The following is a 117,640-nucleotide window of genomic DNA, read 5'->3' as shown; positions in this document are numbered from 1 at the left end:
GTGGGTCATGTTTCTGAAAGGATAACCATCAGCATGAAGCCGAAGAGTCCGTGTTGACGCACCAAAATCCAGCGTATGAAGACATCGAGTGATCGTAGAGGGATTTTGATAAAAGCCGTTTTCATGAAGACAACCGCATTCTCCACAAAGATCATCCTTCAGAGAAACATTTGATATGTGACCCTTTTGGCAGTGGATTCACAAAACAGCAGAAAATAACGATGCAGGACTACAAACTGTTGGATTTTATCATGCGTATGAAATAACCAACCCCCCCCTGTTGTTGGTAATGCCGTAAGAAAAACACAAAACAAGAAGTCCTTTGGCTTGTTTAAGGTGCATCATGACTGTTTTGAGGACTTTACACTGACTCCTTTCTCTCCAGCACTGATGTATTCACAATAGACAGGGTGTCTGTGTACTGATAGCACAGTCTGTGCAGAAGATGACTGTGCCATAAGTCACATATTCCACTACAAGTAAGGATTTTGTGATATGATGCTTGCTGGTGTGTCTGAGTATGTGAAGCTGTCAACTGCACTGGCAGTGGGAGACTCGTGAGCTGTGTATCATGAGCACATTTGTAAACACACCTGATGATGAATACAATGAAGATGACAACTATATCTATTTTCTCTTCCAAAATCCAGAGCTGTGTTTTTCTTTTTCTGTGTTTGCACCACTGTGTAAATGTGTGAAGTTTGCTTTTACTGGCAGCAATAATATGTTACCACACATCCACAACATCCAGCTTTGCAGCATCAGCCATACAACAATAGAGATGAAATAGATTATCAAACTTATTCCTTAAAATAGAGTATTAAAATACCTTCTTTTACTTTTAGTGTATATTTCACTATCATACGGCCATAGGTACATTAACAAGATATATGAGATGCAGAATATAAGAAACAGAAAGCCAATAATATCAATGAATAATAGGTTATAATATTATGTTATAAGGTGGACCAACAGTACACAATGTGGACAACTTCTGGTGTACAATCTGGTGGCACTGAACACAGATTGGTTATGAAAGTTAGAATTGGCTTTTAGCTCCACCAGCACAGAGGGCAGAGAAACACGACAGCATTTAATGTGCTTGATGAAGAACCACAAGGTGCAGAACCCAAAAGCCAACAGGAAACATGGTGGAAGGCAGAAATGCAACGGTGAGCATGGACTTTGTTTACATGGACATGCATAACCCATTCATGAGGATGAGGACGTTTTCTTGTGCACAGAGAATTTGGGTTATTTCTAACTCTGTATAAATAATAAATAAAAGTAACAGTGATTGAAACTGATTTCTGCGTTACAAACTAGAGAGCGACAGGAAATATTAAACTGTACTTTTACTACTTCTTGAAACTGAACTGCTGATTTCTTCTCTGCTTCGGTGGCTCTTATAGAGCTGCTAATAACGTCTCATCGTCACTGCAACCTCTTTGGACCGCCAACAACTGTCTGGAGCATGGGATGAAAATATGCTTTTTTTTCATTACCGGAAGACCAAACTATGTTCTTTGTTGCTCCAGAAGAGATTTGCCGTAATTGTGCAACAGTATCCTGGTTTCCTTCTGAGGGCTCCAGCTAGCAGATTCAGGTTTCTTATAAATGTGATAAGGCTTTACATGGGCCAACGCATTAACAGGATACTCCAAAAAATTGATCATGAACAGTTTATGTCCATGTAAGTACATTGATGGAGAGGATCTAGAGGACAATCTAGACTTCTTAAAGGAGAACCGCCAAGTAGATGATATTAATTACGAGCTCTACAAGATAAACCAGAGAATCGGGAAACAAAAGGTTGCATTGGAAACCACACTGCAGACAATGGGGCACAAGCGGTGAGAAATATGCTTTTGGTTCAAACTCCGTGAGGATAAGCTCGTTGATCAGGAAGCAAGCTCAAGGAGTGAGAATATATAGAAAATATATCCATTCTAATCATCATTACCCAGCCAGGCTACTGAGTAAGTTCAAAGAAGACAATGACATGAAAAGAGTATTAAAGTAGAAGAGAATCAGTTTCCAGACTCCCAACCCAGCCAGACTATGAGGAAACAACTCTACTGCTTGCAAGTTATTAAGGTGATACTTTCAACAGAGGTTCCAGTTGAGCAAATGAATCACTAAGTATGGCACACGGCAGAAGAAGTTTTCCGAAAGACAACCCCATTAAAAAACAAAGTGAAATAACTCAAATCAAAGCCCACACATACTGTAAGGTATATTCAATCCCTGGTATAATGTATACTTCTTCCGCCAATATCTGGTCAGAGAAACAAACAACAAGGTTTTTCCTTGAAATAAGAGGTGTACAAGTATGTATTTTTATGGACTAAACTGTTATTGATTGCCCCGAGGCTCAGAAGCCAGAGGTCTAATCTGGCCAAGTATAGGGTCAATGTGCAGTAACCTTTTCTTTGGAAGCTGCAGGGTGGCAGATGATAGGTTCGCTGAATACTGACAGTTACATCAGTTTTTTTATTTGTTTATTTTGCAGTTCATGTTATTATTCCTTTGTTCTACCAGAGAAATTGTTTATCTGGATTTTATTTCGCAGTTTGAGTTTTACTGTAAAACGACGTGAAAAGCTCAGTATAGCCTCCTTCAATGTTAATAGTATACTTAACCCAAGAATTGCAGTCAGATACTAAATGAAAAAAAGGGGGGTTGCCATTGTAATTCCAAAAAGATTGCTTTTGAACAGACGTATGACCAGAAAGTTAAGTAGGGCAGCGTTTATCTTGGCTAGTGCGACTAGGGGACTGAAATTACATAACATAAAATACCTCCTTTAAAGAAAATAAGGGAGGAATGCAAAGGTAGAGCTGTATTTGCAGTCACTCAAAAACCTTGATAGAAGCTTCAATTGTATAAATAAAATAAAAATAAAAAAGAATAGATAAAAGATATTTGATACAGCTCCTTCCCATTGCAGGTCCAGGTATGCAGCTGTGTATAAACACTTTTTTTCACAGACATTTTGTATCCAGGATAATTGTAATCCTTCTCGTTAGAGGAATTGTGGTTGTCAAGCTGAAAAAATATATGATATGAAAATGATTTATGGGAATGCCAAATATATTTAGATTCATATAATACAGCAATACAGACCATCTTTAACACACACAGATAACATTAGATATCAAAACCGTTATATTTAGGTATCACCCCGGAGGGTGTTGATAAATAATGAGTGGGTATATTGCTGGCAGCAAAGATAAAAAGCTCTTATTAAAAGATGAATGCTGCATGTTGAGGTTCAAACAATCTGATCATGATAGAAAATGTTTTGAGTTATAATATGTATTATTTTTCCGTAAGCTTTTTATGAAGTGTTATTAGTCACGAGATAATTATTACTCGTAGGCATTATATGTTACCCCGCAGTTATTAATAAAGCCACTGACACCAGCAAAAATGTATTACGCTTTTATGAAATATTAAGCTCCTGGGAAAACAAGTCATCATCATTTCACTACCAAATTGAAAATAAGATGTTTCACGATCAGTCTGAATCAGCTCAGGAGGTGACAGTGATTGATCGATCACATCAAACATTGGCTTCATTAATCAGAGCAGCAGCCTAATCTTAGGGAAAGGGACAACCTTCTAAATTATTCAACACTGTTTCCAAATTAGCTCAAACATACTTTATATGTCGGTAGCAAGATATCTGTAACCAGTTAAATTCAGCTGACGCAGCATTCAAGCTCTAACTTATGGAAGACTAAAAAATAAAAGAAACATGCCATTTGTTCTGATCAAGAAATTAGCTGCAAAGCGCAGTTACATTAACAAAGCTTCCATAGTAATATTTGCCATTTCTGCTCGGTGAAGAAAGGCAGGCACAAAGTTTGAGGTGCGCTAAGAGCACCATTACACAAACACACACACATGCCATCATTAAAATCATATTGAAATACATGAGCATAAAAACCCACCAATTATATATATTTAGTATTTCCTTGAATGAAAACCAAACATGTTTTAAAAAAAGCAGCTCAGTAAATGCATGAAAAAACCATTGCAACGGAGAGAAGAGACGCATGCAGGAGGGAGAGGAAATCAGTGCCAACAGGAGATGCGTAATGGCCAACTGCAGTCAACAGGAGATGAGCTAAATAAAACATTAAAGCTGGTATTATGTCTTTTCCGCTGTGCCATCCAACCTCTGTGTATCATAAGTCAGTGGGTGTGAGAATACTAGGCCACCACTCCACTTAGCCCACAGTAGGGCATGTTATCTTAGCTCATCCATATTCATGACCCTATCATTGTAACCCGTGTTCTGCTGGGATGTGCCTCTGCAAAGGTAATCTCACTCGACCGTACAGGAGCTGCAGTTCACAGCTCGGCCTCTCGAACTTCATTTGAAAACATTAGCGTGGATCTGCCTCACTGTGGAGCTCTTACTGAATTAGCAGTGGTTCATTGTGTAACCTCATGAAGGAGTATCAGTGAGTCACAGTAATGTACCCAAAGAACCAGTGTATTGGATGCTACAATTTCCTCAATGTGACCCCGTACAAATGCATTATTATGAGGAGCATTTGTTGAAAATGTCAAGATGGAGATATGTCTTCAGTTGACATTTGAAATGGACATAAGGGCCACAGGGTTCATACAAAGCAGAAAAGACAGCGGACTGACGGTTTCATTACTGTACAGCACTGTCTCTTTATTAGGGTGAAGCAACAGTAAACAGTGAGTCACCCCTCTCGACAACTGGTAAATTAACAAATACGATTAACTCTTTAATTCAATTGTAGATGGAAACAAAATGGAGTTGGAAAGCGGTTACCCTGATGATGTAGGAGTAGAGAGACTGATATTAATTCATAGAAATCTCTTTCATTAATCACAGAGTACAAAGACAACGAGCATAGTGGAATGTTTCATTTCGTCTCTGGTTACACATTAAATGTACATTCAACCTGCACATGTAATAATACTCCCTTCCACAAATCTAAGACAACAGCCGCATTACTTTAGGCGTCTCATTCTTCACCCGTCACATGTTGTGTCTGCATGCCTCTAACTGGCTGTTGCCGTCAGCAGCGGTGAAGTGACCCCACACGGCCCAGTAGCGACAGATTTCCACTCCAATGCTCTGCTCCATGCAGCAGGCTGCTCATTGTCAGAGCCTGTCAGAGCTTCCCTGTCAAAAACCATTGTCGCCATCACAATATTCAGCCCCACAGCCCTGGCTGGCATTTTCAGACAGAGGATCCCGGGCTGGCGGGTGACACAAGCAGTCAGACACATATGCAGTATACAGCACTGAATGCACCTGCATTAACACTAAAGTACTTTGTGCTAATTGTTCAGGACATAGATGGGACGTTAAAGCAGCAATCTAACATCTCTGCAGAAATTCCTGACCCGTTTGGGTTGATTAATTTATGAAGGGCTACAGGCCGACCTTAGACGTGGCACACTTTAACAATCCATTGAAAGGTCAAGGCAGCTGAACCAGGTGAGAAGTGAGACAGAGAGAATAGAATGACAGCTAGGACCCTAGTATACTGAATAGTTGGTTCTAATTTAAGCTTGAGCACATGTTCTGAACCAAAACCCTTCATAGTTTAGAAAGAAAATGGATTCTGAAAATAAAGTGATACAACTTAAGTTGGTTATTTAAATCATAAGACATTACAAGTACTTTCATTGCAAATAAAGTGAAATAAATAAACTTTTGTTCATAGTTTTTCCACAATTGGACCTTATTTTCGGAAAAAATATGAACGGTAATCGATGGTGAGAGACACATCATTTTATAATACCGTTTAAATTGTGCCACGAATTACAGATATGATGTTTGTCAATGTAAAATAACTTTTCAAGACAGTTGCATTTTGTTGTATAGCTGTTACAAAATGTAAAAGACTACACACTCAAAAGTTGCGTAAGCTGCATCGCTCACTGGAGCTACGATGCTTGTAGTTTTGTACCGGGACAAAATGTTACTCACATTGACAAGGTGTCTTGCTCGTTCTTTGACTTATCGGCTGATAAAACGAGTTGTTGGATAAAACACATCCGGGAGGATAACGTTACATTTATGCATGGAACATAGCTAAGTGACCTCGCTCGCTACAAAGAGCAGTTTATCACAAAACCAAATGGAACTACGACAAACTGTGAATTTCTTGACTTGCAAAATGATCTTTAAAATGTTCATTATGTGTATGATTTATGGCACAATTGAAATGACATCCAACAAATATTTGTCTCTCACCCTTGACTACCATAAATTTTTTTTTCTGAAATAAGGTCTGGCAGTGGATGATGAAATAGTCACAGAGCAGAATCAGCCGGGTAAAAGGGGCAGCCGCTGCATACTTGACGCTGTTATGTGTTACACATCCCGGCAGCATAAGTGAGTCCTAAATCTAAGTCCCATCCCATCGGCAGATTTGTTTTCCCTTGTAAGGAAAACGAGATTCAAGTGGACTGAACGGTTGGAGTGACTCATACAACAATTTCACAGTCCAGCTGTGTTCAAGGTCAACTGAAATATTAAAGCTCTCTAAAATAGCAATACTAATGTCAAATACTGTGTGTACATGGAAGTCCCTGTTGTAAATGTGTGTCCTTTCCTCTCTTGTGGCCATGGCCACAATAGTTACTGAATAATGAACAGATATCATGAGTAACCCTGACAGATTACTCCAGTATGTTTAACCTTGTTTGAAGCTAAAGACAACAAGGCTGTAGCTCCAGTCAAGCAGAGACATTGTTTTGGCTTCTGCTATAATCCAAATCTGTCTCTTGCTGTTTTGGAAATGAGAAGGCTTTGCCAATTGCCAACCACTCCTCCACTAAAAAGCTTTTTGATGTTTCTTCTCCACGGCTGGACTGAGAAGCTTTAATTAAAACTCTGATCTGACTGTTTTAGCTCATGACTGCAACAGTGCACATTTAGATGGTTCTCTGTGTGATTCCAAGCAGATGTCTGTGAACGTGTGTGCAAATACAGATGTTTTTGCACATGTATGCATACATGTAAATGTTTGTCCGTGTGTACATTTGTGTTTGTGTTAAGATTTGTGTTTTGAGGTTTATGTTAATTTGTGTGTTGGGAAAATATCTCTTCCGATGTGCATGCCGTGCTTCCTACGATACTCATTACAAGATGCACACTCCATCTAAAATCTATTTCACCATCTGGAGACTTTCATGACAAATCAATTTTGTTCGTTCAATGGAAAAGTCATTAAATTTCAATAAAACGGTTTTTTTTCGCAGACCTCAGACAAGTTAACATTTGATTAAAAAAAATACTAATTTACTGCCTACCGAAAACCAATTTACCTAGTTGCTCCTTTGCTCTGTGACGTAGTTGCCAGATTCTGGCTAAGATGAAACAAAAAGGGATTGAGTGTAGAAAGGGATGCCACACAACACCTACACGCTTCCAAAGCAGGCTTGCATAAACTGGGCCAGTGAAGCAGCATTTGGCCTAATACCGTATGTATCTGGGCCTCGACTCAGGAGGGGGCAGGCATGTGTAATAAGTCTGTCTGTCAGCTGACGGCTACATCTGATAGTTTCCCCCCTTGTGGCTACTGTCATCGCAGCATCCTGCTCCCAGGCTGCAGAGCATCCGCACCCTAAACCAGGCATCTAAATCCGTAACCATGTAGACATACATACAGATACATGCACAGACAGCCTGTCGGCAGCTGAAATTAGGTTGTCAAAGCTAACAGGCAGCTAGGCAGCTAGCGCTTTGTCTCCCTGTCAACCAAATCCAATCAATAACCACAATTACTGGAGCCGATGTGCAATGGCCTAAATTGATCTATGAATATAAAGGGGGAAATTGAACTTGTCGCATAATATATGAAGTCAATTTCTTCACTGAGAAGCTACAAAAGCTGAAAGAGAACTATGTTCCAGTACATTTTGGTTTTGACTAACAGGTGCTGGTTTACCCACCGTTCTTCAGCTGCATTTAGTTTATTCATTCTTGCGTTCCGTCTAAATTTAGCTTTCTGTCTTCATCTTTCTGACCAGATGGCAGCAAAACGGTGGATCAAATCCAGATTAGGCCTATACTATTCAGAACATATAAATCTTCATACTCAAACATTATATGGGGGAAATTAATGTGTCTTACCAATTTATGCGTATACAAATAAGATGTGCAGTCACAGACTGCGGCTTTGTAAATGTGCTCTGATTTAGACTTAAAGCAAATGTTTTTCCAAAGACATAACGTTTGAGTCAAATTTGTTCTGATCTTTCTGGAGCTGTCTCACCGCTAAGTGCAATTTGTCTTAATCTTTTATCGAAAAGCAGCTGCTCCATTTTCTTAATTGAATCGTGGGAGAATAGTGTCAATCACCACCACTCTCAAGAGTCAGTCTAAATTGAGTATGTTTATGTAAATCTTTAAATACACTTAATTTAGTCAGTTTTCAAGTGTTAACACACTGAAGATCTTTTTTTTTTAAACATAGAATTAGATTGTACCATTAAATTGTGACACAAATTATATATGGGGGATGTCAAATAGCAACGTCCATATTTTTCTATACGCGGTGCATACAATACACATAAACAGCTGGTTAATGTACTGTACCTGATTATATCAACGCATACCTGTCTTGGTTTGGTGACTTTGCAAAAAAAATATTTTATTTTTAATCAAGAGATTCAGCAAATCGGAAAATTACCTTACAATCATGAACACCAACAGCCAAATTAAGGGAGTGCACAGTCACAGAACAACCGGTTCATTTAATAAGTCAGCATTATGAGAGAAAGAGAGAGAAACTGGGGAATGGTCAGGCAGAGGAAGACACGGCCTCGTTGTATTGGAATAACATGGTAAAACACTTCTGACCAACAAATACAGTGTCGTCAGGTAGTAGTCGGACAGTGACACATTTTATATTTCTTGGTAGGAGACCCCGGGGAAGACCGAGGACACGCTGGAGGGATTATATCTCCCGGCTGGCCTTGGAACGCCTCGGGATCCCCCAGAATGAGCTGGAAAGTGTTGCGGGTGAGAGGGAAGCCTGGGTCGGCCTGCTGAACCTGCTGCCACCGCGACCCGACCCCGGATAAGCGGCTGATAATGGATGGATGGATGGATGGATGTTTATTTAAATTTGTCTCAAACATTTTGGTTCTCCTAAACTGGTATCATCAATATTAATAACCTCCTTAAAGACTTTTAGTTGTGTCATTCCAGATCAAATTAGTTGGAGTACATCGCAACATCCCTCTGCCTATTGCTTGCAGAGCTTACTGTAACTGAGCAGTAACAATGAAACCGTTCTCTGGAGCATATTATTATGTCCATAAGAAATGTAATAAAATGAATCATTACTTTTACTCAGTGTGAAGCCCTTGCTATATGATTCATGTGTTAAAAGTAGCATGAAATGAATAGTTAAACGCTGAAATGGATGTGCACTATGTATCCAACGATATACAACCTCTCTCCTCTTTAAAGCAGAATATTAATGGGTCTTGGCCTCAATCAGCCGCTGTTGTAAAAGTGAACCGGATGAGACAAAGTATAATGTAGAGCCATTACAACACTAAAATGCACTTAGCCTTCATTAGGAGGAAAAAGTGGGAAATGACTGTATGGCAAGCAGACTCATCTTTTGTGCTGGAGCTGGGCCCGAGAGTCAAGGGGCTGAGCTCCCTATGAGGAGACATATATAATCTTTTAGGTCACAAACCAGAGGGCGGCTGTCATCACAATCACTGCGGGATAAAAACAAAACACTGCAAGGGTTTGAATAGACTGCTAATGCTAATATATCTCAGATCCCAAGGGGAGATTATGTTGCGCTTAAATCAGCAGCTGATTTGACGTCCGTGTGAAGGCGGTTGACGATTGGCACATGTGAAGCGCAAGCATCAAACTAAAACAAGGATGCTGATTTGGTTTCCTGTGTTAATCCAAATGAAATTGACACTATTAAGCAAGACCGCCTTGAAAAGTTTGCTAAACATGTTCTTGTTTCAAAACAGTGACAACTGATATAAATGAAAACCTGCAGTATGGTAAACGTCTTATTCATGCACCGGCATTCAAGCTCCTGTCATCAGAAAACGCACACACACACACGCACACACACACACACACACGCGCGCACACACACACAGACATAAACACCCACTCCATGACAGGTGCCATCTTTCTGAGTCAAAAGATCCTCAGAGACTTAATGTGAACACGTCAGCTTACAGGCATTATGTCTACCTCACTGTTCAAAGCTGTTCAAGGTCACCTTGACCTTGCTACAGCAGCTGTAGTAACATTGAAGTTGAACTGAATCTCACATGTGACTGATTTTAAATGATCTTGTTAGACAATAGAATAAATAATGTGAGACTATACGGACAAAACAGTGTCTTCTTTCACACCAGTAGAAAGAAAACAACCAAAATACACATGTAGGTTTTTATTTGACTTCTTTGTCTCTTTGCATCTGTAGATTTCTCTTAAATTTACCAAAACTTAGCATCAGATAATGGCTCATTTGCATATTTAAACATAATATTTCAGAAAACTAGGGACTGATTGTCTTAAGTTGCAAGATTTTAACCATATTCACCTGTAGTGTCTTGCAAAATGTCTGGAATTTTATTATACATATCTTTAAAAGCCGTTGTTCTCAGACTATTAAAATATCTTACATGCACCAAACTAAATTTCATTCATATCTGTATTCTGAAGGATTTTACAGAGGGAGTTCAACATATATCATTCATAGCCTGATTTGTATTATGTATCTATGTATTCTTTCAAACAAGTCAAAAACAGATTATTTGTATGGCTGTTGACATGATTTTCTGATTTATATCGTGATAAGAAGAGACACCCAAAGCCCTTCTGGAAAAACATTTGACTAATATTTCAACAAAATGAAAAAAGAATATTGAACGTGATCTTTTTTAATATTCATATGTCTGATCTGGAAATGCATGGAGGTTATAACACCAGTATGTGTACCACAACAATGGTAAAACAGCTCATCTGTGACAGCATGTTTGTGTGATTACATCTTCTTTCCATAACACAAACGGCTAATTGCAAGCATCTTCTGCCAATCAGGCCTTTCATTTAAAGACAACTGTTTGCCAACAAGCAGTAAGCAGACGCATTCATCTGAAAAGTAAATGAGGGGCTCGTTACTCTGGCTCTGCAAATGCATCTCCATCGGAAAATGTGCATTAAACAAACACAGCGTCCTACATACTTCTCAGTAACAGCTCACTTAAAATGCTGAGCACGGAATTGAGATAAATTGCATTATTTTATGTGACAGGTGACGGAGCGGCAGAGACACATAGAGGCAGACGGTTGGACGGGGGCCGCAGAGGAACCATTACTGATTGGACCGTTTACCCTGTGGGTACAAATAGCAGCAGAGAGCGAGCACGAGAAGGGAAAGGAAAGTATGTTTTTGCATTACAGTTCTGGCCACACACAGGTTTTCTATTAGATGACAGATGACACGCTTCACATGCTGCACACTGCAGATATCACTCAGCACAGCCTTTACTTCCTCCTCTCTCCTTCCCCCCCCTCTACCTCACCCCTCCATCTGGCTACTGCCTCATTCACTACCCAATTTTACCCCCTGCCATCCAGTGTAACCACCACCCCATATACACATTCATATACATTGTCCATTTCTCTATCAGCGTGTCTTCCTTACCAGCACTGAAGCTCTAGCCAGGTATGTTAATGAAGTTAATCGGATTGTCGCCTGCGGGGAAGCAGCAAAACTTTCTCAAAGTTCCCAGTTAATTGTACCTTAATTCAATCAGCAGTTGCCTGTGTGTGTGTGTGTGTGTGTGTGTGTGTGTGTGTGTGTGTGTGTGTGTGTGTGTGTGTGTGTGTGTGTGTGTGTGTGTGTGTGTGTGTGTGTGCGAGCGCATGGAGACATGGGGTGTGTGCCTTTGGTATTTTTGCTATTTTTCTCCCTGAGCCGCATTACCAGCAGTCTGGCGAAAATCATTGATAATCATATTTGCCGCTCTCCCTCTTCGTCTGCCGCGAGCACAAATGTGGGACAGAATTAGCAGCAGGTTTCCTTCCCAGTAATCGCACGCCTGTGCTCAAGTCTCCTAACAAAGAAGGCGGCTTAAGTGTTGACAAAGACCACTCTTAAGGTATGTGTATGTGCTGATGAAGACACTCTGAAACTGATACTGGAGTATATTGCCACAGAATTGCCACTCAAGACATTTGAAAATCTCAAATTTGAGGTCTCAGCTTGTCGCTGTGGCCGCTGAGTAATGACATGAACCGGGTGTAAGAGGTAACTGGCCAGAGACCGACTTAGCTCCATCATGCTTGGCAATGAGGGAACCGCCCCCTGGGGGTTGTGCGGCCCAAAAAAGAGGTGTGGATATTTCACTCACCCACACCAACACATCCACACTGCATACCATTGTCTCACCGTGGTCCTTCACCCTGTGGCCTTGGTCCCCACTGTGTGAGTGTGTGTGGGGGAATGACTGAGGTTTCCCTATGTGCCACAGATTTTATAAGCACTGGCAGGTCCCTCCATATGTATTCTCCCCTGACAGTGACCTTGCTGCGCTGTTTCCACAGCCCTCCTCCTGAATGCCAGCACTGTCAATCAGACAGCCTCCTCACTTCCCCCGAGCGAAACCTTAGGGGCTATTCTAATGAGGTGCATGTTGGCATTAAGGGACAAAAGGCTGCCTGTGAGACTGTTTCATACAAGGGCAGTCATTACGATGTGTGTGGAGAGAAAAAAGAGACAGTGATGGCAACTTTAGTTCAGCTGTCAGCAAAAATAAATGTATTTTGGTTATCTAGTGGTGTAAACAGTACATACTAAGAGAACCAACAGCAAAGTTGTGTTTACCTTTTTATGTCTACTTCATGTTCATATTTCTTATGAGACAGTATTGATTGAAACTCGGGTATTGAATCTCTAAAAATCAAAATTGGTGTGCAGGTAAATGTTCCCCGGCACACTGCAGGGAAACATTTACCATCATAACTATCCAAAGTTCAATTTGTTCTCACTTTGTCTCCTCTAAGACTCGATTTCTGCTGCCAAACGTTGTTTGGGGAGACTTGGCATGCATGAGTGTGTTTGTGGATCCACATCAACAAACGGTGAGCCAGTGGTGCCAGCTGTTTGCAGTCCAGGCATACAGAGGGACAAGCTTCTTGGGAATTAGTGGTTTTACTGTTCGAGACACACACAGTAAACTCTAAGACACAGAATCAAAGAGGATTTACTGTTGGACTGCTTCCCATTTCTCTATTTTTTCTGATCTCTCCACACACATGGTTCACATGCATGCTCACTCACAGACACACACACACACACACACACACACACACACACACACACACACACACACACACACACACACACACACACACACAGACAAACCATAAATGACATCTTAAAGGTGGTCGATCAAACATTTCATTTTCCTCCAGTGCTGACAAAGGCTTCTCACCAGTGAACAGAGACAAGCCGTTTTTATCGACTGGCGTCCAGAGGGCCCCACCAGCTATTATAGCAGCAATGAGTGACTGGCCCAGTCAATAGACTTTCTATTAGTGGACTGCTCCCTCAGCCCCATGCCAGCACACACACAGTAAAAGTGAGAGAGTAAGGAGGAGAGACTTGGGAACTCTATGAAGGTCGGCGAAGGAGCAGCAAACCCCCCGAGGGAAATGTATTGTGGGGAGCGAGTGTGTGAGGGAGAGGGGACCAGGAGGAGATCAATAAGAGAAATAAATAGGCACCGAAACCAGGCTCAAATATCAGAGACATGGAAACTAGCAACTCCTAAATACATGGACAAGTCTTTGCTCATCACACATGCATGCAAAGACAAACAGATTATTCTGTTATTGACACATTCAAGGAGGATGAATGTTATCCACCCACAAAGTCATGTTTATACTGCAGCCCAAAACAGTAACACATGGCCTTAGCTCTTATATATAGTAAGCGGTGAATGTGAATGTGATGGCAAGGCTTCAGTGACCTTGGCCCTGTGTGCCCGAGGCAAATTTAGAAGGCTCTAGATGAGCTGTGAGGTAGTCGTACAGCTTCGCTCTAACAGAGGGAGTAATAGCCAAGGATAACACCCACATTCATCTCTGAGCATTTCTCATCATACCACCTTTCATCAATGATGCTACACTGCTTAAACAGACAAAGATTAATCTGACAGATTAAGAACGAGAGAGGGAATCAAACAGAAAAGCAGTAGGAGCTCTTCAGACTTTAAGCATTGGAGTTTCATAGAAAGTTGAGATAGATTGGATACTGTAAAATGTGCTCTTTAATGTAAATTGCGTTGTGTCTGGATTCACATGAAAATACAGAGATTCTGATTTCCACCAAAATCAATTTTAGATGAGAGAAAACTGTATTAATTCACAGAAATTCCCCCTCAGTATGAATGAAGTTCATGGGACCAATCATCATGAGAATGATTAATAAAAAATGTAATTTGAATCAGCAGCCATTGTGGAAAATCTACAACAACTCTTGAACATATAAACAACTCTGTAAAAAATGAAGTTAAAAAAGAAGCAAATCAACCAGAACATTTGTGAGGTATGGACATTATTATACCGCAATATACCTGTCTGTTCGCTTCATGTTAGGACTTGGACTTCTAGTCTTCCGACCACTCAAAGCACTTTAACACTACATGTCATCATTCCCACTCTAATGGCAGGGGCCACCATGCAAGGTGCACCTTCCCATCAGGACTCTAGTTAATCATGCATACCCATTTACACACTGGTGTCATTCTACGGGAGCAATTTAGGGTTAAGTGTCTTGCCCAAGGACACATCGACATGGACTAGCTGAGTCTGGGATCGAACCGCCGATACTCTGATTGAAGGACGACCCTGCTCTACCACTGAGCCAGTCACCCGTGAAGTCTGTTATAATATAATTCTATGAGTTATTTTCTCTTATCTTTTTATTCTTCATTTTCTTTCTATTTGAATCAAATCTGTCGATGGTCCGGTGGAGAGAAAGAAAGAGAAAGAGGAGAAGAGAGAGAGAAATAGAGAGAGAGAGTGAAAATGAGTATAAAGGGAATGAAGTCGGCAGCCCGGCTCAGGCACACTTAAGGTGGGCTGAACTTTAAGGTGGACCAGCTATTCTCCTTTAAGTGGCAAGCCGTTTTGTTCAATTCAACAGAGCAACATCTGATGAAAATAAAACATGATTTCAAAGTTATTGTTAGATCTGTAGTGGCATTATTAAGTACTTATATTGTTCCTCGGTATGGGCAAGTACTCAAGTATGTACTTGCACGGTACATCCTTACTATTTCTTTAATTCCTTGCTTTAATTTAGAGCTGTTATTTAGCAGTTAGTTCAAGGACTGTTTCTCACTCACAGATTGTATTTACCTACAGAAGTTAGCATTGTATTTGTTAATACAGACAGTTGTGGATAATTGAATCACAAAACCAAATCAATATGTAAAGATTAAAAACAAAAAGATAAAAATATGCAACACAAGTTTCTTAATTGTTATCATCCATTGTAATTACGTGTCCTCAAAATTTGATTCTAATCAGGGCTCTATGATATTGTTATCTATGTTTCATAAACAACAGAGATGTTGGCGCACAGGCGTTACTGATAGCATTAGAGATGACTCCAATCTATTCAGTGCAACAGTAGGCCAACATTGTTTTAAACTTATCAAATATAAAATATAGTGTTGGTGGATTCATGTGGGCAAAGCTAAAACATTGTGTAGCAGATTCAATGTCCGTGCTTCATTGTGCGTTTTTATCATAACATAACATAATAAAAAGAAATGTTTCAGCAAAAGAGACAGAATGTTCCAGGGTCGACCACACAAGGCAAAGAAGCCAAGGTCTTTACTAAATACATGTGAAAAATATGCACACATTCAAAAAAGCCTTGGCTGAAAAGCATTTGTTAAATAGCAAGCGAAACAATGTATTAGAAAAGCAGTAAGTCGTGACTAAAACTGGCAAAGGCTAGTGATGGAAAGTAGATGTGAGCATTTGGAGAAGCACAGATCGCTGAATCGTTGTGAAGCTGCTGTCTCTTTAAAGCCGCTTGATCTTTCAGTGTTCGAGACAGATGACCGAAGTCTGACCAATGCTTTCAGTCTGTAGATGTAAAATGTCAAGCTGCGATTTAAATACAAAGAAACAGACTGTTGCATGTCAGGCTCAATCTCTGTTCATTATGTGCTTCTCTGATGTGGTTCTTTTCTGTGTATAGAGCAATGACCACACTGAGACTTATAACTTTTCGAGAAAAAAAAAGACAATTATTTTCTTGGTTCTTGTAACGTCTCTTTACTATGCAGCATATGCAGTATTCACTCTAGTGCTGAAAATGGGAGCAACACAACAACCTCGTTCTTGATGTAATTACAATGAATATGCATTTACTTTCAGGGGCCATATATGTTCCTTTTACGCATAACCGGATGGGGCAGAAAGGCAGCGGAGCACAAGGACAAAATAAACAGGAGCAAAATTAGGAAGGACGTAGAGGAGAAAGCTTTCACTTTCGTTTGAATAAGTTGTGACAGTAACCCAAAGCTCAGATGCTGTGTACAGCTGCACACAGAACTAAAATAATAGCACTCCTGAAAAATAAAATGCAGCCATCTGTTCAACGATAAATAAATTGCTTCAACCAGCACAGTCAATCCAAGTGGCCTATATGAATGATTCAATGAGGAAACATCTGAAATAATTAGATTTTGCAACTTTTGTTTAAGTTACAAAATATGAGATGTTTAAAGAAAAGTAAGGACGTTTTTCCCAACTGGAACTGGAGCTTAGATGTGTGCATGTTAACGTCTTCGTCAGATATTAGAACAATCTGAACTTGGTGAGTTGGGACAAATAGCAAGAACAGATTCATGTGACTGAAACACCGCTCACGTGTCCTGTTAACAAGCATTTTCAAAGTTGAAGAAGTGAAATTAATATTGAGGTAAATTATAAATTGAAATGAGTTTCCTGCACGTGGTAACATGCCTCCCACTTAGGGACAGGGCAAGGGTGGACATAAAAGGAACTTGGGAGTATAACAGCTGCTCCTTTGCACTGAAAGGTGCCAGTTAAGGTTGTTTGGGAATCTGACAAGGCATCTGTCAGATGGCTTCATCTGGTGGTTTCCTCACAGTGGAATGAGACTCTGGAGTAGACCCAAGGAAACATTGGAGGGATGACAGATGTCATTTAGTCATGGGAACACCTCTGGATCCTCCAGAAAGAGTTGTGGGCGGATAAGAGGGAAGTCTTTGCTCCCCAACCTCGCCTGCTACCAGCATGACCTGGACTATAAAGAGGATTTTTAAGTTTTCTAAGGGTGTTCCAATCCTGTTTTTTTTCCGGCCCTAATCAGTTTGTTTTCACATAGAGAAAATGACATCAAGCAGAAATACATGAAAGCCATATGAGAATATTAACGCCATTCATTGGATCTGCCCAAATATCAAGAAGGCAATGTACTGCATTGCTGGTACTGTCTGTGTACATTCAACTAAGCATGATGGTACCAGTATCCTGCCAAACTCAGATATTTAAAGGGAGAAACTACATGGGACATGAGAAGACAGATGGATATGATGCCACCTGCCTCGGGGGAAGAGTTTCTGTGGGAGGGCAAGGGTGAAGATAACTGTCAAGTACAACTTTGTCTTCCAGCTTTTGTTCATTCAAGTCACGTTACTCCAATGGCATAATGCCAGAAAAACACACACGCTGCACACACAAATGCTGAAGGCAGGTGCACGAATACAACACTTTCTGAAGTGGTGTGATTGTCAAGACGTAAACCATTAGCATTCAGATGGGATTCACACACCTACTAACAGGAACAAAGCACACTGTTTCAAACACTTACAAACACAATGCAGCTATAGAATTGAGTGATGGAGATGTATTGTTTTGTCATCAGTATATTAATGTACAAACTCAACTTTCTCCTCCTTTCTCACATAAACAAACTTTATTCCCAGTTGCTTGCATTGTGTGCATATTCCTGCAGGCAAAGACATTAGCAGCAACCTTCTGAGAGCTTAATCATGTTTCTCTAAAATGTGACTGACTCAAATTAGAAGGACAAGTCAGGAACACTGACTTCACAGGACTTTTCAACATGTTGATTCCTCTGTAACACAGGCACATGTGGGTGTTAGGACAGTGGTTTGTGACCAGCATGCCATCACGGACTTATGTGCCGTCAAAACATCAAATTTAAGTAAAAAAAGAAGAAGAAAAAAAGGAAATTGGAATAATTTTGACTTTTTAGTAGTCAAATTAGTAATGACAAGTTCCAGATGCTCAGGCTAACACATTGTCATCTCATAGCACACCTCATCACTTTCTCCTTTTTAAGTCTTTCTGCAAGTTTTTGCAAAGTCATCATTTTCAGTGCAAAGTCAGCTAAAAAAGAAAAGCAGAGCAGGACGGTTTGGAAATCAAATTCAGTTATCTAAATTTAGCCCATTTTTGGTTGTGTGGAAAATAATACCATGCCGGTAATGCATTACTCCTTCTTTTTTAAAGTCTTCATACGTGACAATTAAATAGACCATGTGTTTGTGCATTTACATGAGTTTGTTCTGATTTCCCTGACCTGTTTAATATATTTGAACAGCTAAAACACTTGGTTAAATTATTAAACACTGTGCTGATCAGTGATCGGTGTTTTTTCTTTCCCAAATCAACCAATTTGAACTATTTTCAAAGCTGACTTGACATAGAAAGCCTCTCTTCTTTAAAGTGATTATCTTACATAGCGGTTTCTGGGGCTGGACCTATCCCAGCATGCAGCTGGGTGACAAGCAACAGAGTACACCCTGAGCAGATCACCAGTATATGAAAGGAATAACACACACATGATGATGCATTCACAGCCATGAGACATTTCGCTCCAAGTTTACCTAATTTGCATGTCTTTGGACGCTGACGACTCCAATGCAGGCTTGGGAAAATGTTCTAAATCTCGAAAAATGAGAACCTATTGTTTAAACCAACAGAAACTATTCACATCTACTCTGTCGTGTGCATTGTGGTCACCAAACACATCAATCAAACAATGACAATGGGACAATCTGAAAAAACTAACTGTCAACTCCCGAGGGGTGTCATGGAAATGAATGTGGTTGATGACAGCCTTCATACAGAGATTAATACAAAGAGTGCGTATTTTTGCCATGAGTGTAGAACCACAGAGCCCCTTCCTGAGCTCAGCTGTGACCACAGCACTGCTAACCCTGACAGTATAGATTGGGCTTCTCTGAGAGCCAGTGTACACCATCACTAATCGTAAATAGCACCTCAGCAGCTCTCTCATTATGAGACACTGGCGGCTGTGCCCTGCTTGGGAAAGTTGGGGATAATTATTGCGGGTGTGGGGGTAATCCTCGGGCTTTTGAGATAATTTCCAAAAACCCCGATTGGCTTGGCAAAGAGATGGGAGACACTGTGAGCAGCAGGGATAGTGTACGAGTCTGTAAGAAAAGGCGTGAAGGAGAAGGGAGGAAGAGAGACAGAGGGATGGAAGGAAGATGAAGCATGGGCTGCAGAAAAAAGAAAGAGCGCGTAGATAGAGAGGTGGAATAATGGGAGGATGAGGCAACCACCAGATGGAGGGGAGAAAGAAGAAAGAAAGATATGAACAGGAAGAGAGAGCATGTGCCATACATGCACGTGCCAGTGCACGTGAAGTGTGTGCATCTGTGCTTGCTTGCCGTGTGTGCGCCCGCGCGTGTGTGTGCCCGTGTGTGTGTGTGTGTGTGTGTGTGTGTGTGTGTGTGTGTGTGTGTGTGTGTGTGTGTGTGTGTGTATGTGTGTGTGTTTGTGTGTGTGTGTGCACCAGACTGAGTAAGCCTCCCTTTATTTGCTGTAAGGATTAAGAGGACAGCTCCAACACATGCACATTCTCTGGCTTAACGTGGTGCCAGACTCTGAGGCACACTCACAACTGTGGGTGTGTGAAAAAACTGTGCACACACAAGCACACGGCTGCAGAAATGATGAGCACATTCAACAACTCTTGTTGAAGGCTCCACCACAGGATCAGAATTGAAGACAAAGACAGTTTAATGCACAGAGTGGGACGCTTTGAAGGCCAAGACATACTGTTGACACTTCAAGAGGGTTGTGATGTGATTAGCTTTGGTGTCCTGAGGAAATTTCATATCTCCATTTTTTAAATTGGGGGCTGTTGAGCAAAGTTTCTCCTATCATCTGATTCTGCTTCCCTGAGGCAGAGTTGTGTGCTCCTGCATGAGGAAGCTTAACCCAGTATGGTCACACAGGTCAAACACTATCATACCAATTCCCTGGGTTTGAGTAGCTGCTAATCTCAGCTGGCTCGGGACTGGATTATCCAATTAAAAAATCCTGACCCTTGAATTGACCCACTCAGCACCGAGCACAGAAGCACATACAACTGCCACTATGAGAGATAAAAGCACCAGGATTGGATTTTTTGGGGGGGAGGACAGGTAGATATTGGGAAAAATTCAGTAATTACTTTCTGCACCATCTTGGAGATAAAGTGGGAGAAATTGCATCTACATTTGTTTTCTTGAAATAATTATTTTCTTGAGAAAACAAAAGCATTCAACATTTTGAGCTGAAACGATTAGTCGATTTAGTATAATCAATAATTGATCTGCAACTATTTATATTGATGATGGATTATTGTCTGATTTAAAACAAGTTCCAGCTTCTTCAACGTGAACATATGTGTGTTTTAAGGATATTACATTTAATATGTTAGAGTTTTGGGACTCTTGGTCAACCCAAAGAAGACATTTAAATAACATAATAACATAGGATATAAAATGATGGGCTTTAATCACCATTTTCTGACATTATTTAGATCAACTAATTGATAGGAGAATAATCAGCAAATTAATCAATACTTAAACAATCAGTTGTTGCCTAAAATGTACATTTAAAAAATAATCAATCACCACAACTTTTTTGATAATCATTTATCAGGAAAAGATGGCAACATTTATGGTTCAAGTTATTAAAATAAAAATGATTTGCTGTTCTTCTCCATTCTTTATTATTGTAGCTGACATAATGGTTAACGATCTATAAACAAGGATTTTGAAGACTCTTTCACCATCTGAACTAAAAGTGTCAGTCCTTAACATTTCCGCCCCGGTTGATTTACATTTCTATTTGAGTGAAAACGAAGGAATTGAGCTCAGAGTTTCGCAGTCTGGAGACTTTGGCTGCATCCGACTGTTCATACTAATATGCTATTTTTCCGAATAGTGTGCATAGTTCCATTTTTTTTGTGAAGAAAAACTGTAAAACAGCCTTTTTTCCGGCAATGTCGCCACAGACACCCATTTCTTAACACTGCAAGTTCATAAATAACGCAACACTTTCATCAGTGAGCCATAGGCTAAATTGCCATTGTGTTGCCTTCTCCGACGATAGATAGCAACTTAACAGACATTTATTTAAATGAAAATCTTCAAATTGCCACTAATTTAGACTAATCGTCAGTGGCAGCCTTACTTGTTATTCCAAAGCCATGGGAACGAGTCTTATTGAGCTTTCACTGCAAGATTGAATCTTTGATGTTGTCAGTGTGCAGCTTTACCGACTATGCAAGAAAGAGAATATTCCTCATAAATAAGATGCAGGCTGATTTTGTGTCGTCACATCTGAGTCTTGAACTTCAGATGCCGAAGCTATACACTCTTCTGTTGATAACTTGTGAAGACAAGCTGCGGCAAAAAGTTACAGATAGAAGCTGGTTACATTATGTGTGAAGTGTGTACTTGAATGAAATACTGAAAAAGTATGCAGTGACATCAACTAAAAAAGATTTCCAATACGTACGTACCAGCTAAATCAATGTGTACCAGGTGCCACATGAACATCTTCAAACATTTAAACATTTGTGTTATTGGTTACTTTGTTAGTTCAACTCATTTATTTACAAAATTAAAAATGCCATCTCTTCTTGTTCATTATTTTCTTTTGCCTAAGTAGACAGCATCAGTCAGCTGTGCCCTCGCTGATTTGATCAGAGGAAATTGTTTTCATTTTAATAATCAGAAACCAATTTCAGAGGCTTCCAACAGCTTCACTGCAAGGCTGCTGCATGCCTTCACTGTGCGCTGATGTTTGTTTATTGCATTCACTTCACAGCGCAAGAGATTTGTCAGTCAGACACACACATCCTCTTCACAGACTCATGTCTGTGACCTATATATATATATATCATTTGGCAATGCAGCAACTCCTTCACCTCAGAATCTACACAGACTGAGTCTCTATTCTACCTTGTGGAGTAACTACACATCACTGTTTGTAAAATCCTTCCTGGTATGAGCTATGACCAATAGATTCATTTCATTTAGAAATGCACAAGAGAGTTGTACTTTCTTCACTGCTGCCACTATGGGACAATGCTTCTTCTGCAAGGCCGTGTTGTCTAACGGTGTTTTTACAGATACGTCCTTCAACTGCCATCTGACATGACTCAACAACAAATTAGAAATAATTGAGTATTTATTGAAAAATATGTGCAACATGCTGGTACAGTTAGTGCAGTACCAAAGTAGTGTTAGGATCTGATTCACAACTTTATTGTACACTTCACACTTGCAATATCAACACCTGCATGTTGAATACTGCCCACGTATTCAAATACAAATTAAAAGGCACTAGGTCGAGAGCAAACCTCCGCCAACGCTCAACGATACACAGCAACACAAAACAATGCATACGTGTTCACTATTCGACTTTCTGAGAAAACCACACTGGACTGAAACGCTCCTTGGCAGCAGACTAAACATTCTCTGATGTCAAACTGTTCACACATTCGCAGCATGATAGTAATGGATACAAAAACGGTAAACATGTAAAAGCAGAAATCTGATCAGTTGTTCTTTTAGGCCAACATTATAGGATGAAAATCTACGCATTATGTTTGCGACCACAAATAGAAACTTAACTGTGGGAAAAGGTAGGCATACACTCTGCCCAGGGCTTGGGCCTGTTCACTGTGTGAAAGTGAGCAAGTTCAAATATGCGCACGAGAGCGTGTATGTGATGCAAGCAGGATGTAACCAGAGCTGAGAAGTTCCCTTTAACTCCCAGTGTCATGCTGGCTTCTTGTCCCACACCTTTTTGCATCAAAGGCGAGCCAAGAAGAACAGACGCAAGAGATGATAGGGGTGAGAGCCAAGCTGCAAAGGAAGACAAGGAAAAAAAAGAAAAAACGGATGCAAGGCCTTTTCTATGATGGATAGCTTAACCCTATTTATGTGACTACTGCCAATTTTAGAAACAGGCAGTACAAATACACTTTTGCTTTATCCTCCAGGTCAATGTAACTGCAGCTTGATAATAGATTTGAAAATAAAGATTTTCCTTGGTAGTTTTTTGAAGAACAGCACAATAGAAAAAGGTGAGGAAGCCTTTTTTGACAAACAGAATATCTGATTAGAGAGCAGGACACACACATGTGCACTTTCTGTCTTACTGTTCTCCTGTGCCTTTGATTTAGCACCTTTCTAAAAGATAGTATTGTTGTGAACAAAGTTCGGCAATTGTTTACAACCTCTGGTCATAACCGGAGGATACCATCCTGCAAAATACGTCTGCTATTAAGTCCTGACTTTCAATGAAGGTCACGCCACTCAGAAGGAGTTTCAGGCACCTCACAAAGCCCACAAATAATGAGACACAAGTTAAGGTTTCTCTATCTTTTGGGGTCAGTGCTTTTATGAGAGCAGGTTTTTGCCCTGGAGAGAAAGAGAGCTAGGTAGTGGACGGTGAACAAAGGAGCCAGAGAACAAATGAAGAGAGAATCTGAATAATTTAATTTGGAGAACAGAAATGTCATCTCAATTAGACCGTGAGATGAACTCAGCCCCTCACACACATACCCGTACACACACGCTGAGTAGTATGTTGTGAGAAATAGAAGTGACCTGAGTCGAAGGGATAGATGAAAACATTAAGAGAGAAAGAGAAGGAGAGAGCCATCTGCCTCTTACATTAGTGCATTAGGAACTAGCGACTGACTTCAAGAGAGCAGTGCTTGAAGATAAAACAAAGCTCACACACTCATCACTCTCAACTGAGCCCGACACACGAGCACATGCATCAACACAGACACACACTCGCATTGAGAGACCTGGGAAAGCATGTCCAGCCCTCTATTATTACGCCTCTATTTGACAGCTCAGAAGCCACATTTACACGTTCTCAGTCTCTCTCCATCCCTCCCTGGCTGGCAGAGCTCGATGCAGTATATTTTAGGCAGAGGGATGAGAGGAGCAACAGAGGATGAATCCTCTGATTAATGCAACTTTCATCCCTACTCTAATCCCTGATTCAAGCACCTGTCAAAACAGGAGATTTCACACGCACACTTGTGAAAACCTCCACTTAGGTCACACACACACAAGGTGCGTGAAGGCCACGGCATACTGGCTCAGCCAATAAACAGGGCTGCACACCAAAAGACATAGGCCGAAGATTAAAGGCTTTGTACAGAGGAGATAACATGGATTCCCTTCTTGGGGCTACAGAGTTCACCCAGTTGTCAAAACCAGCTGACCTTTCTAACCGCTCACTTTTACTTCTTTAAAACCTCCAGGGCATTCTCAGTTCATGAATAAGTATCGACACCTTTATTTCCACTAGTCCACGTCTCATTAACTAACCTCAGGAGGTTGTGTGTGCAGAATCCTGTGTAAGCATGGGGCAAATCCCGGGCTCTGGGGCAGATTAGTGGCAGGTTAGGTTGGGTCCTCATGGAAAGGCACAGTAAATCTATGGCATTCACAACCCAGCTGGCACATGGTTTAGATCAGTAATGGCCTAGCACAACATTTAGTGAGTGAATCATGGCCTGGCATCTCAACAAGCCATAGTGACAGGGACTATTGTGCTTTGTTGCTAGCGGTGCAACGGATCATACAATTCACGGTTTGGATTGTATCACTGATCGGATCAGCACAAAAGAGAAAAGGGAGCAGATACAACTTTTAGGGATCCCTGATCAAGTTTTTTTTTATGCCGATTTTAATTGCTGATTATTGATTATCATTATTGGCAGATACAGATCCTTTGGTTGTTTTATTATAGCAGTCCCAAAAAATATTTCAATCGCTTTGAAGTTTGTAAACCATAAAAATGTCCAATGGTTATCCTCTGACTTTGTGATAGTAATGCTGTGTCTTTTTTCTTCATAAAAAACACAATTCAAATGAAATAAAAGATTGTATTTTTATGGATTAAAACAAATGTTGTCATTCGTAGTTTTAAAGATGTATTATAAGATGCTTAGGCTTAGTGTAAGCGGCTCATATTTCATCTCTAATATCTATTTTATTTTAATGTGAAAAAATATCCTTCAAACTACTGAATTTAATCAAGTTTCTGACCAAAACTAAATTTTACCAGATTACATGTGAACACAACATGATACTCACTCAGTACAAATTTTCACTGAACAAAACCTGAACGCATCATAATGTAACTGAATGCTCGTTCATCCATTGGCAATGATACCATCACCAGTAAAACTGTATTTCACACTGTGATGGATAACGCTGAACTGTGTAATTAATTAGTGCCGCTCCGTGAGGGGGGATTATGCATCGACGGTGGACTGGTACACCACTATTGGTTGTCCTCCCCATTAACCCTATCATCTGATAGAGATCAAGAGAATAATGCCCGAAAGGAAAGCCAACAGAAATAGGTTAATGTGTATAGAAAACATGTATAGCATTTACATTAAGCAACCTATTTATTGTCAGTTTACTAATGTTAACTGATTTCTTAAACGTCATGAACAATCTAGTTCAGGTTTAATGAGTTATTTGGATAACATTCTGACTAAAACCCAGACACACACACCTGGGACATGAACTGATGAACTTTCGTGGAGGGGCAACATCCCAAAGTCTTGGACAAACGGATAGATATTTCCCTCCCGAAGGCCAAAGCATGGATAAAAAGCATAAATGCAGAGATTTATTTTGACACGTATTGTTTAAGATGGCTGCCGTAGGAAATTAAAAGTGAATACACAATAGAAAATTGAGTTGCAGTTCTTGTTAGGCAACTCAGCAGAGATGTGAGAGGAAAACTCATTTATTATTTGTAAAAACCCAGAAGTGATATTCATTTTGCATACTAAGAGTAATAAACAGAACGGTCGCATTACAAAAAATATTGAAGTGAAGGTTATGAGGCTGCCAAAGTGCAGTATTAGACAGAATCTCACAGAAACAATCGACAAAGTAAAATGACAAGAACTTCTGTTCTCTTTGTTTTTTCCAGATTATGAGCCATAGCGGATTTCACACCATGTGTGAGGTGTTTCTCGGGGAGGGGGATGGGGAAGAGAGTTGATTTCATGACTAAAACAAGCCCCCAGGCCTCTCCAGATGCCTCATCTGAATAAATGAGTCCTTTTAATCAATAAGTCATCTACCCTCTGTGAAGTGTACTGAGGCTACACAATCATCCAAGATAAATACACATCCCATCTACATGCTTACATATAAAGACATTCACACTCGTGAGAGGAATGCAGAATGCCAAAATCCAAGACAACTGTTTTTATCATGTCAAAGTCTCCCACGATAAAGCAAGGTCCTGTTCATGATGTTAAACTGTCGCTATGCAGGTAGTTTCCCACTGGGAATCATCTTCTTTGGATGAGTTTCATGTTTAATCAAACCTTGTGGGTAGCCTAAAAATTGGGTATAGGCTCTGTTAATCAGAGCTGGAATGAAATACTGTATATATGTAGTCGGGCAGTGTCCAGTGAAGGAAGCCTATGGACTAAAAATAAAATCGTAAAATGGAGAAATCTGACATGTGATTATTGTTTTTTACGTTGATGAATCATCATAGCACCTTCCTGTCCGATAACTTGTGAACACAAAAGCCAGCCTGCTCATTGATAAGATCGCTGTCAGGTTTTCAAAACTTAAACTTTACTGTTGTAATCTCTGGAAAAAATATAGAGACATTAAGAACGATGCATAAAGTCTCTCCCTTCTTTCTTTTGTGCTGATCCGATGTGTGATCCGATCCGATGTGTGAGTTTTATGATCCTTTGTGCCATTAGTTGATTGCGCTAATTAAAAAACTAAAATTTAAATAATGAATATAGTGTTCATTTGACTGAATCTTTTCTCCACTTATTTATTTGACTACTGCTGCTTTATTTATTTATTTAAAATCAGAATCTGCAGCCTGCATTATCATTTCTAGCTCCACTAGATTTAAATGGAGGCTCTGCTCTTTATTTAACCGTTGCCATGAATCGTAGTAGCAGAACTTAATTAGTAACTTTTTTCATTCACTGTGTTTAACATAGCGTGAACATACTCAAAGTCGATGGTAGTATCTCGGTCTGATCAGCTGTTCTGAAGCCATCTCACCCAGTGTTACCAATATAAACCACGAAACTGAAACGACCCTGAAACTGAAGCAGCTAAATGGAATTCAGCCATCATTATTTTTTATTATTTACACCTGTGCTTTTCCTACTTTGACATGTCAATATGTCTTCTTTGGAAAAGGTCTGTTTGACTGACGATTGCCCCAGGCAGGATTCACAAACTAACACCAAAATAACCCAGGCCAGGGTGTAAACATGCCAGGAATTGAAGAAGTGATCCAGTTTTGTTCTAAATATAGTTGTGGCTGGTAGTTATTGTTTATTTTTCTCACTATTATTTCCAGTAAAAAAAAAATGACACTTGTATTAAAATAAGCCTTGTGTTAGTGTTAATTCATCAAATGCATTGATACATAGATTTATGAGACATTATTGGAATCAGATTTGACCTTCACTAAATAACTAATAATTTATATATATATATATATATATATATATATATATATACATATATATATATATATATATATAGATATATAGATTAGATATATAGATATACACTATATTCACCACAATTGTTTTTTTATAAATACTATGACAACAAAAACATATCTAAGAATTGTCCCTTACTATCCGACTAATTTGTTAACAAAATTGGAAACTTGTTTGTTGATTGAAAAACATGATTTACACTTTCATTTGATTATATATTCAACAACTTGGGGGGGAACTGTCGCTGTGAAGAATGAATGTTCCCCTCTTGTTTTGTTCCAGTGTTTCAGTGTTTTGCATCTATGAAACTGAACACAGCTGATCCACTAGTTGAACCCCTTAAAAAGCACTTATAGTCCTCCATTTAGCATCTCCTCATAATGCAGCAGCACCATATTTGCAGCTGGGATGGTGTCAAGTCTTTTCTACTCGCTGCCAGAGCGATCTCGCCAGTGCTGAAGTGACAGCCGCTGGAGAAACAATGGAAAGAGATGAAGAGAGGAGAATGAGAGATATGGCAAAAGACAGACAGTTTTGAAAGAGGTGAAGGGATGAGCTATTTCTCACTGTTCGTTCTTTCCTTTCAAATGGCCAACAGGTGCAAGGGTGCAGCTGTCCCAAAAGAGGGTACGGACACCCAGGAAATGGAGGGTTGTGTCAAAATGATAACTGTCCTTTTCCCAATCCTCATCTCTCCCCCTCTCTCTCTCTCTCTCCCTCTTTCTCCCTCTCACACTCTCTCTCTCTCTCTCTCTCTTTCTCGCACGCTCAAAGAAAGCTCTTTATAGTCATGAATATTTCATTTTCATACTTCTGCAAAAGAGAAGTGTGCCATTTGTGCTTCCGCTGCTCTGCATACTAACGAGGAGCTCTTCCCTTTTCGGGAAGAAAAAAATAATCTCATGAAGTAAATGGATGTGATGAGGAATGAGGATGAGAAATGGAGTAAAGGAGAGAAGGCAGTGGAGCCTCATCAGTGAGATCAAATTTGCGCTCTGTACCACTGATTGAACAACTTTGCAGCATTAATCTCACTTTATTGTAAAGGTTGCCCTGAGTGAAAGCATTCCCTGCCAAAGAGAGATAGAGAGTTTTAGATGAAAACTCACACCTCGTAAATCTCCAAGGCTGGTTTAAACAGTCTCGGCTTTGATTGGGATCATGCCCTGTCTGTGTCATGCACAAGGACACCAAGCTATCTCCTTTGGCTGAACAGAAATTCAGGGAGAGTTTTAACTTTAAAAGAACAAACCTTTGTGTGCTCTGCAGAGCATCAATCATGTGTCAAGATGAATGCGGCCTTAATGTAGAGTAAATCCTTCCTTACATCAATGCACTCACTCAGCAGCAACCTGCTTCTCTGGGTCAAAGTCATACCTCCACAAACTGAATCAGCCTCTATGTGCACATCTTTGAATGTAGGAGATTACTGAAGTGATTTCACATCTGCATTTGACCCCACTGCAATCCGTTGTCAACGTGTTCCCAATCTTTCTGTTATTCACTATAATTTAAGATTTTTTCCCCCTCTAAAGTCCACATTAAGTCATTTTTTTCTTCTGCTTTTAGTATTTTCATCTCTAGGATCTGCCTCTTTTCCCTGTACAGTTTTCCTGCAAAGAGCTCATCTTATTTCAGAGGTATTAGGAGTGTGATTCATAAAACATCCAAGGACATCCCTGTGTGTGTGTGCGTGTGTGTGTGTGTGTGTCCGTGTGTGTGTGTGTGCGTCCGTGTGTGTGCGTCCGTGTGTGTGTGCGTGTGTGTGTGTGTGTGTGTGTGTGTGTGTGTGTGTGTGTGTGTGTGTGTGTGTGTGTGTGTGTGTGTGTGTGTGTGTGTGTGTGTCCAAGGAGAAGACCAGCATGGTGCTGCTGAGGCCGAAATCTGTCTCTAACTCTTAATTAAACCCTGGGCTCCAGTGGCCCTAACTTATTAAAGACCCAGAGTATGTAACACCCACATACACACACACATACACAGTCAGGCCGACGTACTCACACGCTTCTTTTAAGCTCACAACATTCCACCTTTAAGCTAGGAATGATTTAATGCATTTCAATATTTCACCTTCCGCTGCTACTTAGTGACCCACTTGCAGAGAAATAAATTATTTCCTGGACTCATTTAGCATTTGCTCAAAATATAAAAAAAGATTCTGCAGGATGGTTACTGGGTGCAGTTTACAGAATTAACAGAATTTGGTCTACATAGCTAGCAAAATGGCAAAGAGCTGCAGAGATGCAGAGTATGCAACAACCTTAACTTTTTTTTTAATTGCTAAATATGTCTAGATGCATTTCTTCAACATATCGTGATCATATCCACTGAACATGTATCGTCAACACCTGGTTTAGGTGAGTGTAAGATTGTCATTGTCATCATGGTTAAATAATCCAAATATCTATATTCACTTCTAGTCAGAGGCACAGTGACAAACCACACAACCAAAGGCAAAAGCTTATCCACAACTCTTATTTATCTATACACTACCTCCTGCTCTGAACTCTAATGTTGCAATTTAGGTAAATCCTTACAGCAGGGATACATATGGCCACAACGCAAAGGAGACCGTTTTATTCAGTGCCCATTCCTTAATCCATCCTCAGGAGACTACTGCCGCACACTGTACATCAAATACATTTTCCTTCTGGAGTGAAACAACAAATCTTCCTTATCATCAGTTCATCAGTATTTATTCAAATAACATTGATTCCAACATTCAAAACATCTTCTCCCTCAAGATGTATTTGCTTATTGGCTGTCACTATCAGCTGCAATCATTAACAACAAAATAAAATATGGAAATTGGAACAAAACATGACTTGCACATACTCACTGCTTTATTTATTCACTGCTCACACTATTCACACAGAACGTTTCTGATATCATATTGATTATTAGTTTAATTCAAAGTAGCTCTTAAATTAACACTAAAATGATCCCACTAAATACTATAACTCAACATGATGAAGGCATATGTAATCTCATAAAGCCCTCCCTGAGAAAGATAATGCACAATGAAATTACTGAAAGTGCCCACAACTTAAATATCCATATTATATCCTTAAAACTATAGAACAACACACATACACAGACAAAAACACACACAACTTGAGCTGCCCTGAAGTCCACTTCATATCTATATATATGTAGCTAACGTTAGCCATCATCAACATCAGCTGCAGAGTCGTGGTTGAGGTTAAAGAAACGACCACCATCTCGCTGCCAACTTCCTTCTCGTTCATTTATTCTGCCGCTAGCATGTTTCCACCAACTTGGATTTAGCCCGCCAAATTAAATCAACCGGAACAATTTATGTGCTCAATAATCGGTGTGTGCAGTAGCGCCTCCCTTTGGTGGTCAGAGTAACTGCAGAGACTAGCCGCCGCATTCTTCTTCTTCTTCTTCTTCTTCTTCTTCTTCTTCTTCTTCTTCTTCTTCTTCTTCTTCTTCTTCTTCTTCTTCTTCTTCTTCAACCTACCATACACAAGTGTGGTTTACCCCACGCATTTACCCTATTTCTTAAATTCTTCTCACCAACCAGCAGATATCTTGTCGTGCTACAACAGGGAAAACAGGGTTTACATTAAATGGATGATGGCTGTTTTCCATTTCGCTGCTTTGGCTAAGTGGCTTACAGTACCGGGTCATTTTAGTAAAACAGAACCACTGTTAATGTGATGTGGAACACCTGTGCTTTCCCCACTATGTCAGTCCAAATGTCTGCTGTGAAACAAGCTAAGAAAGCTTTGAACCTAGTTGGAACAGACACCACATGCACTGTGTGCTTTATTATCTGCCAGAAAATGCATTCTGGGATGTGCAGCAGCTTGGGAGTTATTCAGAGGCAGATACTCCGAGGCAGTCCATTGTTATTTATAACACAGCCCCTGTCTAAACCTTTTCATCAGCTGACATCTTAACTATAATGCACATGACTATCATAGCAACGTCAGGTGTAATTAGTGAGTTAATTAGTGAGCACTTAAATGTAATGGATTCTTGTCATTATAGTTGCCCTACACCTGTGCTTTCCTTGCTACGACGTGAAAATGTCTGCTGGGAAATAGAGTCTAAACAGTAAAAAAAAAAAATCCATTCAAATGTATCAATATTGAACAAGTTAAACTATGTGAACTACCACTAAATAGATCAAACTACCACAATAAATACTTAAACAAAAGTGTTTTAAACCCCCCGTTCACTGCATCGTTCACCCAGCCAATAGGCCTACATTTATAGGTCATTATAAAGCCATCCAAAACGCATGCCAATCAATCTGTACAGAAATCAATCTCCATTTCAGGAGGTGCTTATCTAGTTGTAACGGCCTTTCAAAATAATATTTGCCCCTTGATATTGACCCTCTGCTGGATGCCTGTCAATTCAGATAGCTCGAGGATGTGTCGCTGTTCTGGGGAAGCAAAATTATTTTTTTTTTCAAATATATTACAGTTTCCCTTTTTTGTTTTTATTCATTGACAATGCAGAATAATTTATATAATAAGTACAAAAACGGAGGCCTTCCTCCAAGACTTATTTTTACAGTCCAACCTCATTAATGCTGAATCAGGTGCAAGCCATCAAAATGAATGACAACACTGTCGTAAAGTAGGGCACATACATGACAAGTATCAAAGGAAAGGGTGAGCCAGTCTAGACAATCTGAATCACATGTTAAAGTAATATGCTAATGTTATTGACAGAGGAAAAAAATTGAACACAAATTCAAATTTAAATGTAAATGTAATGCATAACCCCTCCTGGGCTCATCAATAATAACCTCGGCTCATTTATGGAAGAAAAAAAACTCCAATCTCCATTCCAGGAATAACACAAACACATTTTAGTATTCAGATTTGCAGTGTCTCTTTTGAATTCAACTTTCTCAATTTAAAATCAGTCGCCAGAGAGAGTCGGGAGTGTCAAAGGCAAGAGAGGAGACGGAAAGACAAGCGAACGGTCCCGAGGGGAAATTGACAGACCCAAAGATGAATCATCTTTGCACCAAGAATGAATTGGCCATTTAGCTCCATGTGTGTTGTGTGTTGAGTGGGTATGTTGTCTGTGTATTTATGCCTGTGTGTTTGTGTGTGTCATGCCAGTGCTAGAGGAGACAGCAGCATTTGCCCTGTGAAGAGCTCGTGCAGATTGGTGTGAAGTGAGAAGCCAGTTCAGATCTACGTGGCAGCACTGTGCATGTCACATTGGATCTGGTGGCACTGAGTAAAAGAGGAAACAGCGGGGCCGTCACATTTAATACTTCCTCTGTTCTGCTGATGACGATGGAGGGATGAGTCCAGCAGAATACACACTCTGTCCACCAGGACAAGCCAGAGGTATGAACCTCTGGTGCTGCACACAAGGTGAAACAGACCAAGGTCATACCAAATAAAATTGGTGTACGCAGTGGTGGAAAGTAACAAAGTACTCAAGTAATGCGCTGAAGCACACTTTGAGGTGCTGGTACTTTGCTTTGAGTATGTATATTTGATTTGTCTTCATGCTTCCATTGAAGTAATTACTTTGCAGATGTTTGCAGTCTCTAAAATACAATGAACAGTATAAAGCAGTTACAATTCCCTCCTCTAAACCAGGTGCAAAAGTATAATCTATGCTTCTGTAACAATTATACAATAATTTGACATACATAATAACTCTCTGAATGGGGACATTCTTTATAATGAGTACTTTTGAGATGTTAGGTACATTTTCCTGATAATATTTGTGTACATACAGATCACCTTCATACAATATAAGAATATTCTGCTTTGAAAATTAACTTGAGTTTTTCCCCCAAAATAATACTGTAGTCCTTCTCCCTCTTCCCAGAATGTTTAACTTCTGGTTAAAATAAATGACTTAAGAGATAAATGTATATCCAGTATTTAATGCAGGCTTCACTGTCAAAAGTGCAAAGCTGGGGAATCATGATGCAATTATGTGAAAGCTCACAGCTGTCAATCATTCCTCTGACAGAGAGAAAAAGAGATTGAGTTGGAGTTTGAGGGCGAGAGAGACAGAAAGATGGAGAGACTCTGATCAAAGAGGCATTATGGAGGAGGGTAGAGGAGAGCATCAGCTGTTGTGCTGACTATTCAGATATGTACAGTGGAAAGTAACAGAGTGTGAAGGTCTGAAATGAGGCAATGGGCCCTGCTGCAACGCAATCGGATGCTGGTGAAAAAACACCACTCTGCCCTACTGTTGTCATTGATCAGGGTTTGAAGACTCAAGAACACTCTGATAGTATAAACGAGGACTGACAGGAGCTGCAAATGCATCGTTCGTTAGCTTTATTTTACAAATGTCCAACACAACTAAATTGTTCGTATTCTGCCCTAAATCTTGTTGTGTTTGTTGTGCCCTGTTCTTTGCTGCTGGCTGCAACCCATTCTGTGATTACAGTTATGAATGAATGGCACCAGCTTCTGCCAGAGAGCTAATGAGGAAAGAAAGTTCAGTATTCATGTTTGTTTACAGACCCGTGGTGATGCGTGCCCTCGTCCATCATTTGACGACATCATGGCCACTACACAGACAGGGGGGGGGGGGGGTGCATTGAGATTTCCTGCTCTGCCCGAAAAAGCTCAGAGAAACCCTGGAGATTTAATTAATCTTCATTTCCCACCTGCTGGTTTGTGCCGTGTCCCCCATCTCTCTCTGCAGCATCACCTCTCTCCATCTCTGAAATGAAATCTCACGTGGAAAATCGTCCTGCAGAGTGAGGTTGACACAATGTGCGTGTCGGTGTAAAAAAGAACCAGCCTGTGTGCATGCATGAGCAAACTGGTGGATTCACATCACTGAGGCTGGGAACACGAACCATGAGTGTGAAGCCGTCATTTCTCAGGCAGAATTACAAACCTGGATCCAATTCAAGAACATGAGGACTTTGAGTGCTCAGAACAGGAGAGAAGCTAAACATGGGAGGAAGTTATTAGTCACTGCTAACATAAATAGCACCTGTCATCTGAGCGCAAGGGTTTAGTCACAACATCAATATGCATGTAAGTCTCAGTGGCTTTGTGCTTCCCACCGCTTTATGAGGACAAGTAGCAAGAGAACAAAATGAGAAAGTCACCCAAAGTTCTTGTCACGCCTCCTGACCTTTCAGCTTTTCTCACCACCACCTGAGAAACTAAAATATCCATCACACGTGGTTCAGATCCTTAGGGTTGTCCCCTGCATCCATCGCTCTAACCTCTCGGCCTGTCGTTTCCGTCTCCAGCTTGGAACCGGACTGAATAATTGAACAGTGAGCAGAAGATTCATGAAAAGATTGGCTGCGCTCCGGGGGCCCGATGCTCAACACAAATCTCCAGAATCTGTGAGTGAAAGCAACAAACTCATCCATATTTACTGTCTCATCGCATTGCTGTACGCTCGGGGAGGGAGAGGGCTGTGTGCTTCGATGTATGACGGTACAGGTGATCCGAATTATATAATACGCCACGTTAGTTATCTTAAAGTTACCTTCTTATCTATATACAAACATGACCACATTTCACTGGAATAATAGTATTCTGTCCTACAAAACTGCTATGTACGAATCTCTACAAAAAAATACACAGTTCTACTAAACTGGCTTCTCCATAACAAAACATCCCACTAAAACAGATGCACACTCTTGTATTTGGCGTATGGACTTCATTTGAAGTGAATAGGAGAAGTTGCATAAAAAACAATGCCAGCTTTATTCATATTACTTGTGCTGCTAAGAGATGCAAAAAGAAAGCAAGGATTATGAGAGAGAGATTGAAAGAAAAAGCAGGAGGAAAAGAAGGGACAGCATGACGAGAGGGGGCAAACATCTTGTCACCCATTTGCTGATATATTTGTTCCCCTCCTTCAACTCCTCTCTCTCCTCCCCTCTTTTTATACCCCATGATCAAAGTGTGGCCCCTTGAGTCTAATCCACACATAGCAGGAAAGGCACTGAGCTTCAGCTTGTTTCTTCTAAAGATTCATAGAGTTTAATGAACCACAGTCAGAAAACTAAATCATTCACACACATACGCTTTCAGTTTATTAAGTGCAGAAATGCCGTGAAATTCCGCAGTAATGGAAAGGTGTCGTGAGAGAAATTTAAGACGAACAAGACCTATGGACACAGAGAGAGAGAGAGAGAGAGAGAGAGAGAGAGAGAGAGAGAGAGAGAGAGAGAAGTGAGAGCGTTGACACCGTCATTTGATATTTTGGCTTTGCATCTGAGAGTTTGAAGGGCGTGCTACGTGTGAAACCAGCTCCCTTCCAAAGTTTAAAGCTTATGACATGTGTAAAAAAATAGGTCACATTTCTGTGATTATGCAGAAATATAAAAAGGAACAGAATCAGACCAGTATAATGTTTGGAAAGCAAATGATAATGATAAACTGGGGGAACCCAGGTGAGCCCTCATTTCAGGAATGGTTCAAAATTGGCATCAAATGAACAAATATGTTCTAGCTTGAAGGACAGGTCGGAGAAAATGTGGCAAACTGGGGCGTTCTTGAAATACTGCGGACAGATCTTAAAGTAAAGCACATGCCATTGCAGAATGCTCACGTAGATAATGGTGCAGATTAATGTATAATATAATATTATTAATATAATACTTCTATAAAAATTCCATTAAAAAAAGAAAACAGAATAGGTACAGGTTTGGGTTCAGGTGGCCAGGCTGATTATGGAAATGAGGAGCAGGTGTGTATTTGGGGCAGGAGGGAGTGGCTGCATCTGAAGTGACAGAAAACTGGGACGGGTGAGAACGTGTGGGGGCATCTGGTGGATTGATGGAGAATGATCATGCAGGCGGCTAAAGGGAGGGACTGAGGCCTCTTAGTGATGGTGAGTACAAATTTAAACTTCAGAAAATGTACTGGAAAATAATAGGACAAGCCCACTCAAAGAAAAAAAAGATTATTGTCAAGATATAAGCTTCTAATTAACACTATTAAAAAGCATCAGTCCAATCAACACATTCTTCACATGATCACTTGTTTTGATAAAGGGGGACTTGAACTCATCTGGTAGCACTGTGGGGATGCACCTGACAAACACAGTGCTGATTAAAATGATTTATGCACAGAGCATACAAATGACACTTCTTCAGTGGTTTCACTACACTGCTGACTGGCACTGAATCTGGGACATTTGAGTTGTGCAAGTCTTTCATTCCCACATTCTGTTTATAATCACGATATATTATTGTTAAAGAGCACACACTGCTCTCCCTTCATTGCATTTTATTTTGCAAAGCAATGTGTGAAAATCAACAACTATGAAGTCCTAAGTAAATGTGCCATTGACTCATCAATGCAACATTTCAGTATTTGTGCTCTGCTCATCAACCGCCTACTTGTTATTGCCAGTCGCACACTATTGTGTTTCAGGGCAAATTTAAAACATTCAATAACCATCACAAAATATTCTCTTTGTGGGTTGGCAGACTAAATCGAATGTGATTGAATTGAATTGAGGTCTCAGCAATAGGGGATTCTGATTATGTTTCAGAAGTAAAAGCAATTATCGCGTTGTTTGGAGTGAGGACGTAATCATTACTTGAGTTGGTCTGAACACAATAAAGAGACGTTTTCATAATAAACCCAAATAAATGCTGCAAACCTCCTTGTGCAGAGAAGCTGATAACTGCGTCTGGTGAAAATCTGCTAACCTTGAAATTACTGTAGGGTGACAGCTTCCTCCAATGCCTTCAGTCCTAATCTCACTGAACATCTCCTGCTAATGTCTTATGGGCCTGTATGATATCTGATTCTAATAATTGATTGATGCAGCTCACTAAGAGCTACAGAATAATAAATGCAATGATACATTAGGGCCATCTATAAGTGTCAAAACTAAGTTATCTGATGCATTACATTCATACCACCAGATGTGATGCAGGTTGAACTGGGACATGGCCTACTCTATTTCTAAAGGATTAAAAAAAGATATAAACCTGTCCTCCAACTCCTGTGGATCTACATCTTGATAAAAAAAAAACAACAGCAGACTTTTTAACAAGGCTGTGCAGTTCACTTACAGCCCTTGTCTGTCAGTCATGTATTACACTGGACACCTTTTTTCTCAGATCTGACCATTCACAAACATTCTGCCAACCTGGGCCATTTACTGTTGTTTAAAAGCAATTTTTAGCACCAAACACCCACTTGTCTTCTACACTGCATCTCAAATAAGTTCTCTTTCTCAAAGTGACAATGCCTGCAGGGAACCGTGCTCAGACATATTTGCGTTTGTAGCATTTGAATTAGCCCCTTTGAAGAGAGTAATGTGTAGGCAAAATGATGGGGAAGGAGAAGTTTGCAAAGGTGCAGGCTTTCATCTGCCACACATGTTCTTTGTGTCCTCACATCGGATCAGGGAGAGTTGCAGGCCTTCAGGGGTCTTTTTCCATTAAGGATCTCATTCGTTTTAGCCGTCCGTCACCTCCTCCTCAGGAGCTACCGACTTCAAAGCTGCTGGTGGAAACCGTCTTAACTGGGTTCTATTCCTGGGCCTCAAAATGCTGGCTTAGCATGTTAAAGAAAACACACTCACACTCAAATATTTGCTCTTGTTCTTTTTTCAGAAATTAGGGAGAAGTCTGTATGTGAGAAGCAGAAGGTGTACTATTATGTAGTTAGCTGCGTGTGTTGAATTTACTTCTTAGGACACAACCATCGCGTGAGCTATGTTAGCTTCTCTGTGTGGCTATACTCCCACGACATGTTTAAACATCTTGTTACTCCTCACAACAGAACAGAAGAGACTGAGGAGTGGCCATAATGAATCCTTTAAAAACACATACAAAGCCTGACCACCAACCTCTCCTGTTTCCATTGTTTCTCCTTACTTACTTGTCATCTCATGAATTTATTTTTCTTTCATATATAGTTCCAGACTTGCCTGTGTTAGTTGTGTCCATGTGAATATGCTCTTTCAGTGGCACATCTAAGAGCTGTAGCTATGGAGTATACTATAGAGGGATTATGAGATGACAATGATGCCGTTCATATTTCTTCTTTGTTCTTTTTCAATTTTTTCTTTGTTCTTTTTCTATTTTGTCTTTGTCCTTGTCTAATGTACTTGTGACTTTGATGTAAAGCCCAGGGTGTGGATGTTTAAAAATGTTAGCTAGGCAAAATAAATATCTGATGTATTGGTCCCATTCTTGGTCCCCCAAGAAAAGGGGGATACATGAAAAACTAAATTCTCAGAGAAACAGCTTTTTATGGTAACTACTTTATTCTTTCCCCATAAAAATATAGTGCATATAAAGAAGAAGAAGCAATAAGAATCAGCCACCCCTCTCACCCCAACGCTTGAGTCTGTCAGTAAGCACTTTCAGCTCCACTTTCCCCTCTGAAAAGGTCTAAATCATCACACCTACTGAACCACTGCAGAGCTATTTTATACTCACAAGAGTTCATGTTTATGTTTGGATGAATTTGTGTCACTACAGTCTGCATGCAAGCATCCACATACTGTGTGTGTGTTGCAAAGTGTCCCCATCACTGAGGTTTTGTTGCTGCTTTAGACTCTGTGAAATTCAAAAAGGTCACTGAACAAACTGCTGTCATGTGTTTTGCTGTGTTCTGTCACATGTTTAACAGGTATCCTCTATTCCTCTCCACAGAAGAAAAAAAAGCCGGCTTAACTCCCATGTATAGCATAGGGGTGTGAGCTGCATGCTTTAAAATCTGTGCACCCATGCATGTTACTGCATGCATACTAGCAAAGGCACCAAGCCTGCATGCCAGTTTCTTCATCAACTCCAGGTTACTACTCTATACTGTGTCACTGGCTCTGAGCTCTGTTTTGAAATGAATTATTCAGATGTGCTTTCCCTCTTAGTTCCAACTCAGTGGTACATGTTAATGTGAAATTAGTCCCACTTTACTCTGCTGATCTTTATTTGCACATGCTGTTATTGCACATCACAATAAACCAGTGCCTGCAACCAGATCTCAGAATAAATCAAGGTTGCATCAACTCAAGTTCTGTGAGTTGATGGAACACGAGTAAGTTTTCTCCTGATGTGGTTTGAAACTATTAGTGCCGGCACGCCGTTAAGTACATTAACTATTCATGTTTGAAATTACCACAAAAAACAAACACCATGAAATGTTGTGTGCATTAAACTAAAATAGCACAGGGGCCTGGCACTATGCACTGTTATTTTACTATGACCAATTCTCCTCTGTATAAAAAAATCCAAAGTACAGTATGCACACCGACAAACTGACTGAGAGCATCTTAAATCTAGCTTGGTGGTGAGGCTCAGGAGCTATATGTGATTGAGGGTGTGTTCGGCTATTAGCCAGCTTCAGCTGTCCCAACCATAAATCAAAACCCTCCCTTTTGCTGTGCTCCCATTATATCATTTCATCTGTTACTTTTGAAACAGATGGATTTATTTAAAATTCAATCATGTATATCAATAGCTAACTGTGCTTTCATCCTACTTACTCCATTTAATGATTGCTATAATAATTACAAATATAAATAGTGATACAGTTGTGCAATACTGCAATACAGTTTTGCTAAATTAAAGCTTCAATCTTGAAGGTTGACCAGCTCAAATGCAAAAAAAAGTGCTTTGGTATTCCCAGTGACCTCATTATGGCAAAGGAGGAGATGCTAACTGAGTCACATTTGTAGCCCAAGCAACCCCACATGTAGAAAATAAACCCCATCAGAAGCGATCCAGCAGGCAAAGGGGCTGCTCAAACACCTATTCTGGTTTTTGAAAGTGTATTGTGACCTCTGGTGGCATGTCTAGTGGGGTATGAGTGTGTGCCAGAGCTATGTTTGAGCTTACTACACAAAAAGTAAAGGATTTTCAATATGTTAATGTTCCTTACAAAATAGATCACTTTTAGCCAGAAGAGAAAGTCATGCATGTCATTTACATTGACTCTTAGCCTACACGACTTGTTTGGTCAGAGGAGAGCATCTCTTCCCCACAGATATGTTTCCCTTCATCTTTACCACCAGTGAGTCAATGTGTCTTGACCATCACAGTTTACTATCTTAAGTTACACCAAGAAGCTTTATTTCCTCTACTTGCTCAACAGCAACATTGTTCAGTAACAGATTCAGCCGAGGTCTGGGGCGGACACCATGCCGCCCGCGCCTATTCTCGGACAGAGTTTTTAAGTAAGTACTTACGTAAACTCCGGAAATTTGGCACGGCGATCGTAACATTTCACTAAAACGTTAATAGGTACCCCTAACAACTTCAATAAAATGTCAATAAACGATACATCTCTGTTACCCTACGGGCTTGTGGGAGTCTAAAAAAGTTGATGAACATTTCGGTACCCAGCATGCCCAAATCGGCCAAAGTTTTGCCATAAAATAAGTATTTTTTCCATTTTTGAACCGAACAACAGTTTTTAGGACTGAAACTCTTTCCTAATATGCCAATGCTTTGTTTTATTGTGATATTGTGAAAACTCAGGGAGCGCTAGAGGAGGCATTTTTGGGGACTCTGGCTCATATCATGCTGGATGTTTATAGTTATGATCAAAATATGGTATAAAAATGATTTTGGGGGGGAAATACATTTTTGCAAAAAGATTCTGAAGAAAATCATAAAAAATAACACAAGTATTATAACTCATTTGGGGGGCATGGTTTCCAAAAGGTTTTAAGGAATGATTTGTTCAAATACAATGCTCTTGGACTTAGATATGTTCAAGACAAGTCTGTTATTAGTGACCTATTTAAATACTGTTTGGAGCTCTTTATTAAGGGTTGCAGTGATCTCCTTTACTGTTAGTGCAGACATATAGAGGGTTGAATTCTCTGCATACCGAGACATACATGCTTCTTTAACAGTAAATGGAAAATTATATATAAAAATAGAGAAGAGCAGTGGTCCAAGCAAGGAACCCTACAAATCATGCATTCTCTGTTTTACTTTCTAAAAGCTTTCGTTTAAGAGGACCATCTGTGTTCTATTAGTAACATATATTCTATCCATATAAGGCAGGTGGAGTAAAGCAATAACACTTTAAGATTCCTCAGAAGCTGTGACAAATGGCAAAGAAAGCACTAAAGTCTAAAAGCACTGCTCCTACAATATGCTTTTGATCAACTTATTTCAGCCAATCATCATTTGTGTGAGTTCACAGGTTGAGTGCCCCCCTCCCAAAAGCATTCTGGTAGTAGCAAGATTGTTCATAGAAAAATAGCCTCCTTGTTTCTGGTCAATGTGTGGCATATAGGACTGGCAATGTCTGCTATCATCCTCAGTTTTCCATCTTTGTTATCAATACCCAGGGATTTCTCATTATTAATGGACAAAAATATTTTTTACACCTCTTCTGCAGTCACTTTACAGAATTTAAAAACCCCAATCAGATATGCAACCATACTTATTTGCCACTCTGTTTGCTTCATCTCTTTGAACCATGCATATTTTAAGTTCATCATCAACCCATGGAGCCCTAGCAGTTCTACCAGTGAGCTTTTTGACAGATGCATGCTTATCCAACATGAGAGGGAGTCTAGTAGAAAAATATCTCCTGGAAGTAGCTGTGGGAAATGGAGACTTCCCCAGCCAGTTTCACCATCAAGGCTGCCTATGATGTCTTGCCATATCCCAAGAATGGTACTGAGAAGAGCCCACCTGCTCCCTCTGCCCTACACCAGGAACACCAGGCAGCACAACCAGGTGCTACGATGTCTTGCAGCTGTGCTGAGAAGTCGATGGATGAGCGCCAATGCCCTTATTCCCCCTTTATCCTGATGTCTGACAGCTGAATTTCCCCCTGTCATGCCAGACTCATCAGATCAAGTCTTGATGAGGATGCTGAGATTGTGTCAACTAACCTCAGTACAGGCCTTGTCCAATGGTCAGCCTCACTTCAACCCGTTTCCACCATCGAGCTTACACTTCCCTGTGAGGGTGCAGTGGAGTAGGCCTATAAGCACTAGGTACACTGAGCGAGCAGCCGATGCTCAACCTTCGCATGGAAGCAAAGGTTGGACACTGGAGGGAGGCTGCATAAGGTTCATAGCCCCATCAACATCAAGGCAACTCCAGTAGATGGGAGTTTGAGACAAGGCCCACCTGCAAGCAGTCAAAGGCCTCTACAGAGCTGCTGAACGTGGCAGTCAGTCTCTTTGTATGAAGAGGAAAGGACTCCACATTGGCCCCAAGTGAGCGGTGGCATTTAGGATGGAGCATGGGATACAGAAAACCACTGCTCTGGAGGTGTTGTGGGCAAAACATTAGCGTACTGAGGAAAGAGATCTGATAACCCAGAAGATGCCATCTTTCATCTAGGCACCATGCAGAAGGTGTCCAATTTAAGGTAAACCAACATCTAGTCCGATCTAGTACCATTCTATGGTCAGAAAAGACGAGTGCCACCTGACACGTGACCCGAAGTTACAAGGAGGCTTTTTTTTTAATTCCTTCCTCCCCTGCCTCTGAAAATGGTTCAGGCTGCTGGTGCGGGCAATGTAACGTAATATGATGTGATGTGAAGTTGGCTCTACGTGTTTCTCCAAAGCCCAGAAGGCAGCAAAGCAGGAAAGCAGACGGCAAGGTCTCAGATGTGGAAAGCAGTTTGACCTTGTGCATACATATCGAAGGCACTGCGGTTGAAATCTATTTTATATCAGTTTAAATTCATGACCAATGCTACAATTTCAGCTTGAAGTCTTGTTTTTATAAAGCTTCAAGGAAATTATCTTTCTTCAACATCAATATAGTAGTTTTCATTTCTAAAGAGTGTTTGTACTTGAGTCCCTTTACATTGAGTAAACTGAAAAGGTGCTGGCCTTCGTTGAGCAGGACTCTCTTGTTGAATCCTGTTTAATGTTGTGCGTTCACCTCAAAAGGGGAGCAGGGAGGCAGTGTTTTGAGACTGCAGAAGCAAGCGAGAGCCTGGGTTGTACAGTACTGAGAATAAGAACAAAGACACAAAATGACACACAGGAAAGGAATAACAATGAGTGCTGTGTTGTGTGATTGTAGTGTAGCACAGGGTGTGTGTGTGTGTGTGTGTGTGTGTGTGTGTGTGTGTGTGTGTGTGTGTGTGTGTGTGTGTGTGTGTGCGGGATTATTATCAGAGCACGAAGGAGCATGTACTGTATATATCATTTCACTAATTACTGTTCCGCGCTCTAATTACAATGCAGCAGGGACACATTCAACTCTCAGATCCTTCCTTTTGTAAAATCTCCATAAGGCTTCCGTTGTCAATCATACACAATCACAGACACAATCCCAGAAAACCCAGAATACCCAGAAAAAAAGCTTGTTTCTTCTTTCCCCTGTCTTTCTGTTGAATATCAGATCTGCTCCCTGTGTTCTCCATACAGCTGCCACTCCTCTCTTTCTTCATCTTTTGTCAGCGTTACCTTGACTCACCCATGCTGAGATGTCTGGAAAGGAGTACCAAAAAATGAGATAAGCGTATTTGAAATATGAGAATAAGCTTCTTTTAAAAGGACATAAAAAGCATACATCATAAAAAGGTATTCTCTGAAAAGTGCTGTTATTTGGCTCATTTAGGGGACAGGCTCCAGGATACATGTAATACATGAGCACCAAAAAACAGGATTTAATCTAAATGCAATGTAAATGTAAAGTTGATGGTCCACTGCAGTTTTTAAGGGATAAACTGTCATTTGGCCAGCCAGCTTTAATCATATTCTGAAGAAGCTGACACGAGGAACATGAGGCTGCAGACATTTGTCATAATAAACACCATACAATCAAAATCAAAAAAGAAATGCATATATTCCACTGCACAAGCACTGGAAAAAAAAGCCTGGATAACTCACTTTGTATCCCTGTAATAAGAGGTGTAAACAGGAAAAGAGCAGAACCTGTAAATACTGATTGGTTTTGGCCAAAATGGCAATGGTTAACCTCAAAGGACTGAACTTGACACTGAACAAATGCATGCCATTTACAAAACCTTTGCAGAGAAATTTCATTTTTCATTAACTACTAAATTAGCCTCATAATTTTAGAGGCATAAAGACATTCATTTATATGCACATAACTTAGAAAAGTGCTAAAATGTGCATGTTGCCTGAAAGGCAACAATGTACCACAAATAAATCCTAGTTTGCCACCACGCTGCTGTTGCACAAAGAACTATAATAGCTACAAGAACAGAAGTCAGCATGATTTTTTTCTGCAACTCCGTTATAATTAAACTAGATTTAGATGCTATTGTATCCCCATTCACTGTGACTCAATGCAAAGATTTGATTTAATTCTACATCTAATAAATATAGTGGTTATAAACAAGAACATGTCTAAACACGGTGATGCTCCAAGGTGTTGGTCCACTATCACCTTATCAGGATGAACTAAGATTATCTGAACATCCTGGTGAACGTCCAGGAGCCTTGCTCAATGTGTGTTTTCACTCAACTGAAACCTCAACAGTGTCTACTAGAGTCTTGTTTTATCCATCATCTAAGACCTGTTTGGTTCTCCCTATAATATCCAGGCTTACTGGGGCCCACAACTCTCACCAACATAACCAGTGGTGGAAGAACTTTTCAGATGATTTACTCAAGTAAAAGTACCAGCACCACTATGTACAAATACTCAAACCACACCCATACCACAAGGGCCCTGTATTTAAAGATAAAACTCTTTCAGTAAAAATACAGAAGTATAATCAGCTAAATGTACTTCAAGTATAAAAAGTACTCATTTTGCAGAGAAATGACTCCTCTGACTGATAAATTATTAGACTGATTTGGTTGTTAGTTGATAGAAAAATTCACTCAACACCCCATAGTAAAATCATTAAATCAAGAGCATTTATTCTTCGAAGAAGGAGCAGAGTCAGAATCAAAACATGATATACAGATTGTACTTCCTGCTCTGAGAAGGAGCAAAGGACTACCTTCTTAAATACTTGTGTTTTTCAATGCACAGAGGTCCACATGACGTCTTCACGTCTCTATCATAAGCCATTGCCTGTCATCCGATAACTTGGCTGGTCAGGGCCAAAGTCAAAGGCTACAAGCCATAATGTTCCTAAACGAAGACACTTTAGATACTGATACTTCAGCCTCATGACTCTATCAGAAGACCAGCCAAGGATGTGTGTAAGTATTTAACATGAGAGAGAGAGTTCAATCAGAGTCACTGGCTTTATTAATAATACAACTAACTAATGAACCTTCTAAATGATTCTGAAGGTAACATTAAAACAGTATTAATCAAGAGTAAATAAGTTTTTCTTCCAACATTAGTGCAGATGCAACAATGGATGCACAGTATTTTACTGTTGAGCAGGTTGAGCTGTAGCTAAATATATCTACATCATATCAGCTGGTCTCCTCTATCCAATAAGCACAACAAAACTATTGCATTGTTAGCCTATCATCTTGCTGCTGTCTCTTTATGACTGTCTCGCTATACCTTCAGTTCATTTATGTTGCTGTTACGGACCCCTCCATCTCCCCATCGCCGCCCAGTCTTCATCGGGTCCATCAGCCTCATCACCACCCACCATGTCTGGATTTGGAGGGGATTTATCTTCAATTACAAATCTTCCTGTAGAGTCTAAGCACAAAAGACTCTTTCGAGACTTTAGCATCACATATCATTTGTTAACAATAAACAATTATCTTTTCTTTATTTGACTGGTCTCTCCTAATTGAAATACAGTTAGGTAGTTTAGTCCAGGGGTTGTGATGTGATTAAAATGGGATAAGAGAGAAAAGAAAGTTCTGCTACGTTCCTCAAATAACTTTACTAGTGAAAATAGTAGATAATTTGACCTCTCTGGGCCTCAAGACGGCTCTTGACTGGAAGTGGAAATGCTAACAACTCAATCACATCCACATCTAACAAGGGACCCTGAGTACACACTGCTTTGTTTGTATTGTGAGCTTATATTTTTGGTTGATGTAAAATCTTAAACTTAGTGACTATAGCTGCCAAATACAAGGAGACGAGTACCTAATATGTCCCACTGAAATGCGGTGAAGTAAAGTCAAGTAGCATAATATGGATATTCTCAAGAGAAGCACCTCAGCGTTTCCGCCACTGAACAGTAAAAAATGAGCTGAAGCACAATGCAAACCACTATTCCAGCTACAACTATATTACTGCTGGATCATCATTCCACATCTATAGTTATAAGATTAATGGAGTGAATGAAAAGTTAGGATAAACTATTTGGGCACTAAAATTAGGTTTTCTGTGCAATGAGCTTACTTTACACAACAAGGGGAGGCTCAGCGATTTGAGGATTACCTCAGAGCCAATCTGCTGCTTCCTCTGCGCCGAGGGAGTCTGCTGAGGTTTCAGGACCTTATAAAGCTGCCTTACAGATGCCTCAGTTTGCCATTGCACCAGTCTGGCACTACTTAGTAGATGCAGAATACACAGAAAGGACTTTATCTCCCAGATTGCCGATGAATTACTTTGCATAACCCAGGAGGAGATGGAGGAAACTGAACATCTGGTGGATGGGGGTAATCCTAACCCAAATATGCAACTTCCCATGTCATCTAAAAGATAATGATCTACTCAGGAGCGCTTCCTCATTTCTCTTCTTGCTCGGCTGACTGGGCAGTAAAAAATGTGATGGAGGAATGGATTAAAGTAACATTTATATTGCATGTACAGATCAGACTTGTTGAAATAAAACAAAACAGCTTCTGAACCTGAAGTGGACAGAAAACTTATATACTGTATTGTTTAGTTATAATGCTGCCTGATGGTTTAGACATTAGCAGTGGGGATAAAAGCTTTCAAAACATTTCTAGCCATCATAACATATTTAGGGGATTTGGCAAACCCGTCAGAAGATAAACAAGCAAGGATTAACAACATCACCTATGTGTCTATTGAAATGAATCTGCCTTCAAACTCACAATAACTCTCTGAATGTGTGTACTTTTCCGTGGGAAAGTCTGTGCTATGCATCACAAGCATTAATCTTCCCTGACTCAGTGTAGTGGTTTGCTTTCCCAAAACCAAACCTTTTGTGCCATCTAGTGACCACAGGCCAGTTATACACGATAGCATAATTACTAGATGTGACCACTAGATGGCAGTGTTTGTTTCTAAAGCAGCACAACCAGCTGTTACTCAGCAGTCCTCTCCTTTTACTTTTTTTGCAATGTGTAATTTCTTCGAGCATCTTTGAGAGAGAAGCAGTAGGAAATGGATATGAAAAAGTAAATGTGTAATGATCTTCTATTATTCAAAAAAGCAAATGAGGTGCCCTTGAGCAAGGCACTTGTGTGTCAGACTGTGGTGCAGGCTGTGAATGTGTGTACACTGTATGTAGAGATGCAGGACAACAGTGACAATGAGCAACTAAAAACAACAGACTTATGAATGTCGTATACTATAGAACTAGATGTTATAGATAATTTACAAAAATAACTGCACATGTAATGAAAGCCATGGCCGTAAACATGTACTGAGGCATTTGCATTATTTTGTGATAACGTTTGACTGATTTAAAAATGGTCACCGTTTAAAACTTTGTGAAAAAAAACAAAAACAAGAAAAAAAACAATCCAAAGGCTTTTATTACCACATATTTAAAAATGACACAAACAGTATTAACAACATGTTCAGCAGTGTGATAAGTGTGATGGCATACAGTCTTTTCATAGAAAAAGGAGGTTTTCACACTGTGACCATGAACTTTTTAACATGAGAACATTACCATTATGTTTCATTTCACCATTTCAAGTTTCCCTGGACAGCGAGGGTCCATTTATTATTTTTGGTCTCTAACCATCTAACTCCATAACTACAAACCAGCAACTGGCACAGGTCACTCTCACACATTATCATTAGGTTTGAGTCAACATCTCTGAATGTGCAGTAGATTGACATGTATTTCGGCATCTCATGCCACCTCACATTGCGTAACACACTACACCCATAACCAGGGACACATAGCTGGAAGAACGGTTGATGCGTTTATACCACTGAGCTACAATACCACTTAAAGCAACAATGTTAGCAGAAATGGATTATAATATTATTACATACGTTTTCTTTAGTGTATAATAAACGAATAATGAGAATCTCTGTGTTTTTGTGACCCAAAAATGCATACATAAATAAATGTTAGTACACGAGCCCAGAAGGGACCGGCCAAACACTGGCTATGGACAGGACCTTTCACATTTTCACATCTGCCAACGTAGTTTTCCTATTCACTCAGCACACAGGAGAAGTTTCAGTCGATTGCAATCTGCAATCAACCTCACCGCTAGATATCACCAAATCCTACACGTCCCTGTCCATAGTTATCAGTATGCATGAGTAGTGTGTGAGTGGGGTGAATTTAGGATAACACATAAGGCAGTTCATGAGCGGTATCCACAACAAAAGATTGTGAGATAACAGGAGTCATTGAGAGTGTTGTGCTGCCTCCATTATTCAGGTGAAGATGTAACCGTGTAGTGGCAGTAAACTGCCATCAGATCAATGCCATTAAAACGACAGACATTACAGCATCATAAGAAACTATTCAACCTGCAATACAATTTCAAGTGTAACTGTTGCTTTTGCCAGAAGGTAGTTCAACCTAGCTCCAGTTTGTGAACACACCAGCACAGTATTAAGGACCGGTGAGCAGGCTATGCAGACTGAAGTACTGCTCCTTTATCTCACGGACAGTCATTAAGTCAGTTTTGCATCTCAGAGGTTTTGGTCCAGTCAGTGTAGTATTCTGTGGAGGTATCTCTCTGGGTTGTTCTCTCCTCCTCTCCTCAGTACTGAGCTGGTTCTAACTGGTCTCTCAGAAGTCCCCAAAGGGCCCTGGCTCTCAGTTAGTACCCCTGTACCTCTTCCTGTTGTCCCTATGGAGGTGTGTCGGCATGGCTCCGGACTGCTGTGTGCCCCTCCTGCCTCAGAATCACTCTCCTCCCCGGGATCCTTCCCCTGGCTGCTTGGCGAGCTCTCTCCGATCCTGAACAACATAAATATGGTTGAAAACAATGTGGATGGCACATCATTTAAACAGTTACTATGATGAATGATCGAAATGTATATGACAGCAAATCACCTACCTGAGGTGATTGAAGGCTCGTAGCCAGTGTGAGCCCAGCGCCTCTCTACCGTTGGCCCTCACTCCTCTCCTGTGACCTCGGGCCCTCAGTCCTTTCAATGCCTGAGCCAGTTTATCTTCATCTCCGTGGCCCCAAACCAGCTGGGCCCTCTGCTCCGCATCTTGATCTCCCGCTGCCCTGAATAGTCTCTGGAGCTGCCACAGATCCACGTTGCTAAAGATGTTGGCAGAGCCGGCCTTCCTACTCCTCCTGTCGGACAACCGCCACAGCGAGGACGGGCCCGCCACCACGGAGGAAGAAGGGGAAGCGGGTCCGGTATCCATCCGGAGAAACACGGGAAAAGGTGGCATACACTGGCTCTATTCTGTGGAGAGAGTTTCCACTCATTGGGATGCGTTTGCAAAGTGAAAAACGCTTTAAAATAAACAACACAACATACGTAGTACACAAGTTCAGACTGCGTCACAAAACAGCTGATGCAACTGAGCTGCTACTCTTCTGCTCTGAGTTTTTAATCCTACTTTTGGAAGCGAGTGATGAGCCGTGCTATAAAGCCCATTAAACTGCAGATGCCAACTTTATCTTTCTTTACTCACATATGGTTTTAGGTGAGACACTAACAGATTAGCTGAATGACCAAAATCATGGCTGCATGCAAGTCAGTGGCCTCTCCACTAAAACAACTTTCTTTCAGCTTGACAAAATAATCTTAAGTAAAAGGTCCACTTACTAGCTTTCTCCAGAGTTGTCAACAGCAGAGTTATATATGAAAGAATGTATTGTTTATAATGTAGCCTACAAGATGGCACAGGGAGCCTTACAAACCAGTGACTTGTAGTGCTTGTTTTGTCTTCCTGGAAATAAGTGATTTCTTAACTTTCTTGTGTAATCCTCAACATTTCTAATAAATATGTATTTATCACAGTGTATTATTTGTTTGTATATATACACATGATGATACTTTAAATAATCGAATAACACTAAATCACTAAACAGTAAGTTAGTTAGTTGAGAACAAGCCTGTGATTCTGCCCATGAATAATAATCATTGTGGGATGCAGCTGTAAAAACACAAACGCTTACACATTCATAGAAACCTAGTTTAATATTAACTTCCATTATTTACCTCCCACAGCTGTCTCGACAATCTACTGTTTGCATAACACACACTGGGGCACAGATACCGGATCCCTTGCAAAGCGGAATAAGCTACGTAGAGTCTCTGTGAAAAGAGTATAGGTATAAAAGTAGAACATTGCCTTTGCATTGGACCTATTCGTGGACATGTTGAGGATAATACGTCGCAGTGGCTGAGCAATACGTATGTGCTGCTTGTATTGAGCTGTGGGTCAAAGGCGGTAAGCAGGAACCCCGTGAGAGTCATGAGAAGATAGAAAAATCACTTCAGCTTACCCGAAGATTAACTGAGTCTTTTCAGCGCGCTTTGCTCCGACAGCATCTGATTCTGCTCCGATGTTTCTCTTCTATGAAATCCTTCACAACCCTGAAATGTATGCAGGTCACTCAGTTTCACCTGCAGTCACTTTCTGTCCTTGAGCCAACGATCAATCACGAATCAATGCCGCCAAGCGACCAATGAGCGGAGAGAGATCCTCTGATCCCTCCTGTCGGGGTTTAGAAATAGCGTTTTTTCGACCAATCACATGTTTGGGTGAGGAAGGGAGGGCGGTGGTCTCCGCCTCCTGGCCACGTAGGGTGTGTTTGCTGAAATCCATTGACGTCAATGGCGCTGGCTGGCACAACAAGCGTCTGTCAATTATGTGAGGGAAGTAACATGTGAGCATCCTACGCAGAGAAATGCACACAGGATGACGAACGGGCCTCTAAAGAAATCACTGCTTCTTTGTTATGGTGTGTGTCGAGTGGAATAAGAAAAATATGATATTATATTGTATGAATAGTATACATGTTCATGTATTGGTTATTATTGTTATTATTATGATATGTTTCTGTTTTTAACTGAAGTAAGTAATGTGCATGTATTGTTTCAGTTAAGCATTGTCTACATGTTGAAGCATGGAAGCCTAACAATGATTAGCTACGCTTCTGTTGTGCTGTTTCAGCACACATTCATATTTCATAATTCCCTAAAGCCTCTCTTTATTCCGAGAGGACGTGAGGAGAAAGGTCACACTCCCCGGGGGAAAACTACTCCACCTCGGGGAAACGCACGAGCAGAGGAGCGGACATGGATGAAGCGTGCAGCAGTCCGGCAGAGGAGGAGCAGGCTTTGAATTACAGGCCGCGCCCTCTCCATCACCCAGCCCCCCGAACACAGACGTTGCATTCAACAGAGGAAACGGAAAAGACGAAACATACAAGACGTTTTTTCATTTTCAAAACCCCGGGGCTGTGGAAAGAACAGAGAGTTCCTTTTTTATACATAAACTTGTCCACCTTTGGCTTCACTGCCAGGCCAAAAACCCGGCTTTTCCCCGTCGTTATTCCCACTTTTTGTCCATCTTTTCCCAAGCTGTTTGCAGCTGGCAGAAAGCACCCGCCCTGTTCGGGGGAAAAAGGGACTGAGAGTGACCGGAGGAGGAGAGAGATGCAACCCCAACCTTCCCAGCCGCAGGTGAGGAAGAATATCCTAAAGTTCCTCAGTAGTTTTTTGGGAAACATCCGGATCCTGCAGATTGTGTTCGGAGCCGGACTGTGGGTCACCATCGCCGCAAACAAATACGAGGGATCCATCCACTTCGTCCTGTTCGTCGCAGTCCTCTTCTGGCTCCTCACCCTCGCTCTTTTCTTCGTCACCATGCTGGACAAGCAGGACCTCGTCCCGCTGCTGGGAGGGGAGCGCTGGATGACCACCAACCTGGCGCACGACGTGGCCGCCGCGGTGCTCTACCTGCCGGCCATAGGTGTCATGGTCTACAAGACGGATCGCAAATCGTACTGCAACTTGGATCAGTACAAGCACCTCTGCCTGTACAGCGTCTACCTGACAGCCGCCGTGTTCGCCTGCCTGTGTTTTCTTGCTTACCTCCTTTCGGCTATTTATGGGGCGTGCAGAAAGTGTCGGGGAGAGCAGTCGGACCTCTGATGAGACTGAAGGGGGGTGAGGTGATGGCAACAAGGGGGTATCCACAGCAAGATGAGGAATAGTTAACTTCACTGTAATTTAACTCAACAGCTACTCTAATCATAGGTTTGTCTCAATTGTCTCTCCAAAACCATCCAAAAGGACTCGGCCAGTGTTGCTGACCCAAGCAGCTCCTGGCACAAAGGCCACCCAGGATGGGAGTCTGATTGGAAGCCTTGTACCCTTTTATTATTAATGCACAGGTGACTATGCCTCCACCTCTTGCATTTTTTCCCCAGTAGATTTCCCTCATGAAGAATTATTATAATATTCCTGACGGTGATTATTATAGTGGGGTAGTATATTCAGTGTTTACAATACAATGGCCTTAACATACACTTGTAGATTTGTGTCAGTATACTGAGTAACTGTCCATCTAAAACCCCTTTATTTTTTCTCAAAGGATACTTACCTTTTTTTAAAGTATATATTTGTATGTGTTTACGTGGTTTTTTTTTATGACAGCAAAACTATACTGAAGCATGACGGACTAAAACACTTGCGGATCTCATTTTTGACCAGCTGTTTTTATTTTGTCTGACTCAAACATTGCAAACCGTTTTATCTGTGCCTTATGTCCGAATGCTGTATACTCAACCAGGCTGTGACAACAACAACAACAACAACAACAACAACCCAACACGATGGGTGTGATTGGTGCTGCAATGTGTATGCTTAACAAAAATATTCCTTAAATTTTCATTATAAAGCCAAAGAATAAAGACCAGTAAGTGTGAGCCCATGATGTTTCTTTGGATACAAGCGTATATTGGTATAGAAATGTTTAAACAACCTGCTTGTTTTGTTTGAGTTCTTGGAGTTAAATTTGGAGAAAGAACCGGGCCACTTGAGCTGTGCTTTTGGTGACTTTTTTCAAATGAAACACAGATTTAGAGGGATTAGTCACGGATGCCCTCAGGAGCTTTTCGTTAGGAGATAAAAGCCTTGGCCAATCAGCAGGGAACATTTATATACCACTTGACCACATGAAAGTCACAGATCCCTAGATGTATCTGGAACTCTAACAGAAGATGAGAGAGTCGCTCACATGCTAAAAATGTGCTGAGAATGTGAGTGTGTTGCATGAGAGTTATCCTACTTTTAGAAACAATGTGTGTGTGAGTGTGTTGTGCGTGTGTGTGTGTGCAATAATCTGGGAAGAGGCTTGTTCTTACCGGAACAGTCTGTTGGGGTTCTGGAGGTAGGCTGACGTTCAGCCAATGAAAATGAAGCCAAGCAGATGATTCAACTTCTCGTTTATTCCAGTCGTCAGGCTGTTCTTGAAAACATGCCGCAGACAAGTTGATTAAACAGTACCCAGAGCCACGCTGTGATAACTCTGTTTGGTTGCCTTTTTACAATTAGTGTCACAGTGTTGTAGTCCTCTGACAAATTTATGTTTATGCATTGCACACTGTGTTTATGCATACTGTTGCTGGCATGGATATGTGTTGTGAAAAAAAAGCTGCAGATTACTCACACATAAACACAAACTTTTCCTTTTTGGGCATTTCACTTTCCCTGTGTAGGGCACGCCTCAAGTGACTGTGTTGAGTTATTACTGAAAAGGAGCATTAGAGATCAAATGTTGCTTTGTCACATCTGTATAAAGACAGAGACAAATCAAACTGCAATCAGTGAAACTACAATTATTTATCTTAGAGTGTTACATTTGGTTATTTACTTCAGTCTGTACTTCCATAAATAACTGTACAGTATATCATCCCTAGTGCACCGGCCTTTTTGTGCAATGACTACAACAGAAATACAGTGAGTGCGTGTGTCGAGTGCAAGGCGGCCACAGATACAGAAGTGCAAGGGTTAATGTTAACCAACTGCAGGATATAAATCTAGCACTTCTAAAGGAGGAAAGGAGTCCCCCTCCCCACACACACACACACTACAACCCACCCTCTCCCCCTCTGAGACTTCCACAGAAGAGTTGTCCTGTCCACGTGTCAGCGCCTGTGGAAACACACTGCTGTTTACACCCAAGTGGAGACAGTACACAACAGCAGCGTGCTGCATAAACAAAGCACTGCGTCCAGTGATTCAATTTGATATATTGAATGTATCCATGGCGAATCATTTAAATTTTGATTGACTTACAACAAGTTTAGCATATGCTGACAATTAAGGCCAGAAAAGGATTCTCCACATTTACCCTGAAAGTTGTTTTGAGCCTCCCACAAACCATTTTGCATGTAGTCCTCAAACATTACATCCATGTCCAAACAAGAAACCTATATAATCACAGGTAATAACATGATTTTGGAATCCTCCTTTGTTACCTCCGGACACTGTCAGAAGGGTGTGGGCACCACACGACTGAGGTTGGTGTATGTGTTCGGCTACACGGAGAGCAAAGAAAGCCCAGACAACTTGGTATAAGGACATATAGAGCCAGCCGCTTCTCTGGAGGGCCAACTGTGTGATATTTCTTTTGGCAACTTAACCAAAGAGACGTTTCCTGTATGCGCTCTCCCACCAGTCTGCAAGCGACCGATCGTCCAATAGAGCCATCATAACCCCTCGAAATGGTTCCTCTGGCCTCCCCTGAAAGCACAACAACATGCACACTGTTGCCATGGACTGATCTCAATTCACTGCTGCCAGAAAATCAAAAAGTGAGTTCTGAAGTCAACATGGATAACAATGACATGAATTAATGGCTGTAATTAAATGACTGGTGAGGTTATCATAGAGAAATGGTAGGAATGTTTTTTGTCCCTCCTAGTAACAGTTCAGAAGCACTTGCAATTAAAAAAGCGTCTTCTTCTCAGTACTTGCCTCCCAACATAGTGTACAGAACACGATGCTGCAGAAGAGCATTAATAGAGATTTGGTTGCTTCAAGATTTATCATTATTCTAAAGAGAATGTTTTTGATTCTGTCATATAGAAAGACCATTGTCTTTCTATATTTTGTTTTGTTTTTGTTCTGTTTTGTCTCTGTCAAGCGTCTTTGAACATTTGGATAAGCACTTTATAAATTAAATGTATTATTATTATTATTATTATTATAAACAACATGAAACATCCAAATATTCACAAAACAGACAGAATAAATGTATCCTGATCTTTAAGTAGATAACTATTCCTAAAGTGATTCAAATATATGTGATGGGGACCAAATCCACAGTCCTTGTTTGCAAAAGCATTTTCTTTTAAACCAAAGCTATTATGAGGCTTAAGCAGTCTGGATTAGTCAAATCACGTAGGTGCTTTCCAAAGTCATCTTTTTGTGTGCAAAGCTTCCTCAATAGCTCCACTGAAGCTCAGCAATGAAACACTGTCTGGAGAAACACAGGGGAAGGAACCACCTTGATTTGACTAACTGCTGGAGATTCATAAGCTTCAGATGAATTTCAGGAAGTACGTTTGCACACAAGGACTGTGGCTTTTGTCCCAAATCTCTTACAATGACAATTCTTTAGTTAGGAATCTTTTCACGGCCAGTACACACGAGAAAGTGTTACAGCTAAAAAAAACTGTCAAACAGCATTGTTTTAAGACTGACTAAAATAAAAGTGAACCTATCCTTTAAACATTTTGTGAATGCTGAGCATTATTCAAGAGGAAATGTAAATATCCAAAGAATACCAACACTATAACCCACACTTTTTTTCACTATTCACGGACCAGATTTTCTCACAGACCAGAGCCTGATGTTACACAGTTTACCTCAATTCTGGGAGGGTAATTCCCAGTGGAGGCACTCTATCAGTGTATATGTCTCTTTTCTCCCCAGCTGACTGACCTCGTCTCCTGTTTCGTTTAGGAGGCTACATGTACTCACATGAAAGATAAAAACACGGACACGTGCACATGCACACGGCAGCGCCCTGTTAACCACTCTTTCATCAGATACTGCTGAGATGCACATTCCACTGCAGAGGAGAGGGAAAGATGGGAAAACAGATGGAGACTGACTGACAGAACAAGTGAATGAGCAGAGAAAAAGCAAGAAGTGATGTGCAAAAATGTCCTGACATAAAGGTCCAAGCAGGAATCGACACAGAGATTGACATTTCCTGTCTGTGTAAGGCATGAATGGGCACAGTGTTCCAAGCCGTGTAGTTTGCCTCTGACACTCTCTGTTTTATAGTTTCCTAACATGGTGACTGGGATTACTGATTCCACATCTGTTACAGCAGCTTTTACCCACACAATACTTCTGAATAGGCACAGTGTTCATATGCTATGTGAGGGTAATGGCAGCCAGTGGTGGGAAATGATGATAGCTATTAATAGAGCCTTGAAAATATCGCTGCTTCCGTCACTCTGCCATGTTGTTGAGAGTGCTTCACAGAGTGAATGAGTCTGACAAAAGTGAGAGGGAGGGAGGTAATCGGACATTAACTGATTTATATACCAGAAAATTAGCAACACTCTTGTCATTCATCACCTTTCATTTTTGCCTCACTAAAATATAATGTTAAAGAAGGAGTTAGAAGTGAAATCCAAGATAAGGGAAAGTTCTTGACCAACATTGCATCTTTAGAACAGCGTAAGCCGACACACATGTGAAGTAAAACAAACATTCCTTTCATGGATCATGGCGTTCCTGATAATAGCCCACATGGCAACTGTTTTCCAGCACCACCTTTACCACAGAAGCTCAAATTCTCTCTCTTACACATCACACTGCAAAAAAAACATCAATTTAAAGGCCTATTGCCTTTAATTATATTCCCTTTAATTTATTCTGGTCATAAAATTAGCTAATATATCTCAGGGCTTGAAACATTGCATTACTTGATAGATTGGTTTTACTACACTGCATCCTCAGAATAATGCAATAGTAGTTTGGTAGCAATAACAAAATAATGTGACAAACATGATCTAAAGGTGATTAGAAGATCCCGTATATTTGAAGTCTATGGCTCATTATTATGCAACTGATATATCCAGACACAGATATAACATTTCACTGTGATCCAATAATTCCTGACTGCTGAAGCGTATAAACTATTTTAACCACGAGAAGGCGTAAAAAGGCTGCACAAAACATGAAATTGTCATTTTCCCAATTTGAAATGTATTTCTCTCATGTGCCCCCTAAAAACACCTTAATGAGTCTGTAGAACAGACAGGAATGTTAAGTTAAACATGTGTTCTTATGTCAGTTGTTTACTTAAATAAAAGATAACATGATACATAATACAAAAAAAAACTGTAAGCTGCTTTTCTAACGACTTGATGCATCTCTAACATATGCAATAATTTGCTTCAGAAGACATTAGTAAAAATCTTCACTATATATCACCTGGCCTGCATATAACAAACACATCAAGTGTTTTAAACCAAAGCTGATACCTTTTATCAGAGTATCTTTTATACAGCAGCTCAGAAGCAGTACTCCACCCGCAGAATCACTTCAAATATACTATATAGGCTAAAACTATCTTTTGTAGCTATAGGCCATTATGTCAGATGAAGGCAGTGGCACAAATTTGTCAGTGTTAAATAAATCTGTAGCAGCATATTTTCTGCACAATGTTCTAATGCTATGCCACGTAATGAAACAGTTACTGTGCAATAGCTTGAACAAGTTTGGTAATGTGTCAATAGAAGTTAGATCATGTATCCAAGACAAGGTGAGAAGCCAAATACTCAAGTGGTTTTATGTATGTTTGCTAAATCAGAATGACACACTGAGGCCAACTGAGACATTTTTGTAGTTCATTTTACCTCAAGAGCCACGCACGCTGTTGGCTTTCCCCATTTTCCTTATTCAGCTATAGTCTGTAAAGTCTGGTTGAAAGCTCCAGAAAAATCTAGTGAGTGAACTTGAGTTGGGTTCGTTTTGTCAATCCACTCTTTGAATGGATGTTCATGTTTACCATTCAAACACTGAATAATTAAAAGTTATATGAATTAAATCTAAGTGGCCAGAAAAGCAAGAAGTAGAAGAATTGTGAATGTCCCAATTTAAATGTTTTACTCTGTCCTGGAGTTCACCCTATTTCATCATGTGATTTTATTTGTTGAGTTTCCTTTTCACAAATGCATGTGACTACTCTCCCATGCATCATAAGTGGTTCGAAGAAGTTAAGACTTAATCTTTTCACATTATGGGCGAGGTAAATGGAGTTGTGTTTGGCCAGGGGGAAAACAGAATAAAATGTTGACATCATACAGTCAGGGGTTAAGTATCATGAGATGGCTGGGGACAGAGGGTGGAGTCATCTCAGATATAACAATGTGCAAATATACTGTATTTGCAGAATTACAAATATTTGTGTTTTACAAACTGAGGTTTTGATCGTAAATATGTAATACACATGCAGTATACTCCATGAAGCTCATCCACAAAAATCTACTGCTCTTTCCTTTTATCACTGATATCTGCTCAAATATATGGATAATAATAATAATAATATAATATGGATATTTAATACTCTCTGATATTGTATTTATCACGTCACGCACCCAATCTCTCCTATTGCCCACTAGTTCTTATTTCACTTTTTTTTTTAAATTGCCTCATGTCTTCATTTCTTAAGTACATCTCTAAAAATGCATACTTGACTGCTGCTCATTTATAATTATGGTGTTTTAAACTTATGATAGTTTCCAGGCCCTAGTAACTACTGCAGTAGTTTAATGTTTTACAAGCCAAGGTCACCCCCTACAGATGAAAAGGAGGAAGCAACAATGGGTTCAGCTGGTCTTTAAAATACATTATCCGCATACTTTTGTCATCTTAAATGTGTATCAAGGTCCAATTACCTCCTTGAGGGGTCATTATGGAAAAAGAAAAGTTAAAGAGTCCCGTTGTCCATTGCTTTATTTCAGCTTTGATGTAAGTTTCCAACAAACTTAGAAACTCAGATAGATAGATAGATAGATAGATAGATAGATAGATAGATAGATAGATAGATAGATAGACAGATAGACAGATAGATAGATAGATAGATAGATAGATAGATAGATAGATAGATAGATGTGGTGTAAAAGTCAATAAGGTGCAATGTACAGTATGAAGGTCAGGGAACAGTCCCCGCTACTGACGCCTAACGCTGTCATTGGTCAGGAAATGAACAACGTCTATTTTAGCGCAATCTGATTGGATGTGAAAACCAGGAAGTGGGGGAGAAACCAATCCACGGGATACAAGAAAAGTCCTCACCGGTCTGACGGCAAACAAGTAGACCCATCTTCTTCTCTTGGCTGGAGACCTGTCAATTGAACGTCTCCTACATCCGTTCTTAAAAGTTTTGACTTTCATTTCGGCACATTATAATCGACCATGGCTGCCTACAAGTTAGTGTTGATCCGCCACGGAGAGAGCAACTGGAACCAGGAGAATCGCTTCTGCGGCTGGTTCGATGCGGATTTGAGTGAAACCGGAGAGAAGGAGGCAAAGAGAGGTGGACAGGCTCTGAAAGGTGAGGAAGAACTAATTCAATTTGCTCCCATCACCATGGACTGTACTTTCTCTGAAATACTGTCGGGCTGCACTGAAGGCTCCGATAGCATAATGGCCTCCGCATCAGACCCCTGGGCGTGTTAGGAATACGTAGGAGATGTGCAAACGTGCAGAAGTGATGCCTTTAATGAAGCTGCTCCGGTACAGGGCTGATACAGGGCCAAAGAGCAGACAACGAATGTAGCATTTATCATGAAAAAAAATAGGATGCTTTGAAAAGATGTGGTCCTTTTGACCCCAGAACAGCCTGCAATCACATTTCTTAATGATTTTCTTAAATAAACATGCTGTTGACTTTCCATTTTTCAGCAGGAGAACAGGAATACATCACAGAAGAGATACCAAGTCCACCTCTCTGAGAGTATAGTCTCATTAAACCAGACTGCAATGTAGCTAAAGCTCCAAGCCACCATTAGTTGATTAATCAATTAGTCGATGAAAAGGAAAAATGCCAAACATTTTCTGGTTGGAGCTTCTGCAGTGTGATGTGTGATGTAACATTCAATAGACTTAACGGTGAGAAAGTAATTTGTGGATTAAATAGTAATGAAATAGTCGGTAGTTGCAGCTCTAAATGTAGCCATGTAACATCTTGTATTTTCAGTTCGGCTTGAGACTGTGTTGCTTCTTTTTAACTCTCGGCATAGTATCATTTATAAGTTATGTTTTTTGCAACAAGGGCATACTTGTTATTCTCAGAAGGTATGTGGGGGGAATCAAGGTTTAAATAAGCAGTGTGGCAGTTGCATTAAATGTCAGTGTCTCTTACTCTCTGAAACTTCCAGATGACGGCTTTGAGTTTGACATTTGCTACACCTCCGTGCTGAAGCGGGCCACCAGGACACTGTGGTTGGTCCTGGACAGCATTGACCAGATGTGGGTGCCAGTGCATCGGACCTGGAGGCTCAATGAGCGCCACTACGGAGGCCTGACTGGGCTGAACAAGGCAGAGACAGCCACCAAGCATGGAGAGGCTCAGGTGAAGATCTGGAGGCGCTCATTTGATACCCCACCTCCTCCCATGGGCCCAGACCATGACTACTACAGTATCATCAGCAAGGTAAGACATTATGTCGACAGTACATACACACGACCATGAGCTTTGTTGGCCTCTGAGGAAATAAATGGTACATATTGACGAAACTACCTGCACACAAGCATAACAAAGAAGAGGCCTGACTATACCTGATCTCTGCTGTTGGGCCCTAGAACCAGCTGTGTAACTATGAATGAATGAAATCAGCAGAAACAATCCAAGTGAAAATAGTGGCTTTACAGTATTTTTGTCCACAGCACAGTCAGCTTGAATAACAATATGTTTTACACGTACAGTACAGGACAGCCGTACTACACCGTGGAGATACAGTCCCTAATCGTTGGGGAGCATGTGCCCAGTTGTTACCTAATAGCATGTTGTAGGTGGGTTAATATATGACTGGTAGAAACGATGTCTGCTGGGTCCAAGTTCAAAGTTCAGTCAAGTGAAAACAAACTGATCAGAATTCTGCAGAGGTATTCAGATGTTAAAAACCAGTAGTTGATGGTGAGAGATAGTGTTAATAGTGTTATAAGAAGAGTGTCATAGCTGATTCTCTCATGCCTGAAAATGACAGCGAGCACATCACCATATTGATTAAACAGTGACCCTCTTATTTAATGCATTTCGGCTCCCAAATAAGTGTACAGTAAGTCTAGATGGAAAAGAGTGAAAGAGAGCCAGTATTTTTTTTTTTTATGTCTCTATTCTGGTCTATTATATATTTTACAAACTGAGTTTGTCCTCCCTGCAGGATCGGCGCTATGCAGACCTGACCGAGGACCAGCTTCCTTCCTGCGAGAGCCTTAAGGACACCATCGCACGGGCGCTGCCCTTCTGGAACGAGGAGATCGCCCCTGAGATCAAAAAGGGAAAGCGGGTGCTCATCGCTGCCCATGGAAACAGTCTGAGGGGGATTGTTAAGCACCTGGAAGGTGGGTGGCATTATGAGATGTTCAGCACAAGCAATGAGGAAATTCAACTTGTTTGTCAAAATGCAATTAACTTAAATTCTATCACAATTATCCTACAGTATGTTTTCAAAATACTCAAGGTAAGGTAAGAATAGTTAGTGACAACACAAATGTAAAGAAAAACAACAACCTGTAAATTCATTAAACCTCTGTCCGTAACCGTTCTGTTTGTATGTGCTGTCACCTGTAGGAATGTCAGATGAAGCCATCATGGAGCTGAACCTGCCAACAGGCATCCCCATCCTCTACGAGCTCGACAAGAACCTGAAGCCTGTGAAGCCGATGCAGTTCCTGGGAGATGAGGAGACTGTACGCAAAGCCATGGAGGCCGTGGCGGCTCAAGGAAAGGCCAAGAAGTAAAGGCACAGAAAAGCCCTCTTTGTGTATGACAGAGTAGGTTGTCCCCAACAACTGACCTCCGTTAAGTGTTTTTGCTATATCCTAACTAATTCTGGATTGTAATACATGACGAGTTCACTGTAGATGGTTGTCAAAGGCAACCCCACTCTTCTTGCACAGTGCAGGGATAGTATATGGTGAATGATCAGGATAAATTAGGGTCAGGAGAGACACAGCTCTCAAGAGATTGTAAATATTTTTTTGTGAAATTGGCCCAATAATAAGACAACCTTTTAAGTTTCAGAGTTTAAGGTTTCATTTATTGTCATTGTGCAACACAGAGTTGTGCAACGAAATGCAGTTTGGAGTCCCATTTTGCTACATGAGCAAACCCCCAAAATAAGCAAAACTATCAAACTCTCTTTTCCAATGTTGATGAGTATGTATCTGTCACAAACGCAGCAAAGTTTATTGTAGCTGCCGACCGCCACATTAACATGCACCGCTGTAGCCATGAATCGGTTCCTGTATTGTGCCTTAAACAGTCAAGAAGGTATATAGCGTTCAACTGAAATGGAAAGCCTTGCTGATAAAGGCAGTTTCTTATGTGTACTTGAATATTTAAGTATTAGCCCTTTTTAATATTCAAAATGTATTTGGTTTGCTTGTGCTTATTAGCTGCCCAGGACAACATTATTAATTATCGGATATTGTATTCTATTATAATTGTATTTAAAGAAGACTTTATGAGACCTTTTTTTTTCTTTCATGAAAGGGACCACTTTTAAAGATGGACAACTTCATTTCTATGTCACTTTTGAAAGCAATTCATTGATGCATTCCTTTGTTAATACGTTCCCAATCTCTTGAGAGCCGGATGGGACAGTTAGGACAACTAAAATCTTATTGTCTCTGTGTATATAAAAAGTATTTGTGCCGTGTACTTGTATGTTCTCGCTGCCTTTGTTCAGTCTGACAATTGGTATTTTTCTTTTTGTGTTTCATTCAGTTAATTTAAATGGTTCCAAACACTACATTTCTATCAGAATTTCCCTGTTTAAGGGACAAATCCATTGTTTGGATTATAGCCTTCACAGTGCCATTGTGATGCAGGATTAACAGAAGATAAGAGTTCTAAATTTAAACATGATTATTGTTACGATGTTGGTGTCTCTTGGTGTCATAGTATGTATGTGCCTCCAGCTCCTATTCCAACAGTAAATGCCTACATCTGCCCCTACTGCCTGGTGGTAAAAAAAAAAAAAACTTCTGCTAGGATTTAATTTGAAATGTCCCATTATGTCCTCTAGTAGTTTTCTTTTGCAAATGTAATTACCTCTGTTTCTCTTACATGTAACCTCTCTGATGGTAATACATTTACAAATCAAATGCTGATATGTCTCCTTGTCTTGCCAGCCATAAATACACACACACACACACACACACACACACACACACACACACACACACACACACACACACACACATATATATATATTTATTATTTATTTTTCCACACAGCGATTTTAGTTTTTAGTTGCATGCTAACTTGTGGTCAAACTATTAACTTGCCATGACTCATATTTACTTAGTGGCCAAGTTTCAGCAGGTTTTTCCAAGCTTTAGTCTATGTACTCGTATTGGGAGCTAATCTCCCTTACCTTTTATATCAAACGCATAATTCTAGTTATATAAATAATAAGATGTTGTATAGAAATGCTAAACACCTGTCTTGCACCAAGAAATTAGAAACTTGAAAATGTATGTGCTTGTGTATATAGTTAATGTATGTATGTATGCATATACATATAACAATATCCGTTGGGGACAAAAGAAAACATTATTTTCAAACTGCTTCAGTGAGAAATTAAACTTCAGAATATCCCTTTACGGCAAAACCCCAAGTCCCACAATGCAGTTCGCGTAACGTTGCTCGATTCGGCTGCAGGCGGGAGACGTTCATGTTGCTGAGATAATACTAACATTGCAGCTCCGAGTCTGTTATTGTCGCTGTCTGTAGTTATAGACAAGTCGGACTAAGCCTCAAAATGAGAAGAGCAACAGCAAGTCAAAGAAACACTCGGTAAGAAAACCTCCGGATTTAGTTTGCACTTCTCGGCTAACGCTAGCTAAACAGAGCACTTCCTGAAACAACGACGTGCTAACGTCCAATGTTGTTTTGTGAGTCGGGTACTGTGAGTAAAATGTATGTTAGCTACTGTAAGTATAGATGACTGTACATGTTTCCCTTCGACAGAGAGCTAAGCATTACGTAAAGATTCACGGTAGCTAGCTTTCGCATCGTTAGCTCACACCATGTAAACACGCTCTTCAAGTCAGTTACCTTGCTAGCGTCAGGCAACGTATTGTTTCTATTTGCGAGCAGCCCTACCGTACTAACCGTTGGTCCTGTGTTAATTCGTGTTTATGTTTGAGATATTCAACTGGTAACGTTACTGTTAATCACACATTTATGGTTAAAGTTGACCCCCTGTTGTCACTAACGTAGCTGCACGTGATTGGCAGAAAACTGACGAGCAGGTGTCGTCCTTGTGTTGGATGTGGACATGTTTCCCTTCGACAGAGAGCCAAGCATTACGTAAAGATTCACGGTAGCTAACTGTCGCATCGTTAGTTCACACCATGTAAACACGCTCTTCAAGTCAGTTACCTTGCTAGCGTCAGGCAACGTATTGTTTCTATTTGCGAGCAGCCCTACCGTACTAACCGTTGGTCCTGTGTTACTTCGTGTTTATGTTTGAGATATTCAACTGGTAACGTTACTGTTGATCACACATTTATGGTTAAAGTTGACCCCCTGTTGTCACTAACGTAGCTGCACGTGATTGGCAGAAAACTGACGAGCAGGTGTCGTCCTTGTGTTGGCTGTGGAAAGTGCTAGGTGTCGTGCTGGATGCGTCGTTTCTGCAAAACTTCGACATCTTATTTGATAGTTGTCGCCTCGGTGGCCAGACTAACCTTCAATAGCTAACATAAGTAAACATGATCAGTTCCCTGTCTCTGGCTTTCTTGCAGCACACTTTCGGAATACTTAGGGTTAAAGTAGTGCCAAAGTGTCCCATACCGCGCCGTCATGTGTTGCAGTCGTAAAATAGCATTGTGTGTGGTAACATACACCGTGATGCTTGTCTGACGCAATTGGTGGGTTTTCATGTTGCACTCTAACTTTACTTTACCAACATAGTTGTTTTTAAAGGTGTTGTATTACTGCTGTTTAATACAACACCCTTGCTATAATTCCTAAGAACATATCCTAAGAACAGGGCACTTATGGATATGGTGTGATTTATGTTTTCATGTTAACGTTAATTGCTCTAATCATGTAATGTTAATTGTCCCTTGCACTGTTGTTGCCTGGCCTAATAAAAAGTCCCTCAGTTCAGTATGTGTTACTACTTGTGTACTCCTCTGTAGAATCCAGTATAGCGTTAATGGTGGAGAACATATGTTGAACTTATTTAAACTTAATAAGTAACAACTTATATGCATCTTCAGACCCTTTACTCTCCACAGTAAAACAAATAAAAAACAGCAACCTAATTTGGTGACAATGAAGAAAAACAACAACGTAATCAGTTGAATGCTTCTTTGAGTTTTAAAATAAAAAACATTTAATGTAGGCAAATCTTTGTTGGTGTGCCATCACTGTGGAATCTAGACAGTGAAGGTAACACAACATGCAGCTCTATGTGAGACAGGTTATTTGCCTATTGTCTTCCTCAGATTCAAAACATATTGAATTATGGCTGAGCATTTATTAATAGTGACAGCATACAGTGGAAAGAAGTGATGAATCGTTGTTTTGCTCAAATAATATGAGAAGAACCCTCTCTGTGTCTGGCAGCATGACAAAGAAAAATGTCATACAATTGATTGAGGAGCTACAGTGTCATGGGCCCTGGCTGTCCCACATATGTCTACCTGTTCATACTTGAGCATTTCAAGCCACCAAATATTTTAGAAGACATAAGACCATAATGCACAAATGTTTCTCTTGTGTTTTAGTGAAGGACCTCGTATTCCAGCAGCGCTCCCGACCCCATTCCACATCGTTTCTCCAAGAGACTCCAATGAAACCCTTTCAGCTCCCTAATCGGCTTTCTCACCCACCTCCCAGGAGAATGTGGCCACTTCATAGCCCTGAGCTGTGCCACAGGGACAGACTAGGTCCACCACGAAACCCTCTTCCACCACAGCACCTTCTTCATCCACCGGGACCAATCCATTCTCCAGGGTTTGTTCCAAGCAGCCCAACTTACTCAGGGAATAGGCCGTATCCCCTGGCAGGGGGCAGACTAGGTCCTCTACAGTACCAACATTATCAACCTAACGGGTCTCTCTGCTTCTCACGGTCTGCTCCAGTATGCCCAACTAACAGTGCTACTACAGCTAGTAGGACACAGCCCTCACCTCCCATTATCTTCCCCCCTGCATCTCCTCAATTCATGAAGGATTTAAGTAACCACTCCCCGTCTTCCCACATCAGGAGAGATCAAGTGGCTGAATCCAAGGGCACTTTGTCTTACTTGGGAAGTAAACATGTAATGCCACAAAGACAAGCGTCAAGCAAGGTATTTTTTTATGTTATTGGTGGAAACAATATTTGTTCAAATAGTATCATGTTTATGACCTGTACTATAGAATAGCCATAAAGTGATTCTGAATTGTTCTGTCTATTACCATTTACTTCGTTAGGATCAATCCAGTGATGTGAGGAGTTCCATACATACTATCCAGCTCCACAGGCCCCCTATGACGCCATCATTATACACCAGAGGTGTTCAAGAAGGTTACCCACTGCCCCTCTCAGACTCCGAGCATTGGAGCCCTGGGAACAGCCAGTGGTCCTCATGGGGCTACCAGCCTTCTCCCAATACCCAGTCTTCTGACAGGAGTAGTGGTTCCAGTTTACCCATCATGCACAACCCTGTAGCCCCTTGCCAGGTGAAATTTGTCATTTGTTTTATGTAGTTTAGGGTTTTGATAATAGATTTTGAGCTGTACATTACTCAAAAAGCCCAGTCTTAAGTCAGGGCTGTGGGGTTGGGCAAAATGTATGTTCACTTTGGGAGAACATGGTGTTTATTTTTCTTCCTCAGCCTTTGTAATATCATTTTTAAAACAAAGATGTTAATAATATATCTTTCGATAAGTTAAAGACCATTTGCCAGAAATTTTGGAAATCACTGATATTTATTAAACTGATTGTCTCTTGTTAACTTGCCAGTGTGAAAATTGAACATCAAGTTGTTGTTGTTGTTGTTATTTTTATTCAAAACCAGGTGTTGCTTGTTCTTTTGATAGTATTGGATGCATAGTGACACTGTTATTGTTGTAGTTTTTTAACTAAGAAACCTGCTGCTTAAAGAGTCACTTTTTTCCTCTTTTGTTAGGACCAACAACATAAACGAACACCTTCAAGTGAGAACTTAATTCCAGGTAATGTTGTTAAAGTAAATTAGTCATTTTCAATTGTTCCCCTTCTTACTCCTAAAGCTGTAATCTTTAGTCTTGTTGGCATGCTGTCTTATTGGCACTGCAGTTAAAACAAGCATCAGGTGTTGAGTTTGTAAATGTCATGGACCTGTATTTAATGTGAATTCACTTTACTTGAGATTGATGGCACTGGGAATGTCAACTGGTCTTAAAAAGGTGATTGACATTCTTAGTAGCAGAATATAATGATCCTGTCCAGCAACGGGGCCATTTTTACTTTACCATGTTTCACTACAGTAGAATGTATATTTTTGACATATTTTTCTGTCTCCAGTAGTGGATTTGAATTCCACATCGCAGAAGAGGCACAGGGAGTTTGAGGACCGCGACAGTCCCAAGAAACTGTGTCTTTCGGGTATGAACTTTGGCAAAGCCCAGACACCAAAACCCACTGCTGGCAACCCTCTCAGCACTTCACTGCAATCTCAGCCGTCAGCAATGTATCCTTCAGTCTTGGAACTGTCCCTCAAAAACACAAATAGCCATCTGTGCACAGAACCAGCATGCGGCCAATCAACATGCTCTGAACTGTCATCCACATTTAAACCTACCCAGTCGTCTTGTGCATCACCGTCACTCAAATCTTGTTTGAAGAAACGATCATCGATGGGAGCAAAGCAAGCCTATATCAATTCGTACCAGGATCACATTTTGAAGTTAAGATCACCTTCAACAAATCCAGGTGAAAGCTTGAGGAAAAAAAGCAAGGTAAACGATGAAAGGGACAAATTAAACTCTTTGTTATTCCCAGAGGTTCCCCAGAAGGACACAGGTAGCTCACCTCATGTTCAGTCTGGCTGCCACCACTCTGTTCAGCGCAGTCCCTCCGGCTTACCAGTCAAGACCCTGAGCAGAGAGGAGAGCAGGAAACCGGACAGTAGCACTTCCAAAACATCCTCAAAAACAAATACTGCTTCTGTGAGTTGTCGGATGGTAGAACGGAATAAAACTGCCCGTCCACGAAGACCTGTTGCAATCCCGAACGATTTAGATGAGCTTTTCACCCCTGATCCCATGACCTATGTATTCAGCTCTGGACTTAAAATTGTAAAGCCCAGGATGGTGGGGATCAAATCCCCCACCTCAGAGAACAGCTGCTCATCCAGCTCTGTGACCAGCTACAATACTCCAGTTAATGAGTCCTCTTGTCACAAAACTAGTTCTCATGCAGTCGACACCAAAGTCTCTTCCTTGTCATCAGTACATCACTCACAAGTCACCATGCCAATTGTAGCTTTAGAGCGGATAAAGCTTGATAACTTTAAATACACTTGTTTAAAAGACTCAAAAAGCAGCCCCATCTCATTTTCGGATAGACGGCTTAGTGATGAGAGTTTTAAATCTGATGACAAATTCACATCTCTCGTCCCCAACAATGTGAGAGCTTTAGAGACTGATCCCACAACTTCTCCATCTCATTATTCTCCTTCTCCACTGCTGGAGAGGAGGGCAAGTAAAGGGCGTGGAAAGCCGTTGATTGAAGAGGATCCTATAGATGTGGACCTGGACCTAGGCCTGAGCTTTGCGTTAGATTTGGATTTAACCCAGAGCTCCCAAAGCAGTGAGGAGGAGCAGCTTCTTTCCTTGCAGGAGATGATGGAGCGTGTTACCAAACCTCCAGCTACACCAAAGAGGGGGGCCATCTCAGAGCCCAGTAAACCTCGACATCACAGCTCCCCATCAAAAACTGTAAGCTTAAAATGGCTTGTCCTTATTGAACATAAAGTTATAAATGTGTGATCATCAACTCGCTGAGCAACCAGTAAAACCATCAAGTGTTATCGCTTGTGTTTCCCACAGCAGCCTTTGCCAACCACAACAACCAAGTCAGGCATCTATAGAAACAATCTCGACCAGATGCTGAAGGAAATAAACAACAATAAGAAGTAAATTATGCAGAAAATGTCATTCACATTACCTTTTTAATTTGAGCTACCGTAGATGCACATGAGAGGAGTTAACTTTCTCCACATTGTTTTCATCCATCAGAGCTAAAGAGATTGAGACACAACTTCTCACTGCATGTAAAGAGGACCTACTGAGAATAGCTGAATATGAAGAGGCTGAGGAGAGCAGGGAGGAGGGCGTCTCCAATGAACAACAGTAAAGCATGCAGAAGCACACAGACGCATTATACCACGTCACTGGCATACTTTGGTTTACTAATCTGCATTATTACATTCTTTTTTTAATTTAATTTTCTAGGGAATTCCTGCAACGCTATTCGTTGATGTCCAATGCAATCAGAGAAGTGCCTCCAGGAGAAGCAGTGTTCAACCTGGAGAAATTTGGGCGGATTTTCGACCACGATGCACTGCAGCTCAGGCGATGCATGGTCAATCCACAAGGGACGGCACAGAAAACACTTCTTTGGTGAGTTGTGTTTGGATATACACATGAAGGTTCAGAGCAGCAGCTCATTAACTCAAAAGTAGATTGCCATGAAATCTGATATTGGTCATTGTCCCCGGGGTCATTCATCCTGTCCATGTTGAGTCAAACCTGAGGCCAAAATTTGAAATTGTGTGCACACAAGAATTCTTGTAATCTACCCAGACGATAGCATATTAGTGCTCACAGGGTTGAACCCTCCTGATTTAAATGACATTGCCGTTTCCTTTAGGCCATCCTCGAGACAAATTCTATTTTTAGCCTGGCCACAGGAGAAATAAATCTTCAGTGTGTTGTTAGTCTCATCCAGCACTTAATACTGTGGAATGTGGTGTTGCAGGCTATATTGATCGTTGTTAGCCTTCCACTTTTAGTTCAGCTAATTCATTATTTGCTCTGATCTTTCACTCCAGGTCTAGCCCTGCTCAACTGAGATTGCATGTAAATATTGGATTGTTCCAGGAAGCTTACGACTGTCGCTCACCCTGTCCAACTCAGGTTACCCGTTTCTTATTCAAGGTAGGCCCTACTCACACATGTGATTATGTGACAAGTAGGGATTTATGTCCAAATGTCTGAACTTTGGTGGTAATTCTTTGTTGATCCTGTCAGATGATGTCAGTCCACAGTGAGAGGCTGGTATCCGAAAAGATACTACAGACTCTCTGCGACATCGCCTGCACTGCTGCTTATCAGATAGGTCAGCTTTCTGGAATTTCTTATATTTAGTGTTTCCTCACTATTATTAAGAGATATTAACGTTTTTTGTTTCCTGTGTGTATTCATCTTTAGTGAAAAATGAAAGCCAGCAGTTTAAAGTGTGGGTGCCCAGTTTGGCCGATGTGGCACTGGTTCTGATGAATATGGGAGTTGCGTTTGTTACACTCTTCCCTTTTGAGAATCTGCAGCCTCCATTCACTGAGGGAGATTTGCTGTAAGTTGCTTTCCTGTTCATACGATTATTCATTTCATTGTTTCCTATGTAAAAGCTTAAGTAAGTTGTTTCTGTGTGCTTGTGTAGGGAGGACATTTATATCAAAAGTGAGAGTCCCTCAAGGAAGAAGGAACAGAACGCCTTCCCTGAACACAACTGCAACAACATCTTGAAGGTGAGACGCAAAAGCAAACGGAGGTCTGAAAGGAACAGTTGGCTGTCATGTCTGCAAGGGAGAGTTTGGCAGAGAAAGCACAACTTTGCACCTCATTCACTTCTTGGCTGTTTCTCCTGTGTTCTCATCTGCAGTACCTGTCTTACTGTATGGGCCTCTGTCCACGAGTGTACAGTGACGATGAGCTGCTGTTGCTGCTCACTGTGGTCGGAAAGGTGGGCCTGGACACGCGGCTCCTTCTCCAGTCTGGTGTGGAACTGTACCCTCTACAGTACAAAATTATCAACAACCTCAGGGACTGGAACACCATGGTCAGTTCATGCACGCCTCGAATTCCTTGAAAGTCGCGTAATTTGCATTTTCTTTCAGGCTGGGAAAGGTTTAGGAAAAACATGAAATTAATAGGAATATTTTCCAATATCTGAATATGTACCCTTACATTTCCAGTGTGCCGCTGTAATTCTAAACATCAGACTAAACTCTTTAAATGTGGACAACAAAATGTTTAATACATGTTTTAGTTTTTAGTCACAATTTTCTTCGAATCATTTAAATTGGCAGCAAGTTTATAAAGTAATGTGATATAATCATAGTATCACAATACACTTGCATAAGATAATATTAAAATGTCGCCAAGTCTTGCTGTAAATAAGTGGTTAACATATTGTATGGTTAATAAATATTGTCATGCATTAACAGAAAGTGCAGAATGTTTGGTCATGAAAATAATTTTAAAGGCATGTAAAAATAATTTAAATCCACCGGCCAAAATGTGCATGGCCCATGTTCACCTTGATTTATAATATCATCGATAATTTTTTTTATTTAATTAGCTATTTATCATTTCTCTAAAATGTTCTCAGCTGCCAAGAATCTGTATGGCTCTTACGGATCTGACAGATGATCACCACAACATGTGCCGGCTTGTTCAACTTCTGCCTGACAACACACGTGGAAAGTAAGTCTTTTACCTGTTTTTCTCTGGTCTGCTTATCTCCATTTTTACAACACAAACAGTCTTTTAAAAATGTTATTGTATTGCACATTATGAAGTATTCACTTTTGATTATATAGGCAACTGCGTCGACATCTGTGCCTGTCCATGATCTCTAAGCTGCTAGACGGAAATTGTACTTACAGACCTACAGAAAAGGAGTTTCAGGTAATCTCTTTTAATGTGTATCCTAAACCTAGAGGTTCTTTTAGACATCAGCAGTTGAAATATGTACATTAATCTCAATGACTTTGTCTTACGCTGCCATGCTTAGCTCTCTGAACTGAGGCCTTACCTGCCCTGTATGCAACCCTCCACACTTCTCCGAGGCCTGCTGAGCTCCTCCAGCAGGAGTCAGAAAGATAAAGAGGACATGTCCACCCTAGACCAACAGGTGAGCATATGCATCAAACTGTTCCAATCTGAAATTAACTTTATAGTTTTCTTGTCCTTTTTTGCATGTATAGTTACTTTCATTATGTGTAATTAAGCACAACATATAATCTGACTGATATTGTGAATGCATGCATTAACATTTTTCTTTCTTTTTATTTTGTGTCTCAGTCCTACTACCTCTGCTATAGCCTTCTGACTTTGGCAAATGAAGCTACCAACTATCAGTTCTTCCCAGCTCATCAAAAGGTAGGACTTAAATGACATTCCTTTTTTGGTCTCAAGTTTGTAGCCACTGGTTATTAATCAGCTGATTTGTCAATGTCTCAAGATGGTGATATCCATCTGCCGGCGAGAAGTGTGTTAATGTGTGTTGGCTTTTTCATCTGACTCTCAGAAACAGCTGCTGTCTCTGTGCTCTGAGCTGGAAACGCACGTTAAGTGTGACATCAGAGAGAGTGAGAAATGTCTTTACCGGAGCAAGGTGAGTTTGATTTCCAAAACTGTGTATTTTTATGTAGATTCAGTATAACATTTTTCTACCCCATTTAAAAGATTATTCTGCACTTTCTGAATGTTTTAAAATCCAATTGATGTATTATTCCAAAGGAAATTTGGTTTGCAGTCAGCCATTAAACACACACATCAAAGAAATATGTTAATGAAATGGGAACAGATTAAGATCATGATAGACACCAAACTAAAGTACTTCTTGGGTAGGAAAAGATGGAGGGCAGGTTCTGTCTATTGTATTACCATATTTGCCTGCTTTACAATGCCTGAAGGGATAATATGGAGTCTAGACATTGTGGCTTTTGCTAAATTTGTGTGAAAGAGAGTAAGATAGGGCAACAGAGAACAACCCCGAGGGGAGGCTTTGGAGGGGAACTATTGACTAACATCCTTCAGTCAATACAAGTTACAATTATATTGCAACTGGAAAGAGGTGGCTGGATTGTGTTGAATGCTGAGGAAAAGTCAATAAATATGAGCGTAGCATTGCTGTTGGAGGCCTCCAAATGCTGAAATGCAAAGCACAAGTATGGGTGTGGCGGCCTCAATACCTCTACCTGCCTGGTAAACCAGAGTCAACCTACCGACCTTCACATGCCTCAATCACCAACTATTCATAAGTCAGTCATGTTAATAACCCTTTTAACGCTACATTGATGTCAGTGACGGCAGTATCCCTGACAAAGTTACGCATTCAATCTGTTTTTATCACAGAAATTATTATTGTTGAATCTCAAGTAAAAGCAGTTTGAGTCATTAACCAGCTGCTCAACAGAAGTAACAGCATGTATCGGCATGAGCAACATGGTCTCTGCTGTTGCACAGGCCATTGCCTGAAAGACGGACCAATCAAAGCACCCCTGCAGAGATTTTCATAAAAGCAATAACTGACAGTTAAACCAAATTGAATTTGGAAGTATACAGTAGACGTGATAGTCATTTAGTTCACAAATGTCGTTTCGCTTTTCCCCTGTGTCCATCAAGTGCAGCACACTAGTAATGAACAAAAGTTGAATTCCTAAGAATTCAAACTAGATTAGTTGAATGTTGAATTTTTGTAATAAATAGATGTTGTGGAAGCAACTCAATATTATAATTGTTTTAAATATAGATTAAACTCCTGATTGTTTTCTTAATTAATCAATTCATTGCTTAGTCTATAAAAGATCTCTCTCTCGGCGAACAATAGCAGCAATCTAAAGACACCACCGTGGGCTCTGGGAAAATGTGTGTGGGTGTGTATGGTTGTTCGACCAAAACCCAAAGATTCTCAATTTACGATCATAGAAGACAAACAAAACCAGCCATTATCCTCACTATAGGAGCCAGAAGCAGTGGAGTTTGGGCTTTTTTTGAAAATCATAGTTGTTGATAATTTAATCAATCATTGCTGACTTGGTTTCAAGATGCAATCATTAAAACTAGGAGGTGCTCTCTAGAAGCTGTGTGCTTGACAATGTCTTCCTCCCTCTTCTCCCTTCAGGTCAAGGACCTGGTGGCCAGGATCTACACCAAGTGGCAGATGCTCCTTCAGAGGACCAGGCCTCTCCATGTACAGTACTCTTTTATTTATGTGTATATATATGAACATTTAAGTGCACCATGTTTTCCTCGGACAGATAAAAGCAGGATTCCGTTTAGGAGTTCTCTAATACAGTCAAAAGCTTGTATCAGTCTGATTTACAAATATATATTTTCCTCCTGAAGGGCAAGTTGTATGATTATTGGCAGCCTTTGCCTGCTGATACATTGACAAGCAGCCAAGAAGTGCAGGACAACGGTGCTGATGAAGAGGGGCCTGTGATGGAGGAGGATGAAGAAGCAGGAACCATTGAAACTGAAGAGGTTTTAATGATTGACGAGGAGAAGGAAGAGGGAGACGATACAATGGATGACACAAACGAGACGGGGGACGACTTGAAGCCAGAAGTAATAGAGTTGAACCAAGAGATGGAGCCTAAAGTACACGAGCAAATGGAGGCTGGAAACATGGAGAGTACTGAGGTGGAGACTGAACATCTGTTTGAGACGAGAGAAACCTCTCACCACAACCAGGTTGCAGCATCTGATTTAGGTTCATAGAGATTTTATTTCTCATCAGCTCGTGCCTTAATGTTAAGCTCAATTTGCACTATTTGCTCATCCACCTCTATCCCTAACCCTCAAGTTTCTTTGTCAATGCAAATGCAAATGCTAATTGTATATTTATGAATAAAAGCATTTTAAGAGAGAAGTTAGTTTTTGGTTCGTGTTGCACAAAAACCTAAATATTTGTTTTAGTATGTCTTTTTAATATAGTCACTTGTTAAAATTGTATGTAAATTATTTCTCGCTGCACGTCTGTTTTGACTCCGTTTTTTTTTTACTTCCTTGTTGTCATTCAGCTTTTTAATTTCTCGCTGTGTAACTCTGTAAACTGAAAAGCTCATGTACCATATGAACAACTTTCTGCTGCAAAACAGCCTCAAGTGGAACAATGTGACCCAATGTTAAAAATCTATTTGACTATGCAACAGGTTTATTGTAAGTTATCAGTTTAGAAACCAAGTTTGAGGTTTGTCAGACGATATTGTTTAGTTACCTACATTGGTACCTGCAGTAAGCTCTGGCCATGGTGGGAAAGACACACAGGCATTCCCAATAACCAAGCTCTGTTCTTTTCAAATGTCCCAGTACATAGAGACGGTGTGACTGAAACTGAAGGACCTCATTGAATTTCTTCCATAATTCATTGTAATATTTACACATGTGCGTTTCTTACTGTGACAAAAAACGTCTTAAATTAACTCTGTAAACATGTGATACAAGGTACACATAATCTTTTTTGTTCAATTATTGTAATAATTTTACTGTTTTGTTGGATGTGTGCACTTTGTTAAAGACTCCTGTTTGGAAAATATTTTTTTAATGATTTAATACTTTTTTATAGATGTTGCCAAATAAAGAAAATACACTTTGTTTACATAACAAACGTTTAATTTGTTCACACAATTCTTTGTTGCTTTTGTTGGAAGGTGCCAAGCACAATGTAGTCCACTCCCTCCAGCGAGTCGAACTAACATGACTAACTTATTTGCGTTAGTAGTGATGGTTTGTTTAAGTTTCTTTTCAACATTTATCAATTTATCATAATTGATGAACCCCAGAAAGAAGAGTAAATCGTTTCCAACAGTATTTCGCCTCCGCAGTTGTTACAACGTGTGGTAGTTCACGTTGTGCGTGCTCCTGCGAGATCCCGGTGGTGAATGAGTGAACGAGTTAGTGATTAAAACAGATAACTTTGTATGACGTCGTATTAATCACACACACACACACACACACACACACACACACACTCAGCTGGCTACACACGGATAAGTCCATGGTAAAAGTATTGACTGAAAGCGGCTATTTGTTGGGACAAGATAGTCTGAGTGACAGTCAAAGGAACGTTTGATGTTTGACTCCGCCCCACTTTGAATGGGTTGCTAAGCGACGGCGGTCAGGTGACTGTCTGCAGACAGAACATGGCTGACCTGTCAGAAGACCAATGAGGGAAAGGCCAAATTTAGCATAATCGATCTTGTTTTTTTACGTCGTATCTGACCACAGTTGACCGTCGTGATCAGCAGTTGACCAGAGTTGTTGACAAGGTAAGCACAGAAGCGCTCACATTTGGGGAGATGTATGGCTGTGTGTGTCGCCTGGAGCCGCTGCTAGAGCTAACGGTGGTGTTTGCTAGCTAAGTTTGACTAGCTGCTAACCAAACAGCTCCCGCGTTCTCTTCCACAAGCCTACTTGAATGTGGAAGCTTGCAGGAGGAAATAACATTAGGGCATCTACACATGGACGCAACGTGTTATCCTCTGCAAATGTGTCACCTTATTGTATTCGCCAAAGCTAGCTTAAGTTGTTGTATCGGAAGTGTAGCAGTACTACTACAGTAGTTAAGGAAATATCAGGTTACGAGTTAGCTAATGTGTAATTTATTGTGTGGTATTTCAGTTACTCTTTAAACCAAAGTCGATACCTGCACATGCAAACACAGACCTCCAATGAACAGGAAATCCGGGCAGCAAGACTGTGAATGTAATGTGTCATCAGTTTTTGGACTTGTTCTATTGACATTGAATCTGACTCGGGACTACGTGGAACCTACATTCCAATATGTTCTGCCATATACACATCACACACACAAACACATTGGGATGAATTATGTTTGTGCCTCGTTTATTTTACAGAGTGGAGGTTTAAACCTTTGACCAGAGGAAATCACTTCATATTGGTTGTTTAGTTTTTTGGAGGCATGATGTGTGATTTTTTTGGCCTCTCTCTAGAGGAATGTCACAGTCCTGCCACAGACCTTATTTCCTCTGTTAACTTTTGTACTTGTTATGTTAGATCTAAATATAGGTTGTCAGTAATATGTAAGAAAACACGTTTTGGAATCCTTTTAATGTAAGTTAGGTTTATTTTTCACTGATGCAGTATGTTGCTGTTTGCATAGAGTTTCTTTTAAGATTTTGAAGGAACTTAATGAAGGGCATGCACAATGTCCCAGTGATATCACTATCTGTGCTGCAACGGCGACACAGAGTTGTTCCAATCTTCATTGACTATAGAGCAGCTCCATTACTTATTTCTACATGATAGCGTCACTACAGTTTATGGTTCGAGCTTGAGTAATATTGTTTCAAATAAGCAGAAGACCGCTTGTTGTTGCCATTTAAAGCTGATATCAATGCTATTTCCTCCTAACAAGCTTTTATGTTCAAACAGTCCATCAGCTGTTTACATCAGGCAGAGACTCATTCTAATCATAGACTATATAAATTAAAATAAAACGAATATCTAAGCCACGTTGTTACACAAGAAGAAGAAGCGTTTTATTTCAAGTGGAGTTTTCTTGTAATCATTTATTAATGACAGGTGTTTAAAAGCCCTTCAGAATATGTAATTGAGTGATCTGATTGCAGATGAGTGGGTTGCCAGAGGGAGTAGCAAATGGCCCAAGTAGGAATGACCATCTCAGGAAAGATGCTCAGATTTGGGAGAGACCCTGGACCCTTGAAGAGATGCGGCAGAACAGTGCCAACTGGTCCCTGGCAGCTGACTCAGGAGTAAGTCAGAAACTTTCTTCCTAGCTTACAAATAGGCCAAATAATTCATCATCATCAAAATCCTGCAGAAATCTGAGGAGAGCGTAAAATGTGTGTTATGCTTTGGTGTAATGAAAGGAACTGTCTTCATAACCGTTTTTTTTCCTTCACAGCTCTTCCTGTTTCTCCAAGACTTCTCCCAGAGAATGCTGTCAAAAACCCATGATATTGAAAAGCAGTTGGACAGCCTGATCCGTGACACCAAGAACACAGATAGCTGCTTGCACTCTGTCTTTAATGACTTTCTCATGCTTTCCAATACGCAGTTTATAGAAAATGTAATGTATATCATTTAAACGTTTTAGTTCTACTTCAGTTTTGCTTGTTCTACTATCACTGACAATTCACTCTACTTGTTTGTGTACTTTTGGAACAAAAATGTTGCAGATTACATGATGTAGTCTATCTGGTGATAAAAAACATCTGTTTACTTTGTGTCCTGTTACAGAGAGTGTATGATGAAGAGGTAGAAGAGACTATTCCTAAGGCTGATGCTTTGGAGAAGCAGCCTGAGCAGGTATACATAATTCACCCTTCCTGGTCTTAACATTTGATGGCATGGAGCACAACACTGACCAACCAGTATAATACTGAATGGTGCTTTTCAGTATTATTATGTCAGGGATAAAATGGCCACAGTATGTTAAAGTCCTTTTTTCCTTAAAGGAGAAGACTCGAGAGCAGAAAGAGGCAGCGTTGATCCCTAAGATGCAGGAAGCAGTAAACCATGGTCTGAGAGTGCTGGAGTCAGCCTTTGAGCATCTGGACATCAAAGCGGGAAACTCTGATTCAGAGGATGAGGAGATCACTGGCAGAGTGGAGGCCATCCTGGAGCCCAAGGTGTGTTCTTAATCTTGAAGCAGTAATTTACAATTACTGCAATAATGCATGTGACAATACATCTTTACATGAATGTTATTTATCCTGGGTGTCTTTTTTTTTTGGTCCTTTTTCTTTTAGGACCTTTATGTGGACAGACCACTTCCATATCTGATTGGTTCCCAGGCCTTCATGGAACAAGAGGATGTTGGACTTGGTGACCTCTCCAGTGATGGTGATATTCTCATGGCAGCTTCTTCAGGCGCTCCTTTGTTGTAGTGTTTATTTTCCCTCATGTATTTGTATGATTCTCTCTCCAGAAATGTCAGTGGACAGTGACAGAGACAGTGTAATTGAGAGCGAAGATGGCAAAGAAGCAGTTGTGAGACTTTTTCCTTTTCGTTCACAATGTTTTTCAAGGTTACTAATTTTTCATATTCCACAGGCAAATTATACTTCAATGTCTGTATTTATTTATTCAACAGCATTCAGATGATGACTTTAATCAGGAGGAGGATGAAGGTCACAATACGATTAGGAAGGTAAGCTATGCCTGCCTGCTAAAACACATCAAAGTTTACATTCAAGCTGAACAAGTCAATAATTTTGGATTCTCTGCCAACACTCACTTAGAAGTCATCCATGTTGAGTTATGAAGATGATGATGATGAAGAGGAGGAGGATGAGGATTCTGACATATTTGGAGAATCAGACAGGGATGAAGATGATGACGACGACAGCACAAAGGTATGCCTCTTCTACCTTTGCTTGAATACTGAAGAGATATGTTTATTGGATGGGTTATTTGTAATTTCACTCTGAAATCATTCATATATGATTTTCAGTTTCTCAGGGATATTTTTTGTAATTTTTTTTTATATCATATTCAGAACACTGGCCCATCGTCTTTTGCTGATGAGCTGGCAGCCCGAATCAAAGGGGAACCAGTTAACAAACCAGAAGGAGATCGTGCATGTAAGTCATAGTCATTATCAACCAACTGGCAGTATATCATCTCCTTTTTGTCATTCACACTTTTCACATTTTATTTAACACAGCATCAAAGTTTATATTTGAGATTTAAATAATGACATTGATGCATGTGCATGCTCATGGTTTTGTGTATCTACCATGTCATGTCTTTGAAGCATTGTCATCTAAGAAGAAAAGTAAAAGCAGGAAAGAACCAAAGCCTGCAAAGCCACAGGGTAGGACTTTCATTCATCATCAGAACGATTCAAACCTTTTGTTTAATTTTGCATTGCTTATTTCCACAGCAGGCCCGTTGTTCTCAGTATGCTCCTCAATACTGTTTGTGTCCATTGTAACAGCAGCTGAAGAGGACAGTGATGACATGTTTAAGCCACCGAAGATGGATGATGATGACTTCTCCCCATTTGGAGGGAAAAGTGGCCTCTTCAGTGGAGGAAGAGGCCTGTTTGACGATGATGAGGAGGTATACGAATCCAAATGATTTTCAGAGCCCCCTCTTCTTCAGTTCCATAAATTCTGGACCAGATTTTGACCTCTGCTGTGTTGTGTTATGTAATTTAGGGTGATCTTTTCTCTGATGCTCCAAAACCTCCTATGTCCGAGGAAAAAAAGGTGCTGAATGAAAGCATGAAAAGCATATCTCAAACTGCAGGTTAGACTTAATGTTTTCAAGAAAAAGACTTATACATACGATTTGTACAAACATATAGAAAAAAAACTGGACTTGCAGATTAACACATACCTTTTCTTTTCCATTCCAGAATCTGACAAATCTCGAAAGAAGATTCCGGCAGGTGCCATTTCAGTATTACCAGGTAGACGCATTAGCTTGTATGACAGCCAATATCAAGTTCTTGTCTGCTTCATCGTCCTCAACCAAACAATTTTCTTTCCACAGATAACAGCCTATTCCATTCAGGGATTGAATCTGAATCAGTCGAGAGCAAAGAGAATGGGACTCCAGTTCCTAAAACCAGTGCTGCCTCCAAACAGATTCCTACGGGAGCTGCTTTTGGTGAAGGAGGAGGTGGTCTGTTTGATGAGGAGGATGAGGATGATGACTTTTTCAGTGGTACAAGCCTGATAAAGTCTGACTCTGGTAAGTGCGTGCGAGAACGGGCACTTCAGTGCTCCAGTCCAGGTTCAAGTTACCCTCAAACCCCCCTGTGTTGGTTGTGTTTCCCTCTTTTTCAGCCGGACTCAAGAAGCCCACGAAAGCTATCGACCTTTTCGATGAAGAAGATGATGATGACGATGGTGATATATTCAGTGAGAAGTACAGTGCTCCAACTCCAGCACAGAGCAAGAAGGAGGTAGTGGAAGAGCAGGTTAAACAACCTGAGAAAAAGGTAAAGATCAACTTTCAAGTGTCTCAATACATTGTAATTAATTACATATTGTGTTTGGTGGATCTAAATTGAGTTTTTGTGGCCTGTAGAAGAGTTCCTATGTTGATGATTCATTGGTATGTTTAGATGCCAGCAGGGGCCGTCTCTATGTTTGGACCCGGGACTCAAAGCTTGCTCAATGAGGGCCTGAAGAAACGTTCACCGTCTCCCAGCGAAGAGTCTGAGAAATCTGTGAAGGTCTGAATTTTGTCTCACAATACACTCTGGACCAAATGTAATTTGCTGTGTTTGCACAAGCAAAATGGCAGTTTTTGTTTTTTTTAACTGAAAAACACAAAAAAGTTGTTTCACCATCAACTGGTGTTTTTTTTTTTTTATCGACAAAATTCTACCAGTTTTAGTTTTACAATATGTTCACATTTTGTTTAGAGGTCCTGTCTACATTGACTCACTAGCTAATTTATCAGGCATGGATGCCATTACATGAACAGACCTAGTTGCAGTCAGTATATTGATGTTTGCTCTGAGTGCCATCAAGTGCAGTCTGAGAAAAGGCCAAATTCGATTTAGTTTAAAGGTGCACTGCTGGCCTTTACTCTTGTTGATACAGTTCAGTTCTCTTTGTTCAGTACAAGTATTTTCTTTCAAGACTAAACCTCATATTTGAAAAAAAAGGAAGCTTTTAGATTTAGAAAACTATTTGTATTAAATTTTCATCTTCATGTTATGCATTTCAGAATGGGCCGGCTCCCGATGCTGCTAAGGCTGCTGTCAAGCAGACTCAGAAACCCCAGACAAGAGGGCTCTTCTCTGATGATGAAGACACGCAGGTACGGCTCTCAAATTCCAATAGAAAAAAAAGAGATAACAGTCATAACACATTTAATTACACTCTATGTGTATTTGCCTTCTATAGGAATATCCAACTATCACCAAGAGCCAGTCTAAGCCTGAGTTTACAAGCCATGGCAAAACCAGCAAGGCCCCTTTGTCATTATTTGATGATGAGGAAGAAGAGGTGAGAATAATAAACTCATATTTCACACACTTGGACAAAACTGAATTAGCTTGTGCTTTTGCTGTGAGTCTATTGCAATAATGTGGTTCATCACCTTGCAGGACCTGTTTGCATCTGCAGCTAAATCTAAAGCAAAACCTAATCCAGCAAAAGCCTCCACACCACAACTCAGTACAGCCGTGTCCAGCTCTCTCTTCAGTGATGATGAGGTATGAGAATACAAAGAATCATATTTACTGCTGCATACCGATGTTTAAGGGGTACATTATTTTTTTGAACATTTGAATGACAGGACCAGTGGGCGAGTTCTATAAGTAGTGTGGGGAAGCCAGAGGTAAAGACGGGCGGGATGAAGCCGAGTGCCAGTGCCCCCTCCGGTCTCACCAGTGCCAAAATGTCTCACAAAAGCAGCCTCTTTGATAATGATGATGAAGATGACCTGTTTGCTCCAAAGTCAGAGTCAAGGTATTCACACTTGTAAGGCTGAACAGTGCAAAAACATACCTGCTCTCTTTTACAATTGTATTAAAATCACTTTAACCATAATGTTTTAAAATATATTGTATTGCTCGGAATTCTTACCTTTCTTCTCATTCTGTCGCTCTTCACATAGTCAGAAGAAATCTCAGAGAGTCGCTCTCTTGTTTGAAGATGAGTTTGATGATGATGAAGATAAAGGATCCGTCTCTGGCATCAAACCGGCTGCCAACACAAACACTGCAGCCCCAGCTGCTAAAGTGAGTGCACTAACTTGTTTTCTTACTTCACATTTGTCATGAAAGATAATCTTGTTGTGTAGCTTTCCTCCAGTGGGCTTTAAAAAGGTTTAACAGGCTTAGGGGGTGAAATAATTGACTCATTCCCTAGAGTACCGTTTAGATCTTTCAGTTAAACAGAAAACACCAAATTAGAAAAGTTGGCTCAATGAGTTTCCCAACAAAAGTGATATTTAAATCTTGCTGTAATACCCTTTTTACACCATGCAATTTGCATTATCTCCCGCACTGAGATTAAATATAAATATAATATGTATTCTTCAGACACCGCCTGCGGCCTCTCAGTCGTCGTCCCTGTTGGAGGAATCAGAGGCGGTTATAGTTTCTGGGACTGCAGCACAGAACAAGCCTTCAGAGCAGAAGAGGCCTGCAACGGTGACCCCTGAGCCGCACCCATCAGCGCCCTCGCCAGAGATCAGCGAAAGTAAAAAGAAGCCTGCTGGAGCAGTCAGCCTTTTTGGAGGCATCAACGTTCTTGCCAAAAAGCAGACAAAGAGCCTGTTGGATGAAGTCGACAATGATGACAGCTTCCTCTCTAAAGACAGCTCACCACCCAATGTCAGGAAGGAAGAGAAAGTCAAAACAAACGCTGTTAGTCTGTTCGATAATGAAGAGGAAGATGAATCGGATTGGAATGAGCCGATATTCACACCCAGTAAACCCGCAGCAAGCAACACACTAAAGGTTTGTATGATTATACAGTAAACCTAAGAATAAAGTGAACAAATGTTTCAGGTGCATTGCTGTGCTGTTTCTCAAGGTATAAAATGTGTGTCTTTATTTTCAGCCTACAGAGGAGCGGCCACAAGCAACAAGCACAGGTGTGTTCCAGGATGAGGAGCTTCTGTTCAGTCAAACGCAGCAGAAGGACAATGACCCAGATGTTGATCTGTTTGCCACTTCAGGCAAAGCTGCGGTCAGTATATTAGATATTCTTATCTGTTTGGTTGTTTGTAATGTTTAACTCGACTGCATACTGTGTCAAACTGTGTAGTTGGGTGAAGTTAATGAGATATGTACATTGCAGTAGCATTATAATTATAGCATACCTTTATGCACAAAGACCAGATGCAGACGTCTTTTACAAGATGATAAAGATACGTGATACGTTGCTTTTCAGAGCTCCAAGCTCAGCAAAGTGAAGCCAGCAACACCAAGTCTGTTTTCAGAGGACGATGAGGATGACCTCTTCATTTCCATCAAGCCAAAAGCTCCTCCTCCGGTAGCAATTTGATTATTTTGTAGTGATTAGAATTATGCTAGATTCCTGCTGCCCTAACATTGCATTTTACACCAGCTGTAATATACAATGAACTGAACCGCAAAATGTATATCAGCGGGAGAACTTTGATCTCTCTATTTCATTTTTGTTCTCAGAAAGTAGCAGAGAAGCCCAGTAAACCTATTGACAGAGCACCACTAGCAAGTCCAGAATCTGTATCAGAGATTCAGGTGAGTCTACTGTCAGTGTCTATTTCAATAATATGATGGATTGTTTTGTTTTTTTGAGCCATAAACATTCATACCTGTGTGTCCATGCTGTTTTGATATAGGATTTATTTTTGCCGATATTATCTGTTTTTCTTACTATTTTATTTTGTATATGTTGTGATAGACACACAGTGTTGTTGCTAAATGAAAAACAAGAAATGTCTTCATTGGATTACATTCTGAAACTGCTATAATCTGACCACACAGAAGCCTGAACCAAGCCCTGTAAAACCTAAAGATTCTTCATCAAGGATTGGGAAACTTCAAGTAATATTTTTGTTTTTATTGAATCAAAAGTCTTCATTCCTGACATTTCACTCATACATTCCTCCTGAGAAAAGTCTCTTCTATTTTCTCTTCCACAATTCCTCTTTCAAGGTGTCTTCTGTTTGGTCTTTTTCATATTCCAACTTAAAAGCTTGGCTACGATACAGCAGCATGACTACCAATATGAAGATAATTGTCATTTTGCTTAGCTGGAAGCATTTGCTCTTTCTTTCAGTTTCACAAGATGTGATTGCATCTTGCTCTTGCCTCATTTTCATCCACAATCCTGTTCTTTTCATTTCCCTTCAAACCACTCTGATAAACTTCATGAAAAGAGCGCAATTGTAAACGTGTACTTAGGTGGAACGTCTGTTTAAATCGTATTTGGTCACTGTTCAGGGTCCATTGTGTCTTTTTCTCCTTGACAAATGATTGTATTGGTGTGTCCGATCTTGTCATATTCAGGCCAATCTGATGATAGACCCCACTGCGTTGCTCCCTGGTGCTACCCCCAGTATGCCAGGTTTGTCCAGCTCCAGCCTGAGCCCCAGCCCTGCCACAACTTCTATAGGAGCCCAGAAGGGAGGTGTGAACTTCGACACCCCAGTTCTGGTTACAACACTGGAGAGCGCGCACAAGGTGGGTTTTTGATCCCTGGAGAAATAAATCTGTTATCTAATAGTCTTTCAGTTGCTTTTCCGTCACTCGGATTTTGATATTGTGAGCTCAAATCTTCTGTCATGCAGAGTCGTGCCAAAGGTTCTGGACAAAGGAGACCCCAGTCCAGAGCAGCGAGGCAGCAAGCAGCCCACAGATCTTTCAAGGATAAGGAAGAGACTGATGGCGGAAAAGTTTCTGAGCCCAATCCGAGTCTGTCTAATTTAGCCTTACCGCTACCAGAAAAGTCCAGCCAGACGCATGCCAGTCCTGTATTAGCGAACTCGGCTGCACCAGCTGCCCTGCCCGCCTCCTCACCATCTCAATCATCTCTCTCTGAGACCTCCCTTAGACCGCCTGTACTGAACACTGGAAAGAAAGACATCAGTAAAGACGGCAGCAGTAGCAAGGTGCTGCCGTCTTCTGATGATGATGACCTTTTTGGCTCTGACAGTCTGTTCGGGGCCGCCTCAGTCACTAACACACCCTCCACCAGACAAACTACCAAGACTACACAACCTCAGGCCAGTAGTGGGGCGGGCTTGAAGAAAGACAAAGATGAAAGCACTCTCCCATCCATTTTTGATGCCAACACTGGTGACCTTTTCCAAAAGGTCAAACCAAGGTCAACAACAAAGAAAGCCACACCCTTTTTGGAGGAAGATGACGATGATGAGGACATCTTTGGAGTGAGCAACAGCTCCTCTCAGGCCTCCACAAGTAGTAAAGAAATCAAGAACAGCAGCAGTTTTTCAAAGCAGGACATCTTCCAGGTATATTTATTTTACATTGATGGTAATAGTGTCAAGGTTTTCTTTGCCATCATAAGAATATATTTCACGTCTTTCCTTATCTGCTGAATTCTCAGGATGAAGTTTCCGCCGTGCCTAAAGCTCACAAGAAGCACAAAGAGAAGACCCTTGATGCCAGCTTGTTCGATGACAACATAGACATTTTTGCTGATCTGACGGACACTTTAAAACCAAAACAGAAGTCCAAGACAAAGGGAGAGACCAAGTCAATATTCAAGGATGAAATGGGTAAGCATGGAGGCATTCATGTTTTTTAAGAAGATTTTTGAAACTGTCTGTCTTGTGGTCTGTCTTGTGGTTAACCAGATATTTTGTCCATCTCTTTGTTCTTTAAAGATGACATATTTTCACCAAGCACAGTAAAACCAGTCACGAAGGCTCCCCTAAAATCAAAGAAAACACCACGCTCTCAGGAGACCAGTGCAGAGGCGGATTCAAGCAACATATTTGATGACCCACTAAATGCTCTTGGTGGAAACTGAACCGTTAGCAGCAAGATTTGTACAATTGTGGTTAAAGTTTTTGCCATTTGGATCACTGAATGATTGGAGATCGGATACACTGTTGATAGAGTATTTATTCATTTGAAATCATATAAATCCTGGGGCTTATTTTTGCCAGACACAGATTTTCAAATGAAAATTATTCCAAGCATCTTCTGACAGCACTTCCAAAATCATCTCAGTATCAGATCATATTATGTAACAGTTATTACGTACTGTTACTCTTTATTATACATATTAGCACTTTATAAGCATACCATATGCTTAGCCTCAAAGCCTGCAGAAATTAACAGTAACTTGTTTCGTTTGTTTTGGAAGATGTCTATCTTTTTGCTTTTCCATGTTGAGATTCCATGTCTTTGGATTTGTGCCATATCATGGTGATGAGAAATCAATGTGTTTACTTACTGTCTTAGGCATTTTGACAATGTTTTTATTAATAAGAAATTTGCCAATTTCTTAACTTTGGCTGTGATGAAAACAGAAATTCATTTTTAATAACTAAAAAGAAACATATTTTATGCTATCTGAAATGAGTGTGATTATTTTTTTTTTTCTTCCCCAAGTCTTTTGACCTCATTTGCATTGTGTCTTTTTAGACTTAGATATTGATCAGTGTCCATTCAGGAGAAGGGGAACATTCGATCTGCAATTATTAAGCTATTTTTGTAAATTTTTTGGATGATTGAGGTTTTGTTACTTTTCCTAGGTCAGGAATAATACAATTTAAAAAAAGGAAGAATTTAAGCTTATTAACATTTAAAGAGAAATCCCCCTGGTTGCTAGAGATTCTATAACCTCAACAGTACGGAACGTTAATAAGTAAGCGCTTCAAAAACTATCAGTGCATACTTGGGGAGACTATCTGTATCTGTTTGTGCCTTGAACATGGCATTAACACCCTTTTTGTCAACCCTTTTAAAAACAGACACATTTGAAACTGGTCTCGTTGTTTTAAATTATGTTTTTAGATGATTTAAGTGTTTTAACGTTCACTGTTTATTTCTTGATGAAGGAAGTCAATCATTGGCGGCCAAAGGTTTTATATTAACTGATGTACAGCGAGTTTTACTATTTATTTTAGAACCTGTGATAATTGCAGACTATAACGACTAGTATGGCAGACAATTGTCTATGTTATGCCAATTTGTTTCCAAACTTAGGAGGATGTCAAAGTGTCAACATTTGACGTCCGTTTTAACAATTTCACTGTGTTGTCCCGCCCACTCCACCGTCCCTGGCGCCAATTGGTTAATTTTTTCTGTCAATCAAATGAAACCACAAAGGTGTAGTTCGAACGCTTCTGACAGGTACGACGATGTCGCCGACCAGCGGACCACGGCTATCGACCACGGCCGACAGTCCGCTCTGGTCCAGGTGTCGTGTTTAGGGTTACCGGGATGAAGTGCTGCTCTGACTTGAAGGCCACGTCACACCGGAGGACCGACGCCTCCAGATGCAGCCTCGCATCCTGCTAGCTAGCCGCTGAGGAAGGTAGCCATTGTTTGAGTTGTTGGCTAACATGGCAACGGAAGCTAACACGGGAAGCGTCGGATAGACGGGGTCGGACGACCGTGTTTCAGCAGAGGATACCGGGCCGGCGGGTTTTAATGATGAAATACGTCCGTTAAACCGGGATTAAAACTGCCTTGTGAACACTGGTATGTATAAATACGACTTGTGAGCTTATTTTTTCGCTGACGTTAGCCGCTGGAGGCGACTTTTCAGCTCCCTTCATCTCCGACATTGACCTAGTTTCTCTCTTCTCGCTGACCTGTTATGTGGCTTCTGGCCTTAATGATGTCAACTGCAGTTTGGTTAACGTCGAGTCTGCTTCACGTAGAAGCCTCGCCCGTAACATGACAACCGAGGCTTTTTCTTCAGACAATGGCCTGTTGATAACCCGTAAGTATCTGAATATACAGCCCAGGCCTCTGATGATGCTTACACCATCGAGCCACTTCATCTGCAGTGTTATTCACCTGTGTGTACATTTGTGTGGGCATGACTGGTTACCTGAGCTCCTGTCAGGCACCAGTAACGTCCCCAGTAAAGTGGAAAGATCTCAAATCTCCATTGTATCTCTAAAATACAAAGGGCCGAGATCATATATCGCCATGTATTATTCTGGGTTCAAAGGAGGAAAACTGAAAACGTATGTTCTTCTGTTGTTTCTGCTTGTTATTGACTGTAGAAGGGCATACCCACATTAACCAAAGTGGCATGGGTTATATGACCTCACATTTTAAATGTAGAACTCCTCTTTTTATTATAAGTTAATAAGTAAAAGCACGATTGGACTAACCTTTGGATAACATTGTGTAGGATGTTGAGTCACGTGACATAAGATGTGATCTGTCAGAGGCCGGTCAGGCACAGGACACTTCATACCACTGATGAGCTTATGTAACACACCTGATCCCCTTGAATTTTGGCCAGGGACTTAACTGCTGGACTAAATATTGTATGAGACTGTTGCACATGTCTACTGCCACTAATACATGCCCTTGTTCTAATATAATTTCTTGCTGACTTTTATTACATACATGAGCATGCTTTTGTGTGTTTACACTCGTCTGTCCGGTTTGTGTTGCCAACACAACTACCACATCCGATGAATTACTTCATTCTTATGTTATTCATGATGTGAATATCCCTTAGTCATGCAGCATTTCCCATATATACATTTGTGCGGTTCACCCAAATAGATTTCCATTTACCCAAAAATATATTAATGTCTGCCTAAAAATGCAGTTGATGCATAGATTGATTGAGAAGTCTGTCAAAAGGATGCATTCATGTGCAATCAAAAAGGACTTTGCTCCTAAATTGAATTGCAAATGTCCAATTTCAGAGCATAGACTATCATAAGTGAATTTTCGACTTGTCCCATACAGTATTTTTTTGACACTTGATTGCAGGGGCAGTGAATGTTTAAACTAACCAAACCTTCTAAAAAGTTATGATAATCATACCATGCTTCTGTTTCTACTCACAGCTGTGGTCGTCCTGCATGATGTGTGACGGTTGTGAGGCTAGAGAGCAGTGCCTGTCCCTCTCTCCTTCATCTTGGGCCAGATCTCCCATTTAACCATATCCCCAAAGTCTCTCGCCCAAACCTGCCAAGATGACCAACAGGAAGGAGCCACCCTTCTTTAATGATGACAGCGTGGGAGCTTTTCACTATAAGCTCCCTTTCTATGACACTATGGAGCTCTTCATAGAGACCCTGACAGGGACCTGTTTTGAGCTGCGTGTGTTGCTCTTTGAGGCTGTCATTTCAGTCAAGGCAAAGATCCAGAGACTGGAAGGTACAAAGCACACACATGTGTAGTTTGCATGCTCTTTGGGAATAGTGTCCATACTTTATTAGTCAGGATGTTGCCCTGATTGAGCCAGCAAGCTGGATCAATTATTTTATAGACTGTGAATATGAGGAGTCATTTGTTTGATCATTTTGTATTCTGTCTCCTGTCTGAGTGCTGCTCTCTGTATAACTGCTCTGAGAGGTTTTGCACAACTGTATCTTCTAAAACGTGTACATAGTTTGTGCTTTCGACTTCATCAGTAGGCATGCAGCATCAGAGCTGCCTAACAAGCTTTTCTTTTTTAAAATGCCAAAAATGTATCGGAAGAAAACTATTGGTTACACTCCAAGTGCATCTGAATTAAGTATCCGTTCTCATTTATTCACTCATTTTGACCTTGGCTGTCCTCTGAGGTTGCTTTTTTCTGTAGATCAAGATGACTTTTCATAGCTACATTATTTGCTGCTGTTTTCAGTTTTGGTAAGAAAGGCCACTCTGTGCTCTGTTTGTGAGGAGTGTGTCAGCCAAGCAAAGTGTGTTTGTGATGGAGAAAACCACTCTGCAATGAAAAGAGCATTGCTCCCTCACTAACACTGGCTCACCTCCAGCGTCGGGTCAGCGAGTTTACTCTGTGGGCACAGAGAGCTTCCTGACTATGAATACACTCCATCTAATACAAGGAGTTGCTCTACAGAACCTTTGTATTCCTTAGGCTGTCATCCTCAACTGGAGTCTTATTTTGGTCTAATTTGCAATGATATTAGACCTGATGTAGACGTATAGTAGTATTTAACAGTTTTAGCTGCAATATAAGCTGTCTGCTAAAGGGTGAGATAACCCTTTAGCACATCAACAATTACATTAAAAACAATAACTATTTTAACAATGCTTCTGTTCTGTCATTTGCTATTTTTCAGCAATTGCATAGTTCTGTCTTTAGGGGGCAGACATGAATCATCTTTAGTGTGCTATGGATGCTTCTGTCTAGCCTTTCTGTCATATTTGTGAAGTCTATGAAATATGAACAGGTCCTTGTCAACTTTGCTTGTTTTCTATATTCTTCTCTCTGTCTCTGTCTCTGTAAAGGTATCCCGGTTGCCCAGCAACACCTTATCTGGAACAATCTGGAGCTGGATGATGAACACTGTCTACACGACTATGGGTACATCTATTCCTGTTTTCTGTCCTGCAGAGCACTGACACAGAGGCAAAATCACAGACAACTTGCTTGTTAGACAAATTACTAGCAATATGTTTGAATTCGCCCTGCGTTCATTTAGAGTCATTTACATGTGCACTTTAAAAGCCTTGTGGCTGTGGTGGGGACTTAATTTAGTTCAACATATTGTAAATGAGCCAGAGATATAGAGGTAGATGAGAAAAGTGACACACTGGTCATATTTGGAGAGCCTGCCCCTCCACCTTTGTCAGTTTATGAGATGCAGACCTCACCCTTCAGTGCTCTGCTTGCTGCAAATAGTGATATTGTTATGGGTGCTTGTCACTTCATTTCCGACATGAACAGCCTCTGGTGAGATATTGCTATACTTGCCTATCAAGCTGCTGCATGCTTTTGAAGTGTGAGAAGCAGAAAGGTACTGTAGACAATGAAACATCTGCTATGAAACAAATGTTCCAGTGGAATATCATGCACTTAAGTTCATCTGGAAATTATCCTGACGCTTTGAGTGCTGTAAACCTTCTATTAGAGCATTTCCTTTCTGCTTCAAAAGTAACACATTTAACCCTAATTGTAGATATGCTACTGTTATTTCCCTCTCCCCATTACAATTACTTACACTGGAGAATGCATTCCAATACTCTTCACGTATTCTCCTTTATTGATTGTCTGTTTGTGTTTGCAGTATTGCAGAGGGCTGCACTTTGAAACTGGTCTTGGCTATGCGGGGAGGCCCAATTAACACCAGGAGAGGTAAGGAAGAGACCAGAGAACTGTACATTTGCATGGCAGCTGTACATGAGTAGTTTTGTATTTCATGAAAAGTTTGTTTTTCAAAGTAAATTCCCAAACAGATATTGAAATTAAATGTACGGTTTTCCTGTTTTAACCACAAAACCCCCTCTCTTTTTCTTTTTTTTTAGTAACCATAGATGACCCTATCAAAGAGGTTACTGACCTGATGGAGATCACAAAGGAGGAGGGTTGGGAGAAAAGCCTGGCCAACAAGCAGGTTACGTTTGTGGTCTATCGAGAAAATGACCAGCTAAGCTTCTTCCGAGTGGTCGACAGGGGAGATGGCACCCTTACCCCTCTGTCTGAATCTGTGAGGTAGTGATATTGTCAAAGCGTCCTTGTTGTTTTAAAGCACAGTTATTATATCATTTTGTCTCATCAGTCTGAATAAAACTAATTTGCCCCCCTGGCCCAATTCCTCTTATGTGCATACTTGTATTCATGTTGATAATCACTTAGCATACAGTAACATCAGAAAAACAAAGAGGCTATTGCATTAGGTTCTGAGTATTAAGAATGCGCTAGGATAAAAGAAGTGTAAATGAGGAATAAACAGGATAAATTAGTATAATTATCTAATTATACAGCGAGCGTGGAGTTGAATACTTAACATTGATTCATCTGTGGTAGTTGTGGCAGCTGAGTTCAGTGAGCAGGGCCACTGAAGAGACTGCCGACAGCTTTGTTAGATCACTAATGGGAAGAGTGTTTTTATCTCTCATATTTTCCAGTGGTGGCTCGGTGTACAATGTGTTTGCAGAGGAGGAGGAGGAGGAGGAGGAAGATGGAGAGTGTTGTGCAGCTACACAGCAAAGCCTTGAGAACTCCATCACCATGAACAAAATGAAGCTACTCAAAGCCAAGATGGAGGACATGAACATCAACAAGAAGGTTGGAAGCTGCTGGGAGTACCGAAATCTATTTAATTGTATTGATTGTACTGCCTATCAGAGAGTGCAAATGTGGTCTCTACACATTCATTTTCATACCATTTCAAATGTAGGTCTTGTGGAAAACCAGCACTGCCTCCTTTCTTCCAGCAGTTTTTTATCACGCTTGTATTTTATTAAATCAAGATAATGAACCAAATTACATTGAATATTTGAACCACATAGAATCCTGCTTTTCATAATCATGGACTAAAAATGGTACCCTGCAACCATTTTGCATAATGCAGATGTACTGCGGCAAACACTATTTTGTATGTGTTTTTCAGACAATAGAGCTTTTAAATACATTAAACTTTAAATGCTTTAAAGATTTTTTTATGATTCTTTATTATTAATTTATGCAAAGGAATTTAATCAAGTAATAAAATAACCACTGATTTAACAGAAAATTGTATAATCTGTTGGTATAATCTAATCTGTCTCTGTCTGTGTCCTCCAGCCGAAGAAGTCTGCAAAGGTAAAACCACGGCCCCCCGTCACCCCACATCCCTGCAGTGGCGCTCTAGGACCGACCGGCACACGACACCACCATCGCCTCTTTCGTTCGCTCTCCCAGATAAACCAGCCTTGGCAGTCAAATATACAACTACCTCCAATCGCAGACCATGAATCCATAGACCCCTTCCCGCTCTCTGCTGCAACCTCTGCCCACTTTTCTATCCCGAGACGACCCCCTCCCTCTTTCCCATCGCCGTCTTGTTACATGCTTCAGGAGGAGGAGCCATGGGAGACATGCCCACCATTTGCAAAGATCCGGCCCCCTCCCAAAGTGTCCCGGTTGGACATCGGCAGCACCAGGTTGATGAGGGACTGTGTGTACCCTCAGCTCCCTCCACTGTGTATCAGGGGTCCACCTGAGGCGACCTTTGACCCAGCAGAGCCTTCAGGGGAGGCTGTAGGACTGAGTTTGCTGGAGGAAGCTGCTGGGCTGATGGTGCCAGTTCAACCTGGAGCTCCGTTTGGGGAACTGTTCGACCCTCTGAGTCTAGATGTGTCCATGCAGCCAGAGGGAGGTCGTCGGTCACTCGAAGTCGGGGCTCAGCACCAGTTGCCGCTCTCCCCATCCCCACTTAGTACCTGGACACTTGGGACAAGTGATGCTCTCACCAGCAGAGGGGATCGGACACAGCTCGGCACACCATTTCATATCGGCTCCCCCTCACCATTACCCGTCTCCCCCTCACCACCAACTTCTACCAGACCGCTGCCTCAGGCTTTTGATTCCACTCTCCTTTTTCCTGGCAGCACATCCCCTCACCTCTCCACCACCATGTCAACTCATCAGCTAAGCATTCGTGGTGTTAAAGTGGAGTCACTTGGCAAGAGACCAGAGCTTATCTCCAAGAGGGAAGCAAGAAGCATCACTAAGATGGCTAACCAAGCCTGGAAGGAGCCAGTTGGGTCCCTGAACAACTCTGACCTCTTGGCATCTCTCTCCGCAAGGGCTCCAGACAGCATTAACAGCAGGGGCGGCCTTGAAGAGAGTCTGGGACTCTCATTGCCCTCTGCCACTGCCTCAGGACCGGGCAGCCTCGGCTCCAGGCTGCCATCCATCCCAACGAGCAGGCTCCTTCAGGATGACCTGATGAGACAAATGTCACCGTTGCACCGAGCAGCAGCCTCTTACATGGTAAGTGCAGAGAGCACATGGGATTTGTGGGATAGCTTTTAATCCCCAATTCATAGTTTATTTATTTTGTTTAATTTAAGCTGTAATTGTCATGGCAATGTCTTGAAATGATTTTCACTGAATTGCCGAAGATCTCAATTAGAATCATCACAGTGATTCAGATTACTTTTTTTAATTAAATTCCTGATATACATTGTACTGTCAAGTTTTTGACATGTCCTGATGTGACAAATTTCGCTAAGATTCAACTGATACTACCATTTAGAGATATCATAATATGCATTTTGCCACCAGATAGGATGATCTTCTACAGAATATGATGATGAAAAGAAGACTACCTAAAAATTCCTTCTCAGTTTAAATATTTTATTAAACTAAATCAGACATTAACCCTCATGTGACACGGTGTACTGTGAGGCGTACTGTATCATGTAAGGTTCAACTGACAAATGTATCGTATTACAGCATTTACTGCCTTGTTCTTAAGGAGAAATGCACATTTTAGTCTTGATTGAAAACGGCTGAACTTTAAAAAAATCAGGGTCAATCAAAAATAATCAAGGAGTCCATCTTGAAATGAACTCGCCTTCTCTTAGGAACATTAGGTGTGTGTGTGTGTGTGTGTGTGTGTGTGTGTGTGTGTGTGTGTGTGTGTGTGTGTGTGTGTGTGTGTGTGTGTGTGTGTGTGTGTGTCAGTCAAAAAATATATATGCCTCACTTTTGGGTGTATATAGATTATTCTAACTGATACTTAGACTTTTCTCAAGAAAAAGCTCTGTTTTCATTGATTTGCTTTAAGAATATTTCCTGTTGCTGTTATTTTCTCAGGCCACCACTCCTCTTGCATCAGCTGGGGGAGTCATGACATCATTCGGGAGAATAGGTAAGGCAGACGCACAAACATCCAGTGGTTATTAGGCATTCTCGTTGGCTGTCGTCTTGAGAGACAGTGTTCTAAAACCTCTGTCAATCTCTTATTACCCTTTATTATAATTTACATTTATTAAAAGATAGTCTGTGGTTCTAATTCAATATATTGTCGATATCTTCTCAGGGTTTGTTAGCTGTCCGTTCTGTGTGGGCCCTAAAAAACTAAATCTGCTCAAATGTTCATACAAAAATGTAAAATAACCAAAATGGTCAGACCAAGCCACTATAGGGCTGTACCGAATGTCATCTTTTAAATTCAATGCTTCTATTGAATGAAGCTTTGAATGTCTGTTAATACAGGTGCCTCTGTGTGTGCGCCAGAAAGAAAATATGTTTTGATGTTAAATGCCAATAACTATGGATTGAAGCAGAATTTTATGTTGGCTTTAAAAAATTAAAATATTGGGAGTTTTGTAAATTATGACATTTATCTTTTTTAGATTTTTGGACCGATAACTGAGATTGCGGTAAACACGACTTCATCACTTTATGTCCAAAATAAATCCCACAGCATGCGCTCCTTCTTCACTTGTGGAGCAGCTGCAGCAGCAGCAGTACGCTCCAAGGCCTTCAGTTTTTGTAATCATTGTTTAAAAAAATAAATTCAATCAATGACGGAAAATATATGGTTTACGCGACCTCTGCCAACACCCTTGTTATGTTTGTTATAAAGCACTAGCATATACAGAAAGTGTTGCATTGTAGTGGTTGTGATCACACATTTGAGCTGTGGACTTGTCAGCCATCTGTTGTACCAGAGCGCATGGAGCCAGTGATTGTAGACTGTGGATGCCGTTCTTGAGGTGCAGTGGCACACAGAGAGGATACTGTTGTGTGAAAGCCTTCAATGCATGTTGTGTGAGCGCTACAACAAAGCACTGCAATGGTTTTAAATATTCATTATTTCGTCAACTGCAGAAGCAGCATAGACAACAGGAGGAACCAGGACTACACACAAGCACACTCACTTATTTATGTCAACCACTAATATGCTTAGACTATTCCCAGAGAAAAAATAAGGATAAATATGCATCAAGTACTGAGTCACATATTCCAATTTTCCTCTAAAACTGGGAATTTCTTACCAGTCTTTCCCAACGGATAATAATTTGTTGATGATGGTCAAAGGATCGACTGCTTCCAACATTCAACAACCCAACTAACAACTGCACACGAATGACCGATAAATCAGACTTCATTCAACTGCATTTTCACAAAGACTTGTGAAAGATATAGATAATATCTACATACATTATTTTGCTATTTGAATGAGCTTGCTAAATACATTCCATCTATCAAGGACACTCGGTATGCTGACTCTGGTGTTCACACCTCCATGAGTCATTCAAAAAGATTAATTTAGTCCTCAAAAGATTAATTTTAGAGACGCTCTTGGTTGCCTTTACCAAGAACACTCATTCTTTCACGTAGATAACCACAAGTGTTGCCAGATTATATGGGAATTCTAAACTATATATTTTCATTGAGTTTCATATCTGGACTATGAAGAGGCCATTTAAGTACAGTTGGCTTTAAATCCACTCGGTTATTGCCCTGACTCTGTTGTTATGGTTGTTGTGCTGACAAGTGAGTCATCCCTCTACTGCGGGAAGTTGTTTTCGTGACCTATGATGAGCAAAATAAATTAAACGCATCTAAGATCTGTCTGGTCATAACAATCTAAATGCAGACAGTATGTAAATGAGGCCTTTGTGTATTTTAGTTTTTGTTCAGTCACTTTGTCGCCATTGGGAAATAATGTGTAGGAAAAAAATGTGAACGTCCCGAATTGCACTACAACATATAGTTATGCTATTAAGGCTTTATTTCACATGTCAGTAATTTCCCAGAGGTTTCCTGGAGATAACTGTGCAATGTGGTACTAATTATAGGGAAAATAGACTGTTCAGTTTCAAATTAAAAAGAAGTTAGAAATTATTTCAAGGAAAATGTTTCTCTGGTAAAAATAACTTGAATGTACTACCTCATAGTTGTTTCTAGGAAACATCTTTGGAAATGATTAGTAAAGTCCAGACCTGGAAAATAAAACATATTTTGATTGGCCTGAATTGCAGATATATTGTTCATGGAAACATTGGGCTCCAGGTCCACCAATTTTGACAAACATTTCCTTGTGCTCCATTAAAACATTGCAACCTTTTCTTCCGTCGTCGGGGACTGAACTGCAGAGCAACACAAACAAAACAGTCAGGAGTTTCAATGAAGGTGTCAAATGACACCTGCTGGGATTCTTCGAGTTACATGATGTCCCGACAGTGCTGCTCTGTGCATATCAGATCCTCCATATTAAATCAGATTAGGATTTGGACAACCCTTAATAAATATTAATACAATTCAAGTTGGGTCTTCTTAACCAGATCATGTGGAAAATGTGCTTGGTTCTGAATATATTTGAACCCATTGTATGTCTGTATGGCAGCAGATTAAAGTGCACGACACAAATCAAAATCCAATCCCACGCCTAGCTGCTTGACGGTGAGCTTCCTGTACCTTTATCGCAGAACCGTCGGTTTTATCTGTGTGCTCCCGTATCCCCACGGCTCACAAGCCCTGCCGAGCTGCATGCTTCCACGGACACGATTATCACAGGCACGAGCTGACATAAACCAGGACTCCTTGATTTAGGAAATTAACTGTTTGTTTACTGACGTGTTTTCCTAAATGTAGACTTGGTAATGGTTCATAAGGTAAAGCCTGTAGATGTTCTAAAACCACTTTTGAAACAATTATTTGGACTATTTCAAGAATAGCAGCATTTACTACTCTTTACATATAGTTTAATTGCAGACTGTCATCAACCACGCATAAAATCTATTTTCAGAACGAGCAAGGAAACCCTAGATAAGAAGACATGAATGTGACGGTGAGAACACTGGTTTTGAGGTACTATTTTCTGGCCGTTTATTCCTGTGGCTATCCAGTGACATGAAGTGGACATAAAGCCTGACATGTGAAAGCACTCTCCTTGTGCTCATTGAAATTGGAATAAAGAAACTTGGACAAAACAAAGTTAAACGGTGAAGATTGACAGGTTTTAAAAGCACATTGCATTTCTGGCCACACTCCAGTGTTTGGTTCCACAGCAGATGTTTTGCCCTTTTTGATAGTTGCTAAAAAAACAAATGGCTGCTTTGGTAAGAAGCCACTGAAAAGAGAGAAGTGCAATTTTGCTCTCTTATGTGATTTTGTGTTGTTTTAACCTTTCTATGGCTTTGGGATTACTGTGATGGATCTAGCTAAAACAAATTAGAAGTCTGTGAACATTTTATCTCTAGATTTGTTGTGTGCTGACATCAGGAACAGTTAAAATGGTGTCATTTACAGAAAAGAGCCGAGCTACATGATTGGGCTGTGTGTAGATTTAATACAAGCGTCCTCACTACTCGATCAGACATTCCACACCGGCTACTGTGAGGTGTATAATAATAAATAAAAATGTTCTTCTATTCTCAGGCACTCCAACATACCACCTACCTCCAGTCAAGGCTCCCACAGGCAGAAAGAAGAGCTCAAAGCATTGCTTCCTCTGTGGCAAGAAGACAGGCCTGGCCACCAGCTACGAGTGCAGGTAAAAGTGCCTCCAGCATTCCCAGCTGCACTCACTCACCCACTCCGGCGCCTGACTCTCAATCTAATCTCCCCCTATTTGTCATTCTTGTCCTCCAAGCAGCCGCTTTATTGGAAAGTGATCTTTTCCCATTTCATCATTTTGTCTCTCCAGTGAAATATGTCTCTGTTCACCACTTGTTCTGCCACGAGTTATTAACATTATCAAAGTTATTAACATTATCAAAGTTTCTCTCCACGACATTAATTCCGTCTCCCGGGCCTCGTCCGGGGCGTACGCCCTGAATGTCACGCAACAGTGTGTAACGTAGAGCTCCCAACTGTGTTCAAAAGACTAACTGATGCTTCTGTGATTAAATGAGTAATTTAATTTGCTCAATATTGGTGCTTGTAAATTAACTATATTGCATATAGAATATAATAGAAAGAGTGTTGCTCTTTTTACAAATGGACAGATGGAAAAGAGATAAAGAAGCAAAGGAAGCTTTCAGTCAAAGGAAACTGTACTGAGTGACGTGACCATTTATACTCTGCAGAATGGCTTGAGGATTGAGCAGATTATCTTTGCTGATGGTGAAACTGAGTGTTTTTATTTGACTGCGAGGTCCTCTTAAATCAACACACTGTAAATATAGAAGTCTTGTTTCTAGATTTTTGCATACTTACCAAACATCTGTTTATTTTCATTTTCAGGTGTGGTCACAACTTCTGTTGCACCCACCGCTACGCAGAGACTCACGACTGCACTTACGACTACAAGGGCGCTGGACGGAGATTTCTGCAGGAGACCAACCCTCTCATCAGTGCTCCCAAGTTGCCTAAAATCTAGACTGTTCAGACTGAGCCGAGAGAAGGAACTTATTCACCACTGTGTGCTTTTTTTTTATCAGCCAAGTTTGCTTAAAATTTAGATCAAATATTCTGTAAAGCCAAGTGTGAACAAGCAAGAGTAAACTGATATGGCAAAGAACTGATTATTGCTTCTTGATAATGTGAAGATGTTTATCCTTTTTTTTATTTGTTACCAAGTTCTTTTTCCGTTCCATAAAAACAAAACAAAAAAAGCTGTGCTTTTATGTAGGTAGTTTTCGCTAAATATATCTGCTGCACGTTCAGACATATCTATTTTTAGTTTTGTCAGCCTTTTTAAAAGAGAAGAAAAAAGATTGGACCGCTGATGACTTTTCATTCGACAAGTCTTTGACAGATGCACTTTAGAACTATCATATTTATACATTTGGCTTTCCTTTTTGTGTGGGAAAGAATACTTACATTTCTGTGTTTGTCTTATAAAGTGTTTATGATGTTGTCACTCAGATTTTTATATTCTTCACCTCTAAATGTCTTTCTTACATGGGCACATACATACAGACATCACTAATGAGATATTTCTTAAAAATGAACAGTATACCCACTCAATGATGACATCCTTAATATTTATTAATGAATAGTACTTATTTAAATTCAAGGTTGTTTTTTAGAATGCTAAGTATGCAATGTGTGTAAATGTGAAAGTCAGTTGTAATCTGGTTATCTGTAATCTGATTTTATCAAGTAAACTGTATTAGTATGGGAAAGAGGGGGGTTATGGTATTTATGTGTCTACAAGTAAGATGCTTGCCATGAAAAAATCTTTTGTAAAAGTCTTTTTTATTGCTCAGCTGTTGCAAAAACTTTGAATGCTGTTATAGTATCTACAGGAGTTTGATCTAATAAAGGTTCTTTCCATACATACTGTACATCCCTGACTGGTGCGTGTGTGTTTGGATCCAACACCTGTCTAATTATGTTTCCAATTGACTCATTATTTAGTTTTACAGATCGATGTCTCAGTTCTCAGGTCTTGCTGTTTCGGGTCCTCGTTATTTGCACGTTGAATGTTTGATCTTTCCTGCATGCTCGCCCTGTAATAGTTCTCATATTAATGTGAAGTAGGTTAGAAACTGTTTGTCATGAATGACTAATTTTTGTCACAATAAGAATCATATTTTCCTGATGCATTCCCAAGGCTAGTTCCTTAGCAACAAGCTGAAATAGTTTTTGCACCTGTTGAACACCCCACTGTTCGATTTCTCGCCAAAGCTGGGGCAAATGTAGCCAACCACTTCCTCCATTAGCGCTCTCACCATCTCAAGATAAACGTGTTATCCCCTCCTGGGGTTCTATCTGCTCATTTCTTTTTGCCCTCAGTTTAAAAAAAAGAAGAAAAAGAAACATGATGTGATTGGACGGTCGACAGATGGATTGATCCCACTGGGCCTTCTGCTACCGGTTCACATTTTCAATTGTAATGTCTTTGTATTAATTTTGTCAACGGGAGCACTTCAAAGCTGTAGTTTGTTTATATGGACACATGCAAAATACAAACTAATGGGAGTGGAGTGCAGATGATGTATCATAAATATGAGAACACATTGTGACTGTAATCCAAAACATAATTATGTTTTATTTCTTTGCTGGTGAGTAGTGGAAAGGCTCAATTGGAAAGTGGAGACGCTGCTCATTATGCACTTTGCTTTCATTTTGGATGGTGTTCCCGTGCAACAGACAAACCCCGACCTGAGTCACGCCTCACTGTTTTTATTTTCACTTTCCTCCTTCATGTTGTCTGGCTTTGATCCAAGATAATTGGGCTGGCAGCATGTACGGCTGAAGCGCTGCTGGCAGATAAATGTACTTCAGCATGGAGAGAGGCATCTTTTTTAGAAAAATACATCCCGCTGATTTTATTTCAAACTCCTCAGCATAGCAGCAAGTAAATAACATTTGTATTATGCAAATATTCTGACAATTTGAAAGACTTGTTTTTCCAGAATGTGGCCTACCGAAAGTGGTGAATATATAAAAATGCATGTTTAAATAAGCAATTGAGTAACTGTACTAGTTACTGGGTACTCCAGGGTGGAGCCAATGCCCTAAAGCCTGGACACGACCTTGGCCGTCACACACCAACACCTTTCAGTTCAGTGTGTCTAATACTTTGGTTTATAACCCAAAACTATTTCTATCTGCCTTAGAGTTCAGTGCTAAATTAGCACATGTTAGCATACCAACATGGTAAACTAGAAGATAAACATGATCAATGGTATATTGTCATTGTTTTCTTTGATCATTGTTTTCTTTTAACCACAAGATTACCATGGCTTACTTTTGATAATATGCCCACATGTTTGCATCTTCTAACCTTTACTACTACGATTTGACTATTCTAGCCTGTGGTGCTGCACCACGCAGAAAAACACACAAGACACAAATGTCTGAGCGACCGCAACGTGAACACTGGTCTCATTCGGGGCACCTCTTTGGAGGAGGTTCAGGTCCACCATTGGTACAAGGACCTCTACTCAGCCTGTGCAAAGAGTTCTGCTGCAGGACAAGCTCTCCCAGCTGCACGAGCCCGACTCCTCCTGCAAGTGGATCACAGACTTCCTGTCGGACAGGTAGCAGCATGTGAAGCTGGGAAAACACGTCTCAGCCTCTCGGACCACCAGCACCTGTTCCCCCCAAGCTGCGTTCTTTCCCCTCTGCTCTTCTCCTGTACACACCAACAGCTGCACCTCCAGTCACCAGTCCGCCAAGCTCTTGAAGTTTGCGGATGACACCACCCTATTTGGACTCATATCTGGTGGGGAGGAGTCCGCTTCCAGGTGGGAGACTGACAACCTGGTGACCTGGTGCAGCCAAAACAACCTGGAGCTCCACGCTATAAAGACAGTGGAGATGGTTGTGGATTTCCGAAAGAACACAGCCCCACCTGCACCTATTAGCCTCGGTGACTCCCCCGTCAACGCTGTGGAGTCCTTCCGCTTCCTGGGCTCCACCTTAACCCGGTGACCTCGAATGGGAGCTGAACATCAGCTCCATCACCAAGAAGGTTCAGCAGAGGATATTCTTCCTGAGGCAGCTGAAGAAGTTCAACCTGCCAAAGACCATGACGGTGCACTTCTACACCGCCATTATTGAGTCCATCCTCTGCTTCTCCATCAGAGTATCATCCGCTCTGCTGAGAAGGTGATTGGCTGCAATCTGCCGTCCCTCCATGACTTGTTTGCATCCAGGACCCTGAAGCAGGCAAGTAAGATTGTAGCCGACTGCTCTCACCCTGGACACAAACAGCTTGAGTTCCTTCCCTCTGGCAGGAGGCTGCGGTCCATCAGGACCAAGACCTCACGCCACAACAACAGTTTCTTTCCATCTGCAGTCGGTTCACCAACAAAGCCCGGGACCCCCACTGACTGACTCTGACTCTCACATCCAAGAACAACTTCAAACACCCCGTCACATCTTTTCTTCTCTTATTAAAATACACTTGCCACTTTTATTTTGAAATATATACTTGTTTTAAAGTACTGTTATCTGTTTGTTATTATTTATCCATATTTATATCTAGTATTGCACTATGTTTATTGTTTGTATTATATTTTTATTGTTCTATTATTTTACTCTATGTTTATTGTTATACACTTTTCACCAAGTCAAATTCCTTGTGTTCAACGGAATTGGCAATTAAATAATTCTGATTCTGATACTAATCATGTTTAATGTGGATCGGGAGGAGCTTTGTCAAGACAGACAAGTGATGTGACTTCACAGGTATCTCAGCCTGGACTTGGAATCAACACATCTTTAACAAAGCCGACATTCCAGAGGGAGGACAGGGGTTTGAAAGACACGAGTGTTTATAAGTGTGGAAAGGGGCCTTAAAGAAAGTGTTGAAATCAGTGGTTTGGAGCCTAAAAATCTAAATAGCTCAGCTGCTGCGGCATCAAGTTTGACCAATGTTTTCGAAATGTGTGTCTGGTGAGACACCAAACTTTATGAAAGTGCAATACGAGATCACTTGTTCAAGAGTGTACTCTTTTCATTGTCAGAACACCGTGGGGTGTATACAGGTTTTGTCTGAGTATTTGATATGGTTTCCTTCAGCTGTTTCTTCCGTGGAACAGTCCTTCCAAACCAAATGCCTATTTTATACTTTTTGTTTCAGGATTGTTCCGCTTGCCTCTTGCACCTCTGCCAAGTTCTTTAAGTCTATATTTTTCACTGACCGAAAACAATGCTTTCCCCCCTCTTTTTATAAACATGGCTTTTAGAAGAAGAAATGCAGCTCAGCGAGGCTTGCGGCGGACATATCAAATACCAAAAAGTGTACAGAACTGGAAAGGATTTAAAAAAGATATAATACATTGTAGGCTAATAAGTCTATTTTAATAGTATTCATTCAATTAAATAATCTCCAATACGTATAGGCCTACAGACTAAGATTTTTAGTGCTGTAATCAGAATATGCAGTCATTAATAACCACGAGAAGTTCAAAATTGTGCAAACTCTTAACTCTGAAGTTTGCATTCATGGCATAAAGAGGAAACGTCGTCACAAATTGAAGCTCACCCACAGGATTGTGGCAAACAGACAGTAGCCATGAAGTTTTCCTTATCTGGAATCAAAACACAATGTTTCCACAGAACCTTAAGTGTTTTTCAAAATAATGTCTTGGCTTGTTTGCGTGTTAGTGCTGCTGAGTCATGTGTGCACAGGGCCGCAAGGACCAAAACACTGAAGCAGTACCGGTCTGACAGGTTCACCCAGGCAAGAAAGCAGGGAGGCCGCATACTAAGAACAACTTCACACTTTGAACACCGAGGATAATTCCCCCCCACACACCCCCACCCCCCACTTGCTCTCCTATCTTTAAGTCCTGTAAATGTGGAGAAAAAGGTTGTTTTAGTATCATCAAGACAGCTGTGTTTCACTTGCCTGCTTCTCTGCACGTTCAACACAACAAACCACATCCCAATCTTTCCATGCCACGCAGCAAGGCCTCCTGTAGCCTGTAGTTTATATCTCTGAAGCAGGGACACATGCATGACAAATTGGCAGACTCACTTCTGAGGTGCCCACTTCGTCCAGACAGAGCACAGAGGCCCCGTTGTCCCGTCCCGAAGACGGAGTGGCGGACTGTGCATCAGTAATAAGCTCAAACACAATGTCAGGTTTCACAGAGCCGAGGCTTTGAGTCAACAGAGGATACATTCCCTGGTTTAGTAAGTGAGCCTTTCCCGACACACTGCACTGTGAGTGGGGAGCTCTTTTGGAGTAGTTACAGTACAGTGTGACTCACTACAGCACACTGCAGTCCATTCATAATCTGAAATAATGACCATTGAACCTGAATATATTAATACAATTTGACTGGATTGGAGCTATAGTGGTTCTCTATAGGCTAATAACAAATCTGGTATGTATTTTCCATCAAATCCAATGTTATAATAATGAGTAATACAATAAAAAATGTGTTATCATCATCTCATCATTTTGGGGAAATACATGTATTCACTTTCTGTCAGAGAGTTGGAAGACTACAACAGGAGTAAAAAGTTAACTTAGTTCTGTAACTAATATTAACACAATCTAGCAGCACACCCGGAGTTAATTAATCATGATTAATTAGTCCATGCTGTTCCTTTAATTTGTCCAAAAACTTACTTTGGGGTTATGAACTGGATGAGTAACGTCCTGGAGTCTGGTTACTTGCAATACTGGTCATACTTCCCCTGTGTTTTATTACACTTTGTTTGTGTATGAATTAAACAAATAATAGTGCGCTAATAACCAGTTGGCTTTAGAGGTTCTAGCCTGCACATACACATATACATATATATACATATATACATATAGAGCAAAATGTCCAATATTCACTCTTTCTTTCTTTTAACTCGTTCTCTCTTTAACTCTTTCTTTCTTTTATCTTAAGTTACATGTTGGTGTCTTGGAAGTCCTGAAATATCTGACTCTTTAGCTGCAGATAGGTTAGCATTAATTAATTAGCATCAACATTAATTTCATTTGAATTTGAGAGTTGGGTTTTGCTCTGTGGGTCAGCAACACCTTAATGCAACATTTCACATAGTCAGGGCAATTTATATAAAAAGCATTGATTAATGGAGTTTTAAACACCAAACATGTGATCCACCATCATTGTTATCATCTTCAGTATATGCCACCAGACCTCATTGCGCTGGCGTGCGCCGCCTTTCCTTTAAATTCATTATTCACTTCGCATTTTCCTCTCCACTCCATCTTAACGCGGAAGTCAGTGACGCACCGCTACACACAGCTGCTCTGTGGGGGCAATGCAATAAACAAAACGTCGTCATTCGGTGCCAAACACAGCGGTGAGTGTCCTTTTTTTGTGTTAATTGGAATATGGAGGAACATTTGGTCCAAAGCAGCGACGCGTCCGTCCACACTGCTCTGCCTCCGCTGCGCCTCTCGCGTTATTGAACCCAAACGGAGGCGGCTGACGGTCGGGCGGACGGACTGAAGCGCGGCTGGGCTGCACTGGGGATGTGATTGTGTGAGAATTTGCTTCTTTTTTTAAATTATTGCCTGCTGTAGAAGCCGAGAGTGGGTGCTGGCCGACGGTCGTCGTAGCCGTTCTGATTTAAGGTATGAACACATTCAGTTTAATGTCCGCGGCTGGTGCGCTCTGCAGCAAAACCCAGCAATCTGATGCTCAGTGGATTCAGAGCCTTCGTGGGGTTTGTCCGTTCAGCATGCGGTGGGGACTCTAGTGAAGACGTAACGTTAATGTTGGCTGTGTCTGAGCACGCCTTTGTTTGTCTCCCCCAAGCCCTTTGTCACGCTCTGCTTTACGGGGAAATAAGATGGGACGCCAAATGGAAATATAATTAATTGCTCTCCGACATGATGAAGCATTGTTGTATTGGATTTTCTTTTTTTTCAGCATTTCTTCACATCATTGCAGTCTGGGATGCAGTCCTTTTAAATGCAATCCGTGCCTTTTCAAGTCAGGGTTTCTGTCCTTTCAAATACATTATATGGGGTGTTAATTGTGAAATTTGCATGATGGCCCACAGCAGCTTCCTTTGTGCCACAGAGCATTTGCTAATGCATTTTCACATTTGCTGTAGACTTCATGTCTGAGGTGCACTGTCCGTCCGGATGTTCCCTTATTATGAACCATAATAAAGCCAAGTAGAGTCCATGGCTGCACTGCTTCCACATACTACTGTAGCCATATATATATATGTGTGTGTGTGTGTGTGTGTGTGTTTGTTTTATATAATGGGCTTGACATCAACAAGACTACAATTCCACACATAGATTAAACTGTCAAATGTTGCTTGCCTGTTAAATAGTGACGTGTACCCTCTTCTGCTATGATAAATTGTTACAGTGGCTCTCACATTACACTCAGTCTTCTCATTGGTTGCAGTGTAGTCGGCGTGTATATTGCGGTTACAGTTTGTTCAAATATACATAGTTTTAAGCAGAGCACTCTTGTGTACTCTAAAGCTTTCTGTCCTTGCTACCATTTTGTGAATTCCCTTTTTGTGTTTTTTTTCTGTGGGAAGGCAAACCTTTCACTCATCTTCATTCCAAGGTAACAAGTCTTGGCGTGATGTCAAAGACAGGTTCCTATAACACAACGTTTATCATGATGTAGGCTGCAGCTACTGTCAGGGTTAGATGGGGAGCCAGCTGTGTCTGTGTGTTACATCACTGTAGCCTTTTGGTTATGTCTTCGACAGTGTTGTGAAATACTGAGGGGCTTGTTGCGATAAGAAGCCTCATTGTCCCGCTGGTATCTGTGGAGTGTGCGTGCACAAACTTGCAGAAAACACAATGCGTATTCTCTCTGTCATGCTGCGGTGTAACCAAGCCTGCCTCCTCACATGGGATTACTGCATATAGATTGGTTTCTTTTTCGTACGAACACTGTTCAAGTTTCTGACACGGTTGAGTGTGTAAACAATAGCGACGGACGGACGGAGGCCTTTTTCAGTTGGCGCTTTAATCTTGGTTTCATACGTGGCGTTGAATAAAATATTTTTTTTACTTAAAATAAAATTAATTGGGAACTGCTTTTTAATCGACAGAAATAATAAAAAGCAAAAAAGTAGCTGATTTCAACTTGTCAACATGTTTATGTTGAGAACACAGATACTTTATATTTTTTGTTGAATTATAGCAATGATATCAAATTGTATTTATTTGCTGTCATTGACGACTTTAATAAGTACCATATCAAGTGACTTTTAATTAAGCAATAAGGTACGAGAGGCAGTACTGTATCGTCAATAATGTACTGTTCAAGGGTGTTGTTAGGCCCGACGCGCAGCGGAGGGCCGGCAAACCCGGTACTGTAGATACAGTACTGCCTCGCTTTTATAATACGGGTACCTGCGACTTTATAAATAGTAATAGTAAGCTCCCTTTCAGCACAAAATAGTTGTAGCCACCAAACGTTGTGTATAAAGAAAATAGTGTTTGGTAATTGTCAAACTTGAAATGACAACAAACAGTCGCGCAATTTAAATCTACCTGTTATTTCAAGTGCACACTGATATGGAACGCTCTAAAAACAGTACTTTATGGCTGAATAAAGTACACCCCGTGACTCACTCTCAACCAATCAGAATGCTTGATTTGATCTACCCATATTATAAAGCACTATATATGCCAGTGTCTTTTCTCTCCAAAAGGTAGCTGTACTTGCACCAAGTTATTTGCAATATAGCATCTTTTCAGATACACTCCAGACACTCTCCCATCCCTCTCTTACTGGCATCGACTTCCGTCATGGCCGGCTGACTTGGTGCCCTCTGACAGGGAAGGATTTAGCAGGTATCAACGATTCTGCCGTTATGAGAAATCTCATCTGTTCCAAACCTCGAGCTGCCCAAGCTGTCAACAGACTCTGAAGTCGTCAGTCGTCCTGACAGGACCGACTGCAGGGAGAAATGAGAAAGTAAAGTCACGATTATGATTCCAAATGGGAGGAAGAGGGCGACTGAGACGTTTGCTGAAACCGTGTGCAAAGGAGCCTGCAGTCTTAATGCACTGTGCCATTGTGCTTGCAAATTAACTCATACTTTCTGTCTTCAGAGATGGGTTCTGAGGAAAGTAATTGGACGGTGGCAAGAATGCAATCAAAAGTATCTGTAGGCTCCAAAAGAAGCTTTCTGCCAATTAACTGCCGTCATTGTTTGACACAGTTGGTTGTGATGGTGAAATGTGCCTCCCACGGTATTTTACAATATGGAACAGAAGATGTGTTTGACAGCCTCCATTGTGCCGGTCTATAGAGGTTTCAATGAAATTCAATTTGACAACAGCCAAAAACCTTTTGACTTGCAGAAGAGTTTCAGAAATAGGTTTTTAACTCTGGTGGACCCAATCTTCATCTTCATTTTGGTTAATTATTTTGTTCCAATAGCTGATGTCTGACCTAAATGATCACATACAGCATGTTTCAAAGGGCATACAACTGAAAAGGAAATATTTATTTGTTGACATTTTTTTAAATGATTATTTCCAACAATTCATTTTTCTTGAAAAATGAATTTAAAGCTATACGAGGAACTTTAATTTCATGTTGATTTTGGTGGACCAATGCTTTAGTGTTTCGGAGCAACACAGTCACTTTAGAAAATCTCTTACAGCAGGGTCTGACAGTCCACCCCGCACAGTTCTGGTTCTTTCGTGCCTTCCTCTCCTCCAGCAGGTCCAGCAATACGTCTTGGGACTCCAACAGAGGGGTGTTGGCTTCTAGTGGGGAGCTCTGACGGATGTATAGTATAAAGATAACTGGATACAGCGACGCCTTCCTTCCAGGGAAGGTTGCTCAGTGGTGCATGAAGCAAAATAAGTTTGACTTTGTAGTATATAATTCATATGAAAATACCTGGATCTGGCCGCCAAGGGGTCGACAGAGCAAGCTCACTAGTGTTTCCTTTAACCCCGCCTGTCAGCCCTCGGTCCAGCCTCGTTCTCAGGCTCATTCACATAAACAGAGGAAGGAAAATAACTCTAGATCTGGTTAGTGCATTTTTCCAATTATCCAATTATTTGAAGAAATATGGTTAATAATTAAGGTTAAAAGGTTGTCGTATTGTTTGAAGAAAGTAGATTATCCTTTTCAACAAGACACACACACACACCCTCGCTCTCACACACACACCCTCGCTCTCACACCCAATTCCTTTTTTTTGTATTTCCTGTAATGTACAATAACTCTGGAGGAAGAGATAATGGTCAATATAACCATGGCACTTGTGATTTACATTCCATTCTAATCACCAGTGCTCTTCTTTAGTCCTAATGTATTTTCATTTCAATTTAAAACATCAACCTGTTTCAAAATGGCCCCTGCAGATGGACTACGGTGTCCAGTTCACATCTTCGCGCAAATTCCTCACGACTCGCACTGCATCTTTACGTCAGTGGCTTAGCCCTGTCTCCTCTCACCATGGTGTTTAATCTGTAAATTAATATTAATTGCATTCAGCAAAGGGACAGGAAATTAATCCAGCCAACAAGCATCTGTCCTTGTATGTATCCTGTTCCCCTTTACAGGAATATGTGCGTGAGTTATTCAGGATGCTTTTTCCTGTAACTGTAAGGAAGTTGTGACAGTTGTTTCTGTAATAGACTTCCAGTTTAGCAAGTTTTACTTTTTGAATTGACCCTCAGCTGAACTAACTAAAAGTCTATAAACAATATTGCCACCATATGGCTCTCTGCAATCACAAGGGTTCCAGTACCTCGTAGACTCTGTGCAGCTGTCCCATACTGCTTTTGTTATCCTGGACTATAATTGTATGAACGCGTCCCTTGCTAGTCTTGTGGTATCAGCCTCCAGCTGGGCTGCTGCTGTGCCCCACTGTGGCTGGTCTTCGTCCACAGGGAATATAGAGTATTGATCCAATGTAATGACTTCCTCCTGTGGATGATGTCATACACCCATGTGAACTAAACCTCACTGGGATAATGCTAATGGCTGTAGTTAAAAACACATTGGTTATCGGACAACAGGACAGTGTTTATATTGACATTTCTTACAGATCATAAGTAGCCTCCCTCACTCAGACCTACAACATATGTGTATGCGGTTGTATAAGTGTGTGCTGCATGGGTGCAATGGAATGATAATGTAAGGGATGTAATGTTGCCATTTTATTATAATATAATTCCTAGTATGTTGAACCTTACAGTTTTCCTGAAATGTGATTCATAAGGGTAAAGCTTTAAGCTCCAGTTTTCTTTTTAGTTTTTTAAACTAACGCACTATACTGCATGATGATTTACATCGGTCAACTATTTTCTACAGAACATTGAAAGCCAGTCAGCGGTATTTTCATTTCTTATGGAGTAAAAACATCTACTTGCAAACATGTTTTTGCTAGCTAATCCATAATAGCAAACAAAACTGCAACATAACGGATACACACTGATTTCAAAAGTGTTAATGTCTTTAAGAACGTTCATGTGGTAGTGATAGCCTGACAAATGCCATGTCACAACTCTTTTTGAGCAAATAAGAATCAACATAATCATTTTGATTGTTGATAATGATCAGAAATTCCCTCCTGCATCCAATCACACTAGAATCTGACTTTTCATATCAACATTGAAGAATTCTGATCAAGTTGATTTAACCATAATGTTCAATGTAATTATTTTTTCTCTGAGCCAAGCACTCTGAGCGTCGTGTTTCAGAGACTAATGGCTGTCTTGGCGAAAAGAAAGTATAGTATGATGGGAGGCTTTACTTATAATCTGTGACCTTTCCGTGGAAGTGCATTTATTTTTTAAGCCACTGTCCCTCCCACTGATATTATGCAGCGACTCGTCCTACAGGAATGTCACGGCAGTTTAAATGTGCCTCTAAACACGCGGTATCGACGGCAGTGTTTTGTTTGGACTAACTGGGGGAAAAACTGTAATTGGCCTGAGCAGCAGCAGGCACTGTGGCTGGCAGACAAATACAATAGTTAACATGTCATTGTATTTTAATCGAGGATTGTCATGCAATCTTTGGGAAGTACCCTGCAACCACTTGAACTCTTTTAGTTTTTTCCCCCTTTGGAACATTATCAATCCACCACTTATGTGTAATTCACTGGAGCGCTTGTAAACGGAACACAATCAACTGCTTCAGATGTGGATTTCTGCAAAACAACAAGGAGATCCCAACAGAAGAGTTCCAGCCGTCATTCATTATGAAGATGAAGTTAGTTTTTTTATTACTAATGACTTTTCTATTGTTCTCCATCGATTGTTTCTGCTAGTGGTGTTTGCATTATAACAGGACATTTGCTGCTTGGAATTGTGTGTATTCATGACTTAAATCATCAAATTATACATTCATGTCAGGAACAGTCCCCTGATGCAGCAGACCAAGTAATTCCAGCTCTAAATCTTTTCTGTGCCTGAGAAGACAGCCATATTCTGTGACCATTTTGCAGTTCATAGGGAATTAAATAATTAATGCCTCCTGTTATTGCTTGTGCAAATTAGTTTTCTAGACATAATATCATGTCGAAGTTTGAATTAGTTTTTCAAACACTAAATGAGTTTGTTTGACAAATATTGATTCCGCTGAACGAATGCAGGTTTTTGTGTATGTGTATTTGTTGAAGCTGGTGTGATCACATGGTGGGACACCTGTGGTAACAATTAAACCATTTAGAGGAACAGCTGTAATGATGTGTGCCGTCCTGGGACAGGTTGGCTGCTCTGTCAGGTCTCGGGTTATGAGGCTGACATGACACCACCTGCTGCTGTATGACATTTTTAGGAGTTCAAACAGGTAAATGTCGTTATGATGGCTTTGTCACCGCCTCCCGTTTTAGCCCCTTGGTGTGACGATGATCTGAGCTGAAGATCTTAAAACCACCCAAGTCGCTCTTTGACCAACAACCATTGTATTTGTGAGTCAGGCGTGTAATCTGTGCATATTGGTAGATTTAGTTTTGTCAGGATGTACAGCATAGAGGGTGGATTATTTTGGTGCCACGTTGGTCTGATTATCCCCATTACAAAGAGATGAGAGGTGCGTGTGGAGGATGCTTTGGTGCTTTGTCAAACCAACCTGACACCCATTCATTTGTACCCTTGGATATGGTCTGTGTGAGAAAAACTAGGAGGATGAGAAGACATGTCTTGATGTATCAAATGTTGTGTGATGAATTACTCACTCTCCGTTTATGCACCATATCTAGGGTTGGGTACCGAGAACCGGTGCCATTATGGCACCGGTTACAACACGTCCGGTACCTACCGGACCGAAAAGCAACGCATATTTCGGTGCTTCCTTCCGGTGCCTGAGCCGATTTAAATACTTTTTTTTTTACACTACTCTATAAAGTTGCACGGTATATAGATACTAAAAAGGTAGCGCGGTACCCGCACGCTAAAAACGATTATTAAAATAGCGCGGATCAGAGGGCACTCGCTGCTCTGCTCTCTGTCTGCCTGCATGCAGAGCGGGGCTCGAGCGGGCGGGGCTTCCAGCGCTCACACACACAGTGCGCGCACACAGAGATCGCTGGAGACACGAGCACGAGCTTTTGAACGTCCGTCCTCGGCTTGATGGAACAAATCTCTCCAGTTGATATTAATGATGACGTGTAGTCCAGTAAAGCAGCAGTTTTAGGATCCAACAGTGTCTGAGTTCTGTTGCACACGGTCCCATCAGGCCACCTGATGCTTGTCTGTTCTTTTTTTAAAAATATATTTTTATATTTTGAAGTTAAAAGGTTTGAAGCTGTAGTTTGAAGCATGTTTTGTATGTACTTATTTATTTATATCTATAGTATACTTTAAACAGTTAATAATATTGTTCAATTTGAAGAAAAAAAATTGCCTTGGCAATAAAAAAGTATCGGTTCAGGCACCGTTTAGGCACCGGTATCATTTTAAAAGTATCGGTTTAGCACCGGTATCGGGAAAAAACCCAAACGATACCCATCCCTAACCATGTCTCTTCACTCCAAACATTGATGTATGATCTCCAGAGACACCAAATAGGTCTTGGAAAAAGACACATTTTCCACATTCCCCGTTTTGGCATGTAGCCAGCATGAAGAAAGTTTTGGTATTATTTACAGAGGTTTCCCGATGTTTTGGAAATGGAGCTAAAATAATTATTTGATTAATCAAGTGGTCAGCCAACAGGATATGAATTGGCAATTTTGATAATCATTTCCTTTTTTAAGTGATTTTCAAGCATAAATGCTAAACATTCTTATTTTTTCAGCTTCTCAAATGTGAGAATGTTATGCTTTTCTATGTCATAAAGGCTGTTGTATCGAACTGAATATCTTCTTGTTTGCATGAAACAAGCATTTTGAATTTTTTTTCTCAATTATTTGACTCTTTCATAGACAAAAATGAATATCAATCAAGTAAAGACTAGATCAGCTGATTAATCGAAGATTGTGATTTCAGTTGCAACCCTAAATGAAAGTGAATGTCTTTTTGTAGTTTGGTGTGGTTCTTAATTCATTGTACAACACAAAAACCAATGTCTCACTTATTCAGGACAATCCACAAACCTTGTTGTGAACAGTGTTTCTTGACTTTTTTAAACTTTGACTTTGCCTGAAGCAGTTCCTGCTATTACACCATCAGCTTTTAAACCCCGAGGCCATAAGCCCGCCATGAAACTGCTTTCTAATAAAGAAATAGTCCCAATAAAAAGTCACAAGATAAGTGAGAAAATATGTCTTGTGTGCTGTTATGTAATATGGGCAAACTGACCTTTTTAAGATTGAGACGTATTCTCTTCCACCAGTTTTAATATTAGGTTTTCCTGAATTTAGTGTGTATAGTTGTGGGGGAACTAAGTTGTGACATTTTTCAAGTGTAAGCCTCCCTGGAGTCATTGATAAGACTTTATCATAATAGCAGCAGCTATATTATATTAGGGAATTGATTGCTGTGATAAGTCTTGTGAGAGCCTGTAAACACATTGTCTTTGTTGCTTTCTTCATCCTGTTTTTAAACACTTGGAATTATAAAACTTCTCTCTCTAGTTTCAGAATATCTATCTGTCTTTTCCTTGTCATTCATATCATGTTAGTTATTGCAGATTTGAATTACTTGACAAAATTGCTTTGAATTATCAATGACAAAATTGTGTTTTAGAACAACACAATGTTTTCAGATATTTCGTATATCACCCTCTTTTTGGAGTGAAGCAGTCTGTCTGCACAAGCAAAAATTATAATCAGGAAGCATGTCCTAAAATTATTGCAAGACCATCAAAACAGTGAGCAGGTTTTCATGAATATTGCTAAGCGGCTTTGTCATCCATTTGCATTACACCGAATAAGGAGCACAGGGGTACTGTTTGGGAAGAAGATACCTCAGAACATGACAATTTATTCGCCATAATTTTGTTCAAAAGTAAAATGAAACATCTTCTCGTGCTGCATTCTGTATTTTTTCCCAGTTGTTTTAGCAAGTGGACTATAGTTGAGAATCAGCAATAATAATCCTGTAATTTCCCCACTGCGGGACTAATAAAGGATTATCTTATCTTATTTCAAGAGCAATGCATATCAACTTGACAAAACTAAAACACCTCGTCATTATTGCATCAGCTATTATCAAATGATGTGTCAAAGCAAGGTCGAAACAACAGAGTAAAACTAAAACTATTCATTGTACACTGGACCTGCAATGATACGTTAGTCAGTTGTGAAATGCTTTGATAATAAATTAATTGTTTCAGTCATTTTTAAATATAAAATGACAAACAACATAAATCCGGGGTCACACTTCACCTGCTGTTGCATCTTTTGGTTTTGACAGTGCCTTGTTAAAAGGAACAGCAGATGTCCTCAAATCTTTCCTCAACGACTTCAAAGCCAAATTGACCTGAAGCACTCGGCCGAATCAACAAAGAGGCTCAGTGCAGTCTAGACCTCAGCGCTGCTGATAATAAGTCTCATTGATTGCATTTTATTTTCTTGTGCCAGTGTGTTTCTCTGCCTTCACATAAATGTCCTCTAACTACCGGCTAATTGACCCTTCGCTATGTGCTGCCCTCAAAGGCAGACTGGCCAATCACAGCGTAGCATCAACCAGCTCTGACCAGGCAGGACAACTACTGTGTTCTGCTCTACAATTGTCGTACAATTGTTTCAGATCTTCTTCATTTTTAGACTGGTTTTGACTACTGAATCAGTTTAGACATTCTGAATATATGCTTCAATGCATATTGTAAAATGTTATAAAAAAATTGTAATTCAGGGAGTACATTTGGTGACACTTTGGGCTCCATGGTAGCTCTGACAGTTTGATGGAGTAGCAGCAGGTAGCGAGGCATATTGAGAAGGGTAAATTAGGATTAAATTGGTAAAATCTTTTGAAAATGAGGTCCATACTAGGTTGATATTTAAATTTGCCTGCATACAATAAAGCCGCTATGTTCTACTTCCCCTTTTCACAGTATCAGCTGTAGAAAAGATTACAAAAGCTGCAGAAGCAGTGTGTCTTTTGGGGAGTCTACAATTTCAGTTCCTCCACATTCTTTTTTTTTTTTTTCACAGATTTTTGATGCGCTTGTACTTTTTTTGCCTGCTTTAGCTCTCCAGATAGTTCATTCAGCTCCAGCAAAATCGGTACTTATCCTTCTTGCATTATGTTTACACTCTTTCTCTCACACAGACAGACACACAGACACAGACTTGGACAGCATCATGTCAAAAATCTTGTCGAGTTGTTTTGAAGTCAGCCATGCGGTGTTATTTTTTATTTTTTTAAATTTTACTTCAAAATGAGTTTCTCCCTTTTGATGTCATCTTGTGAGGTTATTGGAGAAGGAATAAGATTTCCCTGTAAACAGAAAAGGACGTTTTTCTGTGAGACA

The 117,640-nt window shown here is 40.6% G+C and overlaps 6 protein-coding genes across 6 annotated transcripts; 5 read left to right on the top strand and 1 right to left on the bottom strand.

Annotated features, from left to right (window-relative positions):
• Positions 1-48,441: 48,441 nt before the first annotated feature.
• Positions 48,442-50,293, bottom strand: LOC306747277 (uncharacterized protein; the record flags this gene model as incomplete). Its single annotated transcript, XM_079230316.1, has 2 exons — positions 48,442-49,843; positions 49,944-50,293. The coding sequence occupies 2 exons, from the start codon at positions 50,291-50,293 to the stop codon at positions 49,591-49,593; spliced, it is 603 nt and encodes a 200-aa protein (XP_079086442.1). The 3' UTR covers positions 48,442-49,590.
• A 1,985-nt stretch (positions 50,294-52,278) lies between these two features.
• marveld1 (MARVEL domain containing 1) lies at positions 52,279-53,780 on the top strand. The gene has a single exon (XM_079230246.1). The coding sequence runs from the start codon at positions 52,513-52,515 to the stop codon at positions 53,008-53,010; it is 498 nt and encodes a 165-aa protein (XP_079086372.1). The 5' UTR covers positions 52,279-52,512; the 3' UTR covers positions 53,011-53,780.
• Positions 53,781-60,303: 6,523 nt separating this feature from the next.
• On the top strand, positions 60,304-62,853 carry LOC306747018 (phosphoglycerate mutase 1-like; the record flags this gene model as incomplete). Its single annotated transcript, XM_079230009.1, has 4 exons — positions 60,304-60,442; positions 61,269-61,543; positions 62,274-62,454; positions 62,684-62,853. The coding sequence occupies 4 exons, from the start codon at positions 60,304-60,306 to the stop codon at positions 62,851-62,853; spliced, it is 765 nt and encodes a 254-aa protein (XP_079086135.1).
• A 6,570-nt stretch (positions 62,854-69,423) lies between these two features.
• On the top strand, positions 69,424-76,680 carry slf2 (SMC5-SMC6 complex localization factor 2). Its single transcript, XM_079230147.1, has 16 exons — positions 69,424-70,038; positions 70,150-70,235; positions 70,339-70,452; positions 70,555-70,722; positions 71,154-71,259; positions 71,353-71,440; positions 71,533-71,674; positions 71,762-71,849; positions 71,984-72,160; positions 72,713-72,807; positions 72,924-73,011; positions 73,118-73,237; positions 73,408-73,485; positions 73,634-73,720; positions 75,233-75,301; positions 75,457-76,680. Exons 1-16 carry the CDS (start codon positions 69,571-69,573, stop codon positions 75,829-75,831), a joined length of 2,349 nt encoding a protein of 782 aa, XP_079086273.1. The 5' UTR covers positions 69,424-69,570; the 3' UTR covers positions 75,832-76,680.
• Positions 76,681-79,120: 2,440 nt separating this feature from the next.
• Positions 79,121-88,236, top strand: washc2c (WASH complex subunit 2C). The gene is made up of 29 exons (XM_079230116.1): positions 79,121-79,165; positions 79,336-79,404; positions 79,554-79,727; positions 79,848-79,941; positions 80,027-80,088; positions 80,192-80,248; positions 80,340-80,453; positions 80,597-80,681; positions 80,855-80,914; positions 81,038-81,162; positions 81,261-81,351; positions 81,461-81,514; positions 81,598-81,798; positions 81,894-82,048; positions 82,175-82,285; positions 82,786-82,878; positions 82,965-83,066; positions 83,168-83,275; positions 83,359-83,531; positions 83,680-83,803; positions 84,107-84,526; positions 84,630-84,758; positions 84,963-85,064; positions 85,220-85,294; positions 85,541-85,600; positions 86,066-86,239; positions 86,347-87,030; positions 87,126-87,297; positions 87,406-88,236. Exons 1-29 carry the CDS (start codon positions 79,136-79,138, stop codon positions 87,549-87,551), a joined length of 4,044 nt encoding a protein of 1,347 aa, XP_079086242.1. The 5' UTR covers positions 79,121-79,135; the 3' UTR covers positions 87,552-88,236.
• Positions 88,237-90,699: 2,463 nt separating this feature from the next.
• On the top strand, positions 90,700-101,650 carry zfand4 (zinc finger, AN1-type domain 4; the record flags this gene model as incomplete). Its single annotated transcript, XM_079229330.1, has 9 exons — positions 90,700-90,883; positions 91,967-92,042; positions 92,746-92,813; positions 92,984-93,170; positions 93,587-93,746; positions 94,245-95,435; positions 96,264-96,318; positions 99,840-99,954; positions 100,647-101,650. The coding sequence occupies 9 exons, from the start codon at positions 90,700-90,702 to the stop codon at positions 100,780-100,782; spliced, it is 2,172 nt and encodes a 723-aa protein (XP_079085456.1). The 3' UTR covers positions 100,783-101,650.
• Between the last annotated feature and the right edge of the window lie 15,990 nt (positions 101,651-117,640).

The sequence above is a fragment of the Taurulus bubalis genome (genome assembly GCF_910589615.1).
Source record: "Taurulus bubalis genome assembly, chromosome: 14".
In the NCBI taxonomy this organism is placed as follows: domain Eukaryota; kingdom Metazoa; phylum Chordata; class Actinopteri; order Perciformes; family Cottidae; genus Taurulus; species Taurulus bubalis.
The sequence above is the reverse complement of the archived record's forward strand: the minus strand, read 5'-3'. Positions and strand labels throughout refer to the sequence as shown.

Coding starts and splice junctions, on each gene's coding strand:
- slf2 (XM_079230147.1), top strand. CDS start 69,571: ATGCCAATTGTAGCTTTAGAGCGGATAAAGCTTGATAACTTTAAATAC. Junction 72,161..72,712: donor TCAGGGACTGGAACACCATG/GTCAGTTCATGC, acceptor AAATGTTCTCAG/CTGCCAAGAATCTGTATGGC. Junction 75,302..75,456: donor AGAGGACCAGGCCTCTCCAT/GTACAGTACTCT, acceptor TTCCTCCTGAAG/GGCAAGTTGTATGATTATTG.
- washc2c (XM_079230116.1), top strand. CDS start 79,136: ATGCTTTCCAATACGCAGTTTATAGAAAAT. Junction 82,286..82,785: donor AGTCTGAGAAATCTGTGAAG/GTCTGAATTTTG, acceptor TATGCATTTCAG/AATGGGCCGGCTCCCGATGC. Junction 86,240..86,346: donor CACTGGAGAGCGCGCACAAG/GTGGGTTTTTGA, acceptor TCTGTCATGCAG/AGTCGTGCCAAAGGTTCTGG.
- marveld1 (XM_079230246.1), top strand. CDS start 52,513: ATGCAACCCCAACCTTCCCAGCCGCAGGTGAGGAAGAATATCCTAAAG.